Here is a 144,179-nt window from a genome sequence, read left to right as displayed (position 1 = left end):
TTACCAGGAAAATCGTCTGTAGCTGCATTTCGATTGGCAGCAGGCCATGATTGTTTGGCCATACACCTGCATAGAATTGGAATATATCAGTCCCCTAACTGCCCATTGTGCAACTCAGACCAAGAGATGGATTCGGAACACCTAAAAATCTGTGCTTCATTGGCTGGCCATGATAATATCTTTGAAAAGTATTGGAGTGCAAGAGGTCAAATGACTTTATTGTCAAACGCCTGGCATTAGAAAACAACAACAATTAATTTTGTTTTTCAGCTAAATCAGTTCAAGATTATAAGTTTATTTAAAGTTTGTCAATCTTATGATTTATCATTCTGTTGCAAGATATGTTCAATATACAGTATATATTAGTTAAATTGAACATATCTCTTACAACGATATTAGACACTTACTACATATAACTCATGATTTTAATTAATGTATTGTTATGTTACACACAAATTTATCACAGTGAACACTATATTGGACTTACGTTTTAGATATCGTTATAACATTTAAATATCTGATGATGCTGTATAGGCGAAATCATTCATATATTTTATTTAGATTGGCAACAGGCCAGGATTGTTTGGCCTGCACAGAATTGGAATATATCAGTTCCCTAACTGCCCATTGTGCAACTCAAACCAAGAAATGGATTCGGAACATCTCAAAATCTGTGCTGTAGTGGCTGACCATGATAATATCTTTGAAAAACATTGGAGTGCAAGAGGTCAAATGACTTTATTGTCAAACGCCTGACATTAGAAAACAACATATTTTCTTTAGTAATACAGACGTGGACAAATTATTATCAAAATTGACGATTTTTATGATAATTCTGTTTACAAAATTTGACTTTTCAATTTAGACTACAGTTGACAATTTTCATATTTCCATCATTATAGTAGACAGAAATATGCAAAAATGTAACTGTAGTTTGAATTGAAGAGCCACATTTTGTAAAAATACATAATAAAAATCTTTAATTTTGCTAAACATTTATAAATATGCAAAAATGTCAACTGCAGTCAAAATTGAAGAGTCAAATTTTGTCAAAATATAAAATAAAAATCTTCAGTTTTGCTAATAATTTGTAAATATCCAAAATGTGAACTGTAGTCCAAATTGAAGAGTTGAATTTGGTAAAAATATATAATAAAAATCTTCAGTTTTGCTAATAATTTGTAAATATGCAAAAATATCAAATGTAGTCCAAATTGAAGAGTCAAATTTTCTAAAAATATACAATACAAATCTTCAATTTTGCTAATAATTTGGAAATACGCAAAAATGTCAACTGTAGTCTGAATTGAAGAATCATATTTTGTAAAAATATATAATAAAAATCTTCAGTTTTGCTAATAATTTGTCCACGTCTGTATGTATTAGCAAATATTAATTTGCAACAGAATGATAAATCATATGATTGAGAAACTTTAAATAAACTTAAAATCTTGAAGATTGCTTGATTTCGAAACAGTTCCCATAATTAAAATAATTCGTTGCTAAAACTCAAAACATTGCCAAATTTTGCATAAATTTCAAATTTAATTACCGATACTAGGTCACTCTCGACAGTATCGGACGTCTAGACGGGGCTGTAGTAATGATAAGGAAGCATTGGCTTATGCATTTCCCAGTTCTTTAAATATATATCACGTCGTAGCTCCTATAATACTTAATCAATCGCGCTGTAATTTTTTGGATTGATAGCTCAATGCCTGAGGAAAACATAGAAAAAAAACCGAACTGAAAATCTTTTTTGGAAAGTGAGGAAAAAAATATTAACTTCGATGGAGATTGATCTATTCAGAATAGACATTTGGAACTTCACCTTTGGTAAGCGACAAACTTTCTTGTTTTTCACGTTAGATGGGGGGTCAAAGCGAGAGAAATGTTGCGAAAGGATGGAAATTACTTTTAAAAGTGATGGCAACTCAAAATCTTTACTGGTTTTCAAATAACGGCGAGTTAACCAAAGGAGCTGTTGGCGAAAGACTCATGACTCAAACGTTTGTTCCTTAAAATTTGTAAGGAACCCTTCAACGCATGAAAACCCGTTATTGTATGGATGGTATTAAATGGTATTTTAATAAAGGTAATTGAAAATGAGGCTATATAGTCCAAGATGGTTTACACTTTACAGTAAATAGGCTATCTTTTATAGCAATTAAATAAAAAAAAATAGTTTGTAACACGATGATATGAAACATGAAAATATTAAAAGCTGGTTTACAATAAACCGGGAACGGAAACAGCAACGAGAACTAGAACGGAAATATTGTTAAAATAAATGTATTTAAATGTAAGCATTCACAATTAAGTATTCTGAATGCTCACATTTAAATACTGTACATTTATTTTAACGTTATTTCCGTTCCCGGTTTATTGTGAACCAGCCTATACTATAGAAAACTACACTTTCTATTGGTGTGCACGTTATAAATTATTATTACAGAACAATCCTTATTGCATTGTAGCCATGTTGCAATATAAAATTATATAGGCCTATATGGTTTACAATAATTATCCTATATGTATAGAAACGAGAATTAATAAGATTTCTAATTCGTTGTATCTAATGATAACTTACAAGACAATAATAAATAATAACCATCATAATAATCCTGATAATCATACTCTTGATCATCCTAATGATTACGATAACGATAATGATGATAACAGTGATACTAATAATAATGATATAATAATAATAATAATAATAATAATAATAATAATAATCCATCGCTGTAGAGTAACAGCACACCTAACTGTGAAACGAATGGGTTCCGGTTCGAATCTTGGTTAGAACAAGTTAAGACTGGTTCACAATAAACCGGGAACAGAAACGATAACGGAAATATTCTTAAAATAAATGCATTTAAATGTGAGCATTCACAATTAACTTTCACGTTCCCGTTCTCGGGCTCCGGCAATCTTCTCGTTAATTGTGAATGCTCACATTTAAATATATTTATTTTAACATTATTTCTCGTTGTTTCCGTTCCCGGTTTATTGTGAACCAGTCTTTACCTGGCTGAGGCTTCTCACCTCAACCCATTGAAAGCAAATGCTGGGTAACTTTCGGCACTGGACCCTGGACTCATTTTTCTGGCATTATCATCATCTCATTCAGACACTAGATAGCTATAGCAGTTGATAAAGCGTCGTAAAGCAACTAATTTAATAATAATAATAACCCTCTTTTATTCTCTGTTATTATGATAAAGCAAATCTAGGTAAATGACACTCTGGAGGAAACGCGGAATAAATATGAGGGAAATGCCTGTTATTATTTGATTGAGAAGCTTTTGTCATCCATCCTGCTCTAAAAAAACTTGAAAGTTAGAATTTATAAAACAGTTATATTACCGGTTGTTCTGTATGGTTGTGAAATTTGGACTCTCACTTTGAGAGAGGAACAGAGGTTAAGGCTGTTCGAGAATAAGATTCTTAGGAAGATATTTGGGGCTAAGAGGGATAGAGAATGAAGTTGCACAACATAGAACTGCACGCATTGTACTCCTCACTTGATATAATTAGGAATATTTAATTCAGAGGTTTGAGATGGGCAGAATATCTAGCAGGTATGGGCGAATCCAGAAATGCATATAGAGTGTTAGTTGGATGGCCGGAAGGAAAAGACGTTTGGAGAGGCAGAGACGTAGATGGAGAGATAATATAAAAATGGATATCATGGTAGAGATTGGATTAATCTTGCTCAGGATAGAGACCGATGGCGGGTTTATGTGAGAGCAGCAATGAACCTCCGGGTTCCTTAAAACGCATTTGTAAGTAATTATGATCAATTTGTGAAAGGATCTACTCTATTTCGTAATTCTGTCCTTCCTCTTGCAAAAGATTTTCCATTTCACATTCAAGATTTTATCAGTTGGGAAACAAAAATATCTTTTGTCAGAGTCTTTGGTCCTTTTTAATAATATAAATAAGTATTAATTATTTTATTTCTTCCTTACACAGGACAATAATTACCCAGGCTGATGAAGATGCTGTTTCATATGAACGAAACATCCAGATGTGAACGCGCAATTTAATAATAATACAGTCGTGTGATATCCATTACTATAGCGTATACAAAACGCTATCGAATGATTAAATATGGAATGTCAACAAAATGCTGATTGCGAGAAAGTATATCATAGCTTCAACCATAACTTGTTATTGTTTTAGACTAGCTTAGGATTAGGTAACGACTGAAAGTGCTGCATTATTTTGCTTCTCCAGAAAGACAATAAATAGTTCATTAAAATAGTGTGACTTCTGTAAGAATGTCGACAATCATAATGTATTGTATTATTGCATACCACACTGCTGAGCTTTCTTAAATTACTTTATGAACATTAATATTTCAGAAAGAGTCACGAATTGCAGTGATGAGCGGCAATTAATCCGGCAGTCAGTGTACGCATTTCATAATGATAAGTCGGCCGTGCGATAACAGGCCGGGACCCGGTATTCCTCGTTAAAGCCTCGTTCACATTTTTCAAGTAACTTGAATTCAAGTCACGTGATTTCAAGTACCTGAATTCAAGTCGCCGTTCAGACATATTCAAGTTATTTTGTTTTCAAGTAGGATAAAATGACGTCCATGGAAGTTGTGCAGTTAGGAATTTCTGTAGTAGCCAGTCTCCGTGCCAGGGAAATGATAAATATATTGAAGAAATGGAAAACGCGTTGTTCAGTATGGGTTAGGAATTAGATTAGTAAGAGAAATACAAGACCACTGACTATTACAAATAGAATAAGTGAAATCTTCAAGCAGATTTAATAATTCTTATCGCAAATGTAATAAAACATAAGCTAGTCTGATTTACCATAATTGAAAATGATTACCTTAAAGCTGTTACAGTTCCTCCACAAAAATCTATCAACCATATTGAACCATGCCAGTTTCGGCGATAAATGTCATCCCTTCAAGCAACGCTCTTCTCTTCTTAATCCCTCTTATCTTCATTTCTTTTCTATCTACAGTTTAATGGTTTTTCATAGGCTATCTCATCTGTGTCCACGTTAAAATCTCTGCTGTTCAGTTCTTCAATGAACTCTTCCTTTCTTCGCATTTCTATTACGAAACTTTGCAGTTTCTATAATCCGCAGGCCTTCGTGAATTTTATACATCTTCAGAAACTCAATTATTTGGTCATTATTTCACTTACTGATGTTTCCTATTATTTTTACGTTCCCAGTAGAACTGAAAAACAATTAACTGTTAATTTAACCCTCTTAAAACAGCTGTTAATTTAAATTCCCGCTCTTTTCTCCTTGAATTCAAGTTATCAAGTGACGTTCACACTTTTCAAGTGTCCCTTCAAGTCAAGTAAAAAGTAGAAAGGGATCCAACGTCACTTGAAACTTGAATTCAAGCCGTTAGTTGATTTCAAGTCAACTTGAAACATAGTTAACATTTTTCAAGTTCGTCTTTTCAAGTGACTTCAATTCAAGTTACTTGAAAAGTGTGAACGAGGCTTTACTCGGGCCTAGAGACAGCATCAATCATAGACAAATAAATAGAAATGTTCGTGTCGCAGATCGGACGCTTTCGGAAACATACAGAGATGAGCTTAAACGATGTTTTCAAGTATCTGTGACAACTGTGACTGTGACAATTAAATATCTGTAACTTTTATAGGTGATTTTGTCACACCGATATTTTATATCGATACGTAAGCACAATATGCATGAATTACACCGATATTTTGTCACACCGATAAAAATTAGCAGGAAATATTGAAGAGCAGTGAAATATGAATGTTTCCTCGTTCCCGAGAGTGCCAATCTCGAGAATACGATTCTCGGAACTGGCGTTATCGGCCATCTAGACTAGACGGCATTTCGGAAGGCGGTTAGCTTCTATATGCGCCGTAGCATTTCTGGTATGTGACGTCACAAGCTTGTACAGTAGAACCAATCAAAATCAGTCTATAATAATTACTTCCCGAGTTCGTTTGTTCATGTGCGAGTGTTTCAGTACATTGAATAAGTAAAACTAACATTTACTGTGTATGTAAGGCAAATAAATGGAAGAAGAGACTGTAAAAGACAAGTATTACACAAGCAGGCGCGGAAAGTAGTGTTTAAAGTGTATAATTATTTCAAAAACGTTAACGAGCAGAACGCTGCGGGCCATCTTGATGCTGGCAGCAACATTGTCAACATGCAAAGAACGACTGCAGAAACATGTGGTGTGGGATTGAGAACCGTGCAAAGAATATTGTTAGTGAAGGAAAGAGGGTTTGTTTGGTGTCATACTTACAGTAATCAACGGCTAAGGTCATTATTGTCTTTTGATAATTTAAATTCTCTCCTGCGCTATTTGTATTGCATATGCTCGTGAAGTACGATGTGGCAATGTTGTACGCTGCCTTGCTCTCTCTATCTGTCTCTATCGACGCAAGCGCTAGCAGACAACCGCCTTTCGAATTGCTGTCGACTCTAGTATCGCCTACGAGAACGAGCGGGAGTAAGAGGCTGTTTGCCCGACTCTACTCGGCGCTGAGATTCGGAATACGCTCGTTCCCTTTGGATTTACCATGAAGGGAAATGTGTCTATGAGATCTCTGAACATTTTTTCAGTGTATAATTATTTTTTTGAAAGATGGGACATGACAGGACCGTTGCGATCGGAAAAACAACTGAATGCCACATAGCGTGGTAGGCCTGTTGCTATGGTAACAATGGTTGAGTTGCCAAACTTACCGTTTCCACATGGCGAGTGCATAATAGCTCTCTTGGCGACATTTATTGTGCACACAATGTTAGCATTGGTACGTTTCGTGTTTGATTCTCTGTCGATTTTTGTATTGTTTTCTTACCTTCGCGTCAATTGTCAATGAATGTTTTAACGTCAGCCATCTTAATGTCAATTGCTAGCGTCCATCAGCTGGCAGCATGGTAGTCCATATTGGCAACATAGTACAGTAGTTCCAAGCTCGGCCGCTTAACTGGCATGTCCCATCTTTAAAAAAAAAAAAACAAGTATAGATAGTTGAGTCTTTTTTTCGATACAGTTTTTATTAATTTGTAAGAGATAATATCCGTGTTTTGAAAGTTATCCAGAGATACATATGTACCCACAACTTTGTCAATGTATAATATTTTATATATTATTTAATGTAGCGAAGTACACATACGTACGTATAGTACGAGGGGGATCCAGGAAATAACGACCGTTTTGTTGTAATAATTAAAAAAATATATATTTATTTGAAAAAACAAAGTCTGTTACATAACTGAAGCTTCCTTTACTTCTCTACATAATCACCACCTACATTTAAACATTTGTCGCATCTGTTCACTAGCTTTAGAATTCCCGTGTTATACTCCTCTGCCGCCAGTTCATTAAGCCAGGTGTTCACTGTCTTCTTCAACTCTTCATCACTTCCAAAACGCGTACCACCCAGAAAGTCTTTCAGCTTAGTGAAAAGGTGAAAATCGCTAGGAGCAAGGTCTGGACTATAGGGCGGATGATCAAAGATTTCCCAACCGAATTGATCCAGCAATTCTCGAGTTGAAGCAGCAGTGTGCGGGCGGGCACAGATTTTGTGGTAGCCAAGATGTTGCGACACAATTTCACCAAGCAAAGAACGAGAAATGTCAGGAAAGGCAATATGCAATTCGTCGAGTGATGTGCGCCTGTCTTGCAAGATTCTGTCGTTCACTTTAGTCTTCAGGTCTTCTGTGATGAGTGATGGGCGTCCGGGTCGAGTTTCATCGTGGACATTTGTTCGCCCATTGTTGAACATTTCGCACCATTTTCTCACATTTCTTTCATTCATTACAGTATCACCATGCACTTCTTTCAATTGCCGGTAAATTTCTGCAGGTTTCAAATGTCGGGAATTCAAAAATCGAATCACACTCCTCACCTCACAGTCGGCGGGATTATCAATCACATCGTTCATTTTGAAGTAACACAAAATGCACAATGGCGACTTGTTGCAACCAGTACTCACAACATTATGAGAACACATGTTAAGGAAGCCAGTTGACTTTCAAACAAGGAAGGGGAGTCAGCTGCGCTGCGGGTATGCGCGAACGGTCGTTATTTCCTAGATCCCCCTCGTATTTACGTATAGTACGTATAATATTTGGTTTGTCTATGTATTCACTTCATCGTTTATATTGGCAATCCTATTTTGTGATGGAACTGGCCAATCCAAGAAGGCCAAGCCCTCTTGAGCCAATCATATAACTGAATTCAAAATTGTATTTTTACCGATTCAGTATAAAAAATATTAAGCGTGGTTCGTACTTCGTGTGTTGGAAATGTGTTGGCTTTTGTTATGAGAATTTCTGGTGTAGTTTTACGTTAATTATGTTTTGAATAAATCGCAATAAAGAGAACGTCTGTAGGGGAAGTTATCTCCACCCACGTAAAATGTGCATTCGACACAGCATTCACCGATCACGTAGAGTTTCTGGTGAGTTAGAGTCGACAGCAATTCGGAAGGCGGTTGTCTGCTAGCGTTTGCGTCGATAGAGACAGAGAGAGCAAGGCAGCGTACAACATTGCCACATCGTACTTCACGAGCATATGCGATACAAATAGCGTAGGAGAGAATTTAAATTATCAAAAGACAATAATTACCTTAGCCGTTGATTACTGTAAGCATGACACCAAACAAACCCTCTTTCCTTCACTAACAATATTCTTTGCACGGTTCTCAATCCCACACCACATGCTTGTGCAGTCGTTTCTTGCATGTTGGCAACGTTGCTGCCAGCATCAACATGGCCGGCAGCGTTCTGCTCGTTAACGTTTTTGAAATAATTATACACCTTAAACACTATTTTCCGCGCCTGCTTGTGTAATACTTGTCTTTTTACAGTCTCTTCTTCCATTTATTTACCTTACATACACACAGTAAATGTTAGTTTTACTTATTCAATGTATTGAAACAGTCGGCCTGGTTGGCGAGTAGGTATAGCGCTGGCCTTCTATGCCCAAGGTTGCGGGTTCGATCCCGGGCCAGGTCGATGGCATTTAAGTGTGCTTAAATGCGATAGGCTCATGTCAGTAGATTTACTGGCATGTAAAAGAACTCCTGCGGGGCAAAATTCCGGCACTCCGGCGACGCTGATATAACCTCTGCAGTTGCGAGCGTCGTTAAATAAAACATAACATTAACATTGTATTGAAACACTCGCACATGAACAAACGAACTCGGGAAGTGCTTGTTATAGACTGATTCTGATTGGTTCTACTGTACAAGCTTGTGACGTCACATACCAGAAATGCTACGGCGCATATAGAAGCTAACCGCCTTCCGAAATGCCGTCTAGTCTAGTAGGGGAAACAGTGGAAGGGATAGTGGGCGGAGCTTCCACGTTGCTGCTTATTTCCATTTTCCCTTTATTTAGTATTGCACAAGTGTTGCTATTACATTACCAGTAACTTATCAAGAGAATCTAAGCTATTCATTCGTGTATATCTTATTGGTGAGTAGGCTATTAGTATTGTATTTGCACATAATATAGGCTAGATTGAGGAACATTTATAATATTTGGTCTTGTTGACCAATGGAAGTCTTATCGAGCTCCATTTGCTTCAGCTTAGAAATTTTTTTTTTTTTTTTTTTTTTTTTTTTTCACGAAAAAGTTTTATCGAATAGGGTCCCAATACTACTAATGGACATCAATTTAGTAGTGGACACCTTCGAAACATATTTCATTATAACACCCAAAACCAATGGTATTTCTCTTTTTAGTTGCATTAGAGTTTTTAAACAAAGACGTATAATTGAACAGGTCATTTTTTATAATAAAGTAGAATTGCGCACAAATGTGCATTGAGAGTCTATAAATGGTCTTTCTTGCTGTAAGAGTTTAAGCTTTTCGACCTTTTTGGGCAATATTCTAGATGGTATTGTTTGCATTTACATCTGCACAGGGAACACACACCGTGCCTTTTTTTTAAAGGCGCTTCATGCTTTTGCTCCAGCAAAATGATGGTCGAAAAAAAAAACGTAAGTAGGTCAACTGACTACAAAATGGTGGACAATTAATATTGGCTTCTATTTCTGCCGTAATAAAATTAACCCTAAAAGAACCAAACATGTTAAATAATTTCGACTTTCATGATAATGACATTGAATTATTATTACTAGACGATTTTGACAATAATAAACGTTGCAAAAGACCAAAACCAACCCCGGGCCGTAAGCTGGAAACGGTGGAACCAAAAAGGTGTACTAGTATGGCCGTCAAATTACCCATAGTTCATCTCTTTTTCCGGTGTGTTTATCAGCTGTTTTGTTCAAATTTTTACGATTACAAATTGTTTCATGTTGTGAATATTTCAAAAGTGTAGTCAGGTTCAGCGGGTGTTATTTTTTTTATAAATAAGCTAATTTTCTGTTCGGCTCAGCTGTAGAATATGTCCGTTGATATATCCCCCTATGCTTTAACATATGAAGGAGTGCCAACATCCTTCTTGATAAGAGAAAGAATGTGGAAATGAAGTGTTCAGTCCATGTCACAACCATAACACTTTTAATAAATATATAGTGAAACATATATTGATATAATAATCTGCTAGTAGTCCTGTTACCTCCAGATCCATTCTAAACCGTTTACGTATGACCAAAACCGACAGTAGCAATTTAATATTTGACAATTGGCGGTATTTCGCGATGGATTATGGGGTGTAAAAGGTATAGTTTGACGTCATATCCGTCGCACCGATTTCAAGTATATTTGCCTTGGTGTACTCCCTCCTTTCTTTTTATCCTCTCAGACCAAAACACACATTCCGCCATGTTGGATCGTGCAGCAAACTCGTAAAGCGAAGTTTTGATTTGCTGCACGCTGCTACAGCGACGGTGAAGCAAATGTAATAAAATAACGGTCTTGCTGCAGCGCTTTACGTCTTGCTTAAAAAAAAACCGCACGGAACAGTCTTCGTCCGCTTGGTGGAAACCTGGTTTCTCGCAGATCTCGTGATGGAAGCCGTGAATGGAGAATCGAGTAAAGCCCGGTTCAGACCAAAGACGTAATAATAGTATACGGTTCAGACGGTGCGTGTTTCTGTGATGGATTGCAAGGTGGCTGCGCGGATGGGTCGCCTGCGTGCTCACTCACCGGAAGTAATGCGGTCTGGTGGCTCCTTGGATGGCTAGCTGTTGTGCTGCTTATGATTAGGTTTTTTCCGGAGCGGTTGTTTGCGCGCTTTCAATCGGAGACCTCCGGTTATCTCCGATTGATGCCGTGCAGGTTGTATATGTGCTGTGGCGCAGACATACTCTTTCCGCTGAGCATTCCTTTAATCGGATCAGGTAGTGATTCGAGTCCGCTGACATCCGCGTATCTTTTAAAATAAGTTCTAATTTGTTGTTGTTTAATCTCTCTTTTATCTTAATCTCTCTCTCTTTCCTCGGCTCTTTTTTTGTGTTGCTTAAAGTGCTACGTTAGCTGACAGATTTTTTTTCTAGTTTTGAAATTCATAGTATATGTGGAAAGCCGTATTAGTTTTATGTTATTGATCAAATTAATAACTTTCACTCTAACTGCAAAACTAACGCAGAAGTAAAGCTTTTCAGTGGCTAATGTAAACATTTATACTTTAATTCTCCTAGAAACTCTCGTTTAATCGCAAACAGGGTTTGTCAATTATTATTCTAATCGGTTTAGTTAACGTAAAATATATTAAGGGAGCTTCAGAATGAAACAAAAGAAACGTGAGCTATCAATGGGATAAAGTTTACTGTCCAACATAATTTATTCAGATTCTTCACCGGACAGGATTGTAATTATTGTGTTAAAGGGTGTCAGCATTTGAACTGCCTCTTCTAAAATGCGCCACTCTTGTTCTGTAATAAAAATATAATTGGATATCAGCTTAAGGATAATTGTAATTATATTATTACCAGATATTTCTTTAGTTTCATTCAGAAATATTTTAATCCAAAGAGTAAAATATAACTCAAGTTGTCTAAACAGTAAAATATAACTCAAGTCGTCTTATAAATATTTCATTTGCTTTTTTATTGCCTCGAAAATTGCGTTTTAGAGAAATTTCAAGACTTTTTCATAGACTGTGAGCCTTTGGGAACAATAGCACTAAAACAATTTAAAAAGAAATCGTATCAAATGTTTTGCGTAATTGTGTTCATCAAGTTCGCGATTGTGCGATCGCTTCAAATGGTCTGACAAAATCGAAGTTCCGCCACCCCTAGAGTAAATTCGCCCACAAAGTTTACAATGTGCGACTTTATTATTACCTTCAAATAAATTAAGGAATTTCCATGCAACGGATATCTGATTTAGTGCCATTTTATTCCCCTCACAACTACAGTCAGTCCGTACGCGCCGGTCGTCCTTGAGCTAACTGTCGCTTCGCTCCGAACCCCCGCATCCCTCCGAACCCTCGCATCCCTCCGTAAGTCCCCTGTTCCACCTACGGTACTATCGGAGGTCACCAGTGGAGAGCTTTATTCGCAATCTCCGATTCCTCCGCGGTAGTAGTCACTCCGATGAGCAGCACTGGCTAGCTTTTTGGATTTCGAGGGTAGGTTCCTTGCTATTTTTCGTGATGGTTTGCAGGCCAGAAACCAAAGATGATCATATAATATCACCTCTGAAACCATGTCGCCATGTTCGTTGTTTTTCAACTAAACCTGTTTTTTTATATTCTTTAGTTTCTAAGAAACAACAACTATATCGGACTTTAGCTGTTTTGCACTTATGGCTTAATTACTTTATTACGACATTTACTACTGTTAATGTAGGACTTTATACTAAAAGCCAGGTTATGAACCGACTAAACCGGAAGCAACGTTCTGTTGCTCTCTTTCTGAGCTCTGTTGCCACATAGTGGCACGAGATTCAAAGCGTGTTCAGCGTTTGTCATCGATATGTTTAAAATAACTACTGTGTATAGTTCTCGATAACACTATCAACAATATTAGTAATTAAAATTACTGTTTTAAGAAAGCACGAGTTAATGACGCTGGTACGAAATGCGACTCGTAATGCACGTGGTACTGCAAATGAACTGGCTACACTGTCTCCGTGATTCCGTTGCCAGATTTTCGTTGGCAGACGACATTTTCACGCGAGGTCCAATGAAAAGCTCCGTTCTCGTTCTCCCCTCCACCCACCACACTCAATGTGTCATCACTCATCACAGCACAGGCTACCCCTCTAACCCGCACTTTCCTCTCGCCCTCCCAACTACTTCCTGTTTAGTCGGTTCATAACCTGGCTTTTAGTATAGTTGTTTTCCACTCACGGTTTAGTTTCTTTTTGGCCATGAGTGTTGGCAACAGATAAAAGAGCAGATGATTTTCCAATTTGAACTGTGAAAAGAGCCAGCTCCGTGTGAACAACTACCATCACCGTAGGCAACACGGGAGCCAGAAAGTGAGCACGCAGGGCAGCCATCACAGTAGCCACCTTGGAATCCATCACAGAAACTTGCACCGTCTGAACCGGGCTTTATCTGTCTCCACATCGAAGCTGGAAATGAAACTTTTCTCCCCGGTGCGGCCTCTCAATACAAAAACAGAAAACAGTTCATTAATTTATGCCATCATGAGGAAGAATTCGGTGTACAGGCGCAGTGGCACTTTTTCGCAACTTCACACGGCAAAGGACCGTGTGACGGTGTCGGAGGTACCGTTAAGAGATTAGCTGCAAGAGCTAGCCTGCAAAGGCCCGTCGATAAACAAATTACTTTACTTGAATTATTCAAATGGGTTGAAACGAATTTGCAAGCAGTTACAGTTTCTTACTGCACAAATGAAGACTATGCCACTGAACTAAAAGAGTTATACTTGTTTTTTTGAAAGATGGGACATGACAGGACCGTTGCGATCGGAAAAACAACTGAATGTCACATAGCGTGGTAGGCCTGTTGCTATGGTAACAACGGTTGAGTTGCCAAACTTACCGTTCCCACATGGCGAGTGCTTAATAGCTCTCTTGGCGACATTTATTGTGCACACAGTGTTAGCATTGGTACGTTTCGTCTTTGATTCTCTATCGATTTTTATATTGTTTTTTTACCTTTGCGTCAAATGTCAATGAATGTTTTAACGTCAGCCATCTTAACGTCAATTGATACCTTCCATCAGCTGGCAGCGTGATAGTCCATATTGGCAACATAGCACCACAGTCTACTATATACAGTCGCGAAGCTCAATATGTAGTAAAAATGCAAACATGGATAGTTGCCCACCACTAGGATCGCTACTATCGCCTCATCATCGCAGATCTCTCTCCTAGCAGCCGACAAAATATATTACACTTTCGTTGTCGTGTTCTTTTGGAAAAATTAACACCTTCCTTCCATTATTGAAATATTAAATGCATAAAGTTAATTTATTATTTTAATGAAGTATATTAAATTCCACCATAAACTCGAAGGTATCTGCAAGAAATAGATTAATATTATTTTTGTTTGTGCAAAACGAACTGAAATTTACTATAATCGCTTCACTCATTCAAGATTATAGCGATAATGAACTATGAAACCAACAAATATTAATTTGCATTTCCCTTTACAACAATAATAATGGAAATATGAATTAATGGATTAACTTATGTACGTGTACCGGTACTTGTAGTGTAGGCTTACGTAGTTGAGGTTAAGCAATAATAATCACACCAGAATTGGAAATAAAACGTGATTAATAAATTTTATTGTAACAGACTTTTTCTACGTCTCTAATAAAGTAACAAATAAAAATAACAACAAAATTAACAGCTATAATTAAAAACATATCCTTTGAAAAAAAAAGTAGGGTTAAGCAATAATAATCCCACCAGAATTAAAAATAAAACGTGATCAATAAATTTCATTAAAACAATCTTAATTTTTCTACGTCTCTAGTAAAATATTATTATTCCAATTATTGTATTTTAGCCATTAACATTTTCATTACAACCAATAACGAACATTTCACAAGCATCAATGTGAAATATGCAACGAGCTAGCACTCGATGGAAATACGATTCAGTCCAAAGTCGACCATGGACAGTCTATTGTTTCTAGTTGCTAACCATTTGGAGCGCTTTATCACGAGATTTGCAAAAAATCACCTCAAGCTTCGCGACTGTATATAGTAGACTGTGATAGCACTGTAATTCCAAGTTCGGCCGCTTAACTGTCATGCCCCATCTTTCAAAGAAACAAGTATAGAACGGAGATTCGTGTAGTGATTATGTAATTATTTTAGTATTCAGAGAAATACATCTTTCATTTCGAGTTGTTTTCAAATGCGGGAACTACTCGCATGACGGAGCTGACGAGCTGCTAGCGTTGACCAACTACGCGCACGCTCAGCTTGCTGTGGGATGGAGCCGCGCGGTGAAGAAATCCACGATGAGAATTCTTTTCTTAATTTTTTTTCCACCCCTACCCAAAGAAAATTTTGGATCTGTAAACTGTGTTTTATTCTATATTAAGTCGCCCATATTGTATTTTTATGTTTGAGCTATTTCGTCAAGAAAAAAAGTCAAATAAATAAATCTGCCTAATGAAGTGAATAAGAATTAAAAAAAAATCCCTCCAAAGATATTGTATTACTCTCTGAGTCTGCTTTAAAAAGAGATGTCGTTGAAAATTCTACCACTAAATGTCTCTGAGCAATGTTCTTCCAAAGCTAAGAATTTTTCGAAAGTACGATAAATTAGACGCTCTATAAAATGAAAAGTAATACTTGTTGGGGATATTTTAACTCACCATTAGGCTTGTCCAGTGAAGGCCTTTCAATGACAGAAGTACCGTTTTGTTTTAATGCGAGGTCAAATTTTCTGAAATTTTGTCCGATTTCATATGAAACAATCCGTACTTTTGTTAGGTAACATGAAATAGAGTAGAGTATCGATTATCCAAATACCGATTAACTGAAAGCATTCCAGTCGGCAAATTCAAATTTGCGCGCAAGCCATGTAGAAGTTCGAAACACAGACGTTAGGTCCTTTTTATAATGTCCACAATTTTAATGTCCATTACATAAAAGTCCATTACACTATGTCCATAAATTTATGTCCTATGAAGTATATGTCCACTTTATTTTAGTCCAATTGCACAAATTTTATGTTCACATTTTTACGTCCACTACGTGATTGTACAATACATTATGTCCGTCTACAAATTTACTTCAATGTCTTACTCAATCTCTTCTGCCTGTTCATCTTCATACAGCTTCAGATGATAACTAATAGCTTTGAGGTAACTTCTGATGTGTCCTTCGTTGTAGTGGTTGTAATTCCGAAGAATCTCTTCTACTCGACTTAAATTTTGTAGGTACGATCTTTTAATAGGGTGTCGCATATTCAAATGCCCGCCAAGCAATTGGATTATTATAATTTCATTATTCCTTTGGTCTTTCTTGATAAATTCCATGAATTTCCAGACCTACGCGTGATGTGTGACGACGTGCTTCTGGAAACGGTTGTGCCAGCCCTCAACTATGTTGTTCGGTACTGTCCTGCCAGAACCTGATTATAAGTGTTCCATATTTCAGGTGTGAATATAGGTGGCATTGCTCTTCTTCCTCGAGCAGGTGTTCCTCGGATGTAAGTTCTTTCCATGTACAATTCTAAATCCATTATATCAGGTTCAATATTATCTATAAGGCTATGAAAAACAGCCTGAACATCTTCCAGTGGTACAAAATGAATTGACATGGACATAAGTAAAAATGGACATAAATGAAAGTGGACTTACATAAAAGTGGACATAACAGTCATGGACCCAAAAAAATGGACGCACATAAAATGTGGACATAAATGAAAGTGGACTAAAATCTTAAAGGACATAAGTCATATGGACATGGTTTCAATGGACTTAACGTCTTGGAAGCAGAACTTCCGCTAGCGCTGTTTGCGAGATTTGACTGCAGAAAAACCAGTCTCAGCACTGAAGGCCCCCCCCCCAAAATGGACTTCTTTTCCTAAACTGTAGGCCTACTTTAATGGTCATTTTGAACTTGGCAAACTAGAGTAGTCAATTCTCTGTTTTATTTGTATGACGTGTGATACAAAAAATATATATGTACAGTTTTGTGTTTAATAACTGTGTTTCTTTGTTTCATGCTGCTCCTATGACACTGGTACAGTTTGTTTTCCTAAATGATCAGTTATCCGAACACTCCCCGAATTTAAGAAGCCAGGGCTTGTTTACAACCATTGTTTTAATTCTTTGATCCACATTGCAGAGATGGAGAATGAAATTTTAGAACTGAAAACACTATTGCAGTCATGCATAGATGAAGTAAGATCGTTGAAGGAAGAAGTACAACATATTTCAAAGAGATGTAAAAATCTTGAAGAAGAAAATGAATCCCTGAAGGTACCTATGAATCTTCTATAATTAAATGCAGTATTAATTTTTATTTTATAATTGGCGATAGTATTGTAATACTGAAAAGAAATCAATGTCGACATTTTCGCGGAAATCCTTATTTTTAGCATATTTTATGCTGGAAAAGTTAATTTGGGCTTCCATCCAAATTTATTTCTGTGCGCAATTACGAATTTTGTTCATACTCAATATCCACGAGTCAATTTATCTGGTGTGCACATTAAATAAAATAATTTTAGGGAAGAAAATAATGATAGACATCTAATTGAAATAAAAAACAAAACTTATTGTTATATAAGTCGAAAAAAAAACAACTATCCAATATGTTAACGGCTCCCATGCTTGCTTTGTAGAAATTATTATATGTAAAGTTACATCTACCTTTCTTTGCTAGTTTTTCATACACCATAGCTCCCAGGCAGGACCGCCAAGAGGATTTATGGTCCCATGTGCAATATTATGCTCGGGCCCCATTGAAAAATAAAAGTTAAAAATTACAAGTTACGAATTATTCTGACGATAATTATTTGCAAAATAAATAAAAGATAACCCACACACAGATACGAATCTTAAAAGTATACACTTTTGTTACATCGAAAACTTTTAGCAAAATTTCACATTAGCACAATATATTACACTTCTTTTTCAGTAGGGCCTACATAGTATGTTTCGGACGAAACTTTGGTCTTTTCGTTTTCCTTTGTTTTGTTTCGTTTTCATAAAACACTATTCTCAAACAGCTGTAATTTCTGACTTGTAGGCCAACATCAACAAACAACTCTCCCTGACTTCATTGATGCAAATTCATCAATTATGTCATCAAAATTTAAAGACTTTGGAAGATCGCTCTCCAGACTAAGGAGGCCAAGGTTACTCAGTCTTTCTTGGCACATTGTTACTCTGAATACATTTTTATTTCCTTCATTTTGTTCGAAGTTGGTGTGAAATTGAGCGTTGCTAGTGAAAGTGCAGAAAATAAACCAATCTCAAGCCCGTATGTTCAGGTTGTCAAAAATGAAGACAGTTCATGCTTAGAAGTGAATACTGATGGTTGTGCCTGTTTAGAAAAAAAATTCTGACAACAGTAGTATTAAATCAGAACAAACAAACAATGGTAAAAATGATATGTGTTAATATGTGCAAGTGAAACAAATTTACACACACCAATTCCTAACTCTGATTCATGGCAAGTAACATGCGACCTTAGAATACTAAAAAGTGGTAGACAAATTGTGTCATTGAATATGTTGTTCGAAAAGTATCCCCAACCTGCCTAATAACCTCTAAGTGACGGAACAAGAGCCTTTCCAGTATTATTTTCAAAACTGGAGAATGAAGAATGTGTTCCCAGAGACTGGCTAGTGAGGAGTGAAACAAATTATTATTATTATTATTATTATTATTATTATTATTATTATTATTATTATTATTATTATTATTATTATTATTATTAGGGTTCCAATTTAATACATTTTGAAGTAACATTTATTGGATTGATTAATGAATTTACTTTAAGCCATACATTATTACCGAAAGTATGATTTGGACCAGTTCGTAATACAGTAATTATAGCAGATAAAAATCACACCTGCTCAATGTAGATGTATATGTTGTGTAATGTTATTGCATATGCATAATCGCTATCTGCTACGTGTGCAAATATAATGCAAGCTTGGTAAATTACATCCGGCGATTTTTCGATGATGCAATTGCTGAATAATGATAAAAAACATGTTTATGATTGTGTAGCATAATTGCCACCTGCAATGTGTTATATTACACAAATATTGTATGATGCAAATAATATGCAAGCTTGTTAATTCACATCCGGCGATTGTTCTTGCAGCGTCTTATGTTACACAAATATTGTATTGATTACATGTGCATAATCGCTATCTGCTATGTGTGCAAATATTATGCAAGGTTGCTGATTATACATCCGGCAATGCAATTGCTGAGTAATGATAAAAAAGACATGTTTTTGATTATGTAGCATAATGACCACATATTAAGGTATGAAATTGGTATGTAGTAGTAAATCAATATGGATTCCTGCTCGATGCTTACACGTTTGGGAACCGGAGAATACGTGAACAAAATTTACAATATTGGAGAGTTAACACCGGGAAAAACATATTTAATAAAAAGCATGGAGAAGAAAAGAACTCGATACGGGACAACAATCCTCGCAATTCTAGAGGAATTTTCAGTTTTTCTACCACGGCGATTTAGCAGTATGTCGGACGCATTGTTGAATAAGGTGAATGATGAGTCAGACATTGTTCTACTATACAAAGGACAGGTGGAGATATGTACAGGGAAGAAAACGCACAAGTTGGAGTTTCAGAAAAAGAAAGTTGAGTAACAATTGCTTAGTTAGGCTATATCAGTATAAGTGTGAATGTGTGAGGAATTATATGTAATTGTTTCATACAGAAAGTAATCCGAGCTATAAACATATCGGTTGGAGATAATATGGCTGGATAATGAGGTGAATTATTTAGAAGTGTAATGAAAGAAGTATTGCAGTATAGAATAATTAACATTGAACAAGTTTAGACAGCGGTGGGAGGGGGGCAAGATGATGTATAATACGCTCGGATTTATACAACTATTACACTATCATATATTTTATAATACATATTTTATAAAATATCTTTGTCCAAAAACTTTGGTAGTGTAATAGCAGCCATAGCATTAATAATGTCTCACAATATTTATTTTTTATTTTAATTTAGGCGATACTGCATCTCCAGCCTCAGTTTGAGCTGAAGAAGAAGAAGAAATAGCACAATTTAAATGCTCTGAGCGTAGAAAACAGTGACTATGATGAAGAGTGGTGAATGTTAAGCTTGATTAGGCCCGTAACACACTTGCAGAGTTTTCGCCAGCGAGAAATGTGTTGCGAGAAAGAGGCGAAGAGCCTTCCTCCACACACTTGGCGAGTTCTCGCTATCACAGATCACATCTCGCTATGATCATCTATGCACTGCCTTCATGCAGAAAGCATTTTTCTGAGTGTAGTAATCAGTCGTTGGGGGAAATATTATAGGTTATGTATTTACGTACATTGTCGTACTTAAATATATAACCTGTAAGTATATTGTCGTACTTCACAAATTACGTACGAACGCTATGTTGAATCTGAGTATTCAGATGATGAGGAAATGGAGTTACATGAACATATTTTGTTCATGAAAAGAAGAAGTAGGCCTAAAATTAAAGCCACAAATATCTCAAAATCACATTGTATCTTACGAAAATAAGGGCGAGTTTTGGACACTGGTTTCGATTTGAATGATGATACGTTTAGGTGTTATTTCAGGTTCAATGGACCACAGTTTTTTTTTTTTTTTTTTTTTTGCTATTCATGATATGATAGAGAATTCTTTGCTATATTCTGATTAAAATTACGTAAACTGATAAGACATATAGACACATTATTTCAAATGTTTAATTAATACTATTAAATCTCATCAAAATAAAATATAGCCCCATTTATTTTCAGATAATCTGATATTTGTCTCCACATTTCTTCTCTAAGTTTCGTGTTTTTATAGTTTTCATCCCGTGTATCATATAAATAGGCCTACTGGTGACATCGTACAAGTTCGATAAGTTTCTGACTGCAATTATAAGCCATCTTTCCTCATTTTCAAATAAAAACAATGCAATTCATCGCCACCTGTGATATCTTGTTCTACATTCAATCGTCATGAAGAGTATAAATGTCAAACATCTTTGATAAATGTGTCAAGAAAATTCGCTGAGCTACCGATTCCAGCGAGAAACTCGCGCGAGGTTTTTGCCTCGAGCGAGAATCTCTTCCAGTGTGTGGACGTCCATTTGAATCCATGTTATCAATTTTTTAAGTTTCTCGCAACACATTTCTCGGTGGCGAAAACTCTGCAAGTGTGTTACGGGCCTTATGAATGTTCGAATTGTAATAAATGTTTTTTTAAATAGTATTGCATTGTAATTTCTTCTGTATTAACCATCCATTTCCACCTCACATAATCAAATGGTTGGGTTCGTTTAGAGTTCCAAATGGGGAATGGGTTATTAACCTATAACACTTTCCTTTCAAATATTAGTAATCCTTTTCCAATATTAAGAATTGGTGTATATATTTTCAAATTATAATAATCCTTAAGAATTGGTGTATATGTTGATATTCTGCACGCACTGTATTCTTCACCTGACATAATTAGGAACATTAAATCCAGACGTTTGAGATGGGCAGGGCATGTAGCACGTATGGGCGAATCCAGAAATGCATATAGAGTGTTAGTTGGGAGACCGGAGGGAAAAAGACCTTTAGGGAGGCCGAGACGTAGATGGGATGATAATATTAAAATGGATTTGAGGGAGGTGGGATATGATGATAGAGACTGGATTAATCTTAAACATGATAGGGACCGATGGCGGGCTTACGTGAGGATGGCAATGAACCCTCGGGTTCCTTAAAAGCCATTTGTAAGTAAGTAAGTATATGTTGATATCATTCTAGACACATGTCACAAGAATATATAATTCCAATAGTAGGTTCTTGATTTGGAAGTGGTGGATTTGAAATACACAAGTTCATTACATGTTTGTATGATAAAATCTGAGGATGATTAAGAGTAATGGATATCACAATTGTGAGAATGTTAGTGATTAATCTGAACCTAGTCATTGTGGATTGGGGATGGGGATGTGCTTGATAAAAGAAAATAGTAACAAAATAAAATTATGCGTATATATTGATTCATAAAAAATACAATGCAATGAGTATTGAAATACCTTTTCAGTTAGTGAATTCCAATTGTGATGATGTTTTCACCAAAACTGAAGAACTTTTACATTTTGGAAAATCCATTCAACATTGGTTCTGCAGTGGAGACGTCGAGTTCTTTTAAAATGCAGTTGTTTGTCCAAGCTTCTTGGAAACCTTGTACATCAGTTATCATAATGGACGTCCTCTAGTATTCAATAGGTGACGCCATTATTGGAGCTGTTAAGAATGTGCTAGGGAAAATGATTACGGTATGTAGATCATTCTCATTATTGACAATATCAGCAGTTTCCAGCTAAACTCAGTGTTGTTTTACAATCAGTAGATTGGTATGAAAAATTAATTCTATTATGTGGGTACATTTTATGCACCATTGGCAACACTGACATATTTCCGCCATCTATTCATAGAAGTATTAACTAAAGAAGCCACACTTACACAAACAAATTAAGGCTGGTTCAGACGGTGATTGTTTCTGTGATGGATTCCAAGGTGGCTGAGCGGATGGGTAGCCTGCGTGGTCACTGGCTGGCTCCCGTGTTGCCTACGGTGATGGTAGTTGTTCACAGTTCAAATTGGAAAATCACCTGCTGCTTCATCTGTTGCCAACACTCATGGTCAAAAAGAAATTAAACCGTGAGTGGAAAACAACTGAAGTCCTACATTAACAGTAGTAAATGTCGTAATAAAGTAATTAAGTCATAAGTGAAAAACAGCTAAAGTCCGATATTTAATTGTTGTTTCTTAGAAATTAAAGAATATAGAAGAAACAGGTTTAGTTGGAAAACAAGAACATGGCGACATGGTTTCAGTGGTGATATTATATGATCATCTTTGGTTTCCAGCCTGCAAACCATCACGAAAAATAGCAAGGAACCGACCCTCGAAATCCAGCAAGGTAGCTATCCACGGAGCCACCAGGGCGCATTACTTCCGGTGAGTGACCACGCAGGCTACCCATCCGCGCAGCCACCTTGGAATCCATCACAGAAACACGCACCGTCTGAACCGAGCTTTATCGATCACTGTCGATTAGTAGAGTCGTATATAGACTTCGTGGAATTCCCACGAGAATCGTAAGATTTACTGCGCACGCGGTATAGACTGTATGAGAAAGGGGACGTGCAACGGATGGAGTATGCCTCTTACGTAAAGACTGAGCAGTATACTGCTGTTACAATAAAACCTGTATCCTGCATTCAAGAAATATAATGAATGATCATTGAAGTAGGAAACGTCTAAACATGTAAATACACAATTATTTTGTACTGAGATATATTACCTCTTAAAATTTAATGTAAGATATACACATCATTTTTGAATATGTGCATTCCAGTGAAGAGTTACGTACATTTTGAGCGACTGCAAAGTAACCACCTCCGATGGTCACTTAAACGGTTTTTATATTGGGAAAATGTACGTTCAACATCACACGATGTAATAGGTGCATATTTGAAGAACAGAAAATCACTACTTTTTAGTACACCAACTTCAGACGTCTTGTCGTAACCTGATGGTACATTATTTATAATACGAAGTTGTGAATAGGCAGAATTTTTAGCAATAATGTTTCTCAACTTACATTTCACTTTTTCTGAAATTAGTGAATTGTTATTTTGGATAACGGTTTGTGATACTTTATCCACTATATTAAGGGCTTGTGAGAGTTGTAGTTTAGACGATTCTAACAGGATGATGCTTTTGGACACGATTTTAAAATTAGAATCAATGAACAGAATATCTTCCAATAGCTGTTCAGAAGGCAATGATTTTACAGCTGCAACAGCGGAACTGTCTGTGCTATCCAATGCATCAATTACCTTCATTATTTTGCCGTAATGTTGTGCATAATAATTAACAGAATCCAACCACGTTCCCCAACGGATCAAGACTGGCTGCGGAGGTAAGGGTATTCCACGGGCAATTGTTTGTAACAGCAACACTCTCATTGTAGTATGTTTGATTGAATTCTTGTATGCACTGAACAAATGTTAAGCTTTGACTATTCCAACCACAGTAATGCAAAAACAAGTGCTTACATAGGTATACATTAGCTGTAGCTGCTCTATCTATTTGGACCGGTCACATCTCTTAACATGAACTGCTTGTACTACGAGACCGGGCGGTCGCTCACCTCCTCTATACTACCGTACATCGGCAACCTGATTGCATGCTGCGTGTGGCAATTCAACGAAGTCTAGTCATATATTTTAGCTTATACAAGACAAACTATTCCCGATTCTAACGCTACTAGCGGGCTTACGGCGTAACGCCGACCGTACGTTGTCCGACAAAATATGTTTATTTTGGCCTCTTGTACCATACCTTCAATTTAGTGCACAGAATTTTGGACACCCGGTATACTTCAGAATACCGGTACTGAATGCTGATGTTTGTGAAAAGAACTTTAATCTTGGAACAAGCATACTTAGCGCTCCATACATCATTATCGGAACTAAACTGAAACGCTATGATCCTCTTATCGTTGCTTACTTGAGATTACAGGTATTTTGACGTTGGTTATGTCGGTGTGTGATTTTTGTAATTCGCGCACTTTTGATCGTGTGAACTATCTATATACCTTGGTGTGAACTGAGTAAGAGAGAACATGTTGAAGGTGTTCGTGAATTTTCATCAATTTATATGAACATGCATGCATGAAATGAGTGGTAAGCTGCAATGTGATAAACTCTACTTGATACTTTAATTATTTCAATGACTTCACGGAATAGAGGAAAATTTACGAAGGTTGTTGACTTGTCATTAGGTTATAATCTCGTTCTCGTCAAAACATGACTCATCTTTGTAGTCAGCTAAAGTTTTGATAGGTGAAAAAGTAAAAATTTTTGCTGTATTCGTATTTGAGTGTCTTGTACTTTTGTCCTTATGTTAATATTTGTAAAATATTAATATGCTAACGTACTCAAACTCTTAAGCACTTTAACAAATGTACCGGTGTATTGTATTTTTTGAACAGTCTTTTTTCTCACTCTGCGATATATGCTAGATAATTGAATCATATTTAAGACTGGTATTTCAGTAGGCCTATGCAAAAATAGGTAAAAGTGGAAAATTATTACTGTGTAAATACTGTGCTTTGCTGGAATTTACAAGTTTTGAACTTCGCAAGCAACAGATTCTGTCATCGGTGAATACAAGCAGAATTTGTATTATTTTGACAACTGCTGATGTAACATCGCTGTCACAATTCTGTGTAGGCATTTGATTTTCTTTAATAGTATTGCCCCGAGAGAAAACATTAAGATTCCATACGAACAAAAATCTATAACATTTGTCATCGTTTACCAGAGCTCTGCGCGTTAGTGAAAACGGAATAACGAGATTTATTAGGGCCTGGGGGTCTATAGGCCCTGATGATGAGACAGGTTTTAACAAATTATCATTAGCCTGTTTGGCACATTTTGTTGAACATTTGTGACATTAAGAAAGTTTTACAAAGAGAGAACGCAGTTTGGTTCATGTGAGACGTGAAAAGATACTCTAGTGATTTTTGCCGCACTAGATTTTTTGTTTTTAATTAATTTTGCAAATGTCATTACAATTAATATTCATTTATTGCATCCTACTGATCACATACATGATATGGGACATGTCAAAATTAACACGTAATTAATTAATTTTGAATAACGTTCATAGTCTTCATGTCTTTGAGGTCTCTTTCAGTTTTATTTCGCACTTTTAATCAACCAGCTTACAATTTTAATTAGACTTGCCGTTGAATTTTATGCACTCATAAATAGTTTGAAAAAGGAAACTAGATATTTTTTCATCAGCCTCTCATTATCGCAGGGCTGGACACCAATAGCGAATTCTACTCTCTCATGGGGAGCCATATAACTTCTCTTCAATCCTTTTCTTCCCCGCTGAATACTGCACAGCATTGATGCTGTAATGGATGAATGTTAAATGTCCCTGTTTAGAGTTTAGAATCGCTCCTGGTGCCCAACCCTGCGTTACTGATATGTGAGGTTACATGACATTTAACATACTAAATTTTACACACTTCTTTTTGATATACCGCTATTATGTAGGCTATAGGTACTCTCTTTTGAAGTACTAAATTTTGACATGCTGGCAATAAGGTGGATTGAAATTTATTTTTACACACCATAGGTCTATATTTTATACTAACTGACAGTTTAGTATACAGACTAATATTTATGTTTTACAAATGTAGTCTATCTAGAGAGTAAAATTGTGCCCCACAGTTCTGAGATATACAAGAATTGTCCCTGCTTCTTTATATTCTCGATATAAAGATGCTTTGTATTCTCTGAGTCACTCTCTTGTATTGCTTCCATTTGCTTCCGAATTCTTGTACCCGCATCTGTTTCCAACATCATTTTTGTTCCATATCTTCTTGTTATTTCAATAATTCTTTTGTGAAGGAGAAAAAAGAGGGATGATGCTTTAGTAGATGAAATCTCATTATTGTAATACAAGAAATAAAATCATAAAAGAAATCACAATAGCTGATTTTGAGTAATCACCACTTAGTTTTTTCATTTGAAGTACCATTAATTTCTAGTGTTTGTAATAATTACATTTCATGTCCATCATTCATACATAAATTGACTTGTAGAACTGAGTATGAACAAAAATTCACGTAATAGTTTTAAGGAAATCTTTGTACACAGGTGGTTGGATAAACAAATGACATACCATGAAATTTTTGGCATTAGTGATGCTGAAAAGTTTTTTTCTGTAAAAATATCGAAATATATATTTTTTGTAACACCATACTACTTTTTCTGTGTATTTCATACTTACTTACTTACTGGCTTTTAAGGAACCCGGAGGTTCATTGCCGCCTTCACATAAGCCCGCCATTGGTCCCTATCCTGAGCAAAATTAATCCATTCTCTATCATCATATCCCACCTCCCTCAAATCCATTTTAATATTATCTTCCCATCTACGTCTGTGTATTTTATATAGTGAGAAAATAAACATATCACAATATGGAGTAATAGTTTTGACCTTATAATGAATCTGGTATAGAACTGAGAGAAAACAATTTATTAAAATAGATGAAGAGATTCAGTTAACTTGCAACGAGCTCTGGAAATTAGAGGAGAGAACACATATGAAAGTGACTTTTCATTTTATACAGTATTACTGTTCACATTTTCGTTTTATTTTATAAACTGTTACTTAAAAATAGAATATAGGCTATCATATCCAAAATCATGTAGGCTATGATAAACATCTTGTTACATACAGTACTAAACTAGCATACATTAAAAGCACTCTACTAAGTCATTTGCTAAGTTTGTTTTTTTTTTTTTCATATATATTTCAGATTTTATGTAGCAATTTGTAGTTATGCAAGCAGGTGCAATAATGGACACAGTAAGACGAATGAAACTTCAGGGTCTTCGGGAGAAGATTGTCCAAGATGTCGATGTGGAAGATGTTTTCAATTACCTGATATCCAAGGGTGTCTTGTCTGTAGAGGATATGGAATTGATAAAAGCTGAGGTGAGTCAATTTCTCTAAATTAAGCAAAGAAACGATTGAGTGGATGTCGAAATCTACCTTCAAACTTCGTACATAGAGCTGTACAGCATAGAGAGAAATATGTAACATGATAGACAATGTATAGGAATTCACAGAAGACCGCAACTCAGTTACTCTCTCCAAGTATATGCGTGCCATTGTTTTTTAATGCAACATTTGAAGAACATATTCATACCCTTACAATTAATATGGAGAGCTGATTCTTATACAGTGACATAACCTTGTAGCATTTCAGAGTGAATAGCTCATATTATATGCAACAAAAAAGTGTAATACCATATTGGTGGAAAGTTCATATTTTTCTCAGAAAAAAAAAATCAATCTTCTTAATGTATCCAGCTGTTTGCTGACGACATAAAGTCCACTATAGTCCACTGTAGTCTATTCAGTTGTTATTTTTCACGAGAAATGAGGGGTTTTTTGATCGGTGTTCATTATAGATGCCTGTTGCTAGCCAGAGGTGGGGTGTAGTCAATATATACTGCAGGGCTGTGTCTTCTGCAACTGGTACTGATGATTTTAATTTACTTCTTTTGTGGTTTATGGATTGACATTATAGAAGAATGTATTCCAGATCTTCATCATGATTATCTAGACATTGGATTTTTAGGCACTAAAAATTGCAGTTTTAGGCGCCTAAAATAAGCTCAAAATTTGTAAAATTAGGCTCTATTTTAATGAAAATAGGCATTTTAGGCACATCAAGGTATCATACTTATTTCTTTCACTGAAATTTTTAGTTATACATTAAAATACGCACAAAAAAGTATGTTTAAACATTAAAAAAGAATACTATATTATATTTATAAACAGAGCTGCACAAATTTAATATATTGAAACTAATGAAATAATGATTATTGATATCAAGATTACTCATTTTAAGTTATTGAAATTCAGTTCCATGCTCAGACTTTATTATAATTATCTGCACAGTACACCACCAGAATTTTTTCTAAATTCTCCACAATTAACCTTTGCCTTTTGTCACTGAGAATCATTTTGAAAGCAGAAAAACTTCTTTCAACCGAAACTGATGTGAGAGGCGCAAATTTTAAATTAGGTACAATAGAAACATCAATACTTACTGGAACATTTACACTTTCCCCCGATATCACTCTTGATACTTTTTCCAACAATGAAAATCCTACATTCTTATTTAATACGTTGTCCCACTTATTTTTAACTTTTTTCCCAGTTTCGCCCAAAGCAGAATGTATGTTCACTTGAGCTTCCTTTACTATTGCTATTTGGCTACAAAGAGATTGTTTTTCACGTTCTAATTGTTCAATGCTTGCAGGTATGAAAGAAAAGTTTGATGTTATGTAGGCAATATCGTTTTTCACTCGTGAGTCATTCAGACAATCTTTCACTGCTTTCACACACGCTGCACTATCAGTTTCAGGTAATTTATCAATAACTGTGACCACTTCTTTAAAATACTTAGAATAATACACCACTGACTGAATCCAGGTTCCCTATCGTGTAACAACCGGCTGAGGTGGGAATGGGATATCTGGAAAGTTCTCTCTGAATATTGAAATCCTGGATGGGGCTTTACAAAAACATTTTTTTTTTGTGTTAGAAATAAACGAATTGACAAGAGGAAATTCATTCCGGATTGTTTCAGAAACCCTGTGAAGGCCATGTGCTAGACAGGTTACATGCGTGAGGTTAGGATAAAATGTTTTAAGAAGTGGAGCTGCAGCAACCATGTATGAGGCAGCATCATTACAAAACAACAGAACTTTAGAATCGTCTATATTACCCGAGTATAAAGACTGTAGGCCTTTATTTACAAAATAAGCAATGGCTTGGCTATTCACTTTCGAAAGTTCCTTAACACAAACAAGGTGTGGAATCGAAGGTCCATCAGGACTAAGTTTTCCTACTACCATATTTGCTATATACCTATTCATAGGATCTGAGGTTTCATCCACAGAGACCCATATGTAAGAATCACCTATATCCTCCCGAATGGAAGCTAAAGTTTCATTGTATATTCTGTCTAAGTAATTTTTTCTTAGGGTCGACTCAGATGGGATATTTTGTTTGCAGTATTTTTGTAAAAACTGTCTTAAAACCGGATTTTCAATTGCATTCCAGGGAATGTTAGCAGCAACAAACGCTCTGGTTAAATCAGCATAGAAATTGCTGCTGAGATTGGATGAAGTAGGCTGTGTTAGTAAAGTTTGTTGCAGTTGATTTTTCTGCTGAGCTTTAGCCTTATGAGCCGCTCCTTGCACATGCTGCTTTAGGTGGCACTTCTTTTCTTGCGAAATCTAAAAATGTAAAGTAAACTGAATTAAAATAAAATCCTAATTGTTGTATTGCCGTATTTCTATCACAAAGTTAGTGGGTTCGAACAATCAAAATTTTAATGACCTGCAAATACTTTAACTATCGGAATTTAAAAGGTTAAAGTGTAGTGGTCTTAAAAAGAATTATACCTCAGGATAGCTCAGTCAATGTATAAATATTATAGGCCTACTCATTAAAATTAATAGAATTTATATATTTCAACTATTGTTACATACCTGTTTGCTACAAATCTTGCAGAATATTATTTTTCCATCATAAGTGAATCCTGAATATTCTGTTAGCCATTGCCGGATCAATGTAGATTTTGCACTTATATTTTTCGGCATTATCGCATTAAACTTCACAGGAAAACGTCCTACCGCTCAAAACTTCTCAACACAAATAAGGTGAGGGAAAGAGCAACTGTTAACGAGCATTCAAATGAACCGTTGTTATTGAGATTCAATTGGACAAAAATACAAAGTTCCACTTATTGTTGCATTTCCTGGTAGTGTTAACACTAGGAGGGCCATTCTTTTAAATAGGCTATTTTGTAACTGTTTACCCTACTAATTCGCAGTTTTACGACTTTTCATAAATATTTCAAAAACACTCTTTCTCCAAAAATTGTGATTTTATGACACTCTGAAGGGCAGTACAGCTAATCGGTTTCAGACCGAAAACAGTCATTTTTATAGTATAGTATATCTCTGAATCGGTAGCAGCACATGTTGTGATTGTTGCCTGCTTCAAAACTGAGGTTGGTTCTTTGTCGGCATTTATGCCTCCAAACATGTTAAATTCGGTGAAATCTATTGCGAGTGTCGTGAGATTCAAAACATTTTGTTTCCTTTATCAATGGTTTCATGGCCGGTGTGAAGCAAACTTTCCACTTTTTAAATGCCTTAAATTTCGCAGTGAATACATGTATAAATTATAAAAAGTAAGAGTAAAATGCGAAACTTTACAGTGAGTTAGGCATTTTTAGGCGAATATTAACAAATTAGGCTCTAATAACCATTTTAGGGCACTATAAAACTCTTTGAATACCTTTCAATTTCCATGAAACACAAATATTAATAATTATTTTTACTTTTCTCCTAAAGAAACAAAATAGGCATTTGCCCTAGAATCCGATGTCTGAATTTATTACACCACAGACATGTAGGATTATCAGAAAGGTGAAATCGGTGTAGGTACAATTGAGTGACAATGTGACCTGTTCTGGCTCTTGTTAAAAATGTCTGAACATGTCTGGGCAAGTTTTTGTGCATTTCCAGGTCATTTGGTTTCTTTTGTACAGACTGTAAAATTTTTCCTTTGTCAGAAGAGAGCCAATTGTTGATCCATAGGTTTGTAAAATGAGACTTTACTGAAGCAAAAGCACTGGATAGAGATATCACTTGAAGAGGTCTTGGTTGCAAATATGTTGCAATATTATCAACTTTCTCGTTTCCAGGTATACCACAATGACTAGGTATCCATTGAAATGTTATTTCCTTTTGGAGTTCTTTTAGTTTACTTAGTTGTTTCTGAATTGGAATAATTCTATGTGCATATAGGTTTGGTACATATTTAATTATATTAAATATAGCCCCCTTGGAGTCGGTAACTATGCAAATAGATTTTTCAGAAATTTGAGTAACACACTGAAGAGCAGCATCAATAGCTAATAATTCAGTGTCAAGACTGGAGGAGGATGAACATGGTATGAAATAACTTTCTTGATATTTTGGAATATAACACCCTGCTCCTCATGTCCCATTATTAGGATTTAGAGATCCATATTTATGTCAAATAGTCCCTAAAAAAAAAAAAAAAAAAAATGTTTTTTCCCCAAATGTTTAATACTCTCTTATTCGTTAACTACTGGGTGTTCATTTCAAAGTGTGTCATGACGTCACTGTTGATGAGTCAGCTATTTGAAACGACTTTCAGCTTTGGTGTTAGAGAAGTTGCCTATTAATCAAGGCGTTCAATCTGAACTTGAGAACGTGTACGGTATAACTTGAACGTCGTAGCAACAGATGGCGGTCTGTACGGTCTGTGTGCTACCATGACTTCTTTCGAACTGTGTTTTGCTCGGCCAAGTCGTACGCAGGGTATTTGTTATCATCGGTTGCGTACAGCAAGATTCCACAAATCATGCTCCGTGTCCATGTTGACCGTCGAAGTTAATGTCAACAAATTCGTAAGTAATCGTCTTAACCCTCTCCCCATATCCCGACAGTAAGAAAAAACTCACCTCAGTACGTGTTTCCAAACAGTTCACATTCCTGCCACTACCGGCGTTACGGTACGTATCGGTAAGTACTCTTCAGAATGAATGCCGTACTTGCTAGGCAACTTCTCTGGCAGATAAGTAATACACCTCTGCGGAAGTGTAGGAAGATTGAATTCTCTAGGCTCATCGACTAGCCACGTGACGGCATACAGCGAGCCATGACATACTTTGAACTGAACACCCAGTATTGCGAGCAGGATCATGATTTTTGTCCAAATTGATAGAAAATCTAATAAAGAATCATTTATTTCTATAGTGGATTTCCATACTGTGGACAATTTTCGTGTAAATTTAATTTAAAAACCGCTAATTTAAAGCTACTGAACAATGCCAAATAGATTGCAACATTGCAGTCATAGAGGGAGAGGTTCACCTAGCGCAGTTTTGTCAAGGTCAGTGGCCACTATGAGAGGGTTGAGGCTCACGTGGAAATTGTAGCAGCTGTCTGCTATAAAAAATAATCTACTACGAACTACAATCTTGGGATGCTTACATATGTTACAGTGTTCTTACGTTAAATGTTAAATTTATGATACTACACGTAAAATCCAGAACTCTGTTTACAATGTGTTCGTATTAAAGTAGATTCATACAAGCAGTTTACTACGAAACTGTAATATTAAACATTCTTATTGTAAAATATCTAAATGGCTAATTACATAGCCTAATATATTATTTTTCCCCTCATGTAATGAATAATGCATTCTAAACCATTGATATTTTTAATATTCTAAAATTGGAAAACAGGTTTATAAACATTCAATTTTTTAAATCACTGAAATTACATTATCTCACACTTCAAATATTGCACAAGAAAATATCTACTTCTGTTGTAAGTACTGTACAGCATGTAATCATAAAAAATAAAACTTCCAGTATTCACAAATTATCAAGGTTGTACTTCTTGCTTCCACTAGAAAACTGTATTACAATATTAAAATAATGATGCAATTTTTTTTTTAATAACACATGCCACATTTACAATCTGTCTACAATAGACAATAAGTAAATATTATAAAAGAATATGACATGAGTGGAGATGTTATCCCATGACAACACTCCAAAAGAAAAATAACAATGTTTCAAATAGCTGTAGTAAAAATGAATGGAAGGTCAAGAGCATTGGTCCTTTTAAGTCTTCTTATTGTTTGACTATTATTCAGCAAATTTAATGCATGATGTTTCGGATGTTGATTTAATCAGTGCAGGTATTTTTTACTGAACTTATAAATCTCTTCTTTTACAGTTGAAATGTTAAGATCATGATGAATGACATCATTACGTACATACCATGGTGCAGTGACAATGGAACGTAAAGTTTTGGACTGATACCTCTGCAGTATTTCAATGTTTGAGTTGCTAGCAGTTCCCCACAGTTGGATGCCATATGTCCAAATTGATTTTAGTATGACTTTATAAACCAGAAGTTTATTTTCTAATGACAGTTTTGATTTAGGTCTCAATAACCAATAGATTTTTGGTGTTTTAAAATTGAATTCTTTACGTTTAGTTTCAATATGTTTTCACCATGTTAAGCGGCGATCTAAATGCATACCTAAATATTTAACATCGTCTGCTTCAGGAAGTTCTTTGTTGTACAGTAATGATGCAATTAAAAGAGTAAACTCGATCAATAATAAAACAAAAACAAAAAAACTTTATATCTCCTGAAACAGACTACAGTCAATGATTTTAAAATTATGACAAGAGACTAGCAACTAACTTTCGAGCAATCAAACTCTTAGCTGAGCTGTCAATCAACTGGCCGCTAGAGAAATGTCTATGACATATGCCATTTATGGCTAATTTTGACATGCCTGACTTAGGAGGACAGACCTTAATTCGTTGGCTTCTTATATTACGAGGAAAAAAAGCAGTGTGTTAGCAGTGATGTTGCCAGACTGCTCAAATTTCCAACTTAATTTTCTAATTAACCATGCACTTAATCACAAAACGTAATATAGATTTTCTAGTCATTTAAGTGTTCCCTGTTGTCCCTTTCAATCTGCAGGATTATTTCACTTCAGCCTGTACATTTCTTTGTCTGCTGTACAGCTTTAACTATACACACAATTTGAGGGGAGGTTTTTACACGAGCTCATTACAGATCTCGTATTATATCTCTGCCTCTGTGCAATGGTACATTTTGTGGTGAGGAGAAAGAGAGCTAGAAAAAGATTGTACTAATCTGTGAGAAAAAGTACCTATGTCTAAACTCTCACCTTACACTCCAGCAAGCAGTGACTAGAGAACTGAAATGAAGTCAACCAGATGTCTTTTGTTTTTCTTTTTATTGCTGTACAGGTTTGTGTGCATTGCTTACTTACTGGCTTTTAAGGAACCCGGAGGTTCATTGCCGCCCTCACATAAGCCCGCCATTGGTCCCTATCCTGAGCAAGATTAATCCAGTCTCTACCATCATATCCCACCTCCCTCAAATCCATTTTAATATTATCTTCCCATCTACGTCTCGACCTTCCCTAAGGTCTTTTTTCCCTCCGGTCTCCCAACTAACACTCTATATGCATTTCTAGATTTGCCCATACGTGCTACATGCCCTGCCCATCTCAAACATCTGGATTTAATGTTCCTAATTATGTCAGGTGAAGAATACAATGCGTGTAGTTCTGCATTGTGTAACTTTCTCCATTCTCCTGTAACTTCATCCCTCTTAGCCCCAAATATTTTCCTAAGCACCTTATTCTCACACACCCTTAACCTATGTTCCTCTCTCAAAGTGAGAGTCCAAGTTTCACAACCATAAAGAACAACCAGTAATATAACTGTTTTATAAATTCTAACTTTCAGATTTTTTGACAGCAGACTGGATGATAAAAGCTTCTTATCCGAATAATAACAGGCATTTCCCATATTTATTCTGTGTTTAATTTCCTTCTGAGTATCATTGACACTAACAAATCAATAGCATCGAACTGAACCTTTCAACTTGTTCAAACTGTATGTGTGATATTACGTTTACATATGTGCGATTGCATTTATTCTCACTTCTGCATGAGTAAGAATGTAGTTCTGAATTATCTGCAGACAACTGGTAAAAGGTAAAGATATCCCCGTCACACGCCATGAAGGCACTTGGGGGGCATGGAGGTAGAGCCCCATGCTTTCCATGACCTCGGCACTAGAATGAGGTGGTGTGGTCGGCACCAGGAGAAAAAGAACCGAAAAGATCTAGTGGGACTCCACTGGAAAGCACGAGGACTAATGGTGTAAAATCAAGCTCAGTCATTTGTAAACAACAACAACAGTTCTAAATTGTTAACATACTCTGAATCTTCACAAAAGACTACAGTGTTTCATGTATCACAATTGCATGATATGTAAAAGTTTCGGTTCTGCTCATGATCAATCTGCAACTGCCCTGTCTCTCAGTTAAAATGTTAATATGTTATTGTCTTATGCATGGATTTCACCTCTTTCAGAAAACACGAAAGGATCGAGCACGACACTTGTTGGACATCTTATTAGGGAAGAATGGCTCAGCTTTTGAACACTTTGTTGAATCTCTAAAGAAAACTTATCCATGGCTTAGTAAACAAATAGAGGCAGAAGGTCCACAGTCATATCAAGTTGAAGAAAAGAGCTACTTTGACACCTTACTGTTAGGAGGTTTGCCACAGCCACCACCACATAACGTGGAGAGAAAAGAAAAGGTATGTAGTTACCCCATTTGAACTGAAAGCTCCCACTCTTTCTAATAAGAGGTCAAGCTAGAACTTGGCCTACATGAATTACAATTTAAAAGAAAGTGTATCATTAGTTTAATGACTAGAATGTTGGGTTAAAATTCTCAAAGTAAATTTGTTGTGGGTAAAGATAATGTTTGATTCATGCTTTTCCAAGGTAAATCCATTTACCTCCCATTTTTTCACTACTACTCCATTAATTAACGTATTTACTCGCATAATAGATGCCATCGCATAATGTATGCATCCCAGTTTTTGACAGTAACATGTAGAGAAAAAATTCTCACTTACTGTACTTATTACATTACTGTACTTTATTACATATTGTATTCCAATGGATACCATCCCATTGTGGAATCCTGGGAAACAAGAATGTGGATGCTTTAGCAAAGAAGGGCAACACTGCTACTTACAGACCTGTTACTAAACCTACGTATTACTCTGTGAAGAGATTTATTAAATCTACATACTTAGACTTCAACAAACAAAATTTGATAACACAATCCCAAGGGAAAAAATGGAACTCTCTGCATCAAAATCCACAGTTAATTCCCGATTTGCCACGAAAATCGTCTGTAGCTGCATTTAGATTGGCAACAGGCCATGATTGTTTGGCCAAACACCTGCATAGAATTGGAATATATCAGTCCCCTAACTGCCCATTGTGCAACTCAAATCAAGAAATGGATTCCGAACACCTCAAAATCTGTGCATCAGTGGCTGGCCATGATAATATCTTTGAAAAATATTGGAGTGCAAGAGATCAAATGACTTTATTGTCAAATGCCTGGCATTAGAAAACAACAACATTTTCCCTCCGTGTGGCTTTGTGTAATTAGCAATAATAATTAAGCACATTATTTAAAATTGTTATTCTTTAAGTTAAAATGTGGTGCATGAGGGTTTGGTATGTAAAAACTACTTACTGTACGACTGAATTTTCGAAACTGAATTTTAAAAGTTTGTATAACAAGTGCATTTTGTTTTGCTTCTGCATTTGAATTTTTTTATTGAATTGCAACTCATATCGGAAAAGAATGTAGTAATTTTGATATGTCATACTTAAATTCCCCTTGTCTATTTTTCGAGCTGCATGTGTGTATATATATATATATATATATATATATATATATATGTATGTGTGTGTGTGTGTGTGTGTGGATGTATTTGTACGTGAACTGATTTGTGTTAAGTTCTTTCTGGCAGTTTTGCTGTATAAATGTGTATTAAATTTCTTTGTAATGTGGTTTGTCACTTAACTTTGTTGGTAGTAAAAGTTCAGCTGCTGTATTTTCTTTTTGTTATTCAAAATGTTAAGATATTGCGCAATGTGATGTATGTGTTTTTCGTTTTCGTATTTTTGTGAGGAAATCTACAAATAGGCACACATATTATTTACATTTTAAAAATGAAACAGAGTAAAATGGCCTTTTGAGAGATTACAATATTAATATTTGCAAGATGTATGAGGGGGATCCAGGAAATAACGACCGTTCGCGCATACCCGCCGCGCAGCTGACTCCCCTTCCTTGTTTGAAGGTCAACTGGCTTCCTTAACATGTGTTCTCATAATGTTGTGAGTACTGGTTGCAACAAGTCGCCATTGTGCATTTTGTGTTACTTCAAAATGAACGACGTGATTGATAATCCCGCCAACTGTGAGGTGAGGAGTGTGATTCGATTTTTGATGCCCGACATTTGAAACCTGCAGAAATTTACCGGCAATTGAAAGAAGTGTATGGTGATACTGTAATGAATGAAAGAAATGTGAGAAAATGGATTCCAAATGTTCAACAATGGGCGAATAAATGCCCACGATGAAACTCAACCCGGACGCCCATCACTCATCACAGAAGACCTGAAGACTAAAGTGAACGACAGAATCTTGCAAGACAGGCGCACATCACTCGACGAATTGCATATTGCCTTTCCTGAAATTGTGTCGCAACATCTTGGCTACCACAAAATCTGTGCACGATGGGTTCCACGGCAACTGAGTGACCAACACAAAACTCAGAGAATGGCCTCAGCATTGACATTCTTGATGCGATATCACACAGATGGAGACGCCTTTCTTGATCAGATTGTGACTGGTGATGAGACCTGGGTGTCTCACAACACCCCAGAGACCAAGCGCCAATCACGTGAGTGGCATCATCCCTCATCACCCAAGAAACCGAGAAAATTCAAACAGACTCTCTCAACACAAAAAGTCATGGCTACTGTCTTTTGGGATCGCAAAGGTGTTCTTTTGCTGGATTTCATGCCAAAAGGCACTACGATCAATGCAAATCGTTATTGTGAGACTTTACGAAAACTACGGCGAGCCATCCAAAACAAGAGGTGAGGAATGCTTTCGAGAGGAGTTGTGCTTCTTCACGACAACACCCGCCAGCACACTGCTGCTTCAACTCGAGAATTGCTGGATCAATTCGGTTGGGAAATCTTTGATCATCCGCCCTATAGTCCAGACCTTGCTCCTAGCGATTTTCACTTTTTCACTAAGCTGAAAGACTTTCTGGGTGGTACGCGTTTTGGAAGTGATGAAGAGTTGAAGAAGACAGTCAACACCTGGCTTAATAATAATAATAATAATAATGATTTATTTTAGCTGGCAGAGTTAAGGCCGTAAGACCTTCTCTTCCACTCAACCAGCAAAAAGTGTATATACATATGCATGAACTTACAAAGAATCCAACAATTTGATTTAGATGAGAGTTACATGTATACAAAAGTTATTTACAAATTAAACAACAAAATACTATGAACTATTAATTAAACACTGAAATAAACTGTGTAGCAGAATTAAACTAAAATACATAGAATGTTAATATATTTCAAATAATATTAGGTAATAGAAAGAGATTATTACGAGACAATTAAAATTCAGCACAATCAGGATGATGTCTAAAGAAAAAAGTAACAATGTAGCCAGTGATAGTTTAAATCAGTATGATTGGAGTGAAATGCTAATAAGGTTATCTTTTAAGCTGTTCTTAAAGGTGTTTATTGTCTTGCAGCCCCTAATACTTTGTGACAAGGAATTCCATTGACGCGAGGTGGATATTGTAAAAGATGATGAATAACAAGATGTTCTATGAAGAGGTATACTTAGCGTGCCACAGATAAGTGATCTGGTATTTACGTCGTGGTTAGAGTATAGATAAGAGAAACGAGACGAAAGGTAATTTGGTGTTGAAGTGTGCAGAATTCGAAAGAGTAAAGACAAAGAGTGTAAAGTTCTACGTTCTTTAAGTCGGAGCCACGAGAGACTTGCGAAGGATGGTGATATGTGATCATACCGTCGGATGTTGCACACGTATCTGACGCACATATTCTGAGCTCGCTGTAACTTGACTGACAATTCAGAACTTAGGTCACTTAACAAAACGTCACAATAATCGAAGTGCGGCGTTACTAGGGTTTGCACTAGGGTAAGTTTTAGTTGCTGGGGCAAGAAGTTTCTCAAGCGACTCAAACAGTGAATGGAGGAACAGATTTTTTTTATCGTTTCTTTAACTTGAAAATTCCAACTTAGATTATTATCAAAAAAGAAGCCAAGATTTTTTTACGACAGATGAATAAGGGATTAGCGTGTTGTTAAGGGTAACAACTGAAAGATTACTGTTATTAAGGGAGTTAACTAAACGCTTATGTCCAATAATTATGGCTTGAGTCTTACTTGGATTAAGTGCGAGTCCGAAATTGGCCGCCCAAGTGGAGACAGTGGCTAGGTCACAATTTAACTTGTCAATCGATTCATTGATCGTATTGGGTCTGGAATGTATGTAAAGTTGTAGGTCGTCGGCATAGAGGTGATATCGGCAATACTGTAAGTTCTTTGATACGTCATTAATGTAGATAGAGAAAAGTAGTGGTCCTAATACGGAGCCCTGCGGCACTCCCGCCTTTGTGCATCTCCATTGGGAGAATTGATTATCAAGTGAAACACACTGTTGGCGGTCACGTAGGTAGGAGTCCATCCAGCTCAAGGTATTGTCTGACAGGTGCAAAGCCTTCATCTTTGCAAGAAGCAAGTCGATATCAACAGAACCAAAGGCATTGCTGAAATCGAGAAGAGTTAGTGCCGTTACTTCACCCCTATCCATAGCTTCACGGATGTCCTCAGTCACTTTAAGTAGGGCTGTAGAAGTGCTGTGTCCATGCCTAAAACCCGATTGATAGTCATCAAGGAGTTTGTGTTCGTCGAGATAGTTCATAAGTTGTCCATGTACAATATGTTCTAATGCTTTTGAAAGAGTGGGAAGAATTGATATCGGTCTGTATTGGTTTACTGTAGAAGGTGTGTTAGATTTAGGTAAAGGTTTCACTAATGCCATTTTCCAGAGAGAGGGGTAGGACCCAGTCATAATAGATGCATTGAATATATGGGTGACGGTCGGCAGGATCACATCTATTATTTTATACAGGAGAGTGATATTTATATTGTCTATACCTTGGGCTTTAGATTTCATACGTCGCAGCGTCTTCATTACGTCAGTCGGGTTAATGTATTTAAAGAAGAATTTATCCCACACAGGTTGGGGGTAAGATCTGAGAAATTCAAGAGTCTCTTGCTTATGTAATGGTTCAGGTGGAGCAGTGACAAAATGTTCATTTAGACTATTGAATGACAAGTTGATGTTATCTACCCGAGGCTTTGCTTTTGTTAGACCCAGGTTATTAAGGTTACGCCATAATTCTTTCGCACTGACCGAAGGTAGAATAAGGGAATGTGCATGGCGTAATTTAGCATTTCTTACTGCTTGATTACATTTATTTCTTAAAACTTTGTAAGTATTAAAATCTAATTCGTCCTTGCTCCGTCTGTATTTACGATAAGCAGTGTCTCTGTCTGTCATGAGTAATTTTATGGCATCGCACATCCAAGGCGCAGGGTGTCTACCAACTCGTCTGGTTTTCAAGGGTGCGTGTTTATCGTATAACTGAATTACTAGGTCGTTAAATTTTTCGATTTTGTCGTCAATGTCTGGTAAGTTCCACACTTCAGTCCAAGGCAGGCTAAGTGCGTCATTGATTAATTCATCATGCTCAATATGCTTTAAGTCCCGGTATGATGTGATGCGAGGTTTATATTTTGGACAATACAAGGAATATTCTAAAAAGATTATGTCGTGTGCTGAGATACCCGGCGCTGGTAGTTGTCCATTCGTTAATACTAGCTGAGGATTAGTCGTGGCAATAATGTCAAGAAGTGTCTCCGATTCCTGGGTGTGGTGGGTAGCTGCGGAAGGAAGGATGGATATATTGTAAGACTCAAACATGTTCTTAAGTTGAACTGTAGCGTAATTACTTGAATTTAATAAGTTTGTATTGAAATCGCCTAAAATAACAGTATGGTCATAGTGAGGCACAAGATTAAGCAAAGGTGTTTCAAGGTCACTTAAGAATCCTGATTTAGGGGGTTTGTATACAACTCCAAGGAGGCACTTTTTGTTGCTTGCACCGACTTCGATGAATAGATATTCAGGATGTTCTAAGACTTCATTCGAAGACTGGTAGACAATTTTAAACGGTAAGTCCGATCGCACATACATCGCAACACCACCTCCGCGTTTACCGATTCGGTCATTTCTACAGAGGGTGTAATTATCTAAACTTACAAGAGAAGATGATAGGGAAGGCTTCAACCACGTTTCAGAGATAAGAATAGCGTGAAGAGACAAAGGAGAGAAAATAGATTGAACTTCATTGAAATGACAGAGAAGGCTTTGAGAATTTATGTGGGCTACTTTTAAAGTGTTAGGATGCGAGCTGAAAGACGATTTTAACAGGGCACTGGTCGAAGGAACAGGTAGTGGGTTAGGGGTGGCTTAATGAACTGGCGGCAGAGGAGTATAACACGGGAATTCTAAAGCTAGTGAACAGATACCACAAATGTTTAAATGTAGGTGGTGATTATGTGGAGAAGTAAAGGAAGCTTCAGTTATGTAACAGACTTTGTTTTTTCAAATAAATATTTTTTTTTTTTTAATTATTACAACAAAACGGTCGTTATTTCCTGGGTCCCCCTCGTAGGTAGTATAAAGAATTGTAATTAACGTAATTTGGTTTTCATTTACGTTTGTAGATGGAAGAAGTGAGGCAACATTTGCATTCTCTGCAAAGAGGACGGTATGTAGTTCTTCATGGGATGACAGGCTCAGGGAAGTCATGCCTGGCTGCTGCAGCGTTAGACAACAAACAACTTCTAATTGAAAAATTTAAAGTGAGTGTTCCAGTTTAATAAGATAATAGTAATCATTACACACACACATACACATACACACATGTACCGTATTTGCCCGCGTAATTTGCGCACTTTTTAATTAACTTTGGCCACTGAAAAATTGAGGTGCGTAAAATATGCGAATTTTTCAAATAAGAGGTCCTGTTCTGAGTTTATCTCAATTAGTATATGTATAGGTAAGTATTTACGGTAGGGCTAATTTTCTATACCGGTAACTTGTCTCTACCAAGGACAAGCATTGTTAAAGTAGCGGGACTTTGGGGTTTCTTTCTGAAGCAGGTACTTCAGTTGCTGGTGAATGACCCACGATGGACTGTAGGGAAGGAAAATCCCTACTACACTGAAAAAAATATGTACGTAAAATGTGTGCGCAAAATACACGGAGCAAAAATAAAGTTCAAAATAATCCCTTAAAAATTAGGGTGCGCAAAATACGCGGGGGCGCAAATTACGCGAGCAAATACGGTATATGCAGATTGTTCATAAATATGGAATATCATATCTCAAATTTTAATGTTAAAAAAAAAAAGTCTTATACAAAAGCTGTTGGATATAAACCATACAATAGTCCACACCTGTGGAATAACGGTCAGCGCATCTGGCTGCGAAACCAGGTGGCCCGGGTTCGAATCCCGGTCGGGGCAAGTTACCTGGTTGAGGTTTTTTCCGGGGTTTTCCGTCAACCCAATAAGAGCAAATGCTGGGTAACTTTCGGTGCTGGACCCCAGACTCATTTCACCGGCATTATCACCTTCATTTCACTCAGACGCTAAATAACCTAGATGTTGATAAAACATCGTAAAATAACCTACTAAAATAAATAAAAAATCCACTTCCTCTCTCCCTAATTCACTTACTTTGCATCTCCTGATATCTCCTGTTGTACCCACTTTTCCATCTTCACTTATGGTAACTTCGCTTTTTCCTAACAAGTTCTCTCTCTAAGGATAAAGATCTCTATATTTCACTAGTCATAGCTTTATACACACACACGTCAGCTCTCTCTCCAGCTTTGTACTGTAGACTGAATTATATTGTTTACAGTCTTTTTTATTTCCATTGTGTAAGGTATATTGTGAGTCATCTTAATTTTTTTACATTAATACACTAACAGTAGATAATAAAATATTAGAACTTTCGCTTTCTCTGTGTTCACATATTTAATAGTGAGGGTGAAATATGAAATACTGCACCTCTTTCTCACACTTTATTAATGTATTGAGCCTATCAACCGCTTTCTTAAAAACAGTGTAAGGGTCGAATTCATAGTCGTCACTTATAAAATGAGGAAACACTTAAGTAATGAGCATTTCCTTAGCTCTTATTTTAGATCGTATTGCAGAGACGCTACTCTTTGATATGCACTCAGCATTTCCTTGACCTCGAAAGGAATATGGCAACATGGCTAGACGTGAGCGCTTTCGTACATTCAGTTGTTTTCCAGGGCCTTCAAATTGTTAAATCAACATTATTATCATACACAAATACAGAAGTAAATATTAGAGAGCTGAAAAATTATAGAAAATGTCGAGAAAGTATTTTACAGAAGAAGAAAAAAGTGAACTAAGAGAAATACTTATGAAATACAGAGATATCGTCGAAAGTAAAAAATCTGATAATTGTTCTCTCCAAAAGAAGAAATTGACACGGGACAAAATTGCAGTTGCGTTTAATGCAAACTTCGGAAATATTCCTGTAAGTAAATCATTTTAATTTATTGTGGTAGACAAATTGGAAGTGGTATAATTACACAAATTTTAACAGCTTATTCCTTGGGTAGAATACAAACTAAAATGCAAATAATTTTTTGAGATGTAAATACTTTTCGAAAAAATACCATTTAAGCCTACCTGAAATGATGCTGTAGCAAAAAATCTCAAAGCAACCAGTATTTTCAGCAGTATGTCTCATAGTTGTATTGTGAATTCCAGTTCGAGGCACCAGAATATCCACAACAATGTTCATGTCGAAACGGTATCTCCCTTAAATTGTTTGTCATTCATTGTACATCTCTAAAGAGTTTTCCATATCTCTGATATATCTTTTGTTTTGCCGAAACACATTTTGATATTCGTTTTCATTATAGAACTCAATAAATTAATCAAGATCATAATCATCATCTATTGTATACCGAATCAGCTGATTACAATGCATATGAGGAAACACTTGAGTAAGCTGACAAGCTGCCTTATTGGAATAAGTGTTCACTTCAGTGAGATTTATGAATTGGAAATTGAATTTAAATACTATTATAGTCACAATCATGCCATGGTATGAAAGAAAAATTTCACAACCTCGAGCGGGAATCGAACCTGCGACTTCCTGTTCTCCGGTCAGGCGCTCTACCACTGAGCTATCGAGTTCGCCTCACGCCAAAGGCTTGGAATTATCCTTTCATACTGGCGACTCTGTTATAGAGTACTGTCCATAGCGTCTGATCTAGTCAGCACTGCTTATGGGTTGAAAGAAACTTTACAAATGTAATTTTCATCTTACAATGTTTGGTGACGTATACACGTCCGTTGATGTGACATATTAATGAATTTAAACACTATTATAGTCAGAATCATGCCATGGTATGAAAGAAAAATTTCACAACCTCAAGCGGGAATCGAACCTGCGACTTCCTGTTCTCCGGTCAGGCGCTCTACCACTGAGCTATCGAGTTCACCTCACGCCAAAGGCTTGGAATTATCCTTCCATACTGGCGACTCTGTTATAGAGTACTGTCCATAGCGTCTGATCTAGTCAGCACTGCTTATGGGTTGAAAGAAACTTTACAAATGTAATTTTCATCTTACGATGTTTGGTGACATATATACGTCCGTTGATGTGACGTATTAATGAATTAAATACTATTATAGTCACATTCATGCCATGGTATGAAAGAAAAATTTCACAACCTCGAGCGGGAATCGAACCTGCGACTTCCTGTTCTCCGGTCAGGATGCTCTACCGCTGAATTGGAAATTATTATAAGCAACTGCTTAAGGGTTTCCTTACAATAAGTGTTGACTATGAATTCGGCCCTAAGTCACTATTATTTAAGGTCAGTTTATTTCTTTTATTTTCTATATTTATAAGCTTACAATAAAAAAAAATTGTGTCTATGAAATTTTGACACTTAATGTGACTTAAATGGATGCATTCCACAGAACACCATTACTGCAATAATTTCTTCTTACGAATGAAACTATATTCGTATGTAATTCTTGAAGTCCTATTTGCAAAGAGGTAATGTAATTTAATCTTTATATCTCAAAGAATACAAGTATATTTTGAATTTATTTTAGGGTGCTGTCTACTGGATTGGTGTTGGTGACATAAGTTCAGAGAGTTCAGATGATCTCCTTTGCCATATGACAGATCTTTTAGAGAAACTGAGTCACCATCCATCCGTGGAGTCAGAGAAGCATGTCCAATCAAGCACAAGTGTCAAGGGAGCAAGAGAAAGTTTACGTCGATATTTTACTAGTGGTGCTCTGCGTGATGGACTTCTTATACTTGATGACGTTTATTCACCTGTGGTTATTGATGCATTCGACATAGGTTGCAAAATATTAGTAACTACAAAGGATAGCAAGGTCATGAAGAATGTCCAAGGAAGACATCATCTAATTCGGGTATTGAGGCAGGTTTATATATACATTAGAAGTATTATGATATTGGAGTTAAATACTTTAATGTTGAAATACCTCTCTTTTAAATGTTGAGTTTCATATTTTAGAATTACAATTGGCTCCTGATAATTCGCGATAATTAATGCATGAACTTCTGTGAAATATCGAAAATTGCGAATTATCCGCAAAATTTATTGTTGTTGTTGTTGTTATTATTATTATTATTATTATTATTATTATTATTATTATTATTATTATTATTATTATTATTATTATTATTATTATTATTGGATGACGTGAATATGTTAGGAGAAAATCCACAAACGATTAGGGAAAACACGGAAATTTTACTTGAAGGAAGTAAAGCGATCAGTTTGGAAGTAAATCCTGAAAAGACAAAGTATATGATTATGTCTCGTGACCAGAATATTGTACAAAATGGAAATATAAAAATTGGAGATTTATCCTTCGAAGAGGTGGAAAAATTCAAATATCTTGGAGCAACAGTAACAAATATAAATGACACTCAGGAGGAAATTAAATGCAGAATAAATATGGGAAATGCGTGTTATTATTCGGTTGAGAAGCTCTTATCATCCAGTCTGCTGTCAAAAAATCTGAAAGTTAGAATTTATAAAACAATTATATTACCGGTCCTTCTGTATGATTGTGAAACTTGGACACTCACTCTGAGAGAGGAACATAGGTTAAGGGTGTTTGAGAATAAGGTGCTTAGGAAAATATTTGGGGCTAAGCGGGATGAAGTTACAGGAGAATGGAGAAAGTTACACAACGCAGAACTGCACGCATTGTATTCTTCACCTGACATAATTAGGAACATTAAATCCAGACGTTTGGGATGGGCAGGACATGTAGCACGTATGGGCGAATCCAGAAATGCATATAGAGTGTTAGTTGAGAGGCAGGAGGGAAAAAGACCTTTAGGGAGGCCGAGACGTAGATGGGAAGATAATATTAAAATGGATTTGAGGGAGATGGGGTATGATGATAGAGACTGGATTAATCTTGCACAGGATAGGGACCGATGGCGGGCTTATGTGAGGGCAGCAATGAACCTTCAGGTTCCTTAAAAGCCATTTGTAAGTATAAGTATTATTATTATTATTATTATTATTATTATTATTATTATTATTATTATTTAAAGTCCAGTAAAAGTTACTGTGACAGGCTTAATTACTAAAATATACTTCAAAATTAAGTGCAAAATGTGAAACAATGTAAAACAAAATAATATACAGTGCTGCAGTGGGATAGAATCTTAAAAGAAGAAACACAAATTTTACAAAATATCATAAGACACTTCAATGTAAAAAAAGTATCTGTCATCCTCATCCTTTTTTATTTCTTAGAGAATTGTTCGTTGTTTATGATTTTAGATCGAAAATTTCTTAATATTCTTAATGTATCCAGCTGTTTGCTGACAACATAAAGTCCACTGTAGTCTATTCAGTTGTTTTCCACGAGAAATGAGGGGTATTTTGGTCGGTGTTCATTATAGATGCCTGTTGCTAGTAGCCAGAGGTGGGGTGTAGTCAATATATACTGCAGGGCTGTACCCTCTCGTGGTTACTCACCTTGTCGTGGTGAGGGGGCTTAAACTTGTTGTTTAAGCTAACAAGTAACAAAGAGGTACCCACATAAGCTGCATTACTACCAACGCAGTCCCACTATATTTTTCACTGCTTATGATTCATGGAGTCCCTCAGTGTAAAATTCTCCGGAGGTAAAATAGTCCCTCAATCGGATCTCCGGGTAGGGACTGCACTGAGAGATGTCAAGAATCGTACTAAAGTACTTATTTGGAACACCAGAAATCACACCATCCAGTCAATCAGAGCCAAGTTTAATATTGAAAAGAACCATATAGTGAGACAAAGAGGCAAATATAATACCAAAAGGATTCAAGTATGGTGTCAGTCCAATGCAGAAGCAAAATTCGTTATCTGTATTATAAAAAATAATAAGAATAAATTCCATGTTTCATTGGGTAGTACATTTAAAGACCGAGAATTAAAACGAAAAGGCAACATTAACGAAAAATATATAGACACTCTCAAAATTTTACAATGGAACTCTAGGTCTTTAAGAAACAAAATGGATTTATTAAAGCAAGAAGTTCATGACATAAAGCCTTCTATAATATTCATACAAGAATCTTTTCAAATTGCTAATATTTTAAAATTTTACAAATTTGCTGACTGCAAAATTTTTAATCTGTTTCGTGAAGATAGAGGGGCTGGAAGTGTTGTTACAATGATTCACAACTCCATTCATGTAATTGAATCTAAACAACAATTTAAAGGCCAAATTGAATACATTAGGACAAAATTATTACTTCAAAATAATATTTCATTTTCACTTGTCAATGTATACGTATATACCTCCAGGCCTAAACCTAGTAAAGGATGATATAGAATTGATCCCATCTGATCGCAAGTTTATCGTAGTTGGTGACTTTAATTGTAAACATCACATATGGAATAATGGACCTTCAATCAATATGGAGCAAATTTCTTAAGAGAGAGCTTAAATCGAGTAAAAACGTAAAATGACGTTACTTCACCCCCACCTCCTTAAAAAATTGCGAATTATCCGCAAAGTGAATTAACTGGACGCGAATTATCGAGCATTGACTGTATTTGACACATCTCGTAATTTAGTAACAGATTATTTCTTCACTGTACAAAATGTGCTGAAAATGAGCACTGACATTGACTTCATTAAATTGTATGTAGGTGAATGTAATGGAGATTAAAATAAGAGAATTTCTGGTTAACATTGTAAAAAGAAAAATATAATAGAAATCTTATTTGTAGATAGATTAATAATTAATCCGAAATTTTATTGTTAGTACAGTATTATTACATGATAGACATATTTCTGTTTTCCAGATAAGTGAAGGTTTCTCCGAGCAGGAATCACTGTGTCTAATGGCTGAATGTGCTGGCGTTGAAATATCACATTTGCCTCCAGCGGCCAAGAAGATTCATCAATTTAGTAAAGGTAGCTTGAATTGAACTGTATGCGAAAGTAATGATTGCAAATACATTTTCATTTAATAAAAATATTTAAGTACTGCTGATCTAAAGGAAAATTGCCATAGTGATACATAGAAATATTAAACTGTATCCAGTTGTTAAATGATGGTTTAGGTTGAGAAATTTGAATGCAGGACCAGGATGCACAGTAAAGCAGGGGTTCTCAACCTTTGAAGATTGTGAGCTCTGCTCACACGTAAGATTAAGTGAGCGAGCACCATGAAATCGAATATGTTTTGATTAACAATTTTAAAACATTCACACAGGGTAATGACATCCTTGAACTTTAATGTTACTCAGAATTTTACTGATATTCAGAGAGAGGTCGCTTGTAGCTACACATAAACAATCCTACAGATGTGAATTATTTAATCGTGATCATGATTGAAGTATTTCATATGCCAGAAAGTTTTTTTTTTTTATGCATAGGTAGGTTATCCCGAACATACATAGCCATACACTTGTGAGAAATATTCCGCAGTGTTTGGAACGTGTTTGTATTTCCTGCTCCTCAAAATCTATATATTTTCCTTTTAAAACAAATATTTCAGCGCTAGAAGAACTGGGTGTCTATTAGTTTAAGTTCTGCATGAGCAACTATATTATTCTCTTGAATAATCTTGATTTTCTTATTTTACTACTACTACTACTACTACTACTACTACTACTACTACACCACCACCACTGTAGTTCTCTCCCTCTCCACCTCTTTCCCCTCCCCTTCTCCTCACCCCTTTTCCTTCTCTCAACTCTTTTCACCCTCTCCTCTCTCCATCTCCCCCCTCTCTCGACCCTTTCCCCTCTCTCTCCACCCCTCTCCCACCCCTCTCTCGACTCTCTCCCCCTCTCTCCAATCTGTCCCTCTCCCCCTCTCTCTCCCCCTCCTTCACTCTCTCTCCCTTTCCCCTCTGTCCATCCTCTCCCCCTCCCTCGACCCTCTCTCCCTTTCCCGATTTCACGACCTTCTCCCATCCCTCTCTCACTTTCTCTCGACCCTCTCCTTCTCTCCCCCTCTCTCGATCCTATCCCCTCTCTCCACCATCTCCCCTTTCTCCTCTCCACTCTCACCGCCTCTCTCTCTCTCTATCTCTCTCCGTCTCACCATCTCTCAACATTCTCCCCCTCTCACGACCCTCTATCTTCCTCTCCCCCTATAACCACCCTCTCCCCTTCCCCTACCTTCCACTTCTCTCCTCCTCCCGCTCTCAACCCTCTCCCCCACTCACACTCTCCGTCTCTCTCTCCCCCTCCCTCTCGACCCTCTTCACCTCTCTAGGCTTTCTCCTCACCCTCTTCACCTCTCTAGGCTTTCTCCTCACCCCTTCCCCCTCCCACTTTCCCTCTCCCCCCTCGCGGCCCTTTCCCCTCTCTCCACCCTCTCCCCTTCCCCCTCTTCCATCATCTCTCATTTCCCCCTCTCCAACCTCCCCCTCTCTCGACCTTATCTCCCCTCCCATCTGTCCCTATCTCTCTCTCCCCGTCCCTCTTTCCGTCTCACTCCCTCTCTCCTTCCCTCTCCCCACCGACCCTTTCCCCCTCTCTTTCCCCCCTCCCTCTCCATCTCTCTCGACCTTCTGTCCCCTTTCATCTCTCCCCCTCTCTAACCTCTCTCCCCTCCCATCTTCCTTCCACTCTCTCCTATCCCCTCTTCCCCTCCCTCGCCCTCTCTCTCTCCTATCCCGTCTCTACCTTTACCCCTCTCTCCCCCATTCCCCCTCTCTCTCTCATATGGAACTTATACACAACAATTTCAATTTTCCAGGAGTTCCAATGGTGATTGCATTAATAGGAGCGCAGCTGGCAGAAAATAAGGATGACGTACAACGCAATCCAGGACGCTGGGAGTTCTACCTCGACAAGTTAACAAGACATGATTATGGGTTAGTCAGAATTCATTGTTTGATCAATTTATAATTATGAACTGAAACTTACAGTAAAATATAACTTTAAATATATAAAGAGAAGTAAATTAATGTAAAACTAGAGAACCCATATTGATTTGCAGCTTTCATTTGCACAAACCTATAGAACTTCTTTCCATAATTTTACTAAATTTAAATATTTTGAACATTGGCCACAAAGGAGAGAACCGTATGAAATTTTTGACAATGGTTGCTCTCGAACCGTGAGGCATAATAGGCAATACCTGCCTGAAATCGCCTCTCAGGACTATAATTTTGCCATGAAAATGCAAATTTTGAAAGTGTAATAAAACATACTTTCTCTTAGTTTGTGTTTAAGATTGTATTTTGTTGCCAATCATAATTTATATTCTTTTTCAGATAGGTGTATTTATAATAGTAAGAATACGCACATTTGTGCATCCCCAGACACACACAAACCGAAAATTTATTATTATTATTATTATTGTTTTGCTGTTGTATTGTTGTTGTTATATTCCTGAAGTATGTTAGGTCTTGTGGCTTTAGATAATCAATATGGGGGATGCAGAGTACGATTTGTATTTGTACAGGTGTGCGGGGTGCATTAATGCATCAGAATCTTTGCAAGGGGATGACACAACAGTTAGAAGTCAATTGCAGACTTCTGATAAGAAGATTACATCTGCAGAGCTACCATCGTTACCTGCTGTGGAATCCCTTTCTGTCCAAATTGAAGCAGTGAGGTTGAACAGTGTTAGAACCTTGGATATTGTGACTGTGTTGTTGGATTCCGTGAAGACACTCCAAAAAGAAGTAAATGAACTAAAATCGGAGAATGTGGCCTTAAAAATTCAAATGTCCGAAATTTTGAATAGGAGAAAATCTCTGGTAGATAATTCCACTTCTACTACTTCGTCTGAATATAAATCCATGTCTAACTCCGCAGCTATTGCGCTATCTACATCTGTTAAGCAAGATTCGTCCGCACCGTCAACCAGACAGTCTAGTCTGATGTTAACTGAATCAATTAAACAGGAGGAAACTACTCAGCCAGTGGCTGCCATTAACCATACTGTAGAGAAGGAAAAGAAGGATGGTTTGCAAGTGCTAAAACGTAAAAAGCTCAAACAGAAACACCAACGTGTAGTGGGTGTATTAAATTCAACTCTTGAAGTGATGTCTCATCGACCAAGGAAGAAATTGCTGTTTGTAACACAGTTCAGCTTGAAGGTCAATTGTAGCACTGTTAATAGGGGTGGTGAATTTTCGCAAGAGTGTTAAAATGCGAAATGCCTGTAAAGGCTTGTGATTTTGTATTTATATTTTTCACGATCTGTACAGAATGTAAGTACAATGGATGAAATACTCAAACAAATAGAAGCTGAAGCAATCAAAGCCGGTCTGGAAATTAACAGTGATAAAACTAAATACATGTATAATATGAATAATGACAATTCTAATAAGATTAATTTAAATGATACTGATTTTGATAGAGTTTCCTGTTTTAAGTATCTGGGTTCCATGGTGAAAGACAATAATGATGTTATGACTGATATAAAAGAGAAGATTGCAGCTGGGAATCGAGGTCTTTGGGTATTGAATAAAACTATGAAGTCTAGGTGTATCTCAAGAAAAGCTAAAATAAGAATATATAAAACTATTATTAAACCAATAGTAGTATATGGAAGTGAAACCTGGACTCTATCTGAAAGGGCAATTAAGATCTTAAATGCCTGGGAACGGAAAGTATTACGGAAAATCTTTGGGCCTACTTATGAGCAAGGGTTTTGGCGAATTAAAACAAATGCTGAGTTATATGAATTATATAAAGATAACAACATTGTTGTTGACATAAAACTCAGAAGGTTAGAGTGGCTGGGACACGTAGCCAGGATGGAGAACAATCGCACACCCAAAGCTCTACTAGATGCATTACCGGTAGGAAGAAGGAAAGTCGGACGACCTAAATTGAGATGGCTGGATGACGTTCAGGCTGACCTAACAAAAGTTGGAATTAGAAGATGGAGAACACGAGCATTAGACAGGAGTGATTGGTCGGATGTTCTCAGGGAGGCTAAGGCTAAACTATAAGGGCCGTAATGCCAATGATGATGATGACGATCTATACAGGGTAAACCGTAAGTAATGTCATTAATTCCAGGGGGTTATTCTTTGAGATATTTAATGCAAAAAAGTTTAATACAATTTTGCTCGTTTTTGCTTGTTTTCCAAGATAAAAATTTTTCATATGAAACATATAGTGTGTTTTGGGAAAGCCATTGATTTAATTCCCAAACTCTTAGTTTAAGAGAGTAGGGTATTATGATAATAAATGATTGAAAGAATTTTGGTTTCGTCCTTTAAATATGCAGTGTCTATATCTTTTGCATTTTCGTTTTAATACTCGGTCTTTAAATTTCAATATTAAACTTGGCTCTGAATGACTGGACGGTGTGACTTTTGGTGTTCCAAATAAGTACTTCAGTACAATTCTTGGCATCTCTCAGTGCAGTCCCTACCCGGAGATCTGATTGAGGGACTATTTTACCTCCGGAGAATTTTACACTGAGGGACTCCATGAATATAAACAGTGAAAAATATAGTGGGACTGCGTTGGTGGTAATGCAGCTTATGTGGGTACCTCTTTGTTACTTGTTAGCTTAAACAACAAGTTTAAGCCCCCTCACCACGACAAGGTGAGTAACCACGAGAGGGTACAGCTGGAACACATTCTTCTATACTGCCCATCCATAAACCACAAAAGAAGTAAATTAAAATCATCAGTACCAGCTGCAGAAGACACAGCCCTGCAGTATATATTGACTACACCCCACCTCTGGCTACTAGCAACAGGCATCTATAATGAACACCGATCAAAATACCGCTCATTTCTCGTGAAAAACAACAACTGAATAGACTACAGTGGACTTTATGTTGTCAGCAAACAGCTGGATACATTAAGAATATTGATTTAAATATGCAGAAATTTGATCCAAGCAAATGTAACATTTTAAAATTCCTTTTTCAGATAAAATTTCTGCATATTTAAAAGACAAAACTAAAATTTTTTCAATCGTTTATTATCATAATAGCCTATACTGCTCTCTTAAATTGACTGAACACATTGGAAATCAATTTAATAGCTTTCCCAAAATACGCTATGAAAATGTTTACTCATACAGAATATTTTTTTTTCTCGAAAAGGAAACAGAAACAAGTAAAATTGTATTAAAATATTTTGTTTAAAATATCTCAAAGAATAACCCCTTAAAATTAATGACATTGCTTACTGCTCATCCTGTACATATCCCTTCTTAATGAATCCTGAATATGCTGTAAAATTCGAAATGTACTCAAAATGCGATATAAATTTGAAACCTAATATTTTTTAAATGAAGATTACTGTGTAAAGTTTAATTTATATTTATTTATGTAATAGAAAATGGCTTTCTTATATTTAAGAAATATGAAAAGTATATATTTGAGTTTCCTTGAGGAGATGACTGTTTATTATGTGTGTTCTTTTGTAATAAGATTCCATTGTATTATTTCTTCAATAATTGTAACATTTCATTGTACTATTGGTTTAATAAACATAAAGAAACATTGCTGTTCTATAACATTTTTATTATTGTCAGTCTAAAATGGGTTAAAATATGTGGGCACAAGGTGCCCACCAATGGTTCAGCATGGAACAGATCAAGGAATGAATCTGCTATGCTTTTATATACAGTGTGACGCATGTTGTCTACCATACCCTTTGGACAAATGTGAACTGGTTGCTCGAGGAGGAATAGAGTCAATCGAAAGGAATCTATCAGGTTTCTTGCAAAGAAAAAGGAGACCAAAAAGATACATAGCACCAATAGTCAATGGAAGATCAACTTTAATACAAACCTGTCGACTTCAAACAAAATTATAATACCATCTATAAAACACTCAACAAACATTGTAAAAGAGGAGTAAAATAAATCCAGCTTCAGGCAAAGAAGGTGAAACGAATAACCACATCTTAACTTTACAATTATGTGCACATATTTTATAGCTGAAGAAAATACAAAGTACTGTACAGTGTGGTGTCTTGGAACATGCACCACAGAAATTTTAATGTTAAAATTTATATTTTGTTATGTTAGCTCCCATAATTGTAGAAGAAAATGTCATTAAAGTTTTTTGTAGCGAAAAAAATTCTGCATCCAATCATACTAATTTTTAATACATGCTAATCATAGTTGGCCATGGATTAGTAAAAAACAATTGAATGCAAAGATATTCTTGTTTATAGTTCATAATATATTATGTTAATCTGTTTGGCCAAGCATCTGCATAGAATTGGAATATATCAGTCTCCTAACTGTCCATTGTGCAACTCAAACCAAGAAATGGATTCAGAACATCTCAAAATCTGTGCGTCAGTGGCTAACCATGACAATATCTTTGAAAAATATTGGAGTGCAAGAGGTCAAATGACTTTATTGTCAAATGCCTGTCATTAGAAAACAACAACAACATATTATGTTAATCTGAGAAAATGTATTCTATGAAAGAAAAAGTTCAAATTATTAAATAGAGGCCTATTATACTGGAAACAGCAGCTAGCAAATGTTACACGAGAGTTTTATATTCGTCTTGGTTATTGTTTAGCTGCGAATGGAGGTTTATTTGAACATTTATTGTGATTTACTAATTTACCATGAAATAATGTAAACATTGGTATTTTTCTTGTTAATCTGTAAAAAATGAATTCACATTCATTTGTTTCGCCTTTAAATTTTATCACAACTGGTTGCATCCTGAACTATTTTGTTTTAAACACAAATCAATTATCCATGATTACTGTAATTAAGTTTTCATTAAAGATGGTTATAATTACTTTTTAATTTTAATTAATTCCAAACACTCGTAATCAAAATATTAATTTAATGAAACAAATGAATGCAGAATTTTTTTCTCTACAAAAAACTTCAATGATATTTTCTTCTGTAATAATTAGGGGAGCTAATATAACAAAATATAAATTTTAGCATTGAAATCTGTATAGTGCGTGTTCCACCTGATATAATATGGGAAACGATGTCAGAATAACTGCGGTATTTACTCAATTGCACAATCACCATGCAAACACACTCACCCAATATAATATAAAACATAATACGAAGAAAACTCCTTATACAATCAGTAGACAAGGAGAGAATAAGTCAATTCAGCCCTGATGTTCCACATACATTTCCACTATGTCCCAGCACTGTTAATTCACACACAGTCCCATGTTGTGTTATTTTCCATACCCAAACTTGTTCCTCACTGACTGGCTTTGTCATTCACCCAAATGCCCCCACTATGGACAATGCATCAAAGCTGTAATCCTCTTTGCTGTTGTAGCCATTGCCTTCATTGCAACATGAGAGGACAACTATATAGCATTGCGTGATTGTATTGTATTGTATTTATTAACATTCCATGGTATTCATACATGCTTACAGCTAGAATATGGAACAAGTCAAAAACTTAATACTATTATAAAGTCTTAATTTATAGTCACAGTCTAGATGAAATATATACAGAAGAGGTTTACAATATAGTCTACTAGTACAACACATAGTTTTAGTATTAATTTCATGAAGTGTTATTGAATGTCATGAATTCACCTACAGAATAGAAGGCGTGAGAAATTAGGTACTTCTTTAATTTGGCCCTAAATAATCTTATGTTTTGAGTTTCATTTTTTATATCGATAGGGAGGCTATTAAAAATTTTTACTGCCATATAACGCACTCCTTTTTGATAGCACGATAGACTTGCCGATGGAGTATGAAAGTAATTTTTTTGACGTGTAGTTATGCTATGAACTGTTGAATTAGTTACAAAGTTTTCACGATTACATACGAGGAAGATTATTAATGAAAAAATATACTGACAAGCCACGGGCATATAGTGATGATGATGATGATGATGATTAATAAACGGTGGTGGAGTGTCAATAATAGAAATGAGAGTACCCCATGAAAACCTATAACCAAGCAATATCTTTGCCATTGATTAAAGTTCTCGTTAACACTTTGTTAAAAACATAAAATTTACTTAGTCATACGTTAAAAAGTGTTAAAATTGTTAAAAAAGGCATATACCTTCGACAGACAGCTCGTTTCGATGCTATGTCACGTCATCTTCAGTGTCTCTTGAACCACTGGTGATCTTGATTCTGTGATGTGCGTTTGTCGATGGTAGGAGTGGGGGTGTGTTGCTCCTATGGTGGGGGCTGGCTGTTTGTATGTTATGATGTATTATGATGTCGAATAATGTGTGCATGTCGAACTGCAATTGTGTGTTAAGTATATATTGTGGGTATGCTATATCTTTGTAAACCACAAATTCCACTTGGACCTGCCAGGTTTCAAACACAGGTTATCAGCATGGAAAGCAGACTCTGTAATCCATTCAGCTAGCAGTATGAGAAAGTACATTGTGGTTTTCTTTTTAGTATTTATTTACTATTTCGTGTGTGTACTATTCTCTTCATTGAAATTATTATTTTTTTTCTCATTTCAGTTAAACCTAAAGAATTCTTATAATGTAGATGTGATGTGTGAATGTAGATCTTTCCTTCTTTTGTAAAAAGATCCATGCTTCGCTTCCTATTACAGAATTTGTAAATTATAACTATTTGTATTGCTAAGTTTCAAATCACGTCTTTTGTTCTTTTCAAGTACGATTAACATTATAATGGAGAAAAATATATCTTCCTATATTTTTTTTTTCAGAAACATAAATAAAAGTGTTTCTTTGCAAGATGCTATTGGACTCTGTGTAAATACTCTTCCAGATGACATGAAGTGCTTCTACCAAGATTTTGCTTTATTTGTTGAGGATGTGAACATCAGACCTGAGGTAAAATATTTATTTTAAATATATTTTCAATAACTTCTGAAATTAGAATACATTTTCTGACTATAATAAGATTATAAATATGTGCTAGAACTAGTTTTTACAAAAATCTTTAAAATGTTTTCAGGGCTGAAAAATGGAATTTGTTATACAGGTGAGCAAATCCTTAGTGCGTTCTTTTTTGCTCGCACATAAATAAAATTGCAAATGTAAACTGTTGTTCCATCCCCTAGTTTTTGTTGTGATGTATGATTTTCATATAAATAACCATACACATTATTACCACTATGTTAAGATTACCATGGAAAATTTGTAAAATAGTCACGTTCATTGGTCTTGTGTTTACCTTGCTCGCCATTAAGTCAAACATTTTTAAGTTCAAAAGCAGTTAAGGGCAGTAATGTCATCTTCACCTATCATTCTACTACTAGGTACTGAATTTCATCTTCATTGTGTATTCATCTCAACAATGAAATTAAACTTCACGGGCCCTATTCATAGACATTCTTAGCACGGGCTTTCGGTGGATGATCAGCGAACTAACGTTTTTCGTATTCATAAACCAGTGTCAGCGATATATGATATGATATATTATATGATATGATATGATATGATATATGATATGATATGATATATGATATGATATGATATGATATGATATGATATGATATGATATGATATATGATATGATATGATATGATATATGATATGATATGATATGATATGATATGATATGAATCCTGTTCAGCACGCTCGTAGCACGGGCTAGCGAAGTGTCTATGAATAGCACCCTACAAGATTAGTTGAATTTCGTGAAGATCTTATTGACTGTGTGTGAAGGCATAGGAAAATAATAATATTTATAACATTTCTTCAGTTTGTTCATGTAATAGTGTGACTGAGGGTCCGCAATCAGAAAAGAAAGAGGTTAAGAATGTTTGGAAAGTAGCTATGTACAGTAAAACTTTATTTATATGTTTCTCACACGTTTTTTTTTTCTGAAGTCCTGACAAAATTTCTATACTTTTCATGTTAATTTATTTCAGTTATATGTTTTTTGTTTATACATTTTTCTGACTTATACGATCATATTTAAAACCCTTAGAAGTATAAAACATTCATTTACACGTTCTAATTAAATTTTGCTCAAAATTAGGTTTGCCGTGTAAATGTAAGAACGCGAAAATACCGTATTTACGCCATTGAATATAATATGCACACCAATTTTTATTTATTTATTTATTCTGGTACAGTTAAGGCCATGAGGCCTTCTCTTCCACACTACCAGAAGTAAAATACATAATGAAACAATGACAAAAATAGGAAAGTCATACTTAAATATAAAAATAATTTATCCTAAACTCCAGAAAAAAAACTGGCGAATATAATACATACCTGTGTTAAAAACCACTCAAGACTAAAATTGTATGATCAAGACAGGTTACAAAGGGCAGTCCCTTATTTCTAGTTATACATACATTCATCCTCATTTGCAGTATCAAACTGTAACTTCCGGTCAACAGATCTGGGTTGGTGTCAGAATATTGATTGACAATGACTAACATAATGCTACTCTTTTGTCAGTATAATTATTGGCAAATTCTTTTGGTTTAATTGAAGACACGCAATTGTTGAGAGTTATATTCATAAAATCTCACAATAAAATAAAAAAATGTTAGGAAGTCATCCTAGTAGTTACAAATATTTTTCTAATTAGTGATTGTTGTCAAAAATAGGCAAGAAATTAATACGAATGAAAACTGCACAAAAGACGAGAAAACACGAACTCATAGTGGCCGTTTCTGTCAGTTGTTTCCCACCATTTTCTCGTAAATAAAGCATTAATTTTAATTTGTTAGAGTCTGCGTGTTTGAGCGCGAATTAATACACATCCCAGTTTTTAAGACGACATTTTGTTATAATCACATAAATACGGTTCAGTATGTGTTCATTGTTAAGATATGGCCTGCTTTGACATTCTTGGAAATTCTAATCTGCCCATTCTTGTCTCTGAATCAATTCAGAGAAGGGAGAGAAATATGTCCAGAGGGGAGAAATAGAATATTTTAAACAATGAGAATCCAGGTTGGAAGCTGTGACTCCACTGAATGAAACTGTCGTAACACTTCTCCAAACTGAAAATATTTTGACAATAGATTCAATCTGATGTGACGAGAAGGTTGCTGATTAGTTTTTGAATTCCAATGAGTGGAAGAAAGAGGAAATGTGTTTGTAACTGACTTTTTTTTTTTTTTTGTGAAATAATCGCATGTTGTTAACTATTAATGCTATTTCAGATGTAATTAAATGTCATTTCAGTTAGGCTATACGTTTTTCTCACATTCTTCTTTTCTTTAGACTCCCATAAAAACGCATAAATGAAGTTTTACTGTATCTTTGTATGTAAAGATTTTGGAATTCCCTGATTATACACTTTTTCTTCTTTTTGTGCTCTAAAAAAACATTTTTCTTTTTGTTAGAAATATTACAGTAAAACCTTTCTTGGCTGGGCATGTATAAAAAATTCTCCCATCCCTTTCCTCCATAATGTAAAGATTTCTGTTTTGTAGAGTCTATGGTTCGCTAGAGTGAATTTATACACTGCAATATAAGTTACCATAATATGTAGTAATTAGTCTAATAGTAATTTATGTAACTAATGTATAATCTTTGTAATTATGACACAAGAGAATGTTTAGTGTGCGAGCGTGTTTATAATGAAGATTATACACATGTTACTTACAACGTTTTATGCTATTCCAGCATTAAAATATGTAAAAAAAAAAAAACCATTATAAATTTACAAAATGTAATGTTATAATGTAGTAGGGACATGAGTCCTGGATATGACGTAATATATTGCATGGTTGCTAAGTAACCGTTTCTAAGATAATGTTATTTTTTTTGTTGTTTTGAAGCTTTTTCTTACAGGTACATTGTATAAAATTGTGTTGTGAGGATAGTAATGACATCATGGAATACTAGTTGCTAGGTAACCTTTTCTGGCACCAGTGCCAGAATTAGGAGAATTGTGCACGTTTTATAGCTTCATAAGAAGCGTGTTTTAATGCTAAAAATAAATTTAACACATTGTGAATGGTCATCTGTTCAACTTACAGTTTTAAAATCTAGAAAAAAAAATCTGTTGTCAATTTCAGCATGATGTCAGAATCTTTAGTCATACTAAGGATTTTGACCACCTTCAGTTGAGTTTGCACACACGAATGTCGGATCTAAAGATGACTATATGATGGCTAATTGACCACCAAGAACAACTGACATAATATCGCTAACTATTTGGTATTGTTCTCTCATATGTTTTAAAATTAATACTGTCTGTGATATTTATAGTTGTATTTTATTGTGTCTAATTTAGTATTACTATTTCAGGTATTAGAAACATTGTGGTCGAAAAACAAATATGAAGTAGAAGATATAATGAGTGAATTCATAAAGAAATCTCTTGCCGTATCAAAGTGGAATGAACTGTTGAATAGTTATGTATATGGGATTCATGACTTACTCCTGCATTACCTAAAAAATCAACTGGAGAAAGAGAAGAAAAAGGTATGATAGTTGACAAATTGTCACAATATGTAAGTGTGAGTGAAATAATGTTAGAAATCAACATTAGCTGCAAATATGAGGTCAATAAATATCTGTTTGATGGAATTTAATTGTGTAATTTTGGCACTTCCTTATTGAATTCTTTTTGCAGTTAATATGTGATTGGTTCTCAACCAATAAATTAGGCTTCAGACAATGAAGAATATCGCTTCGAAACTAGTCAGCCAGGTAATTTCCTAATATTAACACAGTAAAGAAGTTATAAAGTTAATCACTGAATAAATTAGTATTAAATTGTAACAAAACTAACAATCCAATTTAAATTCTGTCCAATTTCAAGAGCAATAATTAATATCAAGTTCCTAATAGAAACAACATCAATAATCAGATTTCTTGGCTTACAAATCAATAATATGTTAACTTGTAAAAAATCATATTAAAGAAATTACCCCCAAAGCAAATTCAGCATGTTTTGCTATTAGATCTATGCAAATGATAGTACATATCAATACCTTAAAAACAATATACTTTGCATATTTCCACTCGGTAATGAGGTTTGGAATAATATTCTGAGGAAATTCTGTAAATAGTAACAATATATTCCTACTACAAAAAAGAGTAATTAGAATAATAGCAGGTGCCAAATGTATGGAATCGTGTGAAATCATTTTCAAAAAAACTACAAATAATGTCCATGGCTTGTCAGTATATTTGTTTCATTAGTAAACTTCTTCGTATGTAATCGTGAAAACTTTGTAACTAATTCAACAGTTCATAGCATAAATAATACTCGTCAAAAAAATTACTTTCATGCTCTATCAGCAAGTCTATTGTACTATCAAAAAAGGAGTGCGTTATATGATAGTAAAGTTTTTTTAATAGCCTCCCTATGGATATGAAAAATTAAACTCAAAACATAAAAATTATTTAGGACCAAATTAAAAAAAAGTATTCCTAATTTCTCATGCTTTCTATTCTGTAGGTGAATTTATGACATTCAACAACGCTGCATGAATATTTCTGTCTTGTATTAAGTATTGATACTAACCCCTTGTGTCATACTAGTACATTGTAAAACTCTTCTGTATATATTTCAACTAGACTGTGACTATAATTAAGACTTTGTAGTACCAGAACTATTAAGATTTCTTTGACATGTTCCATATTCTAGCTGTGAAGCGATGTACAAATATCATGGAATGTAAATAAATACAATACAGTACAATACAATACAACTACGAGATGTGAGGATAAAAGATTGATGAGTTAGGCAATAGGTGAATTGTGGTATTTCTTGAGCATACATGCTATGCTTGTAACTTGTGACAGCTTTCATTTGGTGTTGCTACAGGAAACTGCTTCCAATTGGAAACAATGTGTTGGTCAAATATTTTCATAATCACAGTTCTTAGAAAGTTTTTCATAATTCCTACGATCATGGTCATAATTCGCTTTTATTTTTATTATATGTATATATTATACTTTCCCATTGGACGAAATTATCTAACATTGTTATTCATTGTGTTGTGTTAACGAAACATTGAAGGATATGCTTCAGGAATGGTTACTAAATGTCCATAAGGATTATTTTCGTACAGGGTTGGCAAAAAAAAACCAGGTTCAAAACATTGCAAAAATTTTGTTTAATGTAATCAATAATTTGATTTATGTTATCACTTTTTTCCTGATTTATGGGTTTCTTCCCTGAATACACATTGGAAATACTGTACTGTAAATGTGTATTTGGTCAATGTTACAATATGTCAAGGACAATTACCAGTTGAAGAGGTTGTTTTCTCTCTCAAGCAATAAAATGGACATTATCTGTGCTTAGGGTAACCAGATTTACATCGATAAAAAAGAGGACACAAAGTTTCAAAAAGGAGGACATTCTTCGAAAAAAAGAGGACAGAAAATATGTACTTAGATTTAGGTTTAGTCCTGTATTAGGCCTATACTTCAAATTACGACAATGTCTACTTTATTACAAAATAATTACACTACTGATTTAGGCTTATTTCATACTTAAAAGTATGTTAATATCTATTTTATGACAAAATAATTATGATAAAACTTAATAATGATTTTAGAGTTAGCTACATATGTATGGAAGTCTGATCATTGACAAAGGGTATATTCCGTCATTGCTGCTTCCACCTACAGGTAAAATACTTGAAAAAGGCGTCAAATCAGATAATTTCAGAATATCAGACATACAAGTTACGAAAAGGAAGACATTTCTTGATTTTTTTTTAAATCCACCTGGACTCTGGGGAAATTCCTAAAAAGGAGGACGTCTGTTCACCCTATCTGTGCTGCACAAGCTTTCAAGAAAAGTTTGGGGATAGAGGTGACTGAGACACAGTGCTGTGGCATTTGCCCCCTCTCTCTAACACCCAAAGAAACTTGACAGAAATTATTGTAGCTTTCTCTTTTTCAAATTGACCCTAACTGCTGTAAAACGGAACATACTAACGGTATAGCTTCAGTTTTTGATTTGTGGTAAAAGTTGCTAAGAAAATGGAAAAAGACGATTTTGCGGCAACAGAAGCATGGTTTCACTGATGGAAGAAACGGGAAAACATCATGTACAGATGAATGCATGGTGAGCTGACGATTTATTTAAATGCTGATAATGTAATTTTGTCCTGCAGTTTTATATTTTATTAAAGTGTAAGTCTACTTGATTTTAGTAAGTAAAAAGCAAACAATAAATGATTTATTTAAGTACTGGTAATATCATTTATCCTTGCGGTTTTATATTATATTGAAGAGGAAGCTTACTTGATTTTAGTGAAAGATTGACAACATTAAACAATTTATTTAATTGGTTATAGTATTGCCTTACAGTTTTATATCATATAGAGTGCATTGTGCCGACCACACCACCTCATTCTAGTGCCGAGGTCATGGAAAGCATGGGGCTCTACCTCCAATGCCCCCCAAGTGCCTTCATGGCATGTTACGGGGATACCTTTACCATAAAAACCACAATAAATTTAAATATGATCCTCATGAATACCAGACGAGACAAAACTACAGTTTCTTTCTAAATACTCCCAAATGCCACACAACTGCTGGATTAAAACACAGCAGAAATTTTGGACCCAAAATATATAATACATTAATTAGAGCTTACCCTGAGCTAAGTACACTTAACACACATAGATTTAAGAAACAAATCAGATTAATTATTTAATTGTTTAAGCTAATTGAGTTAAAATTGTTACTCTAATATTCATGTACTTCTGTATTTTCTATTTGTATATAGATCCTGTTATTACATGCTGTATGTATTTTACCATTTATTAATGTGATTGTGCTCAATGAACTCTCGTAATTTTGTGATATATTTTGTATAACTGATCTGAACTGTGCCCGAGCACGAGCTTCTGCTCTTTCGGGCTGCAATGCCTAATGTAGCTCAAGTGTATAGTATTAATAAATATTATTATTATTATTATTATTATTTTACCTTTTATAGAGTGTACTTTATTTTAGTGAATAAGGTTATTTGTGTGAGTAACTTCAGAAACTGAAAATAACTTTTTTCGGTCATTGTTATCAACCGGTTAATGTTATCAGAGTAGCAGATTTCAAAGTGATCATAATAAGAGGTGTGCACTGTATAAGAAAATTAATTGAAATCGAGAAAAGCATGATTTATAAAAATAACTTTCACTGCAGAAGCTCCAAAAGCATAGTATTTATTGTATGTTCGCACACTTAAATGAATGGTTATTTGTTTCAGGAACTACATAGGAAACTTCTGAATTGTTATAAGTCAGTTTCTGGCAGCAGTTTTTCAAATCTTCCCAATGACAATTATATTTATTCTTACATTGGATACCATTTGTATGAAGCTGAGCTGTGGTCTATGTTTCCAAAACTTTACCTGGATCTTGAATTTATTGGCTCAAAGTTGAAAGTTACAGGTCCAGGGGATCTTCTAGTAGACTACAAGAAGTACAGTAAATACATTATTGCTGATGTGAGTTCAGAAGTTCATGACTTTCAATTGATATCAATGAAGTTAACCTTTGAACTTCAGTACTGGTAGAGTTATTGTATTAAACATCACTACACTTGACTTAACATGCTGATATTATAAGATACCAATAGTCATTAATTTGCAGATAAATTTACTTATACTGCATGTTTCAGTTATTGCCTAAACATAATACAAATCTTTATTTTAATTCATATTGAAATTGAATTACAGTTGACTTTAAGAGTAAACAAAAACTGTATTTACAATTGTGTTAATTTTGCAGGACGAACAACTTGACTTAGTACTACAACAAATTGAACAGTTCATACAGTTACATGGTTTAGATATACACAAGTATCAAGATACTGATATTGTACAGTTCGCTTTGCAAGAAGCAAGAAGTAGCCATATCTACAAAGAAGCCCTTAAGATAGCCAAAGCAAGGCCTAACAAACTGTACCTGGAATTCTTGTAAGTGAGGTGAATTAGCCCTTATGTATATTAAATTTTGAATGAAATTGCCTTAATACAGTGGCTTATTGCTTGGAGTTGACCTTTAATTTAATGAGATTCCTTATGATATTTTGTACATCTTTACTTCTTCTTTGCCTTCCCTGGAGCTTCATGCATGGTGTCCAACTTTTCCTTTCTATCTCTACCATAGTTTTTCCCCTTCTTTGGCCGATGTCTTCTACATTATTGATGTATGTTCTCCTGGATCTCCTTCTAGACCTTCTTCCATAAATGTTTTAAAATGTTATTGCTGTAATATGTTATATATAGATACAAATAAATGTAATTAAAGGTTATTAAGGATTTTATAACAATACTAGTGGCTTGTGCAGCAAATGCTGCAAACTAAGTTCATTAGGCGTTCAAATAAACATTTTTCAGATTTATTTTCAATGAAGAATACCAGATGCAAACAGTTGCATCATGGCATTAACTATAATAATATTTAATTTCTAATGGTAATAATGTCATCAAACCACCTCAAGTTTTGTAGATTTTAATATCCAGTACACAGCTGTACTCAGAAAATTACACACCACAGAATCAGACCTGTAAATTATTTTTAGCAAGTCTTGAAGTTTTTAATAACCAATTTAATTTGAACTCTAAATATGTTGGCATTCTTGCAGATCATGGCCTTCGTGTAATATTGTTTACTGTAGTGTGTATTTTGTTTTATTCTGAAATGCAAACTGACGACAGATGGATTTTAGAAAATAGGAAAATTATGTTGAAAAATTGACATTTCACTGAAAACTACTATTTTTCTGAAAAACTTTGGGCTCCAGCCTTCAAAATGAGGGGTCATTTATTAAAATCTGTTCAGCCGTTTTCCCGTAATTTCCATTACCAGTTCAAATTATATATATATAGATTAGCTTTGGTATTTTTGAAGATACTTTCCTGACTCCCCCACTTTTCCTATATGACCATGACATTAAGGAATCTTAACCGGTATTTTCATATTGGTTAATTTTTTCACACAGTTGAACTTAGAAGAAATTCTGAAACTCTTTATTTTGTATAAATATCGCGTTTAACTCAATTTCATTTGAAATTGGACTGCATTCTGCAGAAAGTAACTATGTTGATTCTTTGTCATTTTTACAACCTTGTGATCACTCAAATGACTTCCCTTTCTACTCACTATGTGATTGTTTTATTAGCACATTTCAGTCCAGTTATGTTGAATATGTTGAATTCTCTTTTTATAGACTGCATCAGCACATTGTGTCACAACCTCAGACTCTCTCTGTGAAAGAAGAAGTGTTTGCTGCATGCTTCACTTCAAAGGAAAACCAAATTTTAACTGCGAATGGAAATGGCATTATCAATGTAAGTAATTCCTGCATTTTATACTGTATTGTATTCAGAAACAGATATGCAGTTTGAATTTTATGAGCTTTTCTCGATATTGTTGTTCTCACTTACAGGGAATGCTCCATCTGCTATCCTGTTTGTATAATTTTCTCAGATACATTGCTCAGTTTGTGTAGTCCCAGAGAAAGGTCCATATAAACAGTATTAAATTATACTCCATTGATAATTCCTCATCTCATTTTATTGCACGCTCTTCTTAATTCTTTTTGCTCCTTGCGGAGCATTGGGCATCCATGAAATGCCACCATTTCGTCCTCTATTGCTGTAGTGTAAGTTTTCCTTCCATAATCTTTATATTTCCACTCCCTGATTTCCCATGTCACTCCTTCCTCTGCCTTCACCTCCCTCTCACTCAATTAATATAGCAATTATTTGTAATATTTCATCTTACAATGTTAGGTGACGTATGTATGTCCGTTGATGTGACATATTAATGAATTTAAATACTATTATAGTCACAATCATGCCATGGTATGAAAGAAAAATTACACAACCTCGAGCGGGAATCGAACCTGCGACTTCCTGTTCTCCGGTCAGGCGATCTACCACTGAGCTATCGAGTTCGTCTCATGCCAAAGGCTTGCAATCATCCTTTCATACTGGCGACTCTGTTATAGAGTAAAGTAAAAAGTTTCTTCACACCCATAAGCAGTGCTGACTAGATCAGACGCTATGGACAGTACTCTATAACAGAGTCACCAGTATGAAAGGATAATTCCAAGCCTTTGGCGTGAGACGAACTCGATAGCTCAGTGGTAGAGCGCCTGACCGGAGAACAGGAAGTCGCAGGTTCGATTCCCGCTCAAGGTTGTGTAATTTTTCTTTCATACCATGACATGATTGTGACTATAATAGTATTTAAATTCATACATCAATTATTTGTTACATTTTAAGACTGATGTTCATACGAGATATTTACTAGGGTGAGTTGGGGTAATTTGGGTAAAAAGAAAATCTTTTTTAAGTTTAGAGACCCTAGCCTGTTACCATGATAAAATTTTTCAGTCAGGTTTTTATATGTTAGTACTGTGACCTTCTAGAATGATTCTATCGCATTTTGAAATATGTTGGCCTCTCCTTATATAAGTCCCACAAGGTTAGCTGCCCTTCAGTAAGGGTTTCCAAAAGACACAGCATACTAAACAAATAAAAATAAATATTTGTGTAATATTATTATTTTCAAATGGAAGCTACCCTTGGGAAAGTACCTTTATTCAACAATTATTAGTAATCAGATAGAATATAAAGAAATTTAGGTGTACAGGTGATTATATAAAGTCTGAACAGAATATTTCATTATGTCTACAGCAATAATTTTCAAATTTTTTAAAGGAAGTCCAAAAGACTTAAAACATTCAACTGAGAATTTTGGAATTGTTCCCCTTGCTCCGAACAATAGATTAGATTAGATTAGATTAGATCTTTATTAGCCGAATAGAATTACAAGCATTCATGGCGTCGTCAGTACATAAGAAAAATGACATAATATACAATATAATACAAAAATAGACTTAATTCTAAATAAATTTAACAGTTTAATATTATAGGACAAGCTTGATCTTCAGTCTCCACTGTTCTATCTAGTATCTTCTCTTTTTGCTTTTCCCTGTCTTTCCTTCAACTCTGAGTTACCTGAAACATAAATGGTCAAGGGCAGTATCAAGAAACGTTAAATTCTAAAGTTTTAAATTTAGATATTCATTTGTGCAAAATGGCATGTGTGTCAATAAAATGTTCTTTACCTCTTTTTTTAATTTTCTTATGTTAAGTTCTTTGATTTTCTGTGGAAGTTTATTATATAAATTGCTGCCTCTATGTGATATGCTGTTAAGACTTCTGGTAATCCAAATACTTCAATCTGTTCTTGTATATGATAATAATCCTAAATTTATCTCTACTCAATTTACACCACGGATAGGGAAATTTGGATATAATATGTATTATTGAATAAAACATGCTTTAAAGTCTATATAAAATCAAATTATTCCAACCATAGGTCAATGTATGTATCCTAGAATGGAATGCAGAGGTTAGGTAAGTATTTAATAATTGTAAGTAGACCTAACAAGATAAAAATTTTTCAACCAATACTTCATTTCTTCGTAAGGCTTATTTTTGTAAACTTAAAATATCTCCCATTAAAATCAGGAACAGAAAACACTTCGGATATTTATTTTTCTTTTACTAGTCCATACTTCGTGTGATCTGGAATGAAAACTAAGTTAGTTACCAATTAACCTATAATTATACCCAAATTACCTCATATTTGTAAATTGTAATTTACTCACAAACTATGATGATATATTATTAACATGTTCTAAACTTGTGTAAATTTGGTTACTGTATTATAACTGGTACCCCAACAATATTGTTTTGAAAGTGATGCGTCATTTCATACACTGGTAAATAAAAGTTTTTTTCAGTTTGTACTTTGATTAATATTGCACTTCTTTGCAGCTCTGGGACAGAGATTATGCTCACATACTTTGCACTTTCCCGGGACACAAAGGAAGAATCTCACATTTAGCACTGAGTCCAGATGAAACACAGTTCTTGTCATGTTCAGAAGATGCTACTGTGAAACTATGGAACCTTGAAGGTGCTATATGTAAGAACACAGCCCAAGAAGAGTTTGATGAACATGGTGTGCAATTTTGCCTTTAAATTAACATCTTACTATATAAAATAAATTCATTGAGACTGACATTAATAGTGGGAACATTTAATTGCTGCTTGATTGATTTATTAATTTGTTCGTTTGTTTGTTTGTTCGTTAGTTCGTTCATTTGTCCATCTGTGTGTGTGTGTGTGTGTTTGAGTTACATCATATTCCTACCTTAAGGTACAAAATTCTAGTAAATGAAAAATGAGCTACTTTTATTATTTGGTCCATAATTAAATTATTCTTATTTTTATATTATACATATTTGCTGACCTAGTAGCTACCTTGGTAATCATTGGGTATCAGTTTTGCAATTTCAAAACTAACAGAGTTATGAATTTTTATTTAACCAAATATATTTGGTACTTTTGAAAAAGACACATATTTTTATGAGATATATGGTATAAACATTTACTTTCTACTGCTACTTACAGTTCTGTTACTAAATCTACGTATTAATCTGTCAAAAGATTTATTAAATCTACATACTTAGACTTCAACAAACAAAATTTGATAACACAATTTCAAGGGAAAAAATTGAACTCTCTGCACCATAATCCACAGTTAATTCCCGATTTACCACGAAAATCGTCTGTAGCTGCATTTAGATTGGCAACAGGCCATGATTGTTTGGCCAAACACCTGCATAGAATTGGAATATATCAATCCCCTAACTGCCCATTGTGCAACTCAAACCAAGAAATGGATTCGGAACACCTCAAAATCTGTGCTTCAGTGGCTGGTCATGATATTATCTTTGAAAAATATTGGAGTGCAAGAGGTCAAATGACTTTATTGTCAAATGCCTGGCATTAGAAAACAACATCATTTACTTTCTTGTTTAAACATTTTCAAATTAAGAATAATGTTCATAACAAGATGTGTTTTATAAATAAAGTATCATCTGTGCTGAAGAAATGGAAAATTAAATATTAGAGTTTATGTGCCTTGTTACTATATTATATTTCATATGTTAGGAAAATCTTTAAGGTAATAATGCACTCATAACCAGTCCAATATATATCGGAATGACTAGGTAAGGCAATTTATTGCATATTTATATTCATTGTTTTAAGTTCATATGAATGCACTATCCATGTTTCGTGAATCCTGTCGTGTTTCTTGTTTATTGCGTAGCTTAAGTGGAAAGTATCCCATGCTATAGTGTAGTGGTCTAAGGCATCATACACTGCCCATCTCTTCCAGCATCATAATGAATGTGGGAAGCTATGCTAGATAGCGAAATCCAATTTCAAAAACCAGCTATAATGGCTGGGGGATCATTATGCTGACCAAATGATACCCCCATACTAGTTGGATGATCATTCACAGAAGTGAAAAGTACAGCATTGACAAAAATGTTACATACAATCAAAATTGATAGTTCGTAGGTTATTTAAATAGTAATTTTTCGTAATGTCTTGTATATTGTGTTTCTTCATCTTAGAAAGTCTTAATTTACAATTAGTTTGTATTATGGCAGTTACATTTCAATACTAAATAAGTTCACGTTAATGGATCTCTTGTTTACATTTAACATCACTGCATATTTATATTATATACATATTTTCCAATCATTACCAGCATCTTTAAGAAACTGATGTAATTTACTGTTCCATATAGGTTGCTCGGTGAAGACACCTTCTCCTCGGACAAGGCAAGACAATTGGAGCAACATGTTTTCTAGTGACACGGGTTGTGATAAAAGTTTCCAAACATTTACTGGTCATACTTCTCATGTGCTGTATGCCACGTTCTCTCATGATGGTACTGAAGTAATGTCATGCTCCAGAGATGGCTCTGTCAAGGTATTGTTACTTTTATTACAAGGAAACACTGTCTCTGTCTTCTTACCTGCAAAGAAATACACATTCCTAAAATCAATCCAACTCGATTTCCAAAGTAGAGAATCGTTTAATCTTAATAGAAGACATACATCTTGATTACACAACTTTTAACACTATCACTTCGGAATATGTATGATAAGACTTTCCTGTGTTAAATTTCAACGTACCTCGTTAACATGTTTCAACCTATTTATGGGTCATCTTCAGAACTGGTCGTTATTGGTCTTGGCGCCACTTGTTCTGTTTCCTGTGAGGGTGTGTTCCTGTGGTATAGTGTAGAGTCAAAGAGTGTGTGTGTTTTGAAGTTGAGAATTTCGTTGGGGTGTGTTTTTGTGTGTCTGTATATTTCATATTGTTCTAGTGTGTTTAGTTTCTGGCTTTTTGGTTGGATGTGCAGTATTTCCATGTCTGTGTTGATGTCTCTGTGGGTGTGGTTAGCATTTGTGATGTGTTCTGCATATGTGGAGGTGTTTTGTAATTTTGTTGTAGCTGTGATGTGTTCTTTGTAACGTGTTTGAAATGATCTGCCTGTCTGTCCTACGTAGAAGTTGTTGCAAGTGTTACATTTGAGTTTTTATACGCCTTTGTGATTGTATTTGTTTGTGTTGTTTGTGTGTTGAGATGTTTTTAGAGAGTGTTATTTGTTCTGTATGCGATGTTGTAATTTAATTTCTTGAATGAGGTTGCAATTTTGTATGTGTTTTTGTTTTCGTATGTTAGTGTGATGTATTTTTTGTGTTCTTGTGTTTGTGTTGTATTTTTATGTTTTTTGTGATTATGTTTTGTCTTACGTATTATGTTGTCTATATGCAGAACACATCACAAATGCTAACCTCAACCACAGAGACATCAACACAGACATGGAAATACTGCACATCCAACCAAAAAGCCAGAAACTAAACACACTAGAACTATATGAAATATACAGACACACAAAAACACACCCCAACGAAATTCTCAACTTCAAAACACACACACTCTTTGACTCTACACTATACCACAGGAACACACCCTCACAGGAAACAACCAACAACGACCAGTTCTGAAGATGACCTGTAAATAGGTCGAAACATGTAAACGAGGTACGTTGAAATTTAACACAGGAAAGACTTACCATACATATTCCGACGTTAATAGAAGAATTTGTAAAAACTGAAGCTCTAAAAGAAATTTTAAATTTTCTGACCCTGAAAACAATCTATACCAAAATTTTTCTGGTAATTTTCGCTTTTTCAAAAATAATTGGTGTCAACATGTACAATTAACCATCCTGAGATCAAAAATCGCATTTTTTAAATTTTTGCCTGTCTGTCTGTCTGTCTGTCTGTCTGTAATTATGAAGTTATTTCGTAGATTTCTGTTTCACTTAATTTTGGGCTTTCATTAAGGGATTTGCATTTTCCATGCATAAAATTAAGTTTTTAACACATTTCACATATAAAAATAACATTCATAATGATCATTTATAGAAAACAAATAGATCAACTTCATTGTGCTCTTTTTCTTTCAGATTTGGGAATGTGAATCTGGTGTACTAAGACTGACCCTTCAGAGTTCTACTGTAACAGGTTTTGCTAGATGTTGTATGTATACTGATGTCGGTGGCATTGTAATCTTTGGTGGAGAGGACAAGATGCTTTCCTTTTATGACAGTAATGCTGGGGAACCTATTGCAAATTGCAAAACCTCTGGTTGTGTAATAGCAGTATTAAGTGTTGCACGTAAGTACATCTTTTGTGAATAATATTCTATGTAAGTGTTTTATTATATGGTGTTCATTTCAAAAGCTATACACAATACATTTTTAAATTCATCTTTAATTTTATATCGTCACTATTTGTACAATATGTTGTGCATCTTGGAGAAACAAAATATTTTTCTACGTAATATGCGCCTCCCTTAATAGCCTATGCTACCTCACAAGCAAGAACAGTAATGGCCAGTTTGTCCAAGTAATGTTTAATTTTGTTTAATGAATGTTAAATTAACAGTCTGTTTATTTTTAACGCTTTGTTAATGTATTTTCCATTTGTTCAACATAATTTTGTTTAAGATAACCAACACTTAACTATAACGTCTGTTAGCACTATTTTAACTACTCAACAGCAGTTGGTAATGATATTCTACACATGTAAGACAATTTCTGATTGGCTAAAATTAATCTTTAAATTCTATATTACAGAGTGTGTCATGAAACTTGCATAAAATGACAACCTGTTATAGTAGGCCACGTTCCATAAACTAACAGTTGACAAATGAATGTTGTAGGTGACATGCTGAATAATAATTACAAAGAAAGGTTATATTTCCTCATTGCTATTATGGATACGAAATACGAAAGAAATAAAATAACACTGATGTATTTAAACAATCCAAAGTATTTTTTAAATGTTATATTACCAGTCATATGCTAAACATTCCCTACAGAGAGACACAAAATATTAATTTCGCAACTTCTGTTTGAACAGCTGTGGAGACATCGGCCATATTTAACTAACTGTTAAATGAGTTAACTGCCCGAAATCCTACATTTAAAATTAACAAACTGTTAACAATCTGTTAAACCAAACTGGTGTTGAATTTTATTAATTAACAAACTGTTTAGAGTTTAACAGTCGTTAAATTTTCTAACAATACTTGGAAAAACCGGCCATAAAACTTGGAAAAAAACAAGTGAAAATATGATGGTGCCAAATCATGGGCACAAAGAGATACCAGGCAAATGCAAATGCCATTATTGGTAGCTAACCATGTAGCATATCTCTGTTACTCTGGGATCCATCTTTCATAGTTACATGAAAGCTTCAACTATTGCAATATTATGTACACACTTGCTCGTTCAGTATGCAGTAATATTTCTTTCACAGCTACACATCTATCTGCGTTAAGCATGATATTGATGTGATTTGTGATGGCTTGTGACATTCCACTATGTGATTAGTTGAGAATATTTGCATGCCCACCATTTTTGCCTGATATTTGTGTTCAGCAATCTGACACCATAAGATTTTCACCTGCTTTCTATATACTTGAGTCAGGTATGGAAAAGTGAACCAAAAGCACAAGTTCAGGGCTCTACCATGCAAACATACCATCCTTGTTTTGAAGTGGTAGAAGGCTGTTGAAAGAGTCTGGAATTATATAAGAACATGACATTATATACAGAATATATCTGCGTATTTCGCAAATAACGAAGCTGTAGATAAAATTGTGGTGTAATGTGATACATTACTTTCGGAGTTGGAACAATATACTTAGTTTGGCAACAGTTTTATTTGGATTAGTCTGCACTAGACATACCTGGTTAATTTAGTATTTTCTCAATCTCATCCCATACGTTCTTTCTTCGCATTAAATTGGTATAATTCTAATTTCATTAATAAAATGAGCTTTGTGTCATCCATTTCATTATACCTTCAATATTACCGTGGTTGGAGGCCTTGCAATCGATATATTTGGCATGACATGATCATGACATTCTATATTTCGATCTTGAACTGTACAGAAATCTGTTTAGAATTCTCTGACCACAATTCTGAATGGAATCCGGTCAAGCGGACAGAGACGATAGAGCCAAGTGGGTGATGCTCCATTTAAAATAGTGCAAAGAATAAAAATCCGAATGCGGCAAATGAATTTTTTTCTGATAAGGGACTGCCTAGCTTCAGAGTGCAATATATCAGGGAGGACAAGTTGTAGTGAAATTACCTTTGAAATATAAAGAAAATCTATTACAGTTACGATTTTTCTTCCAGATTGTGAAATAGCTGTAGTGACTGATAAATCTATCAGCATATGTACTTGGGATGAAGAAGATAATGAATTTTCAACTCTCAATGCTGAAGTTTTAATAGAAGAACTCTCTCTTTCCCCTGATCTAAAGAATAAGAAACAAGTCAGAACATTTTCAACAAGATCATCAGCAGTAATAAAGAATTTTAAGTGTGAAGAATTCGGCCAATGTTCGTGTGCAAACTACACTTGTGCCATTTTATCTCAGGATGACCAGTACATCATTGTGGGTGCTTCAAATTTCAGCATTAGTGTATGGGATGTTGATGAACACACATTAGTGAAAGAATACCAGGATCACACTGGGTGAGTATTTTTACATAAAATTCAGTAAATCATAGTTCAACAACAGCACATACTTGGGGAGAATAATTGAGTCCTTGTAAATGTCCATCTGGTCAAGTGATATGCGCTACTAAGATTTATTTTAAATCATCTGTCCTCAAGTGAGGTTGACCACTGAGATCCGGAATTAACAAACATAAAAAATAAAGGGAAATGAAATGAGCAAAATAATGATTCGATTTGTACATTAAAACAAAAATTTACGTGTTAACATATAGATGATAGTGTAGAATTTGAAGAGAGGTCTTCAGAATGTCCATTACAATCTTCTGAACCTCATAAGAGGGAATTTGAAAGGATTTAAGGATATTACATGTAAATTTTGGTAAACAACCCCTCGCTCCAAATAGTAAGCCTGCAACATCCCAGTTGTAAAGTTGTTGTTGTTGTTTTCTAATGCCAGGCATTTGACAATAAAGTCATTTGACCTCTTGCACTCCAATATTTTTCAAAGATATTATCATGACCAGCCATTGAAGCACAGATTTTGAGGTGTTCCGAATCCATTTCTTGGTCTGAGTTGCACAATGGGCAGTTAGGGGACTGATATATTCCAATTCTATGCAGGTGTTTGGCCAAACAAGCATGGCCTGTTGCCAATCTAAATGCAGCTACAGACGATTTTCGTGGTAAATCGGGAATTAACTGTGGATTTTGATGCAGAGAGTTCCATTTTTTCCCTTGAGATTGTGTTATCAAATTTTGTTTGTTGAAGTCTAAGTATGTAGATTTAATAAATCTCTTCACAGAGTAATACATAGATTTAGTAACAGGTCCGTAAGTAGCAGTGCTGCCCTTCTTTGCTAAAGCATCCGCATTCTCGTTTCCCAGGATTCCACAATGGGCTGGTATCCATTGGAATACAATTCTTTTATTGAGTGATATTAATTGAGAGAGCATTTTAGTTATTTCTGCTGTTTGAGATGAAGGTGTGTGTTTGATAGAATAGCTGCTTTGGAGTCTGACAATATAACTGCATTCCAGTTGTAAAGTGAAATACCATATTTTTCACTGAGGTATGGAAGACAAGGTAGATATTTAGCTCGCTTGCCATTATTTATCTGCAGTGCTTGATTCGTGTCTCATTCAAAGCAAATTGTAGGGTCTAAGACCTTCGCTTTCTGAATTCTCAATGTGTTTTGCCAGTTGAGCTCAGCTAATGAGCACGTATCTACTCAAGACTGGGGCTCTCAGTTTTTCGATAACATTTTATTTAAGCTTTTATTTCTTATTTTTACAATAAAATTAGGACGAGTAGCTAATTCCCCCCCCCCCCCCCAATAGAGCATCAAGTTATGAAGCTATAGACATAGTCAAATAAACATGTATGTCTGTTGTGGAAATCGATCAGTGTGCAGTTTGAGGGCAGATTTCAATTTGAGCTTGTTAACAGTTCTCTTGTTACTTCATAATCCTGATAAAACATTAAATACAAGAAGGCAGTGACAATTTTTAAACATCTCGAAGTAAACTTAAAAAAAAAAGAAAAGTTCAAGTCTAATTACTTTCTTTGTTCATCCCCCACAAAACTGGCTTCATTTATACACCGACGGATCCTTGATCTCCAGAGAACAAGGTGCCGGTGCAGGTGTTACGTGCTGTCTCTTCTCACTTTATAGATCACTTGGATATGGAACAACAAGTTTTGATGGAGAAATCATTGCAATAAGTGAAAGTCTCAGGAATCTTCTATGCCACATCAATAAATTTAAGAATGCAGTTATATTGTCAGCCTCCAAAGCAGCTATTCTATCAATAGTCTCTAAACACACACCTTCATCTCAAACAGCAGAAATAACTAAAATGCTCTCTCAATTACTATCACTCAATAAAATAATTGTATTCCAATGGATACCATCCCATTGTGGAATCCTGGGAAACGAGAATGTGAATGCTTTATCAAAGAAGGGCAGCACTGCTACTTACAGACCTGTTACTAAATCTACGTATTACTCTGTGAAAAGATTTATTAAATCTACATTCTTAGACTTCAACAAACAAAATTTGATAACACAATCTCAAGGGAACAAATGGAAAACTCTGCATCATAATCCACCGTTAATTCCCGATTTACCACGAAAATCGTCTGTAGCTGCATTTAGATTGGCAACAGACCATGATTGTTTGGCCAAACACCTGCATAGAATTGGAATATATCAGTCCCCTAACTGCCCATTGTGCAACTCAAACCAAGAAATGGATTCCGAACACCTCAAAATCTGTGCTTCAGTGGCTGGCCATGATAATATCTTTGAAAAATATTGGAGTGCAAGAGGTCAAATGACTTTATTGTCAAACGCCTGGCATTAGAAAACAACAACAACGTTTTCAAGACAATTAGTAAGTCAATTAATATTTTATTATATTAGAATACTTTATTTCTTCTAATCTTTATATACTTTTTTTCTAATCATGTAATAGTCTAAATCCCACTGGAGTTTTGATTTTCTCTAGATAAATCAAAACCTCTAGTGAGATTCCTGTAGATAATGTGTTTGGTTGGGTTGGTTACCACTGCCTGCAGATATATTCGTAGATCTACAATAAAGGATCCCTAGCTTTATTTGCCTTCTGAAAAAGCTACGCCATTAGGTTTTGTCACCCATAAAAGTCCAGCTCTGCGCCCATGAATGTTAGAACTAATTCCGAACATGGTAGGCATTAGACCACGTTAACTTAATTTATATTTAGCCTATATTTGTAATTGTTATTTTTTCCTTTCAGGCAAGTGAGATGCTTGGACACCTTCTGTGGAAGTAGCTATCAGTTACTGCTTTCAGGCTCAGATGACAAGACAATAAAAATCTGGCATATTGAATTAGCTGAAAAAGAACAAGAAAATAAACTGAAGCCAACATATGATGCTCTCTGGGATGGAAATTCTTCTGATCCATGTATACCTTTGCTTGCAGCACGAGACGATTGTAATAAACTTCAGGTATAGTTTAATTCTTTTATTTGTCAGGTTTATTTGTATTAAAATACGAACTTGTGCCATTTCTGAGGCTTTTTTTTTTATGTTTGTAAATTATTTATCTTACAAATTTGTTTGAGAGTCTTGGTATGTATTTAGTATGACTAATGAAGACATTGACGACATTTACACATATTAGGTACGGTATTTATAAAGTACCTGGTGGAGAAAACAAAGATCTACAAATTCGCACCCACATTTTATATATATATATATTTGTGTTAATCTCTATTCAATTCAAATAAATGTTTAGGTATAACACCTCTACCATATGCTCGGGAATATACAAATCCCCGTAGATAAAAGAGGAAAGTAGCTCCATCATCATCTCTGTTTACTACAAATTTCAAATCAAACTCGTCATAATTTGAACTCAGAGTGGAAAGCACTCACTTAGTGAAAGTCTCAGGAATCTTCTATGCCACATCAATAAATTTAGGAATGCAGTTATATTGTCAGACTCCAAAGCAGCTATTCTATCAATAGTCTCTAAACACACACCTTCATCTCAAACAGCAGAAATAACTAAAATGCTCTCTCAATTAATATCACTCAATAAAAGAATTGTATTCCAATGGATACCATCCCATTGTGGAATCCTGGGAAACGAGAATGCGGATGCTTTAGCAAAGAAGGGCAGCACTGCTACTTACAGACCTGTTACTAAATCTACGTATTACTCTGTGAAAAGATTTATTAAATCTACATACTTAGATTTCAACAAACAAAATTTGATAACACAATCTCAAGGGAAAAAAAATGGAACGCTCTGCATCAAAATCCACAGTTAATTCCCGATTTACCACGAAAATCGTCTGCAGCTGCATTTAGATTGGCAACAGGCCATGATTGTTTGGCCAAACACCTGCATAGAATTGGAATATATCAGTCCCCTAACTGCCCATTGTGCAACTCAAACCAAGAAATGGATTCCGAACACCTCAAAATCTGTGCTTCAGTGGCTGGCCATGATAATATCTTTGAAAAGTATTGTAGTGCAAGAGGTCAAATGACTTAATTGTCAAATGCCTGGCATTAGAAAACAACAACAGTTTTTATTTTATAGGATATATTATATAGTCCTATTTTTTAAGATGAGATGCGTGAGAAGTACTAGTAGTCAGTAATGCAAATGACAGTAAATTGTAAACCTGTATATATTTATTTATTTATTTATTTATTTTATTTTATTTTATTTTTATTTTATTTTATTTCACTTTATTTCATTTAATTTTAATTTTATTTATTTAATTTTATTTCATTTATTTAATTTTATTTATTTATTTATTTAATTTGATTTAATTTTATTTATTTAAAATAACTACTGAAACTTTCCTGGGGACGTGATAATTCTAAATCTTATTTATTTAATTTTACTTATTTATATCGCAATATAGCGAATGCCAGTAGGGGAAGTTATCCCCACCCACATGAAATGTGCATTCGACACACACTCGCCTATCAAGTAGAATGTCTGTTGAGATAGTAGGGGAAAAGTGGAAGGGATCATGGGCGGAGCTTCTCTGTTCGCTATACTGCGATTTGCCCATTTATTTATTTATTTATTTTTTTTTTTTATTTATTTATTTATTTTTTTTTTTGGAGAACATATTGAACCAAGTCAATATAAACAAGTAAATAATTATACAAAGAGCCTTCATTTCACTATTCCTCATCGTTTCCTATTCTTTCTGCTGCAACTCTCTTATGTTTTTTAAATTAAAACTGTATGGAAATAATAAACGTAATTTGACTCTCCAGTTGCTGCGAGGAAGAAGTGTTGTGACTGAAACCACTCCTGAATCAATAGAAGTGAAAACTTGTAAGCTCTCAACCTGTGGTCAGTATTTAGTGTATGGATGTTGTGATGGATCAGTCAAATTATTCGACATCAAGAACAAGTCCACAAAAGTCATAATGAAATTAAATGGTTGTGTGCATTATCTACAAGTCAGCTACAGTAGTGAAGTTATGGCTGTTGCTGCAGCTGAGGACAACAGTTTAAAGGTAAGATTTTCCTTTGTTTTGTCTATTATTAAGCTTCTTGTACTGTTTGAGATACAGACGTTAGTGTTAAAATTATTTCAATTCTAGTAAAAAAGTAAAATGTATTCAAGGATGAATACACAATTTGCTGAGTACAAGTTACTGTGAAGTCAATCTTTTGTAAGTGTATATTGAATGAATGAATGAATGAATGCTAGCCATGATGTCCCATGTTGGGCACAAGCTTCCTGTGATGGGGTTAGAACCCCCTCGACAGGGATGGCTCAAGTGTACTCGCTTGGTGAGCCAATCCAGGCGAGATTGTCGTATATACTACTTTTGTGACATGGTTAATAACCCTGTTAGACTTTAACTAGTCTCAGCACTCTGTTCTTTGTTCATTTTTTTTTTGCACCACCCACATTATACTAACACTAGCTTACAAACAAAAACAAATGGCTTTTAAGGAACCCGAAGGTTCATTGCCGCCCTCACATAAGCCCGCCAGCGGTCCCTATCCTGTCCAAGATTAATCCAGTCTCTATCATCATACCCCACCTCCCTCAAATCCATTTTAATATTATCCTCCCATCTACGTCTCGGCCTCCCTAAAGGTCTTTTTCCCTCCGGTCTCCCAACTAACACTCTATATGCATTCCTGGATTCGCCCATACGTGCTACATGCCCTGCCCATCTCAAACGTCTCGATTTTATGTTCCTAATTATGTGAGGTGAAGAATACAATGTGTGCAGTTCTGTGTTGTGTAACTTTCTCCATTCTCCTGTAACTTCATCCCGCTTAGCCCCAAATATTTTCCTTAGCACCTTATTCTCAAACACCCTGAACCTATGTTCCTCTCTCAGAGTGAGAGTCCAAGTTTCACAACCATACAGAAGAACCGGTAATATAACTGTTTTATAAATTCTAACTTTCAGATTTTTGGACAGCAGACTGGATGATAAGAGCTTCTCAACCGAATAATAACGCGCATTTCCCATATTTATTGTGCGTTTAATTTCCTCCCGAGTGTCATTTATATTTGTTACTGTTGCTCCAAGATATTTGAATTTTTCCACCTCTTCGAAGGATAAATCTCCAATTTTTATATTTCCATTTCGTACAATATTCTGGTCACGAGACATAATCATATACTTTGTCTTTTCGGGATTTACTTCCAAACCGATCGCTGTACTTGCTTCAAGTAAAATTTCCGTGTTTTCCCTAATCGTTTGTGTATTTTCTCCTTGTGTATTTTCTCCTAACATATTCACGTCATCCGCATAGACAAGAAGCTGATGTAACCCGTTCAATTCCAAACCTTGCCTGTTATCCTGAACTTTCCTAATGGCATATTCTAGAGCGAAGTTAAAAAGTAAAGGTGATAGTGCATCTCCCTGCTTTAGCCCGCAGTGAATTGGAAAAGCATCAGATAGAAACTGACCTATACGAACTCTGCTGTATGTTTCACTGAGACACATTTTAATTAATCGAACTAGTTTCTTGGGAATACCAAATTCAATAATAATATCATATAATACTTCCCTCTTAACCGAGTCATAAACCTTTTTGAAATCTATGAATAACTGATGTACTGTACCCTTATACTTCCATTTTTTCTCCATTATCTGTCGAATACAAAAAATCTGATCAATAGTCTATCTATTACGCCGAAAACCGCACTGATGATCCCCAATAATTTCATCTACGTATGGAGTTAATCTTCTCAAAAGAATATTGGACAGAATTTTGTACGACGTCAACAAAAGTGATATTCCTCGAAAGTTACCACAGTTGGTTTTGTCCCCCTTTTTAAAAATAGGTACAATTATGGACTCCTTCCATTGTTCTGGTACAATTTCCTTTTCCCAAATAGCAAGTACAAGTTCTTTGACAAACACTGATTGCTATTTACACTATTTACCTGACACTTTCTCAACACTGACTTTACTATTTACAAAACTTATCTCTTACTTTCACTAAAACTGACTTTACTATTTACAATATCTTAACACTGGTTACGTTATCTATTTACAATGACCTTCCCTAGTTCTTTCCACAAAACTCTGTTCTTTGCTGTCCTCGACCATTGTTTCCCCGCCTCTTTGGTAAACATGTCCGACCATCTGAGCCGTGGTCTTCCCTGTCCTCTCTTTCCGACGTAGGGGTCCCACATCGTGACTGCATGGGTCCATCTTGTTTGATGTAGTCTCGCCACATGTCCCCCTCAGGTCCACTTCGTTGCCGTGGCTCGTTCTGCTGCGTCAGTAGTGTTCGTCAGTCTTTGTAGTGTTTCGTTAGTCATTCTGTCTCGTAGCGTGATGCCCAGTATTTTTCTTTGCATCTTCCTCTGGCATGTTTGTATATTTGAGCGTTTATAAGTGTATATTACCGTACTTAATCCTTCCAATGTTGTCCATCTAGTCATCTCATTGATCGAGTGCGTGCCATATTTGTCTATGGATCCGAGATACGCAAATTTATTCTTAGCCGAGTATGGTATATTTTAAGTGGAAAGAATTTAATGGCTTCTGCCAGATGAGGAGGTAAAGCCTTCGACCCCCATGTAGCAGATTTATTTAATGTGAAAGATAATTTTGTTTGTGACTTTAGATGAATAAAGAAAAAATTCTCTGACTCAGTCTCACTTCTTAGTAAGAGATATCACCAGGATAATATTTTTGTGGACACCTATGATAGAAGAGACTTTTCTGTTTGATTACTCCATTTTCCTTTTATATTTTGCATTTAACGTTAAATTTTTACTTGCATAATTTAACACAGACTACCATCATCTTGTAGAATTATACCCGTAAATGTGTACTTAATATAATTTTCTTTCAGTATGCTTTGTGTTGTTTCACAAATTCTTTGAAATTTAATTTTGTATGTGCATTTTCTTTTAGGTAGTAATTAAAATTTGATCTTTTACTTTTCCAGTAATAGTTTGGTATGTTCCTTTTGTATCTAACAATTTTGGTAAACATATGATGTGAAGGATTGCTTTTTCCTGATGGTTTCAATGTCATCATTTTCATGATCTCTAATACTGATGTCGTGCACAAATAATTTAGAGTGGATAACCAGTAAATTAACAATTGAAATTACAGTTTCCAATATTCTTAACATATGCATTATAAAACCACTGTTCTCTGTGCTAAAAAAATCCTTGTCATCCATCAAAAGATTTGACCCCAAGACCTTTTTCAAGAGAGATCGTCTTTCCATCTTGTTATAGGTATACCAATATCTCTGTCCCTTCAGCCCGTTATATTTTATTTGTTCAATTTTTTCAGACTAGGCTGTCTTTTGTTTTAGATCAATTTAATTTATTATCCAAGAAATGTATGAAATAAAATATGTCTGGAAAAATATGCATTGTATAGAGAAATTTAACTGATAGTAAAATTACAACAGGATCTGAGATTTTAGACTGTTCATTATAGATGCCTGTTGCTAGTAGCCAGAGTTGGGGTGTAGTCAATATATACTGCAGGGCTGTGTCTTCTGCAACTGGTACTGATGATTATAATTTACTTCTTTTGTGGTTTATGGATGGACAGTATAGAAGAATGTGTTCCAGATCTTCATCATGATTATTACACCACAGACAAGTAGGATTATCAGAAATGTGAAATCGGTGTAGGTACAATTGAGTGACAATGTGACCTGTTCTGGCTCTTGTTAAAAATGTTTGAACATGTCTGGGCAAGTTTTTGTACATTTCCATGTCATTTGGTTTCTTTTGTACAACTGTAAAATTTTTCCTTTGTCAGAAGAGAGCCAATTGTTGATCCATAGGTTTGTAAAATGAGACTTTACTGAAGCAAAAGCACTGGATAGAGATATCACTTCAAGAGATCTTGGTTGCAAATATGTTGCCTGTTTTGCAATATTATCGACTTTTTCGTTTCCAGGTATACCACAATGACTAGGTATCCATTGAAATGTTATTTCCTTTTGGAGTTCTTTTAGTTTACTTAGTTGTTTCTGAATTGGAATAATTCTATGTGCATATAGGTTTGGTACATATTTAATTATATTAAATATAGTCCCCTTGGAGTCGGTAACTATGCAAATAGATTTTTCAGAAATTTGAGTAACACACTGAAGAGCAGCATCAATAGCAGCAATTCAGTGTCAAGACTGGAGGAGGCTGAACATGGTATGAAATAACTTTCTTGATATTTTGGAATATAATACCCTGCTCCTGATGTCCCATTATTAGGATTTAGAGATCCATCTTTATAAATTTGAAGGTGATCCTTATATGTGCTGCAGAGTAGTTCCATGGCATCTAACTTAAGAATGTTTGGAGGGTCATTTTTGGAATGATTTCCTGGAATTTGTATGCTATGTTCTGGAATCACCCATTTCCATGGAGGAATTTCGTTCACAACTGGAGTTTTAGCAATGAGTGTGTCTGTGATATAGACTGGTATTTCTTCTTTTTTATTTTATAGAAATTACACAGGATATCATCTGACAGTTTGAAAAACATCTGAGATCTGGATGAGGCTTGCAATTTTAAATGTATTTTTAGATCCTTTTGTAATATATAGTGTCTGAGTGGTTGAATATTACATTCAATTTCTAGGGAAACCGTTGACGTGGTTTTTGGTACTCCTAGGCATAATCTTAAGGCTGAGTTTTGAAGAACAGAAATTTTTTGTAGATGAGTTGCTAATGCTCCTTCCCATTTTTCACATCCACAGGTCAATTTTGATCGTATATAAGCATGATAAAACAGACGCATTGTCGTGATATCTGATCCCCATTTCCTATCAGCCATGATCTTCAAGAGATTTAATCGTGGTAGACACTGCGAAGCAACATTGGTTAAATGTGTTTTCCATATGTATTGTATAGAGAAATTTAACTGATAGTAAAATTGCAACAGGATCTGAGATTTTAGACTTAACATTGTAGCACATAAAGTAACTGATAATTGCTAGAAAACCATTGTTGTTCTTGTTTGAAATGATAACAATTAGCAGAACACTGTGTTGTATGGTTGCAGAATTAAAATGTGTTACAAGTGTTCATCACAAGTTTTTGTTACTGCATGGATATTTCCCTTGGACAACTAAGGCATTAGCTCTTCTCAGTTGATCTCGACTTATTTGATATTCACTTTCAGTTTGTTCACTTTATACATATATGATAGTAGGTATCACTAAACATAATGTAGAAGACTGATGATCAATATTTGATTTCCCATACGAAATATTTAAATTTATTTACTTGTTCTGTTTTTCTCAAATTAGAAATTATTTTTATTTGACTGTTACCTAAAAAGCCATTATTTTAGTTTTCATTAATTAAGTTTCCCCTTTTTTTTCAGATATGGAAAGGAAATCCTGATGAAAAAGGTACAGTTGTTACATGTGCTGGACAAACTGCTAAAGTTGTGCAGTGCTTTCTCATGAGCATGCATCAGAAGCTATTATCCTGTGCACGAGATGGGAGTGTTAAGGTGGGTGAATACATTTCTATTGTACTTACTATCTTTTAAGGAACCCGGAGGTTCATTGCCACCCTCACATAAGCCTGCCATTGGTCCCTATCCTGAGCAAGGTTAATCCATTCTCTATCATCATATCCCACCTCCCTCAAATCCATTTTAATATTATCTTCCCATCTACGTCTCGGCCTCCCTAAAGGTCTTTTTCCCTCTGGCCTCCCAACTAACACTCTGTATGCATTTCTGGATTCGCCCATACGTGCTACATGCCCTGCCCATCTCAAACGTCTGGATTTAATGTTCCTAATTATGTCAGGTGAAGAATACAATGCGTGCAGTTCTGTGTTGTGTGACCTCCTCCATTCTCCTGTAACTTTATCCCTCTTAGCCCCACATTGACTAACCTAACTCCGTTGTCATTACTAGTTATGTGTAGGCTCTCTTTTCCAATAGTCGGTTTAAAAATATCCTCCCGTCCTACTTTAGCATTGAAATCCCCAAATAAAATTTTCATGTGATATCTAGGTAACTGATCAAAAGTCTGTTCCAATTCCTCATAGAAGCTATCCTTTATATCAGGTATGTCAAAACCCTGCACATTGTGCAGTCGCGCACATTGTGCACTTGTCTCTGTGCGATGTGCAGTTCCTATTCCCCTACCTGGAGGGAGTGAATCGGCTTGGAGTGGAATGCAACAGGGCTGTACAGTACCTATAGTAGCAGATCAGCTTTTGTTTCAGTAACACAGATCAGTACGGGTACTCATTGAGGTGTGATTGTGAATGTGTTATGAAAAATAAAGTGAGGAGTCCACAGATATAACGAGGAAGAGAAATCACGAACCATATTACATAACTGTTATGATGTTTTCCTCAGCCAACAGTAATTATTTTAAAATGAAAGGCTTTCATCATATCATGTGGACCTAATAGTGATATGAGAATTTAAATCATATTAGTAAAGTTCTCAAAATGTGATATTCGCCTGCTCTTATTTCTTAATTAGAACTCTCATGGCAAGACAAACATGACAATGATGTTGTTTTGGAGTCTGTACTAACACAGCCATCAATGGTTAGACGACTTACAACTTTTATTTGATAAGCTGATAAGTGATGAGAATATAGTGAGTAATACATATGAGGTTTTTGAGGTTGTAAGGGAAGGAAGAAAGCAACTATTTGTAAGGCGGAAACATTTTCTGGAAAAATAATACATAATGACGAATTTTCCACCTCACGTTACTATATTATCTAAATATACTTGCGTTAATAAATCTTTAAACCTGACATAAAGAAAATGTCCTGGCTTCACAGCTTGTGAAGTACTCTTTTAACTCAATTCAGTAACGCTGCCAACTTGCTAATACTTGCTCTCAACGTTTTCCAAATAAACTATATATAAATTTAAATTCAAGCTTAATTTATCCAATTTATTAATAATAATGTGAATTTATATTAATATACAGCAAGGAAATGATTCCAGTGTAAAAGCCTCACAATGTCCTATTGCATATAAGTGAGAGTAAAATATTTTCTTTCTTAGCATTTGTGCACCAATGGTCTCAATAATGCTTGAGGAACAATGAAAGAGTATTACTCTGAAGTAATCAGTACCTACTACGTAAAATGAAATAGTGTGTTCGTTTTTTGTTGTTTCGAAATTACTGCAATATTTATATTTTCTTCAAATACTGTATAGGCCTACAAATCATGTAAATAAATTATTCTTTACAAACGACTGCATTGTGAATTGTAACTGAGTAAGTCTATTGTTTCTTGTGTTACAATTATTGTCAAATATAGACACTGACAATAATTGTGTTTTTTCCTTCTGCTAAGTATGTTTATAACGTCCAAATGTCAATTTAATTGAACACTAGAAGCGCAGAATAGATTCTTGTACATCCCTCCGGCTAAGAACTGGTAAGAGCAACACGTGAATGACGCAATCTGCACAGACCGGCGTTCCGCGCACATACACTGCACTTTCAGTGTCTGATTTTTGACATGCCTGCTTTATATGGTCGTCTTTCTCTTCTGTAGGAGCATGAGCATTTATAACTACGATATCGCACTATCTACCCTTAAGTACTAAATAAGTACTATCACTGATAAATTCGACCTTTTTTACTGCTGATTTTATTCTTTTATGAATAGAGAATCCTGTTCCTAATTGGTGATTATCGTTTCCTTCCCCAGAACAAAACAAATAATCTCCTATTTGTGTTATACTGTTCCCATCTACCTAACCTCCTGTAGTCCCACAAAGTCTATTCCATATCTAGCTAGTTCTTTTGCTACTAATGTTACCCCTCCTATTCTATATAGACTTGTAACATTCCAAGTACCAAATCTCAAAACCTTATTCCTTTGCTGTGGTCGTACCAGAGAATCAGTCCCATTCTGAGGCTTATTGTTAGGTTTCGTAACAAGCTGTTTTTTACGGTGATGGGTTGTTAGCCCTTCGCCCAACCCCCAAGCTGGAGGACCATCCCTCATCGGCTGTCCGCGACTGCTTATTCAATATATTCACAGCTACCTTCCATATCTGGAGGCACTCTTGATAATGGAAAAACAATAAACATTTTGCCTTGCATAATATTGTCCCGAATGATGACACATTCTTCATGTTACCTGCGTCATTATTGTATTGAAGGCAATTGTGTTGTTCCGCTGTTTTGGGGAAATGATTTTTTTTTGTCTTTAATTTTTTTATATATTATTTTTTATTTATTAACTGGTATTCATTTTGCAATTTCAGGTGTGGGAGACTGCAACTGGTGAACTTCTGGATGTAGTGATAGGACGCCATGTGAAAGCTAAAGTTAACATGGCAGATTTATCACAGAATGAAGATTTATTAGTTCTGTGTGACGACAGTGGAAGTTTTCTTTTAGTGCATTTCTCGATATTATCACAACCACAACGTGTTAAAATTCAAAATAATAACACAGTCTTTCTAGATGATTCTCTCTGCAGTTGTAAATTATCTCACGATGCACAGTTACTGGCTTTGGGTCAAGCTAATGGCAACATTATCGTAAGTAATCTTAGCTTTTTAATGTCATTTTCTTTTGAAACATGAACATAGTATTCATATTTAACCCAGATATGCCTGAAATATTTTTTTTGCAATTTTTGTGTATTTTTCAAATCACATTTAATGCAGTATATAACTGAAGTATTTGTATGGTGTCGAAACATCCTAGTTATAACTGGTTGAGCTAGAAACAGGTGTCCTTTTAAAAGGACAGTAGGCATATGAGCATACATTTTGAGGAATAATTGTATACTATGCTTACATGAAAGGAAACAATGTAATTGTTGTAATTTAAAATTATTATTATTATTATTATTATTATTATTATTATTATTATTATTATTATTATTATTATTATTATTATTATTAACAAATTATTACGTTGTTATTTTATTACAATTTCTTTATTATTACTACTAATATTATTCTGAAGAATGATGCACTGTGGCTAAATTCGTTTTAACTCTGGAATGCTTTTGTCATTGAATAGTACCGTATTGCTGTTGATATGTAAAAATAAGTAATAGGCGAAAAGAATGTTGAAGTTTCGGGGAGGAGGTTATATTGGGGAAGAAGTGATGATACATATAATGAAGCAATTGCTGTGGCAATGTCGAAAGACAGGTTTCAGTTCATTTTCCAAAATCTATATTGTTATGACAATGACAATTTAGATAGAAAATAAGACCTTTTACAAAAATATTAAATGAAAAACAATAGAAACTTATGTCCGTTCAATACCTCCCCCCAGAACGTCACCAGTCCTCCACTTGCAAACAGATCTTGCTGTGAAAATCTGGCTTTCAGGTATATCTCCCTGTGAGGCAGACTTGAATAATTTCCAAGGAAAAATTGTTCCGGAGTCGGGTATCAGTCCCGGGACCTTTGGCTTAGCGCACCAACGCTCTGCCGACTAGCTACCCAGCAACTACACCCGACACTGTCTCAACTTTTCCATTCATATCCACACACCTCAGTGGGCTGACAAGACGCCAGAAACTCAATTTTGAGTGCACACGAACTCTGTGTGGCATTTGTAGGCTGCATTATAGTGATATGTCTGTATTTGAGATGAAATTTCGCCCGTAGCATAATTTTCAAACGTAGATAGCATTTCATGCAGGGAAAATCCACTAAAATTGAAAAAGCGAAACAATTTCAAAATATATGGGGATATGCCTACTGTCCTTTTAAAAGGACACATAAGTTTTCGTCATTGTCATGTCGCAACGAATAGATATTTCGAACACATTGTGGTTTCACGTTATATTTATGTTTATTAGGAGTCATTTGATCTACAACAATTTGTAAAATAATTCCGAACTGTAAAAATATTTAACATTCTTATCTGATTTGCGTCTCGGATGCCATAGCTGAAATAAACGAACAACTCTCACGTCCACATCTCAAACTCAACGGTGACCAGAACTCTCATTACCAGTCTTACCACACCTAGCAAGCCTCTAATTAAGACCAGTAATAGTGACACCTGTGAAAAAGTAAATGCGTTGACTGTAGAGAGGATAATTTGAAACATTGACAACTGTCCTTTTAATAGGACAGTAGGCATATCTGGGTTAATGGGGGTACAAATGGGAATAGCCACATTTTATGTTCTTGTGTATCCAAATTTTTTATATAATCTAAGTTCTTACCTGATGTAATTTTTATTTTTATTTCTGTTTCAGATATGGGACGTAAATAATGCAGTAGTACTGGGTACTCTGAAACTTCATAAAACTTCAGTACGAAACTTACTGTTCTCACCTCCTGCAAAAGCTGATGGATCACTTAATATTTCACAACCTCCATTAATACTTTTAAGTGTTGGTGATCAAATAGGGTGGTGGGATGTTAATCAGTTGAAGACATCCTGTGGTCAGCGTCGGAGGATGAGCAGCGGACAACAACGTAGAAGAAGAAGAAGTGGAGATTCTCCAAAATTAGCAGTTAAACCTGTTGGTTTCAGTGCACTCAATGGTTCTGTCGGAACGGAACATTTGACAGATGAATGGTTAGGGAAAGTAGGGCACAAAGGGAAGCCAGAATTACTGGGTTGTGTGAAACTAGTAGGACGGGAAGCAAAAAATATCTCTGCTTCCAGGAATTTTACAGCCTTTGCCACAATCGATGCAAGTGGATTTGTTTACCTTTTGAAGATATTTCAGTAATGCGTAAAAGTGTAGATGTCAGCCATTTATGTGTGTATTATTTTGCTCAAAATATACTATTTAAATTCTGAGCCTGCAAACAAACAGATTTGCGATAGTTTATCGAAGATTAGAACAACATGCTCAAATGAAATGTGGATATTTTTTAAATCACTGTTTTTTTTATTACGTTTCTGTCCGTAGTAATATATTGCCAAGTTTTAACAAAATGTTTCTAATATATTGTGGCATTACATTTATTGCAATTGACAACTGATCAGGCATAAACTTCTTAAATACTTTGAAATAGATTTTATTGAATATGTTGTGTTTATATATGTACATAATCAGTGTTACGTGAATTTTTAAATGATTTTATATGTTACAACCCAATGAATTCTTTCATTGAGCTCTTTAAAACAATTGTTACAATCTAGCATAAAATGAATATATTTATATAAATATTTACGTAGGTATTTCATTATTTTATTCTTATTGAATTTGGTATTCCCCAGAAACTAGTTCGATTAATTAACATGTGTCTTAGTGAAACTTACAGCAGAGTCTGTATAGGCCAGTTTCTATCTGATGCTTTCCCAATTCACTGCAGGCTAAAGCAGGGAGATGCACTATCACCTTTACTTTTTAACTTCGCTCTAGAATATGCCATTAGGAAAGTTCAGGATAACACAGAGGGTTTGGAATTGAACGGGTTACATCAGCTGCTTGTCTATGCGGATGACGTGAATATGTTAGGAGAAAATACACAAACAATTAGGGAAAACGCAGAAATTCTACTTGAAGGAAGTAAAGCAATAAGGTTGGAAGTAAATCCCGAAAAGACTAAGTATATGATTATGTCTCGTGATTAGAATATTGTACGAAATGGAACTATAAAAGTTGGAGATTTATACTTCGAAGAGGTGGAAAAATTTAAATATCTTGGAGCAACAGTAACAAATATAAATGACACTCGGGAGGAAATTAAACGCAGAATAAATACGGGAAATGCCTGTTATTATTCGGTTGAGAAGCTTTTGTCATCTAGTCTGCTGTCAAAAAATCTGAAAATTAGAATTTATAAAACAGTTATATTACCGGTTGTTCTGTATGGTTGTGAAACTTGGACTCTCACTTTGAGAGAGGAACAGAGATTAAGGGTGTTTGAGAATAAGGTTCTTAGGAAAATATTTGGGGTTAAGAGGGATGAAGTTACAGGAGAATGGAGAAAGTTACACAACACAGAACTGCACACATTGTATTCTTCACCTGACATAATTAGGAACATTAAATCCAGATGTTTGAGACGGGCAGGACATGTAGCACACATGGGTGAATCCAGAAATGCATATAGAGTGTTAATTGGGAGGCCGAGACATAGATGGGAAGATAATATTAAAATGTATTTGAGGGAGGTGGGATATGATGATAGAGACTGGATTAATCTTGCTCAGGATAGGGACCAATGGCGGGCTTATGTGAGGGCGGCAATGAACCTCCGGGTTCCTTAAAAGCCAGTAAGTAAGTAAGTATTTCATTATTTGATAAACAGCATTTTACAATTAAATAATTTCAAGGGAAAAATTGTTCCGGGGCTGGGTATCGATCCCGGGACCTTTGGTTGAACACGCCAATGCTCTACCAACTGAGCTACCCAGGAACTGTACCCTACACCATCTCAATTTTTCTCTCTATATCCACATACTTCAAGTGGGCTGGCAAGATGCCAGAAGGCCAACTTTGAGTGCACACAAACTCTGTGTGACTTTAATTGTGGTTTTCTGTTAACGCACCTACCTGGCCCTGGAACAATTTTTCCCTTGAAATTATTCAAGTCTGCTTCACAGGGAGCTATACCTGAAAGCCAGATTTGCATAACATTTTACAATGTTTTGTCTTATACTGGAATGTCTCCTGAACATAAAATAGTTACACAAACGAACATTTATGTACCTTCTTTCAGTGAAAAAACATTTTGTGAGTAAATTTGAAAGCAGGATACTCCATGAGTTGAATGGCTCGTGGACGAATGTTACTCAGAAAGTTTCCAGGTACAGTTCGGATGTTAATTATATTTTAAAATTTACCGTTACAGCTTCTCGAAGTATTCCCACTCAACCTTTATACACTTTTCCAACCTTCTGAACCATGCCTGCAAGTAGGGGAGTAGTGGGTACAGTGAGACACAAAATATTAAGACATATGTATGCAAGTGAAATTTCAAGTATTTTTAAAATCAAATGCAATAGAAATATACATTAAAACATAGAGTACAATAATACATAAACAAAAATGTTAATAGATAAAGGACATAATATACAATGCGTCTTTGTCAAAAAAATGCAAATGTCTCACTGTTCCCATTCAGGAGGGTACAGTGAGACACCACAGTGTCTATTAACAAACATTGAAATGATTTACATTTATTTCAAAAGAAAAGAAAGCTTGCTGTCTCTTTATCATGCCATGTTCTGTAGGCTTATTTAGAATCATTTTGATGTCTGACTTCGAAACCATCGGAACATCTGGAACATTTGGAAAAGTGAATTTTCCGTGACTTGTCAAACTTTTGCGAAAAAATAAAATGAATTTTTAGTGACAACAAAGCTTATAATAATTTAATTTAATCCTTTATTATTTTTTAATATTTTCTTAAATTTTGTGAATAATTTATTTAAGAAACCATTAAAATGTAATGTATCCATTATTTTAAGCTATAGTTCCTAAATTGGTTACTAGTATGTTCATTTTTAATGTTAGTTACCGGTAAATGTAATATAATTACAGTTTATTTTTGCAAATCATTGGTAAATGGGAACAGTGAGACGTCTCAGTGTACCCTTCAATGGCATGTCTCACTGTTCCCTTTACGCATAGTTCGTTTAAAAATGGCGCCATCACTTCAAAATCAAAACAAGAAAGACGAAACTTTGCCAAACATAACGTCAAATACCGTAGTGTTAGGTAACAAAACATTCATATTTCTATTTCATTTGTATATCCATTATAACCTTCATTAAACACAAGCCAAAATTTTACTTCTAGAGTGAAAAATTACGAATTATTTTTTCATCACACACCTTTATAACTAAAATGAAATCGAGTATGAAAATACTGTTACTTTACTCATGCAACATACAACTCCACTGTTACAAACATTTCAACATCAAAATTTACCATCTAATAAATGTCTCACTGTTCTCCTGTCTCTCTGTACCCACTTCTCCCCTACTAGCACCACTCATTATCTTTGATGGTGTTCAGCTGTTCCTAGTATGCCATGACAGCTACTTGTGACCTTAAAACCTCTTTCTCTGCAATCTGTTCTTCACCATAGGAAACAGGAAGACATCACAGGGTTTCAGCGGGAACTACAGGGAGGATGAGTGACAAACTTTAGGCCCTTTATATACTTGAAGAGACCTCGCTAGCAAGAAATGTGTTGTAGAAGGGTTAATGTTGCATGTATTTGTTAATAACTTAAAATCTTTAAAAAAGATAGAGCTTGTCATATTTGTACATGAAATAACTACGAAATTATTGTGGTAATTCACGGGTGCTCTTGTAAAGGGAGTGAAGTCAAATTGCAAGGTTTGTAAACTTCTCTCCTTTGGTACTGAACAAAACCCCTTTGTTACAAAATATGGAGCACTGTAACTGCATCATAGATGGAAGAATGACCTAACCTCTTTAACATAAGAGAAAAGTAATTGTGGATAGTTCAAATCTGTACTTATTCCAGTTTAGCCAAATCATACTTAACCCCCTTTACACGAGCACCCGCGAATTATCCTAATATGTATTATTGTGTATCAAATATTAGTACAATTGTTGGTTTCTTCTTATATAATCATTGGAAGCCACCAGCGTGGCTCAGTCGGTTAAGGCGCTTGCCTACCGGTCTGAAGTTGCATCCGGGCACGGGTTCGATCCCCGCTTGGGCTGATTATCTGGTTGGGTTTTTTCCGAGGTTTTTCCCCAACCGTAATGTGAATGCAAGGTAATCTATGGCGAATCTTCGGCCTCATCTCGCCAAATATCATCTCGCTATCACCAATCTCATCGACGCTAAATAACCTAGTAGTTGATACAGCATCGTTAAATAATCTACTAAAAAAATTATCATTGGATAAAGTTCTTTTTGATTTCAAGCATATTGATGCTTAATGAAATACTGGATGTGTGTCGTATTGTGGTGTTCTTGTGCAATCTGTAAAATATGTTTATTTTTAAAGTCATTGTTATTATATGTAAGATTGAAATGAACTTTATAACTTTTTTTGGATTAATATTCGAAATTAAAACTGTTAAAACTTAAATGTATACGTTGGACAATGATATTGATGGGTATTACTGTAGTCTTGATATTAATTAAAACTGATTTTCTTTATTAGGATTTCTGTGCGAATCTGTAATGATATTATTAAAATTGTTTAAGTATAAATTCATTTATATGGATACTGTATTTAGTTTTGTGTTGCAAATCTTACCCACGGCCTTCTGATATCAATGTTTCAGTGTAATACGAGTCATAAATGACTTTGTGTTCTTTACCCTACTTTATTCTACTTAGCTTGTATTTTGCTATATCATAAGAGAAGTTGTAATTTATAACAATCTTTTCATTGGATGAAGGTGGTATTTATGTTACAATAGGTTCTATGAGATCCCTCACTAATATTAATAGCATCAAAATGACAATAGAAGAAAAAGCACTGATTCATTATGAAAAACTTATCAGATTACCAGGAAACAATTGGCATTCATACAGTCCTCTCTGTAGATTGAAAACTCAAAAAAGTTTCATATGCATGGTTCAAGAATTAAAACAGAAAATCAATATCCCTAATTTAAAAGAAAACTTACAAATTAAACCAAACCCTTTAACTCTATTAAATATAGAATATAATCTAAATTTAACAGAAGAAATACTGAAATCAGAAGTAAACACTGAAATAATGAAACAATTGTCTTTCGAGACAATTAATATTAGGTACCCTTCACAAAACTGGCTTCATTTATACACCGACAGATCCTTGATCTCCAGAGAACAAGGTGCCGGTGCAGGTGTTACGTGCTGTCTCTTCTCACTTTATAGATCTCTTGGATATGGAACAACAAGTTTTGATGGAGAAATCGTTGCAATAAATGAAAGTCTCAGGAATCTTCTATTTTATATCAATAAATTTAAGAATGCAGTTATATTGTCAGACTCCAAAGCAGCTATTCTATAAATAGTCTCTAAACACACACCTTCATCTCAAACAGCAGAAATAACTAAAATGCTCTCTCAATTAATATCACTCAATAAAAGAATTGTATTCCAATGGATACCAGCCCATTGTGGAATCCTGGGAAACGAGAATGCGGATGCTTTAGCAAAGAAGGGCAGCACTGCTACTTACAGACCTGTTACTAAATCTACGTATTACTCTGTGAAAAGATTTATTAAATCTACATACTTAGACTTCAACAAACAAAATTTGATAACACAATCCGAAGGGAAAAAATGGAACTCTTTGCATCATAATCCACAGTTAATTTCCGATTTACCACGAAAATCGTCTATAGCTGCATTTAGATTGGCAACAGGTCATGATTGTTTGGCCAAACACCTGCATAGAATTGGAATATATCAGTCCCCTAACTGCCCATTGTGCAACTCAAACCAAGAAATGGATTCGGAACACCTCAAAATCTGTGCTTCAGTGGCTGACCATGATAATATCTTTGAAAAATATTGGAGTGCAAGAGGTCAAATGACTTTATTGTCAAACGCCCAGCATTAAAAAACAACAAACAACAACAACATGTTACAAATAAATGTAACTAAAATATTACGTAATATTTAAATATGTAAAGCAACCACAGAACTGAAAAGTGTTAAGTCAGTTTTTCTAAATCATTTTTTAACGAGTATGAAGCATTGAATTTGTATTACTGTTGTGGCACACATAGGCTAGAGAATTACAGTAGAACCCCTATTATCCGTGGTAATGAAGGGGGTTGACTGAACGGTTAATCAAAAAAATCAGATAATCCGTACCGTAAAAGATTTTCGTAAATTTAGTAAATAATCCTTACACTTTCGTAATTTCCTCTACAGTGTTGTATTGAACACCCAAGGTAGTGGATCAGAAGTTCACTGATATGCAGTAAGTGTGATTGTTAACAACGGAATTTTAGCGGACAAGGAAATTTCTTGTAATGGCTATCTGTGTAGAGAAATATTGAGGTCTCGTATTGTAGATTTACATACTTCATATGTCATCCTTGATTTTTATTAAATTGCACAGAGTTTTGACTCGAGTCTCGCATTCTGAGATGAGCCACAGTTTCTCGTTCCCTGAAACCACGCAGTTATTTGCACTTTTCATACTTAGCACAACACGATTTCTTTTGATACTCGTGGAAGACATTTTATATAGAAGGTATACAGTACGACAACTCGAACAGTAGACCATACTGTGTAAGGGTAAAGTCTTGTAATAGCTCTTTCTAGAAAAAAATAACTTGCTAATATAATTATAATGTACAGTAGCATACTCCATATACAGTAAAACCTGGATACGACGTGCCCGCTTATTACGCTATCCCATGTAATACGATTTTTTTTGTCCGGTCCCTGCACATTTCATATATAACGCCTTTATAAAATACCCCGTTTGTTGCGCTCAAGTCCCGCATAATACGCTGTTTTTGTGGAATATTTTCGATGTAATTTTCAGCCATGTACTGTAACAGCAATGAAACATCTTGGCCATTGAACTCACTGGTGCCATTAACCTGAAAATTATTGGTATTCGACCCTTTACCTGCACATTTAAACCTTCATACTTCATACCTTAGTATACCCCACCCTCTTGTTAAGCTCTCTTATTAGACTCCTTACCTGCGTGGTTAAAGCCTACATACAGTTACAATACCTCACCCTCTTGCTAACCCTCTCTCTCTCAAACAGCATTCCTCACTCGGCCGTAATAAAATTCTGGAAATTTTTGCTGGGCAGTTTGTTGTCCTTTTGTGTATTGAAGTGTCTGTGAATGTCATTACAATGAGTGTTAAACGAAAAGCGCTTTCTGTGTCAGAAAAATTGGAAATCTTACGAAAGTATGATGAGAACAGTACTCTTACTCAGAAACAACTCTCTGACTCATTAGGAATCCCATCATCGATATTAAGAATGATAATAAAAAATCGCGACTCAATCACTACAGCTGCGATGTCGGGAAGCTATAATCACAGGGAACTGAGGTGTGGTAAACATGAGGACTGAGAACATGCACACGGCAAACAACTATAAATGACTTTTTTTTCGAAAGAATTAAGTACAGTACATATTGTAAATGTATTTGACATACAGTACAGTAATTACATAATGGAGTAATACTATATTACTTTTCATGAATCATGTATTTCAACAAAGAAAAATGTAATAGTTACTGTATATAAGTCAAAATTAGTATACCCACCTAATATGCGATCCCGGTTAATACGTGGTTTACACCCGGTCCCTTGAACAGTGTCTTATTGAGGTTTTACTGTACGTATTTCTGTAGGAAAAAAAGGGGCGAGAAAGACAGTCGGATAATCCACCAATCGGTTAATAGGGTGACGGATAATCAGGGTTCTACTGTATTCTACAGCTTAACATAAACATTCAATAAATTTATTTGGTTTTCTTCAATATAATATTTTTTCCTTCTGAAAAGTGGCAAAAACTGACTTAATGCCTTTCAGCTCTGACTGATTCAATTGTAACTAAATATTAATCAGTAAAACAATTGTTTTTTTTATCGGGTTCAGTATTCGAGAAAATTTCAATTTACGGTAGGCTTACGTTAAAGAGAAACGCACGTTAGAAAAAGACGGAGTGTGAGGTTAGCAGTCAATCTTTTTTCTCTATGCAGTCCAGCGCTATGTACACAGACAGACTGCAGTGTGTTGTTTTTCTCGCTAACCAGGGAAAGTTTTGGACCTCCTGACGAGAATTGTCACGAAACTTTCTGAAATGGACAAACATGAGACCAAAGTAACTGGTACGAATTGTGGTATTTCGCAATTCCCTGTAAACATGACTTTTGAAAGTGGAGCATGCCTGTAATGTTTGCAGCATAAAGTGCCTAACACAATTTATCTGTGATAAGAGACATGTAAATGTTGAGAAAGATTATGTACAACATCATAATGTGGTGTGAAGAGGCAGGAAATATTTGCTGCCTTTAAAATTGAGAATGCCTTTCGAGGTAGCTGCTTGTTTCGCTCACTCCTTTACATGACAGTAGTGAATTATGTGTCCCATGTCATGTGCTTCCCGGAATTTGATGTGGGTACATATCCTTGCAGTTCTATGTTCTAACGTACTCTCTCTCCCAAAGCGATTACTACTTCCCACATTTTCTCCGGTGATATCTTGAATTTTCGGGCAGCTGCTGCAAAGGTTTTATTTGCAATCTTGACACTATGATAGACACTGTGCATTCTTTTTTTTTTTTTCAGAAAACTGTTCGTGAATGATTTTCCATTTCGCTTTAAGGGAGGAAATGGTTCTTAGGAACTGGAACTGTGTCTTGTGTGCTGGAGAACTTGGCGTATCACTATCTTCACATGAAGAGTCTGACATTTCATCATTATCACATCACAATGCAGCATGTCCTTCCAACATGACAGCGTCGCCATTAACATGTTGTTCTAGTAGGCTGTACAACTCCCATGGAATTCGCCTTTCGATGTACGAGTACTTTGGAGCCATGTTGTCTGCCTGGCAACTTTGCATCATCTTATTAACCAGTATCTGTACCACAGCATGAAGTTTACAAGCCATTTTGCAAACACACAATAATCTATACGTATTTTTTTTATTGGGTTATTTTACGACGCTGTATCAACATCTAGGTTATTTAGCGTCTGAATGAAATGAAGGTGATAATGCCGGTGACATGAGTCCGGGGTCCAGCACCGAAAGTTACCCAGCATTTGCTCGTATTGGGTTGAGGGAAAACCCCGGAAAAAAACCTCAACCAGGTAACTTGCCCCGACCGGGATTCGAACCCGGGCCACCAGGTTTCGTGGCCAGACGCGCTGACCATTACTCCACAGGTGTGGACTATACGTATTCCACATACAGTATTCGTTAGTGCCCTCTCCTTAAGTACTATAGTCCTTCGATAAGAAAATCTATCGCACCCAGCACAAACTCCATTCCAAACCGACACCCCTACAAACGAAGATGGACAAAACCCAATCAACACCACACAGGATCGACCAAGGAGAGGAGGCAAACATGCAGAACTTAATTCCGATCACTTGGGGTATGAGGATATGAGAGGAATAATTGAGTCGAGTTCCTGGGGAGCTCAGTCGGTAGAGCATTGACGTGCTCAGCCAAAGGTCCCGGGTTCAATACCCGGCCCTGGAACAATTTTTCCCTTGAAATTATTCAAATCAGCTTTACAGGGAGCTATACCTGACAGCCAGATTTATACCATTTTAAAGATGATTTGGAAATTCTGAAACATGAAATCTTGTTAGAATATGAGTTTTGTAATTGTTACGTTCCATTTCAAAGAATTTTCTATTTCTCCTTAAGAGACGTATAAAAGATTTATGGTTAGAAACAAAAGAAACAGTGTGATCAAATATTAAAGTGTTTAAAATAACAATTAATTGTCTTTCCCCTAAAGCATATAATTTTCTTAGAGAAGAATTTAATAGGTATATGTCTTCCTCATTCTCGGACTCTACATAAATGGTACAATATCGTAAATGCAGTTGATTTTAGAGATCAGATATTCATATTTTTTTATTTCGTTATTTAACGACGCTGTATCAACTACGAGGTTATTTAGCGTCGGTGGGATTGGTGATAACGAGATGAGGCCGAGGATTCGCCATAGATTACCTGACATTTGCCTTATGGTTGGGGAAAATCTCGGAAAAAACCCAATCAGGTAATCAGCCCAAGCGGGAATCGAACCCGCGCCCGAGCGCAACTCCAGATTGGCAGGTGAGCGCCTTAACTGACCGAGCTACGCTGGTGGCCTGAGATATTCATATACTCAGCATAATACAAATTAAATGTCAATAATATTACTTGTAATGTGTAGTTTATTTTTTTGGATGTTTATTATGTTGTAGTCTATAGTTCGATCTTTAGAAACCACCCAAAAACAAACAGTTTATTTTTAAGTTCGTGATTTAATGACTCTGTACAACTACTAGATTATTTAGCGTCAATGGGATTGATGTTAGTGAGATGGTATTTGGCGAAACGAGGCCAAGGATTCGCCATAGATTACCTATAATTCGCCTTACAGTTGGGGGAAACCTCAGAAAAAACCTAACCAGGTAATCAGCCCAAGCAAGAAACGAACCCATGCCCAAGCGCAACTTTAAATCAGAAGTTAAATTTTGATTGTTACTCGATTACCATGCAAAGAAAAAAAATTTATGTTGCATAAAACTGCAATAAGAAATAAAGTTCAGGATAATAGGGTTTGGAATTGAACGGGTTACATCAGCTGCTTGTCTATGCAGATTGATGTGAATATGTTAGGAGAAAATCTACAAACTATTAGGGAAAACACCGAAACTTTTCTTGAGGCAAGTAAAGACATAAGTTTGGAATTAAATCCCGAAAAGACAAAGTAGGCTATATCCTTATGTCTCGTGACCAGAATATTGTACGAACTGGAAATGTACAAATTGGACATTTATGCTTTGAAGAGGTAGAAAAATTCAAATATAAATGATACTCGAGAGGAAATTAAACACAGAATAAATATGGGAAATGCCTGTTATTCGGTTGAGAAGCTTTTGTCATCCATGATGAAAGATAAATGGAACAGAAAAATTCTCTCCAGCACCAGGATTTGAACCCGGGTTTTCAGCTCTACATGCTGATGCTCTATCTACTAAACCACACCAGATTCCCATCCCGATGTTGGATTGAATCCTCTCAGTTTAAGTTCCACCTCTTTGGTTCCCTCTAGTGGCCTACTCTCATGCACTGTGTCATATATATATGACAATGGCACAATGTCCATACATATGCAATGTCCATACGTTATGAGTGACGACGTAGAATTTCTGCACGGAAATATCATATGTACTTCGGTACATCATAATATAGTCATCCAGTCTGCTCTCAAAAAAGTTGAAAGTTACAATTTGTAAAACAGTTACATTACTGGTTGTTCTGTATGGTTGCGAAACTTGGACTCTCACTTTGAGAGAGGAACAGAGGTTAAGGGTGTTTGAGAATAAGGTGCTTAGGAAAATATTTGGGCTAAGAGGGATGAAGTTACAGGAGAATGGAGAAAATTACACATTGCAGAACTGCACGCATTGTATGTATTATTCATCTGACATAATTAGGAACATTAAATCCAAACGTTTGAGATGGGCAGAGCATGTAGCACGTATGCGCGAATCCAGAAATGCATGTAGATCGTTAGTTGGAAGGCCGAGACGTAGATGGGAGGATAATATTAAAATGGATTTGGGGGAGGTGAGATATGATTGTAGAGACTGGATTAATCTTGCTCAGGATAGGGATCGATGGCAGGCTTATGTTATGTTTTATTTAACGACGCTTGCAACTGCAGAGGTTATATCAGCGTCGCCGGATGTGCCGGAATTTTGTCCCGCAGGAGTTCTTTTACATGCCAGTAAATCTACTGACATAAGCCTGTCGCATTTAAGCACACTTAAATGCCATCGACCTGGCCCGGGATCAAACCCGCAACCTTGGGCATAGAAGGCCAGCGCTATACCAACTCGCCAACCAGGTCGACGGCAGGCTTATGTGAGGGCGGTAATGAACCTCCGGGTTCCTTGAAAGCCATAAGTATGGCCTAAGTAAAATTGAAAGAAGTGTATTATTTATGCTGGGCTGGTTTGTATCAAGGTGGTGATGTGCGCATTAATGCTGGCTTCATCTGTCTAATTTGTAGTTGTGGGGCCACACCAGAGCCATAGCATACTTTGGCTAAATCTGAGAGAATAGTCTTTCTACCCTCAAAGGGCTAAACTGAATTCAGTACGGCCACAGATCCCTATTTACGCAAGTTGTGATCAGGTTCAGGGCTGTGGTACAGCCTAGATCGGTACAGTCATGATACAACCAAAGCTAAAATATCCCTATTTCATCTTAATGTTCTTACGAATGCACCTTTCTGCTATTATTATATGGTATTTATCAAAGAGTTGAATTTATTAAGTTTATCTATCGTTGTCAGCGTACTCTCCGTGGCCTTGAACACAAACAAGACGGGCACATATTATTTTAGTACTACAGAAGGTAAATGTTAAATTTACGAAGGAAATTTGGATTGTTATGTTGGTCATGTAATTTAACCGTCTTCTGTCTCAACGGTACAGTCGGATGGGCCATTGAATTTGAAATTAAATCTCCTTGAGACTTCTTGAATTTAAGTTTAAGCTAATACAAATTGTGGAATCCTAGAGACGACGAAGTGTGAAGAGTTTGTTTGCATGATTTAAGGTAACCGTGACACAAAAATTATTGGAAGTAGTCTCTGCACATCGTGCACATTTCTTCATTATTGTAAATACTGGAAAAACCGCTGTTTTTTTAAATGTTGTATATGTGGTTCATATTTCTTTCAGTTTGCATTATATGATGTCGCAGTTTGCTTTTGCCAATGAATTAAAGAATTGTGTTCGAATGGATGAACCAATAACCAAGGGTCCAATACCGCGATGGCAGAAGAAGTGTTTAGAAGCTTCAAATTCGAGGTACGTAATTTTATGGTTCAATATGGAAGAAATTATGGTCAATCTTCGACATCGCCCTACATCACACACGGAACTGATCTCTGATTTAAGTTTCTTTATGGGTTAGATGTGTTAAATGAGGGGATAGCGAAGTGACATTAGACAAGGTTAGTGGGTCAGTTGGAATTATTTAAGTAATATGAGGCGGAGGAATTGTAATGTGGGGCGATACCGAAGTTTGAGGAAAGCTACACTGAAGGAGGCATTGTCTGATGACAATTCGACTTACTAGCGCTGAAGTACTCTTCGTACTCTGCATATACCGGTACGAATCAATGGCGGGTTAGGTTTGGTTAGTTTAGGTTTTTGTTATATGCCTACACGATCAACTGCATTTTCACAAAAATTTCCTCGTAAATTCAACGATTTTCACTTTCGGAATGACCGAAACTACCTCGGCACTAGCTTCACCCAAAATTGTCTAAGAATGTGCCCTTTTTTGCTGTCCACCATTCTCTGGTGAAACTATTAAGACATAACCATTTAAAAACATATACTCTTATAAACTCAGCACAGACCTTTCTGTGCACGCACGTGCAAATCGCTTTACTGAGACTAGAAAATTCCAGCCGGTCATTTTTTTTTTTGAGATCACTTTACGTATTAGTGGTACGGTGTTATTCATGTGGTGCTACAATAGCACAATTGTTGGTATATTTTATAACATTTTGAAATTAAAAAAGTTGCAATCATAAGCTAGGTATACAGCTATTTTTCAGTACTGTATGTTGCAAAAGAGATTATTCTGTCATTCTTGCTTTTTCCTTTGTGATTTTGTATATTATGTGTAAAACATACTACAAATGGAACTTCAGTTTTCATATTTTTATTTCATTTCATGTGAAATAATGTAAATTAACTTAATGTAGTTATGATTAGTGTTGTTATTATTATTATTATTATTATTATTATTATTATTATTATTATTATTACTGTTATTTAGCAATACTAGTCTCAACATCTCAAAGAAAACGTCTGCCTCATTTAATGGAAGTCTTTCAAGAACACCAAGCAAACGTAATCTGTCTGCAGAGAATGCTGGAACAAAGAAGACACCATCAAAAACGCCAAAGAAATCTCCAGGTATGTTGTTGCTGCTGCAGTCGTCATGGTCTGCAATATAAGCATAGGTGTTTTTGTTCAGACTTACAAAGACTTTAAAATCGAGTAATATTCGATTAACCAGTCGATTAATCGATTAAAGACATCTGATTAACCAGTCAAAATTTTTAGTTGATAGACAGCTGTATTCAGAAGTACAATAATCAGTTATTTTCGTTGCTGCCTGCCCAGTGTGCACTTTCTAAATTATATTACATCATGTATGTCCATAATTTTCGTCACAATTTCGCAGGTGCTATATGTCAGTGAAAGGGGTGAGGATAGGAAACGTATCTGGATATGCAAATACTACTTTCCAAGGACAAGTGTGTGTTGAATTCTTAAAATACCGTCGTTCTTGGAAAATTACATTGGAAATAAAGAATGACAATGTTATGTATGAGGTACAGTAGCTGCAGTTGTGTATATCTAGGGAGCGGATTTTTATGTGCTAAAAAATTTAAATGTATTTATTTTTTATGTGCTAAAAAGTACGAACATATTTGCTAAAAATAAAAAAAAATATATATTTATTTTAAATATGACAAAAATACCTTACTTAGCTTGAAAAAAAAAATGTTACTAGGTACTCACCAACCACACTTGAGTTCTAGTAGTTGGCCGAGAATTGCAGTGAACAACAAAGGTCATCTACAAATTCTCCATCACAAATGCATGCCCATTATCTCTGAACAACGACTTATACTGTTAAAACGATCTTTCCACATCACAGGACGTCAGACGTGCATATTTAAAGAGAGGAATGTCACAAACACGTACACCGTCAATTTCACCTACAGGCACACCCTCCAATACTTGAGCAACTTTACACATTTTTTTATATCCACTGTTTTTTCCAAACACATTCTGGAATTTGTGCCTTAGTAATTATGCTTCTGAACCTGGTAGCGAGTCTAGTTTAATTTCCACGGCACGCACCTCCCTGTTTCAGACAACAGATTTTTGGATGTTTCGAGTTTTTTTTATGGTGTCACATAAAAAGCTTAGATTTGCTAATATGAAAGCCAAATCGTTTTTAAATAACCATCTTTCAGTATATCTTGAAGGATATCGATTGACGAAGCCCGATAACAGGGAATGACAACAAGATATATTGCCTTACTTGATGGACATGAGCGAGAGGCGAAAGATTTGTTTAAATTAAATAATGTTTATAACCGAGCTCTTATCTGTTGTGTTTCACAAACAAAGCGCGGAATGAAATTATCTTCAGCAACAATAAACATTCCTAATTATGTGTTGCAAGATCTCTCCTCCTTGCCCATGTTAATTTATTCTCTACCAGCCGTACCTGTGCGCTCCGCTGCACCTGTTAGAAATAAATATAAAGTAATTACATAATTAAAATAGGACGTTTGATCCAGGGAACAACTTTTACAACAGCGCAAGATAATCTGCTTCGCTCATTACCCATTTTTTTGCATTGCATTTATTGCATATATATTTTATATACTTTAACACGATTCAATTGAGCATAGTTAAAATTTGAATTATAAAATAATGGATTGCTAAGCTAACGTACTATTACTGCATACTAAATCAATACACTCTCGTTGTTCGTTAATTCTCGGAGATTAAAATGAGTGTACATAAATATTATTTTAAGAAATACAGAAAACGAATGTACAAAATAGCCTACCACATTTTCTGTGCATAAGAAGCTATTTCAATCTTATCTGTCCTCGATTTACTCAGACGTTACTGTAATAACATTATAGCATTATATCCATCTAGAGAAACTACACTTTCCAATGGTGAAATAATAATTAATTATACAAATCGGTTAATTTATCTTCTGATATTACTTCATACAAACACAGAAACATTCTCTGTAGGCTATGTTTAATAGCTTTCGATTGTTAATGTCCAAGGCCCCTGTTTCGATTGTTGTTGTCCAAGGCCTCTTATAGACGAAATCATTTGTTATTTCATTGCACCGTCTTAGGTGGCGTTATTTTAATTTTAAAACTCATTTATCTCATTAAATATCAGTCCTATCAAAATTTTGTCAAGAATACAACATATCGGAAATCATTTTTAAAGAAACTTTTGTTATGTAACATTTTTCACAAAAATCAATAATAAGCGAGATATTTCGATCTATTTAATTCAGGCCCCCTTATAACTCCCCTTTTAAATAAAGTATTTTGAATGTCATATAGCCTAAAATCTAAGTTACAACGAACTTAATTTATATTCCAATTTTCATATAAATCTGTTCAGCCATTATCGCGTGAAAAGGTAACAAACATACAGACAGACATACAAACAAAAATTTCAAAAAAGCGATTTTCGGTTTCAGGGTGGTTAATTATATATGTTAGGACCAATTATTTTTGGAAAATCGAAAATTACCAGAAAAATTTCGGCTACAGATTTATTATTAGTATAGATAATAACACTGATATGCTGCCTAGCAGTTCTCAGATACTACAAAAATGGATCACGGATACACCACACAGCGCTTAGAAACACGAAGCAACCAAGAATTCTTAAAAAAAGATAAAGTACTTCTGAGTGATATAATTGATTTAGTTTTAAAATATTTAAAAGTTCTTGTAAAAAATTATTTAAGTAAAAAAACTGTAAGATTTATGTGTTTATAATAGATTTCCTGAAAATATCTATTTACATAATTTTTCTGTGAAAATATGTGTTTTTATGTGAAATAAAATTCGGGTTTTAAACTTGAAACTTCATGTTCGGAATTTTTAACTTTGTTGATTGTGTTTTATCACACACAAAAAGAATATTTAATTACATAGGAATCCGCTCCTTATGTATATAATTTTAAACAAGGCAGTAAAGCACATGCATTATGAGGAATTATGCTTCCACAGAATATTTGATGATGCAGATGAGGTGTCGTATAAATTAATGTTATGACGAAGTTGATTTGTATCTTCACTGATTTTGAAGTAATATAAAAGTCGTGGATTACACTTGCTTGCCGTAATGGTTGCCAGTGTTACTGTAAACACTATTTAAGGTAGCCTCTCCAAATGTTGGAATGTAATTTATCACATTATATGATTAAGAAAAAAATTTACTCTTTTGTCACTCAACAGGTTCCAGCACAAATTCTACAACGCCTTCCTCTGCTAAAGGATCAAAAACACCGAATGGAGGTGATAGATTCATTCCAAATCGAAATACAACTAATTTTGACTTGGGACATTATAAGGTAGGAATGTGTTGCATACTTGAGACAAATCAAGAGTTATTTGTTAGGAAAAAAAAAATCATGATCATATTGTAATTATCTACTTACTTTTAATTATATTGTATTTCATTTGGTTGCGTTCCAAAATCTTACTCTAGTACTTCTTTCGAATTACCAACGAATTTTGTATCAATCTTTCAATAATGGAAAACGTGCCATAATGTCAGGTTACTGCTGAAAATTACATTCGTCCTTCAGTCCCTGCTGAGTTTGATGTACCAAAGTCAAAGTAATGTCTTACTAATAAACCGTGTGTAGGTTTTATACAAGACTTACGCAGAGTTGGGACAGAAAACATTACTAATAAACACTGCATAAGTAATGGATGTATAAACAGCCTGTAACTATACATGGGGATTACTTTGCAGTAGTTATATACACGAAACCCCTTTTTTAAGTGTTGTATACATAGAGGAAAAAATGGCCGCCCCTCTAACAGCTGATTGTATCGATTGTCATTTTATGATGATGGCTGCCTTGTAACCACAGAAGAACAAACCAAAGAGCACAAAATAATTAGAATAATATTGCTGTAGCTGTACCCTTTGACCAAAATATAGCATAGTAATCAATCAGGCCCAGTTGTACTATCAATACTTAGCGCGGCACACTAGTGCACACTATCGGATGCAGTAGAGAACCTCAGATATTCTATTAGGCCTGCCTTTCGTAATGAAATAATGACGAAACTATGACGTAGCTGTATAACTGTTGTACTGTTATACACGACGTATGTAGTGTAGTAGATCTGTCTTCATTAAGTGGCCGTTCGTTATTTATTTCTCTGAATTTAGTGTGAAGACACCATGAGCCTTTATAGAAGTGAAATGTTTAATTATTATTAAATACGAGAAAAATGCCGTAAAATAACATTACGAGAGGGGTTCGGCCAGTGCCGTGGATCGTGTCCCGGCATGGTTCAGTTGGTAAGAGCGCTCAGCGTGCAGAGCTGAGAGGTCCTGGGTTCGATTCCCGGTGCTGGTACGAATTTTTCTCGTATTTAATAGTAATAATACAATAGGCTAATTCATATTAGTCGTGTAATATTCAATTAGGTGGGCGAGACCTCATACATCTGAATATTTGATGTATGAAATGTTTAACTTGTCATATAAAGCATTCAGTGAAAAACTTTCACTTAATCTTTCGGTACCGGTAGTAAAAAAAATGCATGCTTTAGGAAAGTATGACTTGAGAGCCGGAAGTTCCATATAACCGATACATGCAATTAATTAGATTTTGTGCTTTGTAATAGAGAGAGTTAAGCAGTATGGTGCTGTATTGTGATACCTTCTCTATTTTGTGTGCATGTCCTACACACAGTTCAATTGTATATATATCTGTGTTAATTCATGTGTTATCGGTCATTTTAACAAACCATTTTTCTGTCTATTGGAAAGGAAAGTTTCATGATTTCTCATTACATTCTGGAACATCAGAGAATAAGGTAAATTCATTGACATTGTCCTATTATAATTGTGTAAATTTCCACGTATATTTTAATGTCTATTTTTACCTGTGTGCCTATGTTTCACTCATTATTATTGAGATTTATATGGATACACAATTTTAAACAGGTGAATCAGGATCAGCAACCAGATGATGAAATGACCAGCCCTTCACAGAAGGAAATGCAACGAATTATGGCAGAAAATCTTCATGGAGGAGATGTGCAAAATATGAGGATTCTAGCATTCAAGAATAAAGCACCAGGAGCGCCAGATGTAAGTTATATGGATATGTTGCAATGTGTGTAGCAGTTGTATAGTGAGTACAATGTAACATGAGGTACTATAGTCCCGTCGCTCTTATTTCCGGCAGCCAATCACGTTACAGATCGGCTACATTTAAACGTGTGCGTCTTGTGATTCGCTGATGATGACGTTATGCATTTCCTAAGGCTCGATAAATACTTAATACAATCGCCCGCCATTGGCATTCGCAGAAAGCACACGAGGACGTTATTTGCCGCTCAATTATTTGCTGAATTACAGTGCATTTGATTTATTATCATAGGAGCTGCGACATGATAATGTTTAACGATGTGGCAAATAGATTCCTCGTCTAGTAGCTTGGCAACGAAAGAACAAAAATGGCGAACGATACTACCTACCTAGACTTTATAGAGCCTTCACTTCCTAAGACGTAAGCAAAGAGGAGGAGTCACGCCGGGAATAACAGTGTCGCGACTATAGATTGCAGCTTCAACATTTTTTCCCCATTACTTGATGCACTGTTGCCAACATATCGCCCTACAATCTCACTAACTTATCAACAAAAAGTAGCTAAATCTGTCCAAAGTTTGTTAAAAAAATCCCCAGAAATGTCGCTAAAAATTAATATTAAAATATCACTAAATAAAAATAAGAAAAACATACATATGTGGAGAAAAATATCGTTTCCTCGGCGTCACCCTCTTCTGCAGAGTCTGGTTGTGTTGTTGACGGCTGTGATGTTGAGGTGGAAGCTGTGGGAACAGCTGATTGTGAATACACTGCACTTGATATAATCATTGACACTACACTTTCTGCCAAATTGTAACACTTTTCAAATATATATTAAATATATTAAAACCGGCGAAAACTACAGTCTCATTTGCTTCACAAGACCTGTCGGCACAAAATTCCAAAACTCAATTACTTCGGGTCGGTTCGGAGTGGAAAATCTCCGCATTGCGGGGAAGAACCAAGAATTAGCTGGAGCTCACGACTCGTCACGTGTCAATCAAAGGTTCCACCGTTTATGGGTGTTGGAGCAGTAGCATTGAGAGAAAGACCTAGCCCGTGAGAATCTTTGAATCAGCATGTTTCACCCCTGATCACTGATCACAAATATATATTATTAGATCAGTGCTTTTACGTATGAATCATTAGACTACTAAGTCATGCACCCATGCTTTTCCTGAAACTAAGAAGTGCATGACATTCAGTTGAATGTTTTAACTTAAAAGAAAGAAAAAAGTGGAAGAACATAAAAATCAGGAGAAAAGTCGCTAATCGTATTTTACAAAATTTGTCGCTGAGACTGATTCAAAATTCCCTAGATTTAACGCCTTCTCGCTAAATATGGCAACACTGACTTGATGACCTGCTTAAATTCTGGAATTTTCTAGCTGTTAGCTTCACTTCACTGCTGGCAACACTTCCTCGAATACATGCATGTTACAGATATCATAATAGTTAGTAATTTTGCAACTGTTAGGTTGGCACAATTTGAAATATTAATCAAGCGATGCAAAGCTATTTTATTTAAATATATTAATTTTATTCAGATGCTTTGTGTATATTTTATATCGTGATTATAATATAGGCTAACATATTTTATTGAGGAAATACACAATTATTATTACTTCATATAGTGAATTGTATGCAGGGTTGCCAGATTCTCTCATCAGGAATCCAGTGCGGCAATGATACTATGCCCTACCTTAACATGATTGCACATTTGAATTAATTCAATTTGCAATACAACTGATTTTATTCGTTTTATATATTTCAACTAATTATACAGGACCTAAACTTTTAATTTTGTTACATTTTTCCTAGATTAAGAAATTACCTTTGAATTATTGGTAAAGTCTGAAAAAAAAAAATGTCATATTACACCCTGATCTATTCAGGAAAATTGCATGATGCAGTGTTTAAATCCCACCTATAATAAATCAACTTCCAAAGAAATTAAAGAATAAAGATACTGTATAATACTCTATAGTCCCGTCGCTCTAATTTCCGGCAGCCAATCGTGTTGCAGGTCGGCTACATTTAAACGTGTGCGTCGTGTGATTCGCTGATGAAGACATTATGCATTTCCTAAGGCTGGATAAATACTTAATATAATCGCCCGCCATTTTGGCTCTTTCGTTGGCGTTCGCAGAAAGCACACGAGGACGTTATTTACCGCTCAATTATTTGCTGAATTACAGTGTGTGATTTATTATCATAGGAGCTACAACATGTTAATGTTTAACGGTGTGGCAAATAGATTCCTCGTCTTCTAGCTTGGCAACGAAAGAACAAAAATGGCGAACGATACTACGTATCTAGACTTTATAGAGCCTTCACTTCCTAAGACGTAAGCAAAGAGGAGGAGTCACGCCGGGAATAACAGCATCGCGACTATAATACATACTATAGTATTACCGTTTTTATTTCAATACAACCCGATAGGAGGTTCCAGGCACCATTGATGACGATGTTGAACATAGGTTGGACAGGGTTTTGGAAAAAATGATTAAGGAATTTTAAAAATAATTTATACAAATGACCAAGAAATTGTTTTTTTTTTTTAATTTCTTTTGTCATACTGGGACAAATATAATTCAATCTAGGACACAGGACACACCATTAAAATCCAGGATGACTGGCAACCCTGGTTGTATATGAAGTTATTGTTTTCATCACATCACATAATCCAATTTTGTGATTTAGTGCTTTAGATTCAAGTGCCAGTCATCTTTGATATCTCACGATATATTGTTTGATTATACACAAAGAAAGGAAGACAACACAACTGCAATTAGAGGTGCTTTGTTTATCAACCATTGAAACTGTCTAATATTGGCATGTAGCATGTAGTACACTTTTGCAAGTATTTGTTCCTTTACTGTATCTTGAAAATAATCATAAATGACATAATTAAGTTTGCTAAAATATTATTTTTCATCATAAATTAATGGTATATAACATCAGGTATTTTTACTCCTTCTCAGTAAGATACTGGGTGTTCATTTCAAAGTGTGTCATGACGTCACTGTTGTTGGGTCACCGATTTGAAGCGAGTTTCAGTTTATATGTTAGAGAAGTTGCCTATTATTTAAGGCGTTCTTCAATCTGAACTTGAGAACGTGTACGGTATAACTTGAACGTCGTAGCAACAGATGGCGGTCTGTACGGTCTGTGTGCTACCATAACCTCTTTCGAACTGTGTTTTGCGCCGGCAAGTCGTACGCAGGGTATTTATCATCGGTTGCGTACGGTAACATTCCACAACACAAATCAAATGCTCCGTGTCCATGTTGACCGTCGAAGTTAATGTCAACAAATACATAAGTAATCGTCTTAACCCTCTCCCCATATCCCGACAGTACTTATTTCCAAACAGTTCACATTCCTGCCACTACCGGCGTTACCATACGTATCGGCACGTACTCTTCAGAATGAACGCCGTACTTGCTAGCCAACTTCTCTGCCTCTTAGATTATACACCTGAGCTGCGGAAGTGTAGGAAGACTGAATTCTCTAGGCTCATCAGCTAGCCACATGACGGCATACAGCGAGCCAAGACACATTTTGAACTGAACACCCAGTACAATCACAAGCCACAGTTTGTTACATAATTACAATCACTATGAAACTGTGTTGGGAATAATAAATTCTGTGCTATATTCATGAATATGTTTCACAACATACTGAAGTGCCATAACATACAAGAAATCTCGATAGTTAGGATATGATATGATGATTTACAGATTTTTATCAAACTTTTTTTTTACTCATTTCTCAAAACTATTTCAGTGTGACTTATGACCAGGCTTCGAGACTTCGGACCCAGTAGAGCAGTTCAGTGGGAAATCCGTATAACGGCGTACTGAGTATAGTGGTAAAGCGTACAGTGGGTGGAGGTACTGTAGAATGGATGCCAACAAATACGCAAAGGAAAACGCTCTGGATTTGAAGGTTCTGACGAATAATTTGGTTTTCATACAAACTGTGTCTGAAACTATTACACTGTTAGAGAAGTCAGAGCAGGAGATGCCGGAAGCCCTCAAATTAATTTAGAAAATGATGCAGAGAATTAATGAGACATCAAGTACACCAGTTACTGAACGTGTAAAACAGAAGTGGAAATCAATTTTAGGTAAAAATAACGGATATGGAACACTGTGTAACATACACAGCAAATTAGTGGACGTAGAGTCACCCGAGAATAAAGGACTGTCTCTTAGGGACTGCAATGATATTAGGTTTTTCGTTTCGCTCCTATCACGTCATGCGACATAGAGTGCAGCTTTCTACAGTACAAACTTTGGCAGATAACCGAAAAAGATTTACGTTTGAGACACTGAAAATGTATCTTGTAGTGCATTGCATTTCGGTACTTCCTAAAGACGACCAAATAGGATAAATGAAAAAATAAATAAAAATTGCTATATGCTTATTTCCACCATTAACACTGTGTGTAATTAAACACAAATGCTTATAAAAGACAGGAGAATAAATGCTTTTCACATTCTTTTGACATTGTCATTGTGTAATGTATATTTACTTTCAGAATGTCCGTATATGTGTGTTTCCCCATACTACCATACTCTTCTCTAAATAGCAAGTTGTTACCTCAACACATCTCTATCTACCTGCAGTGAGTCAACAACCTATAGTGCATGCACAGTAAACTTATTGTATCGGGTCCAAAGTCTTGAAGCCTGCTTATGACTATATCTCTCGGAGCCCTCCAATTATATCCCAATGAATCTGATTTAAGTAAAAAAAAATCATTGTTTTTTATTTTTTACAAATATTTGAATAAGTACGCGCCATTAAATACATTCCAGGATGAAGAAACTATTTTAAAGTAATTTGCTGAATTTTCATCTATTTGTGGTTGTGGTGTGTTGTCTTTTAACATATGTTCTTGTACTTTTATTGCTTCACGTACGGGTATGTTAGTGAGTGTATAGATTGGTGATGTCAAATGATGCTAGTGTTGAATTGTGGGGTTTGTGTTTGTCCTTGATGTGGGTGACTAGGTCTGTGTTGTCCTTGACTGCAGTATGTTGTTTCCGATGATGTTTTCCTTGTATTTAGCTAGTTTGTAGCTGGTGCAGTCATGTAATTAACTAGGAATGTGATTGGTGTATAATAGGTTGAACATTCAGTTGTGGAGCTTCTGGTTTAATTTGTTTCAAGTATGGTTTTTTTTTTTTTTTTAACTTAAAACTGGAAAAAGTCTAACTCCTGCTTGGTCGTTGGTGTGATTTTTATTAACAATGTCTTGTTTACTTCAATAAATTCAATTAAAAAATAATCAAAGTTATTAAAATAAAAAAAAAATTGATTGAAATAAAAAAAATCTCTGATTTTGATTGTAATTAAAAAATCGCGATTTTTTTTAAATCCTGATTAGTAGTTTGTGCAATGTTAGTGGTTTTTTTTTTTTTGCAAGAAACCTTTTTTGTTCCTGTAATTTGATAGTGTGCGGATATCCACTGGATTACAATTTCTTTACAGAGGCCTTGAAGTATTTTTACTAGAGTATGTATCTCTTTTATTTTGTAGTTTTCAGGATGTGGTGATTTGATTGCATGTAGTCCTCTCTTGGAATCCGTGAGTATTACTACTTTTCTAAATTTGTCATTATGACTCTTGGGTTGTTTAAGGGCTGTGTTTATTGACTGTAGTTCTCCATCATAATGTATTGCTAGTGGACCGAGTGAAATATAAAAACTAAAAGTACTGCTGTATATTCCTGCGTCTGCATCGATGATTTTATCTAGGAGGGACTCTGCATTGAGTGTATGTGTAGTTTCGAGTGCCAGCATTTTGAGTGTTTGAGAGTCAGTGTTGCATTTGATGGCCGTTTGCTCTACTAGATTATCCTTACATCAAATTTCCGATAATGAGAGTGGATTTGTCAGTTATTCATAGATTTCAAAAAAGGCATATGGCTTGGTTAAGAGAGAAGTTTTATATGATATTCTTATTGAATTTGGTATTCCCAAGAAACTAGTTCGATTAATTAAAATGTGTCTCAGTGAAACGTACAGCAGAGTTTGTATAGGTCAGTTTCTGTCAGATGCGTTTCCAATTCACTCAGGGCTAAAGCAAGGAGATGTACTATCACCTTTACTTTTTAATTTTGCTCTAGAGTATGCCATTAGGAAAGTCCAGGATAACAGAGAGGGTTTGGAATTGAACAGGTTAGATCAGCTGCTTGTCTATGCGGATGATGTGAATATGTTAGGAGAAAATCCACAAACGATTTGGGAAAACGTGGGAATTTTACTGGAAGCAAGTAAAGGGATAGGTTTGGAAGTAAATCCCGAAAAGACAAAGTATATGAATATGTCCCGTGACGAGAATATTGTACAAAATGGAAATATAAAAATTGGAAATTTATCTTTTGAAGAGGTGGAGAAGTTCAAATATCTTGGAGCAACAGTAACAAATATAAATGATACTCAGGAGGAAATTAAACACAGAATGAATATGGGAAATGCCTGTTATTATTCGGTTGAGAAGCTTTTATCATCCGTCTGCTGTCGAAAAATCTGAAAGTTAGAATTTATAAAAGAGTTATATTACCGGTTGTTCTGTATGGTTGTGAAACTTGGACTCTCACTTTGAGAGAGGAACAGAGGTTAAGTATGTTTGAGAATAAGGTGCTTAGGAAAATTTTTGGGGCTAAGAGGGTTGAAGTTACAGGAGAATGGAGAAAGTTACACAACACAGAACTGCACGCATTGTATTCTACACCTGACATAATTAGGAACATTAAATCTAGACGTTTGAGATGGGTAGGACATGTAGCAAGTATGGGCGAATCCAGAAATGCATATAGAGTGTTAGTTGGGAGGCCGGAGGGAAAAAGACCTTTAGGGAGGCCGAGACGTAGATGGGAAGATAATATTAAAATGGATTTGAGGGAGGTGGGATATGATGATAGAGACTGGATTAATCTTGCTCAGGATAGGGACCAATGGCGGGCTTATGTGAGGGCAGCAATGAACCTGCAGGTTCCTTAAAAGCCAGTAAGTAAGTAAGAGAGTGGATGTGTTGGATGTAGAAGTTTCTCTATTTTACCTGAAGTTTGTGGATTGTATTTCATCTGGAACTTCCTGACTCCTTGGATGAAATCATGCTGGGTTTTAAGTTTATAAGTTCTTCAGTAATCATTGTTAGAGAGCCTTCGTAAATTCTCATAAAGGGTGAGACTCTGTTTCTCAATTTGTACTTGAAGAGGAATACTGTCACTAATAAATAAATAAGACTGCAGATTGTAAAGATTTCATGTATGCCAGCAAGACAGAGAACTTTGCACATGATTACCTGGTTGTGTTTTTTCTGAGATTTTCTCCAATGGTAAGGCGAAAGTCAGATAATCTATGGCGAATCCTCTGTCTCGTGTCACTATCACAAATTTCATCGATGGTAAATAACCCAATAGTTCATACAGCATTGTTAAGTAACAAAGTAAAAAAAAAATTAAAGAATTATGTTCCCAGAATGTTCATGTAAGATTTATTGATGCCTAATATTTTTAATTGTAGTAATTGTTAATTTGGATATGTGTATTCTTTTTCAGGGTTATATCAATCCATTAAAAGTTGTGTACAGCCATTCCAAGACTCCAGCATCTGTAAAATGTTCTTCCCGTTACATTCCGCAAACTCCAGACAGAATACTTGATGCACCAGATATTATGGATGACTACTGTAAGTACAAATCGTATGCCCTGTTGCCATGACATAATACAACATCTTTCGCTATATCTGTTTTCCAATGATGATGAAACTTAAGTATCTGGCTCTATTTTTTACTCTTCCTTCCCAATTGAGACCTAACATTTCATGATTTTGCTGCTTTTTTCTCTCTTGTTTTTTTTATGTGTATATGCGAGGGGGATCCAGGAAATAACGACCGTTTGCGCATACCCGCCACGCAGCTGACTCCCCTTCCTTGTTTGAAGGTCAACTGGCTTCCTTAACATGTGTTCTCATAATGTTGTGAGTACTGGTTGCAACAAGTCGCCATTGTGCATTTTGTGTTACTTCAAAATGAACAACGTGATTGATAATCCTGCCGACTGTGAGGTGAGGAGTGTGATTCGATTTTTGAATGCCCGACATTTGAAACCTGCAGAAATTTACCGGCAATTGAAAGAAGTGTATGGTGATACTGTAATGAATGAAAGAAATGTGTGAAAATGGTGCGAAATGTTCAACAATGGGCGAACAAATGTCCACGATGAAACTCGACCCGGACGCCCATCACTCATCACAGAAGACCTGAAGACTAAAGTGAACGACAGAATCTTGCAAGACAGGCGCACATCACTCGACGAATTGCATATTGCCTTTCCTGACATTTCTCGTTCTTTGCTTGGTGAAATTGTGTCGCAACATCTTGGCTACCACAAAATCTGTGCACGATGGGTTCCACGGCAACTGACTGACCAACACAAAACTCAGAGAATGGCCTCAGCATTGACATTCTTGATGCGATATCACACAGATGGAGACGCCTTTCTTGATCAAATTGTGACTGGTGATGAGACCTGGGTGTCTCACAACACCCCAGAGACCAAGCGCCAATCACGTCAGTGGCATCATCCCTCATCACCCAAGAAACCGAGAAAATTCAAACAGACTCTCTCAACACAAAAAGTCATGGCTACTGTCTTTTGGGATCGTAAAGGTGTTCTTTTGCTGGATTTCATGCCAAAAGGCACTACGATCAATGCAAATCGTTATTGTGAGACTTTACGAAAACTACGGCGAGCCATCCAAAACAAGAGGTGAGGAATGCTTTCGAGAGGAGTTGTGCTTCTTCACGACAACGCCCGCCCACACACTGCTGCTTCAACTCGAGAATTGCTGGATCAATTCGGTTGGGAAATCTTTGATCATCCACCCTATAGTCCAGACCTTGCTCCTAGCGATTTTCACCTTTTCACTAAGCTGACAGACTTTCTGGGTGGTACGCGTTTTGGAAGTGATGAAGAGTTGAAGACAGTGTACACCTGGCTTAATGAACTGGCGGCAGAGGAGTATAACACGAGAATTCTAAAGCTAGTGAACAGATACGACAAATGTTTAAATGTAGGTGGTGATTATGTAGAGAAGTAAAGGAAGCTTCAGTTATGTAACAGACTTTGTTTTTTCAAATTAATATATATATTTTTTTTAATTATTACAACAAAACGGTCGTTATTTCCTGGATCCCCCTTGTATATACAATTTGCTTCTCGCTGATTTTCAGGACATGAATTTGATAATATTGTTTATTACTGTTGATAAATTTGCTATGAACTGTTTCAGATCTTAATTTGATTGATTGGAGTCCCAATAACGTACTGGGAGTAGCCCTCGGTAGTAATGTGTACCTGTGGAATGGCAGCAGTGGCAGTATTCAACAATTGCTTACTCTAGAAGGCAGTGATTATGTATGCTCTTTGGGTTGGATTCAAGAAGGACATTATCTTGCAGTGGGGACTAGTATGGGAGTAATACAGGTTTGTTATGTGAATGAATTGCTGTATTGTTGTTACATTTAAAAAGAGAGAGAGAGAGTGTGTGTTATCCTGCCTAAGGTTTTTCCGTGGTTTTCCTAAGGCGCTAATACAAATGTCGGGATGAGCCCTAAAAGAAATGGGCCACGGACCTGCATTCATATCCCCATTAATCCCCCTAATTACTTTAAATTAGTCAACTAATTACATCTCTCCCCCTCTTCGTAATTGAGCCATCATATAGCCAAATGGCTTGTCTCAAAATTGAGACGATTCAACAAGGCTCATGACAACAATCACCTCCTACAAAATAGCCAAATTGGCTAGTCTCTTATACATGAGACAACTCATCTCGCCTAAGGTATTCCGTGGTTTTCCTCAGGCGTAAGACAAATGTCGGGATGAGCCCTATAAGAAATGGGCCACGGACCTATATGCCCTTCCCCATATATATTCCACCCTTATTATAAGCGATGTATGCCCTAGTTCAGATAATATAAATAGTCTATTAAATATACGAGGTCACTTAATAAGTCGCAAATTGAAAGGACAGGGACCTCTCAAATTGCAGATTAGATTTCACGGCGCTTCTTCCGACGGCCTTCACATGCTTTGTCATCGAACAACAGATGACGGCGTCTTGCCAATCTAACGGCAAACACCAGCCAACTCCTCCTCGCCCCGTTCCGTGATCAATTGATCAATGTCAGCCCCCCTCGCGTATGTGGTACCTATGAGGTTACGTCCAATTTCGGCTTCCCCTTCAAAATTTTCTAGAGCTCCTTCAGGAGAGCAGCGTAACCCGGAGTGAGACTAGTGGCCAACAGGCTTGGAGCTCACATATTTAGTTTTGTACAGCCCCCAACCCACTTGCAAGGACGCGTTTTGCGTACTTTTAAATTTTCCTCCCAATTCTCCTTCGATTTTTTCGAGAGTGTGTGTCTTCTTCTTCTTCTTCTTCTTCTTCTTCTTAAGGCTATGGATCTGTGAAATTTCTAACTTCTACATTTTTACACCAATTAATCTGAAACTTTTACCACATATTTCTTACAATGTGGACATGCAATACACAAATTTTCTCTGCGATATTCTAATTAGTTTAATTATTATTAATTTGTTGTTTTTTTAATACTGAATTGTAATTGTCCATACATAATTTTTCTTTAAATTTATATTCAGTTTATTCCTGACAGATGTATGTAAAATATGACATATACTTTCATATTTTTTAAATTACTTTATGAGAAAAAAAAATATTTATACTTTTAGCTGTTACTTTTTCAATTTTTTAAAACTTATCACATCTCAACACATGGTAGTTTGAATACTTTCAATAGCAAAAGAAAGCTGATATGTCAGTTTACTTTACATGCTTTTGTGGACTTCTGTGCAAAATTTCACTGAGAATGGAGAAAAACTGCATTCATTAGAGCATTCTGAATGTTACAATATATTGAAAATTGGAAAATCGAGAAAAAGAGTATCAAAGTACAGCATGTATGTGATACACAGTATACTATCTATATTCTTCCTTCCTATACAGGTCTACTACACACATTTTTCTCCATTATTTTAAATTTTAGAGTTAAAAACAAAATTTCCATTTTTTAATAGTTTTTTCTTTATTTTCACTGATCCATAGCCTTAAAGGACAAAAAATAACACGTGTTATGAACAGTTAAATTTTCAGTAGTCATAGATTTAAAAAATGTCGGACATCTTGTTATATTTTTAAATGCCTGGAGGACAAAGCTTAAAAAGGAGGACATGTTCTCCAAATGCTGGAACCTGGTCACCCTGGATGTACCCCTTTCGGTAATAATGTAGAAATAGATATGTACTTTAACAATGACAATACATTGTGGAATACTATACTTTTATTGTATGTGGCCACGTTACCAAATTTGTAGAAATCATTCTATCAATGACATATTTGAGATCCGTGCTCAACACAGAAAAGAAAACAAAGTAGTTTGTTGTCATAGGATTAAAACTAGAGTGAACAGATTTTATCTTAGTGAAGGAAAACCTATAGGATCAACTGTGTTCAATGGCGGTGACAAAAATTGATAAAACTTATGTATAAAAGATAGATTAAATTAAATTTTCTTTTCATTCAATGCTTATACATTTTTAATTTTCCATAGCTTTGGGATTGTGCTAGTATGAAGAGGATACGCATCATGGGAGGACATTCGGCTCGTGTCGGCTCTCTGGCTTGGAATTCTTACATTCTCAGCAGTGGGTCTCGTAGTGGTCAGATTATCCACCATGATGTTCGGCAGAGGGACCATGTGATATCTGAATTGTCTATTCATACACAAGAAGTAAGTATGACTCTTCTGGATCAGTTTCTCTGCAAATAAACTACTTTCTTCACTTTGCCTGTAGTTCATGCCATAGATCTCAAAACTGCTATTTAATTGGTTGGAATTTGTGCTGACTACAATTTTTCCTAGTCAGTGAGACAATTGTTTGACACTTGAACCCATTTCTTCAAATTTGAACCCCCTGAGTATGTACATCAAATTTACTAATGTGTGCATAATACCGTATTTACCTGTATAATAGACGCAGTTTTTTTTTTTTTCCGATTTTTATAACAAAAAAACAAGAGTGGGTCCTTTATGCGAGGAAGAAATTTCAGTGAAAAAAAAAAAACGCATATTAAAGATGCACCAGCTCGAATGCTGAAATAATTGATAGAATATGTAACAATATATGGCCGCAACTAATATATCAATTGCATTGCACTTAATCTTCTTAATGTATCCAGCTGTTTGCTGACAACATAAAGTCCACTACAGGCCACTGTAGTCTATTCAGTTGTTGTTTTTCACGAGAAATGAGGGGTATTTTGATCGGTGTTCAATATAGATGCCTGTTGCTAGTAGCCAGAGTTGGGGTGTAGTCAATATATACTGCAGGGCTGTCTCTTCTGCAACTGGTACTGATGATTTTAATTTACTTCTTTTGTGGTTTATGGATGGACAGTATAGAAGAATGTGTTCCAGATCTTCATCATGATTATTACACCACAGACAAGTAGGATTATCAGAAATGTGAAATCGGTGTAGGTACAATTGAGTGACAATGTGACCTGTTCTGGCTCTTGTTAAAATGTTTGAACATGTCTGGGCAAGTTTTTGTACATTTCCAGGTCATTTGGTTTCTTTTGTACAGACTGTAAAATGTTTCCTTTGTCAGAAGAGAGCCAATTGTTGATCCATAGGTTTGTAAAATGAGACTTTTTTTACTGAAGCAAAAGCACTGGATAGAGATATCACTTGAAGAGGCCTTGGTTGCAAATATGTTGCCTGTTTTGCAATGTTATCGACTTTCTCGTTTCCAGGTATACCACAATGACTAGGTATCCATTGAAATGTTATTTCCTTTTAGTTTACTTAGTTGTTTCTGAATTGGAATAATTCTATGTGCATATAGGTTTGGTACATATTTAATTATATTAATATAGCCCCCTTGGAGTTGGTAAGTATGCAAATAGATTTTTCAGAAATTTGAGTAACACTGAAGAGCAGCATCAATAGCCAGCATTTCAGTGTCAAGACTGGAGGAGGCTGAACATGGTATGAAATAACTTGCACTTAAGACGATCGATAGCAATTGTATAAACTTGTAACAATGAATACAGCGACAATAAGACAAGACACTTTATTGTTATTATTAACACTAGCCTTACCTCATTCACTGTCAGGTTCAACACTGCTATCATTTGTCATAGATTTACATTCCTCCTCATCCCAGAAAATATAGTCTTCTGTCTCATCGATTGCGTTTGATATGCCGGTCTTCAAGAAACTTTAGCGCTGTTGTTCAAAAACTTTAATTTAAACATGCTAAGCAGTGCATCCAATCTTACGACTTTCGATATTATTAAAATGATCATTGTTTAAAATAAGATGCATCTATTACGTGGGGTTTTTTTCTTTTAACGCGAAAAATTGGGGAGGACGTCCATTACACGGGTAAATACAGTAATTATATGAGTATTGTGGTTGTAAATGATGTTTAAAATACACTTTTTTACGAATCAGTACGTTGCACAGAAAATTGAAATTTGATAACACAATCTCAAGGGAAAAAATGGAACTCTCTGCATAATCCACAGTTAATTTCCGATTTAACACGAAAATCATCTGTAGCTGCATTTAGATTGGCAACAGACCATGACTGTTTGGCCAAACACCTGCATAGAATTGAAATATATCAGTCTCCTAACTGCCCATTGTGCAACTCAAACCAAGCAATGGATTCGGAACACCTCAAAATCTGTGCTTCATTGGCTGGCCATGATAATAGCTTTGAAAAATGTTGGAGTGCAAGAGGTCAAATGACTTTGTCAAACGCCTGGCATTAGAAAACAACAACGTTGCACAGCAATGTAAATTGTTGAATACGCAAGAGGTATTAGACTTCAATGTGTTTGTTCTGCAAGATGAAGCTGCTGTGTAAGATTTTCTTTGAAATAAATAGTAAATTTGTGCTCATTCTGTTAAATACAACACAAACTACGTAATCTGATATAAGTTTTATGATTTCTACAATATAAATCAGTACTAAAGTTTTTCTTGACAGATTTTGTAGAGTTTATTTTAAAATTATAGAAGTGGTATGTTTGTTATAATGTGCAGAGCTTAACTAATTCCCATGTCAAGTTGTTAGGTATTGAGCCCTTGCTCTGTGTTGAAGATTTTAGTTTTGCTGGTTGGTTACACTGGGCAAACCGATGAAAAAATGACAGGGCAAGTGGATTGTCATGAGAAATCCTGTCCTTGTAAAAACCTTGTCCATCACAAATTCTGTTCTTATGAATTGGGAATGTAATTTAAACTTTGTTAAAAGAATACTCTCTTGTTAACTTTGTTCTAATCTAATTAAAGATTCTTCTTCTTTGCTCTGTTATTAGGTTTGTGGATTAAAATGGTCACCTGACGGCAGATATTTGGCTAGTGGAGGCAATGACAACATGCTTTACATTTGGCCAATAGCTCAAGGACAGGTTTATTCACAACCTCAACCTCTCTACTCTCTCAGGTAATGAGGGCATTCTTGTATTTATATATGATTTAACACGTTGGATGCCACTTGACACGTATACATGTCACACGGTCCTAGCGCCATATGCCAATGACGCATATGCACGTCATAGTTGTTTTCTTGCTTTCCCGCGTATTATTCCTTCAGTATTTTGGTTATCCTGTATTGTTATCTAGTATTACTTACTGGAAGGGTGCTGCTATTTATTATCATTCTTGGTTATTACCTTCTGCTGATTTAAGCAGAGGAATCACGGATGACAAATTAGAGGATAATTTTGAGATGCCTCCAGGTCCTTCAAATGCAAAAAATCTTAAAAGTGCGCCAGATAAACTTGCGCGTCTAGTGAATACTTCAATGACTGATTCGGACAGTGACAGTGATTTCAATCCAAATGAAAGCCAAAGTGAAAGTGAAAGTGAGAGTGATAGTGAAAGTGAAACTGATTTTGAAACATCTAATAATTCAAGTACTACTCCAGTTCAAAATGTGGATATTTCGACGTCTTATTTATCTCGACTGAATTTGAAGACAGAATTGTTGAAACAGTAAATAAAAGAGGGCAAAAAGTACAAAAGCCGCATGCAATTGAAAAGTATAATAACCACATGTCAGGCGTCGATCTGCAAGATCAAATGCTTTCGTATTACCCATGTGAAAGAAAAACAATTCGGTGGTATAAAAAAATTGACATCCACCGCTTCCAAATAATGTTACTGAACGCACATAATTTGCATCCTCGGTACACCACAAGGAGTAGGATTTCGTTATATGATTTCAGACTTTCAGTAACAAGATATTTGCTATCGTATGCAACACTCAGCAGTCCAACAATCAAACTGGTATTATCACCAGCTGTGAAACACCTGCCTGCAAAACAACGCACTAATGGGGGGGGGGGGAAGAAAAAAAAAAAAAAAAGGAAACGCTGCAAAGTGTGTTACGAGAATGGCAGAAGAAAAGAATCAACATTCTCCTGTCCTGATTGTCTTGGTCAACCTGGATTGTGTGTCGATCCCTGCTTTGGAATCTACCACAAATGAAGTAAGATAGGCCTAATTTGTTTTTCTCTAACAATATTTCAATATACGGTCACGTAAAAACAAAAATAAGTGTGACGTGTAAACACATCAAATGGCACTGATAATGGAATTATTAATGCGGTGCCGGTGACGCGTAAATGCGTCATCAAGATTTCAAACATTGTCTGTACTCGAAAATTGTATGAGAGGCTAAAAATTATTCATAGACACTATTACATGATAAATAAACGCAAAAAAACTAATTGGCTCCTGGGATAGATTTGCAACAATACAGTCGGCAGCGAATGTGTTAATACGAAGTAAATTGAAACATTGCATTTCAGCAGAGATAGCTCTATACTTTATTAGATGAAATTACTTCCATATTGAATATTTCCAAGAACAGTTAGGTGGTTATTTGCCACAAATGTTGCAATTCGTTGTTGGTATTTTATTTCACTTGTCACTGCTGTTTCTGCATATTTCTTCCATCTGACTCTACCGAAAAATGTGTGAAAATATTTGAAAAGAAATGAGGCAGCTTTGTATATAAAAATGTGATCATTTCGTGAGCATAATTTGCATTACATTTTATTAATTTTGTACATCTATTATCAAGCAGTACATCTCACCTGATGATATGTGTCAGAGGAAGAACAATATTGTTTGTATGCATCTGAAGTCTGATTAGTGTAACATGTAGGTAGTCGGCAATTGTATGCAATGGAGGGGGAAAAGAACTAGCCACCCTACCCCATTATCTCCTGGCCTAGTTTCCTCATGAACGATGCCTTATTGGTGTCACGAGGTTCAAACCTGTCTTCGGACAGTTGACTAAACAACATTATGTATAGTTTCTCGATCTTACAGATTATAATATGGGATTGCTGAGTTGTTTGTTTTTCAATTGACATTTGGTGTTCTGAATATGTACGTACTTAGCTAGTATAATTTTACTATATTTCAACATTTTTTCCTGAGAATCTATAGGTTCTTTGGAAATAAAAGTCGGCATGCTTAATATACATTATATCCTGGTTGGAATAAGTTACCTGGTTGAGGTTTTTTCCTTCAACCCAATAAGAACAAATGTTGGGTAACTTTCGGTGTTGGATCCTGGACTCATTTTCCTGGCATTATTTCCATATCATTCAGCCACTAGATAACTATAGCAGTTTATAAAGCGTCATAAAATAACCCACACATGAATTGTGACTCTGCGTTAGTGCATTTAACTCTTAGTGTTTCTCACTGTTCCTGTCGAGGAAATGTGTGAACACGAAAATTGATCACACTTCATATACCGGTAGTGATTATATAAGACAGAACTAGAGTCGGGCAGACTGCCTCATATTATCGCCCGTTCTCGGTTGCGTAATCACCTCAGTCTCGCCCAGTGCGCGAGTACCTAACGTAGCCAAATGACTCATTGATAGAGAACACGAGATTCTCTTGCTCCCGAGATTACCGATACTAGATCACTCCCGACAGTCTCGCAGGTCTAGGCGGGACTGTAGTACTGATAAGCAAGCAATATCGCTCGGGCCGCGCTCCTATAGGAAGCATTGGCTTATACACTTCCCGGTTCTTTAAATATATATCATGTCGTAGCTCCTATAATACTTAATCAATCGCGCTGTAATTTTTTGGATTGATAGGTCAATGTCTAAGGAAAGCATAGAAAAACAAATCGAACTGAAAATCTTTTTTGGAAAGTGAAAAAAATATATATTAACTTCGATGGAGATTGATCTGTTCAGACTTCACCGCTGGTAAGCGGCAAACTTTTTTGTTTTTCACGTTAGATGGGGGGTCAAAGCGAGAGAAATGTTGAGAAAGGATGGAAATTACTTTCAAAAGTGATGGCAACTCAAAATTTTTACTGGTTCTCGAATAACGGCGAGTTAACCTGTTAGCTCGGGACTCATGACTCAAACGTTTGTTCCGTGAAATTTGTACGGAACCCTTCAACGCTTGAAAACTCGTTATTGTACGGATGGTATTAAATGGTATTTTAATACCGGTAGTTGAAAATGAGGCTATATAGTCCAAGATGGTTTACACTTTACAGTAATTAGGCTATCTTTTATAACAACTAAATAAAAAAATAGTTTGTAACACAATGATATGAAACATGAAAATATTAAAAGCTGGTTCACAAACCGAGAACGGAAACGGCAACGAGAACTAGAACGGAAATATTGTTAAAATAAATGTATTTAAAGGTAAGCATTCACAATTAACTATTCTGAATGCTCACATTTAAATACTGTACATTTATTTAAACATTATTTCCGTTCTCGTTTCCGTTCCCGGTTTATTGTGAACCAGCCTATAATATAGAAAACTAGGCCTACACTTTCTATTGGTGTGCACGTTATAAATTATTGTTACAGAACAATCATTATTGTATTCTAGCCATGTTACAATATAAAATTATATAGGCCTATATGGTTTATAATAATTATCCTATATGTTATAGGAACGAGAATAACAAATTAAGAATTAATCAGATTTCTAATACTTGTACCGGTACCTAATGATAACTTACAAGACAGTAATAAATAATAACCATCATAATAATCCTGATAATCATAATCTTAATCATCCTAATGATTACAATAATGATGATGATGATAACAGTAATACTAATAATAATGATATGATAATAATAATAATAATAATAATAATAATAATAATAATAATAATCGCTGTAGAGTAACGGTTAGCACACCTGACTGTGAAACGATCGGCTTCCTGTTCAAATCTTTGTTGGGACAAGTTAAGACTAATTCACAATAAACCGAGAACGGAAACGATAACGATAACGGAAATATTGTTAAAATAAATACATTTAAATGTGAGCATTCACATTTAACTTTCACGTTCCCGTTTCCGGGCTCCGGCAATCTTCTCGTTAATTGTGAATGTTCACATTTAAATACATTTATTTTAACATTATTTCTCGTTGTCGTTTCCGTTCCCGGTTTATTGTGAACCAGCCTTTACCTGGCTGAGGTTTCTCGCCTCAACCCATTGAGAGCAAATGCTGGATAACTTTCGGCGCTGGACCCTGGACTCATTTCGCTGGCATTATCATCTCATTCAGACGCTGGATAGCTATAGCAGTTGATAAAGCGTCGTAAAGTAACTAGGTAATTTAATAATAATAATAATAATAATAATAATAATAATAATAATAATAATAATAATAACCCTCTTTTATTCTCTGTTGTTATGATAAAGCAAATATAAATGACACTCAGGAAGAAACGCAGAATAAATATGGGGGGGGGGGAATGCCTGTTATTATTCGTTTGAGAAGCTTTTGTCATCCAGCCTGCTCTCAAAAAACTAGAAAGTTACAATTTATAAAACAGTTATATTACCGATTGTTCTGTATGGTTGTGAAATTTGGACTCTCACTTTGAGGAACAAGTCAAGGGTGTTCGAGAATAAGATTCTTAGGAAGATATTTGGGGCTAAGAGGGATGGAGAATGGTGGAAGTTGCACAACGTAGAACTGCACACATTGTACTCTTCACCTGACATAATTAGGAATATTAAATTCAGAGGTTTGAAATGGGCAGAACATCTAGCATGTATGGGCGAATCCAGAACTGGATATAGAGTGTTAGTTGGATGGCCGGAGAGAAAGGACGTTTGGAGAGGCAGAGACGTAGATGGGAAGCTAATATAAAAATGGATATGATGGTAGAGACTGAATTAATCTTGCTCAGGATAGAGACCGATGGCGGGCTTATGTGAGAGCGGCAATGAACCTCCGGGTTCCTTAAAACGCATTTGTATTTTAAGTAATTATGATCAATTTGTGAAAGGATCTACTCTATTTCGTAATTCTGTCCTTCCCCTTGCAAAAGTGTTTCCATTTCACATTCAGCATTTTATCAGTTGGAAAACAAAAATATCTTTTGTCAGAATCTTTGGTCCTTTATAATAATATAAATAAGTATTATTTTATTTCGTCCTTACGCAGCGCAATAATTACCCATGCTGATGAAGATGCCCTTGCATAACAACGAAACATCCAGATGTGAACGCGCAATATAATAATAATACAGTCGTGTGATATCCATTACTATAGCGTATACAAAACACTATCGAAAGATTAAATATGGAATGTCAACAAAATGCTGATAGCGAGAAAGTATATCATAGCTCCAACCATAACTTGTTATTGTTTTAGACTAGCTTAGGATTAGGTAACGGCTGAAAGTGCTGCATTATTTTGTTTCTCCGGAAAGGCAATAAATAGTTCATTAAAATAGTGTGACTTCTGTAAGAATGTCGACAATCATAATGTGCTGTATTATTTATTGCATACTACACTGCTGTGCCTTCTTAAATTACTTTATGAACATTAATATTTCAGAAAGAGTCACGAATTGCAGTGATGAGCGGCAATTAAGCCGGCAGTCAGTGTACGCATTTCATAACGATAAGTCGGCCGTGCGATAACAGGCCGGGACCCGGTATTCCTCGTTCCCGAGAGTGCCAATCTCGAGAATACGATTCTCGGAACTGGCGTTATCGGCCAGCTAGTCTCGCCTACGAGACGAGCGGGAGTAAGAGGCTGTTTGCCCGACTCTAGACAGAACTTTTAAAAATGGTGTTAGCCATGTCTTATGTTAGATTTGTCTGCATCGTATATGTATGTGATTACTACAAATGCAGGAAAAGGCTAAATATAGAGGAGGAAATTTGTTGACAGTTTGAACGATTATGGTGACAAAAATGTAGCATTTTCCATCAAAAACGTAATATAGGACTCTGTCTAGAAGATTATTTCGAACCTTACTATTTGAAGAAATTTCATGGACATTCGTAATAATATTGATATATTGATCTGTGGTGCTACAGCCCTTTAAGGGCCCAGACTGACCAGCCGGCTTCTGGCCTCACGTCCACATGCTGAAGTGGAGGTGGACGATCATCCAACCGGAATGGAGGTATTATGTGGTTGGGACGATGAATTCCCCCAGCTGTTACAGCTTGTTTTCATAATCGGATTTTGCTCAGCTCCCCAAGTGCATCATGATGCTGGGTGGGCATACGTCCCATACACTGGCCGAAATTTTCATGAGAAAATTTCTTTCTCCATGAGGATTCGAATCAGCACACATTTTGTAACACAAGTCCTAGGCAGGATGCCTTAGACATACCACGATATGTGACTCATATAATGTTATATCTATATAATTAGCATTACGGAAATTTGATATAGAGATGTTGCAGGAATCGTAATAATTTCGTAAGAGTACCGTATTTCATGTTTTGCATTTAAATGTGTGGTATTACTGTAATGGTAAATTTAAATGCTGCTATGTGTTCATATTGTATGAATTCTTAAGTCATTATTATGTAATATGGTCGTGTAAGAAAAAAATTTTGTATGTAATACCTGTTTTATTTTTTTAAATCGTAATTTTCGAACAGAAAGTTGTTTCTGTCGTTGCTTTTAGCGCACATCAGGCAGCTGTGAAGGCATTAGCTTGGTGTCCATGGCAACCTAGCATCCTTGCAAGTGGTGGCGGCACTGCAGACAGATGCATACGTTTCTGGAATTGCAATACCGGCACTTGCTTCAACACCATTGATACTAAGTCACAGGCAAGTTAATATTTCATAAGTTTATGGATGAAGATGAATTTTTCGTGTGAAAAATAAACAAATTTTAATCTGATCAGTGATTTATCACTTCACGTACTGAAAAACTGTTATAAAACATACCATGCTCATATAAATATGTTGAAATCTTGTACAGTCTGTATAAGTTAAATGGTTGAAGTGGTAAAGATTTTTTTTGGGTGATACGATATTCAGTGTTTGTATTATACAAATTAAATTATTCGTAGGTGTGTGCTCTTCAGTGGTCAACCATATACAAGGAGTTCATTTCAGGTCATGGATACGCAAATAATCAGTTGGTTATCTGGAAATACCCATCAATGACAAAGGTAAGTTACATCACTTGAAATATTATATAAATCCGTATAAAGAAGGTAACACTTTAGGGCACTAGGCCCTGTCTTGTATTTTTGTAACTGTTAACATGCAATGCTCAGACTTCTTTATTAATAAAATTTTAGTTTATTATGTGAGGGCTATTCAGATTTCAACCTTTGTTTAATTTTGGCTGTAGAAGGGTATCTGTCGGATACAGGGGGGAGAGCCATTAATCCTTCCCATTGAAGGGTTTAAGGAACCAACCTGGACAAATACCCAAGTCCCATCCCTACCTTCCCGTGGTGCAGCTGTTAGTAAGCATAATTTTACAAGCTGAACTAAAGGGAGAGGCTACTCATCAATTAGCACTGGTCAGCTTGATGAGTTAATGACTGAATTTGGTATAATTTTCCTCTATCCAATACCTAATTCCCTCTTTACCCTTTCCTATCCAGTCCTCTGACTGAACTCTTACTTTCTTCGACCCTGACGGCATTAGAGCATTCGAGGCCTAGGGGTTTATTTCCCTTTCCTTCCTCCTCTTTCTACTTTTCTGTTCCTAGTGCTGACCTGCTATGGCACTAAAATCGTCCTCCAGTGGCTTAAGGAGGGAAAGCTGGTGATCAACAAGATCTCCCAGCTAGGTCCAACAGACCCGTCGACCAACAGCAGGTGTGGTCCTCCAGACACTGCAGGTTGTGTGTGAATGAAATAGCCACCAAAACGTTAAAAAATGGTTTTCACTTAAATCGGCTACAACTTGCCATTTAACTATGATAATATCTTTGAAAAATATTGGAGTGCAAGAGGTCAAATGACTTTGTCAAACGCCTGGCATTAGAAAACAACAACAGCCTTTGTTTAATTATAATTGCAAAATAGTTAGTATATGTACAGTGATCGTATCATCGGTTTACAAGCAAAACACATTAAGAATTAATATTTGAGGAGAAAAATTCGCTCCAGCTCCGGGGATCGAACCCGGGTCCGTGGTTCTACGTACCAAGCGCTCTGACCACTGAGCTACGCCGAATTCAGTCCACAGCACCGGATCGAATTCTCCTCCTTCAACGTTTCCCTGACTCCAAGTTAGGCATATATGTTGACGTATATGTCCAATGTCAACTGCCATTATACTAGGAGCGCACTCAGCTGAGTGACTTATTTGGCCGGGATTCCACACTGCTAGCTATGAGAATATTATAGATTTATTAATTTGTCATACAGAATAATATCTTTAATATTGACAATTAATATTCGAGGAGAAAAATTTGCTCTGGCACCCTCCAAGGACCCAGGTTCGATCCCCGGTGCCGAAGCGAATTTTTCTCCTCAAATATTAATTGTCAATATTACAGATATTATTCTGTATGACAAATTAATAAATCTATAAAACACATTAAGTCAAAAATATTACTTCTGAGAAAAATGCGTATATAATGTATGTGTATAAACTTAGATTCGGAAAATTAAATACACATAAAGAGAAAAAACTTATTTTGAGGATTCAATTTTCAAAACACCTTTTTCTCAGAGGTAATATTTTTGACTTCATGTGTTTTGCTTGTAAGCCAACGATATGATGTATTGTCTTTTCACATACCGTGTGATTGGCCATCTTCTATTAGTAATAATAATAATAAAAGCCGTAAATCCCCAGTGGGGCAAGGCCTCCTGCTTGGGCAGGGGTGGCTCAAGTCTTGATCATCAGAAGAGCCGACCTGATGGTCTATTTACATTCCTAGCTTTTTCTTGTCCACAATTTCACTAGCACTGGTTGTTGCTCCCACTCAAAGTTGGTTGACTGCGTCCTTCCACCGTGTTCTTTGGCGTCCTATTCTGGTCCACAGTCCTCCTAGCTGCAACTGGAACTCGTCCCCCCATCTGGTTGTCGGTCGTCCACGGTTTCTCCAGCCAATTCGTGGATCCCACAGTGTCGCCTTGTGTGTCATCTGGTAGGTTGCATTCGTACCACATGTCCTCCCCAGCGCCATCTTCTATTAGTACCCATTGTCATATGAACTAGTAAACTTTGCATGCTTTGAAGTTAGTGCCGTCAGTTGAGTGAATGAGTAGAGTCTGATTCTGAACCAATGCAGTAAAATACGTGGAAGGAAAAAAAGACAGTCCGGCTGAAAAGGATGTAGAGGTGGTCAAATACACTTAATGAATAATCATGTAGAACAATGCAAAGAAGTCAACAGTGATGATGAAGGTATGGTATTAATTTTGATCTGATATTTCAGCACTAATACAGTGAAACCTGTTCAAGACTGAAGTAACATGGTCCTAATTTTTTTTCCGTTGTGGACAGGTTTCCGTATTATTCAGGTGTGACATTAAAATGAAATATTTTGTCATTCATATACATGAAAAACAAAATGGCATGCCGCAAATTGCAAGAAGTACAAAATATTCCATTTAACACTAATCACATTAAATCAGCTTTCTGTCGCTTATTACGTTGGTGAATCATCTTGATTAAAATCTCATTTTCTGTATAAATATTATCGTAACTCACTCATTAGTCATTAAACATTACTAATGTTTACTAATCTCATTCTATTTAATATCTAACACTATGCTCTAATACTGTACTGCATATCACTGCACATTATTAATTAATTTGACTAAGAGCCATCTATTAGAAGCCTTGAATTCTGGTTTATTTAATTTCTTTCCCAGTTCAATAGCTTGCTTTGCAAAACAGATCCAGAAATTGGCTTGTTCTTTGAAAGGTCATGAAGAACCCACTCCCACAACAGTTCATCTATTTCTACATAAACAGTTGCTTTCTGGTTCCTTTTGTGTCACTAATATCGGCCGCAAGCCACTCACTCATTATGATCTTTAATTTTTAAAGTGTCACACCTGAGTTTTCCACAACTGAACTTCAACATTATTTCACATAGGCTTTGTTTCTAATTTTCCTTTATCTCGATAACTTTTACTTTACCACTTAATGTTAATGCCACATTTTATGCAACTTTTTTTTTTTTACCTGGAAATCACTACACTTGCGCTCTGTTTAGCTACGACAGTATACGGGTGTGAAGCATTGAAAATCTTTGAAGGGACTCGTCTGCCTAGTCAACAGGGTAATAAAATTTATGACCGACAGGCCAACACACCCTCGTACCCTCTAAAATTTTGCAAAGAAAACTTGTTTTTATCTTAGTGACCTACATATTTCGTATATTCCTTGAAATTACAAGCTGTTTCAAATATAGTTACAAAATATAGTGTGTCCAAAATATTGTTTCCGTTTTGAACAGTAGCAGACAGTTTCCGTTTTATTCAGGAAAAATTACACATAATACATACAAATTTCGCCGCGACCAAAAAATTGTTCCGAAATAGGATTCTGGATTATTCAGGTTCCGATTTGAACAGGTTTCACTGTAGTTTCTTATTAGGCTTTCTCACAATAATTCTGAAGTTTATAATTCACTTTAAAGCTTCAGCAATTTCACTTTACCTTTATTTGTATCAGGCTATTCTTAACTTTTAACAGAAAACTATTAGCTGCTTGGAAAGGTGCTTTAAGATTTTTAGTAGGAATTTAATTTATTTTGAATAGGTCCTATTTAAACCTTACATTTTAAGGTGGTCATATACACAATTTCACTCAAATTTAACGTTTTTCATTTTATATTGCATTTGTTGGGAAACTTTTTGTGGTTTTAAAAAATGTCTGGTCTATGTGTACACCATTATTATTTCACACAAAAGATAAATTATCTATTCCTTGGGGGCGTCATGTGCGTGAAAATGTATTAATATCTTTGCATGCTATTTTCCGTATTTTTCTAACATTTTCATTACTTCAAAATTCAATGACTTTTGAAAGAATAAAGATATTTTCATGATTTTTGTTTCAAATTAAAGCTAATACATGTATTCATGTTGCCTAGCACTGAGGAAAGAATATCCATAAAAATGTTTTCTAATGCCAGGCGTTTGACAATAAAGTCATTTGACCTCTTGCACTCCAATATTTTTCAAAGATATTATCATGGCCAGCCACTGAAGCACAGATTTTGAGGTGTTCCGAATCCATTTCTTGGTTTGAGTTGCAAAATGGGTAGTTAGGGGACTGATATATTCCAATTCTATGCAGGTGTTTGGCCAAACAATCATGGACTATTGCCAATCTAAATGCAGCTACAGACGATTTTCGTGGTAAATCGAGAATTAACTGTGGATTTTGATGGGGAGAGTTCCATTTTTTCCCTTGAGCTTGTGTTATCAATTTTGTTTCTTAATAAATCTCTTCACAGAGTAATACGTAGATTTAGTAACAGGTCTGTAAGTAGCAGTGCTGTCCTTCTTTGCTGAAGCATCCACATTCTCGTTTCCCAGGATTCCACAATGGGATGGTATCCATTGGAATACAATTCTTTTATTGAGTGATATTAATTGAGAGAGCATTTTAGTTATTTCTGCTGTTCGAGATGAAGATGTGTGTTTAGAGACTATTGATAGAATAGCTGCTTTGGAGTCTGACAATATAACTGGATTCTTAAATTTATTGATGTGGCATAGAAGATTCCTGAGACTTTCACTTATTGCAATGATTTCTTCATCAAAACTTGTTGTTCCATATCCAAGAGATATATAAAGTGAGAAGAGACAGCACGTAACACCTGCACCGGCACCTTGTTCTTTGGAGATCAAGGATCTGTCGGTGTTTAAATGAAGCCAGTTTTGTGGAGGGTACCTAATATTAATTGTGTCTAAAGACAATTGTTTCATTATTTCAGTATTTCTTCTGTTAAATTTAGATTATATTCTATATTTAATAGAGTTAAAGGTTTTGGTTTAATTTGTAAGTTTTCTTTTTTTATCCATAAAAATGTAATTTTAATTATCTGTTAAACAATTTTGCTCATCAGAAGTTAAAGAAAATTACGTAATAATTTAATTTTAGGTTGCTGAATTAACTGGACATACAGCAAGAGTATTGCATCTTGCCATGTCACCAGATGGAAGCACAGTTTTGTCTGCTGGTGCAGACGAAACTTTAAGATTGTGGAAGTGTTTTGCTCCAGATCCAGCCAAGAAAAAGAAAGAGACAACAGAAACGAAAGCTGTCTCCACCATATTTAAAGGAATTCGGTAGTGAAGACGCATGTATATTTTGTACTGATGAACTGATGTATGGCTTGTGAATAGCAGCATTTTTACACACTTATTTTAGGTGCTGTAAGATGGGGTCACTTTGTCCCAAAATTGCATGTTGTTTTTATGTAATAAATTGAAATATTGGTTATAACTAGGTATTTGTAATATTTTTTTTCTTGTTTTAAATGAACAAATGGACAATTTAAATAGTATTTTAAATTCTCATATTTGGATTTGTTCTAATTTGGGGTCAGTTTTAACATGGCTTAGAGTAACTTTGTTCCAGATGTGTGTGATTCTCCCCCCTTCCTCCCAATACACACACACACCAGAAATGAGATCAGTACATCCGCTAGGTTTCCAGACAGACAATTTTAATTAATAAAGTGTTTCTCTCTCAATGCCACGGAAAATACTTTACTTGTGTATTATCTATCAACTGACAGTGTGTGGCTGGAAATGGTAGGGAGGGGGGAAAGCAAAAATCAGGAAGAAGTATATTCAGTTGCAGAATTACGTAAAGAGATATTAAATAAAATTGTGTATTCCAGAAACAGAAAATACACCTCAGTTGGAAATCAGAAAGTACAAAATGAATTCAATTACAAAATTACTAGGGCATTGCACAAAATGAGCTAGTTCAAAAACAGAAAATTGATTACATTTGCACATATTTTTGGGGAATGTATATTGCAAATATCTTCCCACTCATTGCATGGAGTTCTTCCTTTCAGACCACCTCCAAAATTTCAAGTCTCTTTTCATGCAGTCAACAGAAGGACCTTCCCCTGATAAACTGACAGTCCTTCTGGAATACTTCTTACCATTGAATAAAACAAGGACAAAACCCTCAGCAACATAATCTTCAGGCTTCAATTTTGGTGGTACGATAAGAGCAGCTTCAGAACTTTGTTCTGAGTTGGACGTTTCATTTTTCTCTTCAGACTCTTGACAGCAAATGGGAATCACTTTCATTTGACTCTTCACTTGAAGAAACAGGTGCAAGTTTTTGCTTCTTAATGATGGTTCTGAAGAACCTATACCAGTATCGACAGAATTTTTAACATCCGCAACAGAAATACTTTTACCAGCTAGTGCCTGCAGTTTGTTCCTTATTTTCTTAGGATCTTCTTGCCCTTTCGTTCTCCAACTGATCCAAGAAGGTTTCTCTGATAAAACCTAAATCTGTTGGACTCAGGTTTCGAGGCAAGCATTCTAGTAACATGTCTCTGTTAACAGAACGAATTCCACATTGAATTATTTTACCTAATGTAACACTTTTCAGCACATTCTTGCATATGTGAATTGTAATTCTTTTACGATCATGTATCTGGCTGATTCTTTGGGTTCTGTGGTATGAAACCTTATAGAAAATAAGAAAAAAGTTGCTACTTTTTGTCAGAAAGCATTAAAAAATAACAAATTACTAACATTGTTATGGAGGAGGAGCCAGGAACATAAAAAAAAAAATCGAGGTTCGGTTGAAGTTATCCCAAATTCTGGGACAATGTCCTACCAAGCTTTAAAACCTTCTGTAGACCAGAAAACATGAAATAAACTAAATGTTATGCATGAATAATTCTGTCTGCTATAGATTGTAAGAAAACAACAATATATTTGCATGAATTTAGGCACTTTCAAATTGAGAGACAGGTAAAAGTTAAGAATTTTAGGCTAGCTGCTAGTCTGAACAGCTGATTTGAAGAAAGTTCTCCATGCAGTGATGAAAGATAATGTACACATAACAGTTGCACTTACGCAACTGGTGCTGCCACCTATCTTACCCCAATGGATTCGTATTTAAATGCCCAGTTTAGTGATGAATGTGCAGTGTGCTGTAAAAAATTAATACAAAAATAACTACAGAGTTTATCAGAGGTTATGCCGAAAGTATGTACGTACTGATTAAGTTGTCTTACAAGGAGAGGACATGCTCTGTATATCACCGAATGGAATAAGATTGTGTGAGATGAAAGTACAAGACGTACTGTTTAAAGTCATACCTGGTATGGGTGGCCAATGACCCCTCGTTTTGGAAATATTGGCTATTGTTTGTGACATACTTCCATTAGGTGCTCAATAGGGAAGCATTAGACTGTGTAACAGCGTAGCTCATATGGTTGGGTGCTGAGTTATTCAGGGAACCTGAGTTCGAATCTTAACTGGTCCTATATTTTTTTCTTTTAATAATAATTAATATTGTGATCACAGTTATCTATTTACATATCTATATCATAGTTCTCAATGTATTGAATGCTTCATCATGTTTTAAACAAATTACTAATTAACTAACATTGTATTCTAAAGGATAAACAATGAAATACTGCTCACGTAGGAAGGTAAGATGTATCACTGGCGTCTGTTCTATTTCTGTAGCAGCTATTCCATTTCATTTTGTACCCGATTCATTATGATGTCATAAAAACACACAAAACATACATATTCGTGCACCATGCACAGCAAATGAAAGAAGGTTGTCCACAGTCACACACATTTTTCCGCACTTCTACTGCGAAACAGATATCATTCACATTCACAAACACTTCTCATTCGTTTATCAATTTTGATGCATACCACGCATATTTCAACATGGCTTTGAATATAGGAACTGACAACTGAAAGTGAATTAAAATAATAATAATAATAATAATAATAATAATAATAATAATAATAATATCAAGCTTTAAAAAATGAGAAGGCATTAGGATTCGAACTCGGGTTGCCTGGATGACAACTCAGCATCCAACCACATGAGTTACGCCCTTACACAGTCTAATGCTTCCCTATTAGGCACCTAACGGAAGTATGTCATAAACAATAGCCAATATTTTCAAAACGAGGGGTCATTGGCCACCCATACCAGGTATGACTTTAAACAGTGTGTCTTGTACTTTCATGTCACAAAATCTGATTTAATTCGGTGATACACAGAGCGTGTCCTCTCCTTGTTAATATGATGTTTTGGTGTGGTAAATCTCGAAACAGTCTGGTGAATGGAGAGCCACACCACATTTCTTTCACTGCCAAGTAGTTTAGCTTGTCTTTCTGTTACTAGCACACACTACACATCTTTTGGTCACATTCTTCTTCTTTTCTGTTGCCGGAATGTGCATGGGAAAATGGGCCCATTTTTTTTTTATTGTAGTTGTAGAGGAGTAGAACCAGCAGATGGCTGTCCCTGACTTTTGTAATCTGGCAGCACCACTGTTTCTAGTAGTTTTCCTATCTGAACTCTGAAGTTGGAGTAGGAATGTTCCTTTTTAGGTGAAAGTTTATTGTACACCAAGTCATCATCATCTCCGCCACAGCCACACATGGGCCTTGGCGTCCTCAACAATTCTTTTCCAGGTTTGTCTTTCCTGTGCCTTCCTCCTCCAATTTCTCACTCCCAATGCCACCAAGTCATCTGAGCTTAGGTCTTCCCTTTTTCCTTACCCTCCAGTTTAATTAAAAACAGCTTTTTGGCTATTTCGTCTTCGCTCATTCTCATGAGATGACCAAGCCATCTTATCCTTTCTGCTTTTATAATCACCACTATATCCGGTTCTTCATATAACTGATAGTTAGTTAGTTCCCAGAGAATTTTTCTCTCTTTTTGTCAGGGTCCAAGTCTCCGCTCCATAAATCAACACCGGTCTTATCATTGTTTTATAAATTTTAGTTTTAATCGTACAAGGAACATTCTTTGCTTTTAATATATTTGCTAATCCAAAATAGCTCTTATTGGCTGCTATTAATCTAGCTCCTATTTCACTATCCATGGTATTGTTTTCTGTTATTACTGATCCCAAATATATTGTACATCAAGTAAGAATTGAAAATGCACATTTCAAGTAGATAAATACTTTCTGTAGCCCTTCACTGTTTGTCGCATTATCGGATAAAGAGCAGTTACTGGTCCTGTAGGTCAACCATTCCCTTCTAGTACTCTAGACTACATTCGAGTTTCTTTATCACCTCCCTGGGAACTTTTTCCTCTTCCTTCTCAATCTACCGGTTTCTTTCAAATTTGTACTTTTGTGCTTCGAGGAGTTCTCTGACCGTTCCACATTTTCTCCGCTCTTCAGCTTCATTGTTGTGATGTCTCTTCAGGTCTATCACACTGTTCCTTTGCATTTGTCTCTCTGGGGATGAATACCAATTATCTAGAAATATTGTGTAGTCCTTTCCCAGAAGAGGTTTACACATACTCATGACAACGTTTGTACTGGCCGGGAGAATGGTCCACAATGTCATTACCCAAGTAAATTCTGAAATAGTTACAAAACCCGGACTGAGTCTCACAAATTTTGTATATCTTTATTCCAAAACTGGCACACTTAGAGCAATTGCACTGTACATATGAGAGCCAGCCTCTGAATTTCATTAAACTTTTGTCGAGAGCAATCTTTTCCTCTGGAAAATACAATTCCGGAAAATTTTTTACAATAGTTTTCAATTACAGACCTCAATTTTCGCAGTATGTCTTTATTTTCATCACCCAGAAAATGAAGGAATTTTGAAATAAGGAAAAATTGATCCCTGCTCATTGTTTCTCTGTAAATCGGCATCTTAATGCATCAATTTTTACTCCAGTGCAATTGAATTCGCGATTTTTCTACCTGCCACATAAAAATTTATAATACAAAGTAAGCCTTAATTTAATCCTTGGTAGTGGGAAACCATTTCTCATCATTCTTATGGTTTTTTCCTTTCGACATTTATTAGTTGTTTAGCAGCAAAGTCATTCTTCTCTTTAGAAATGATGTAAAACAATGGGCCCATGAATTCCAAAAATACACTGAGTTCACATAGGAAAGTCGACTCGAATTTCTTCATCAAAACTTCAGAGGCACCACAATATGCACACTGAAAGGGTATATAATGGGGGTATTTTGATTTTTGTCCATACCCAGTCACATTCTTTGTACGAGTTGTTAGCTTCATGCGCTTGGTGGGAACTACTTCATCTCATGCTCATCATCGGAATCTTAATTATTATGCAAGTTTATAACACTATCACAATCGCTGTCATGAATTAGCATGAATTAAGGCTCGTCTCCACTATTAAACATTTAACAACAACATGTTAAATATAACATGTTGAATTTAACATGTATGTGGACATTTCAAGTCTCAATTGACATAACATGTTGACTGAGTATGTTGAAGTTAACACTTTTAACATGTTGGCGTGTTTTCCAGCAGCAATGCAAAACATGTCAAGTCAATTCATTTGCTTGTGCAGCGTTGGTACAGTTCGGCAAAGTTCGTACAGTTTCCATTGCAACAACTATAAGTTCCGATTTTGTGGCGCGTATCTTGATAATTTTATACTATCATTGGTCCTTGGTGTTGGCTGTAAGTTGTTCGAAGGAATGGAATGGACGAAAGAAAATACATTAGAATAAGATTAATGCACTGATGGAAAGGCTTTGTTTGTGGGATGTGTCTGCAAAAGAATACAGAGACAAAACAAAGAAGGCCGACTGTTTTAGAGAACTGGAATTATTATTTAATTGTTCTCGAGAATACGATAGAGAGTTTTCACACTCTCGTAGTACGCTAAACGTTAATGCTATGTTGACGTCAGTAATGGTCGTATTTGGTGATGTATGTTAACGCTCATAAAACTTCGGAAAGAATAATTATATGATATTACCCACTCCCATATCGTAGGTCCTATGATAGTCAATCACTCTTGCTGTAATTTTTTTAATTAAGATGAAATGGCTGCCCTTAAATTGTGTCTTTCTTTGATGTAACAGGAAGTATTTTTTGCAGCACTATATTAAAATCGTGTTCTGACATTCACAGCAAGTTTTTGAATCCAAATCATTACTGTATTCAACTTTAAGCTCGTTTAGAATGTATCCTGCATAGTGTCTTTTACTAAGATATTGCCGCATCCATATTCTCATTTTCTTCCTTTTCAAGGCCTTGTAACAAGCAACAGAGTCAATTACAAAAGCCAAATCATCATCTGAGTCCATTGTCCAAGGTTTGAAAATAAGACACTATCTACATTAAAATCTCATAGACTGTTTATGGTGGACTACGCAAAGAAACTCAAGTTTAACATGTTTAACAGTGTGGACAAAGTGTTAAATGAAATTAGCATTACCATGTTCAATCAACATGTTAATGTTAATAGTAAACAATTTAACATGTTGTTAAATTTCATATTGAAGGTATACCGATAAGCTATCACAATTTGACTATAATTATGTGTGTGTGTTCCACCTTTGCTTATCATACAATTAAAATGGTGAAACTAATAAATCATATTTTCATTAACGTTTTCGGTACCTATGTACCATCTTCAGATGTATATATATAATGCTAATTGATAACCAAGCCTCTAGGTGCATGTGTCGTAAACTTAAATAATCAGTGTTTTTGTGCGTACTGTGTTATATCGATGAAGTGTTGCCATGATTGAATAAATAATATTTGTTGGTGCAACATACTATCAGAATTAAAATTAAAATTAAATGTTTCAGTCAATATTTAAAACACTATTTAAAACTGTTTAAAAACACATGGTTTGTGCATCACTTTAAATATATGCAGTTGGGGATCACTTGTTGTGCGGTGTTTGCCGATGTGAAGTTGAATGCGGCAGTTGTGGTGATCTTGTTTATTGGCGTTGAGCTAGACGTGGTATCGTTGACATGGCTATGTTGAGAGTGATGTTGTGGCACTTCTATGATAGTTAATGGTATTGTTGTAATTTGTACCCATAGATGTATTGTTAGAACAAATTGAAGGTTGTCAAGTCCATGGATTTAGTATCGCCTGGCGTGTCTGTAAACAATGATTAAGTATTAATTTATGAATTTGAAATTGAGAATATTTGAAATTGTTAATTTTGGAAATTCCTTTAACTGATGTTGGTTTTGGTTAACTGCTAGGGGTGATGCCTGTTATGTAAGAAAAGTAACTTACAGTTTTGCCGCGTGTTGGTCTGCTCGTGCTTGATGCTAGGCTGATACTAAAGCGGTGGGCTTGCTCACAGTATATTTACGTTGTGTTGTCTGTTACCGGAAGTGGAGGGGGAATCGGTGGGAGCTGTGTGTGCGATTGTTTAGGCGGGAATAATTTGAATAAATTGAAAAGTGGGTTATTTATGTTGGCTATTTGTTCATTTAGTAGGGGTTTTCCTGAGTTGTGTTCTTTTATGATATGAAATTGTTCAGCTGTTTCTATTGTGGGGTCATTTGTGATTTTTAGTATTTTCAGAGTGTCGTTAATATTTGCGAGTTCGTGGTTTTCATCTATGAGGTGTTGAGCGAATTTAGATCTGTTTGTATTGTAAACGAAG

General features: G+C 35.6%; 2 protein-coding genes across 4 annotated transcripts; both read left to right on the top strand.

The window, feature by feature from the left end:
* The first annotated feature begins 24,618 nt into the window (after nucleotides 1–24,618).
* On the top strand, nucleotides 24,619–91,659 carry LOC138709594 (apoptotic protease-activating factor 1-like). Of its 2 annotated transcripts, none has more exons than XM_069840482.1 (21): nucleotides 24,619–24,772; nucleotides 27,426–27,604; nucleotides 35,666–35,896; nucleotides 42,021–42,158; nucleotides 45,473–45,802; nucleotides 48,712–48,823; nucleotides 50,621–50,738; nucleotides 57,503–57,629; nucleotides 61,017–61,193; nucleotides 64,945–65,184; nucleotides 65,468–65,655; nucleotides 66,912–67,032; nucleotides 69,535–69,685; nucleotides 71,363–71,547; nucleotides 73,097–73,307; nucleotides 75,342–75,684; nucleotides 78,448–78,661; nucleotides 80,459–80,704; nucleotides 86,026–86,157; nucleotides 88,908–89,186; nucleotides 90,875–91,659. In XM_069840482.1, the coding sequence occupies exons 2-21, from the start codon at nucleotides 27,449–27,451 to the stop codon at nucleotides 91,355–91,357; spliced, it is 4,182 nt and encodes a 1,393-aa protein (XP_069696583.1). In that variant the 5' UTR covers nucleotides 24,619–24,772; nucleotides 27,426–27,448; the 3' UTR covers nucleotides 91,358–91,659. The 2 variants fall into 2 exon arrangements, with proteins under 2 accessions (XP_069696583.1, XP_069696582.1); XM_069840481.1 differs by having other exon boundaries at nucleotides 69,535–69,721.
* A 12,025-nt stretch (nucleotides 91,660–103,684) lies between these two features.
* Nucleotides 103,685–137,297, top strand: fzy (cell division cycle 20 protein fzy). Of its 2 annotated transcripts, XM_069840474.1 has the most exons (13): nucleotides 103,685–103,841; nucleotides 103,967–104,095; nucleotides 105,078–105,217; nucleotides 108,325–108,440; nucleotides 110,057–110,203; nucleotides 115,754–115,801; nucleotides 117,780–117,909; nucleotides 119,515–119,708; nucleotides 121,853–122,032; nucleotides 124,633–124,760; nucleotides 131,269–131,416; nucleotides 131,662–131,763; nucleotides 136,683–137,297. In XM_069840474.1, the coding sequence occupies exons 2-13, from the start codon at nucleotides 103,977–103,979 to the stop codon at nucleotides 136,872–136,874; spliced, it is 1,644 nt and encodes a 547-aa protein (XP_069696575.1). In that variant the 5' UTR covers nucleotides 103,685–103,841; nucleotides 103,967–103,976; the 3' UTR covers nucleotides 136,875–137,297. The 2 variants fall into 2 exon arrangements, with proteins under 2 accessions (XP_069696575.1, XP_069696576.1); XM_069840475.1 differs by lacking the exon at nucleotides 115,754–115,801.
* Nucleotides 137,298–144,179: the final 6,882 nt, after the last annotated feature.

Source organism: Periplaneta americana, chromosome 11 (assembly GCF_040183065.1).
Source record: "Periplaneta americana isolate PAMFEO1 chromosome 11, P.americana_PAMFEO1_priV1, whole genome shotgun sequence".
NCBI lineage: Eukaryota > Metazoa > Arthropoda > Insecta > Blattodea > Blattidae > Periplaneta > Periplaneta americana.
Note: the sequence above shows the minus strand (reverse complement) of the source record. Positions and strands in the feature narration are given on the sequence as shown.

Coding starts and splice junctions, on each gene's coding strand:
- fzy (XM_069840474.1), top strand. CDS start 103,977: ATGATGTCGCAGTTTGCTTTTGCCAATGAATTAAAGAATTGTGTTCGA. Junction 122,033..124,632: donor TGTCTATTCATACACAAGAA/GTAAGTATGACT, acceptor CTCTGTTATTAG/GTTTGTGGATTAAAATGGTC. Junction 131,764..136,682: donor AATACCCATCAATGACAAAG/GTAAGTTACATC, acceptor ATTTAATTTTAG/GTTGCTGAATTAACTGGACA.
- LOC138709594 (XM_069840481.1), top strand. CDS start 27,449: ATGCAAGCAGGTGCAATAATGGACACAGTAAGACGAATGAAACTTCAG. Junction 57,630..61,016: donor ATGTGAACATCAGACCTGAG/GTAAAATATTTA, acceptor TTACTATTTCAG/GTATTAGAAACATTGTGGTC. Junction 78,662..80,458: donor ACGATTGTAATAAACTTCAG/GTATAGTTTAAT, acceptor TTGACTCTCCAG/TTGCTGCGAGGAAGAAGTGT.